The sequence below is a fragment of the Rutidosis leptorrhynchoides genome, chromosome 11 (genome assembly GCF_046630445.1).
Source record: "Rutidosis leptorrhynchoides isolate AG116_Rl617_1_P2 chromosome 11, CSIRO_AGI_Rlap_v1, whole genome shotgun sequence".
In the NCBI taxonomy this organism is placed as follows: Eukaryota; Viridiplantae; Streptophyta; class Magnoliopsida; order Asterales; family Asteraceae; genus Rutidosis; species Rutidosis leptorrhynchoides.
Window position 1 is genome coordinate 242392691 of NC_092343.1, and position 144179 is coordinate 242536869.

The 144179-nt window shown below is 34.0% G+C and overlaps 1 protein-coding gene across 1 annotated transcript; it reads left to right on the plus strand.

Annotated features, from left to right (window-relative positions):
• The first annotated feature begins 1811 nt into the window (after positions 1–1811).
• Positions 1812–84217, plus strand: LOC139875494 (uncharacterized). The gene is made up of 7 exons (XM_071862830.1): positions 1812–1971; positions 81041–81190; positions 81254–81520; positions 81674–82210; positions 82367–83010; positions 83419–83494; positions 83835–84217. Exons 1-7 carry the CDS (start codon positions 1812–1814, stop codon positions 84215–84217), a joined length of 2217 nt encoding a protein of 738 aa, XP_071718931.1.
• The last annotated feature ends 59962 nt before the right edge of the window (positions 84218–144179 follow it).

The window sequence follows — 144179 nt, forward strand, 5'->3', positions numbered from 1 at the left end:
ACACCATAAAACTGGATATACGCCGTCGTAGTAACACCGCGGGCTGTTTTGGGTTAGTTAATTAAAAACTATGATAAACTTTGATTTAAAAGTTGTTCTTCTGGGAAAATGATTTTTTTTATGAACATGAAACTATATCCAAAAATCATGGTTAAACTCAAAGTGGAAGTATGTTTTCCAAAATGGTCATTTAGACGTCGTTCTTTCGACTGAAATGACTACCTTTACAAAAATGACTTGTAACATATATTTTCGACTATAAACTTATACTTTTTCTGTTTAGATTCATAAACTTAAGTTCAATATGAAACCATAGCAACTTGAATCACTCAAAACGGATTTAAAACGAAGAAGTTATGGGTAAAATAAGATTGGATAATTTTGCTTGTTGTAACTACGTGAAAATTGGTAACAAATCCATATTAATTGATCATATACATAGCATTATATATGTATATTTAAGTTGTTAAGAGCTAAAATAAGAATTACGCAGACTATAATCTAAAGTTATAGAATATTCGCTGAAAATAAGTACAACAGTTATGTTTTCGCGTTAATAAAGGACTGCGGTTTAATCCGATGTGTTTCCGAGAACACTTAAGCAATTTGCAGACCGCGGATATTTCGAATACTATAAATAGAGAGCTTCGCCTCTCATTTATGGGTTGTTGATTCTCTGCCATTTTGCCCAAGCCTTTATGATTTTCACTTATGATCTTGCCCAAGGGATTTTACATTGTGCTAAGGTGAATTATGCTAATTAACGATCAAGATCGGGTCGGGGTGGTTGAACATTTAATTGCTAAAATGAAAGACAATCATCGGGGCCCAAAATAATCATCAAACATCCCATCCTTCATCTTATTATTGCACTCAATCCTTAATTAAGCAACAACTTAATATAGGATTGATCAATTGGCGCCATCCGTGGGACTCGTTTTGCAAAATTAAACTGAAATTTTTTTGTCTTGTGCTATCAAACGATTAATTCTTCGGTTTAGTTTCAATCGTGTTTTTGTTGTGATGATTTGTAGGAGCATACGTTTGAAATTGGTGGTAAATTGCTTGATTATTTCGAATAATGAGCAATTTTGGAAATGATAGTGATAAACTGGTTGCTGTGCGAGCGGATGTCCAAAAAAGAGGAAAAAAGCGAAAGTAAGCTAAATTGTATCAAAGTTTCAACTCACACCAATTAGTTTCCCAAAAATGCAGAGTGATGATTTCTCTGAAATGCCGATAGTAGTATCGTGCAAAATCGCGGAAACTGGAATTATAGTTATGAAAGTTCATATTGATAATGGCAGCAGTGTTGATATTATCTACGAACAATGTTTCGTTCAACTGCCAGAGAGTATTAAAGCAAACCTGCAAACAACTGCGGTTTTGCTAACTGGTTTTGCAGGAGAATCTTCATTGCCTATAGGCGTTTTGCCATTAGACATTGCGCTTGTTGATATAAATGATGACGCTTTGGTGGGACAAGCACGGTTAGATTTCTATGTTATGCGAGCCTCATCCCGCTATAACATGCTGCTGAGAAGAACCGCTATAAGTAGATTTGGAATTATCCCGTCTACAATTCATGGCATGATTAAATTTCCAACGTATAAAGGGGTCGCCACAATATGTTCAATGCGCATCATGCCTATTTGTGCGGCTGTTATGTAAAAACCGCAGAACAAGAAACTGCCGCTGATGCGGGTAATATGGAAATGATTAATACTGCATATCCCGAGTAGAAAATTAAAGTAGGACGCAATGTCAGTGCGGATACTAGGAAACAAATTGTGCAACTGCTGGTTCAGTACATGGACGTTTTCGCTTGGTGCGAAAATGACATGACTGGTGTTCCGCACCATATTGCGGAACACAGGCTTAATGTAAATCTAGCTCTAAAACCTGTAGTACAAAAGCGAAGGGGTATGGCCCCAAATCTCGTAAAATGGCTGTGCGAAGAGGTAACTGAATGTATTTTGTATGCCCGAGAGACATATTTAATTAATGTAGCTAATATGTTATGATCCAAGTCGGGTCATACCCAATAATAAGCTTACCGATACCTTAAACGTATTTGAGCTTAACGATTGGATCATTAAGTAAATATGCGACACTTGGATTTTAGAAAATCGGTTTTCTAAAATATTATCACTTGAGATAAATTATTTGGATAATTATATATAATTTTTTATAGGTTTAAATAATTATATTGTGTTATATTTTATAAAATGTTTATAAAGTATATAAGTAACTAAACAATGCATATGTTTTATAACAAGTTTTATATATATATTGTTGGAATTCAATATAACAACATGTTCTTAATGTTAACATAATTACTAAACCAATTTAGTAAGATTTATATTAAGCGGAAGCACGATTTATTAAGAAAACAAGTGTATATATATGACCAATTTATTAGAATTCCAACTAGACATCAAGTCATGAAATATGCTTGCAAAATAGAAGTAGTTTAGAGGTTATACCTTCTCCAAGTTAGGAGGTTAATAAGTGATGATGAAGATGATGAATGAGTGTGTGAACCCCAAGCTTTTGATGGACTAACACCACCCTAGAACTTGGTTATGTTTTAGACACTTAATCACCTTAAAACCAAGCTTGAAACTCTCTCCTTTTGTACCCAAGAAAATGGACATCAGCTATGTCAAAAGATGATGATTAATGGAGCTTCAAAATTATGAAACCTCAAGAGATTATACCCCAAACTTATCACCAACACCCTTGCCTTTAGTTAGGATTTTATTTGACACTTGATTTGAGCTTGAAAAAAAAAATTTAGAACACCCTTTGAGTCCAAAAGGGGTCACGGCCAGCAGCCTGTGCAGAATGGTGCTGTGCAGTTTTTTTTTCTTACTTCAAAAATCTAGTTACACTTGAGAGACTTGTTCAAACCTTGGTCCTTGAGTTGCCCATGCACATAAGGACTTGTGAAGTCTTAAAAGTAACAAAACAAGGCAAGCATGGAGTCCCAAAATCTGCACTCCCTGTTATTTTATAACAATGTTTTTACATATATATAAATATGTTATATATATATAAAACATGTATTTGTTATGTTACTTTCACATTTTATAAATCTTTTATAAAATATAACACAATATAATCATTTAAAACTTATAAACAATTATATATAAATTATCCAAATAATTTATCTCAAGTGATATTATTTTAGAAAACCGATTTTCTAAAATCCAAGTGTCGCGTATTTATTTAACGACCCAATCGTTAAGATTAAATACATATAAAGTGTCGGTAAGCTTGTTATTGGGTATGACCCGACTTGGATCATAACACATTAGCTACATTAATTTAATATGTCTCTCGGGCATACGAAATACCTTCAATCTCCCACTTGCACGAGAAACATAAGAAATTAATGCAAGTGATGGATACCACCTAACGACCGTCCATCACCCCCAATATGTTATGACTTTGTGCCATTCAATAACATCATCCTTTTCGAGTTCCCATCTCGAATATGAATAGGTGAATCTTTTCATTATATCCTTTTGTCCTAGATGTCATGTTAAACCCAAGAGACACAGAATGATCACTCTCTTTTAGATTTAACTTTATCAGGCCTTAGACATCTGACTCTCAACGAATAAGAGGGACAAATTCCATCTTGACTACATACATCCTAAATATGTACCTTGCATTATGCCTGAGCTCTTCCTTGTGAACTACTATATTTCAGAATAGCGAAGGAAAGAATCAAGGCACGATACTTGGTAAATATCCGAACCCAATATGTATCTCAGGTCAGAGGATACAATGATATTCGCCTTTACTCAAGATTACATGTGATCAACCACAAAGGCTCCATTTAGTAAATCTTGAGGGCGGGTCTTCCAATATTTGTATCCCACAAATATCTATGAACCTTGGTTGCAACCTTGCCCCACATTCATCCCGTGAATGTATACCAATCCAAGTTCATAATAGTCTAAACCTCACACTTGTTCCCACAAATGTGATCGACTACGGAATTTAGAATAATTACTTATTCATGGATAAAATATGCAAAATAGGAACATAACTCAAAATAAATTAATGCCATAATTATATTAATGAGTTTGAACAATTTCGTTCCGTTACAATACTTAAAACAGATCATGACCAATCACTAGAATATCGAAGCCCTATTGCACAAACATGTCCAGTATGTTTTGCTCCATGTAAGAGCTTCGTGAGAGGATCCGCTATATTAAGATCTGTGTGAACTTTGCGAATACATATCTTTCCCTTTTGAACTTCATCCCTTATGTAGTTGAATCTTCGCTCAATGTGACGGGTCTTTTGGTGAGCACGAGGTTCTTTGATTTGAGCAATCGCACCCTCGTTGTCACAAAAGATCTCAAGAGGGTCCTGAATGGAAGGGACTACTCCTAAGTCGTCGATGAATTTCTTCATCCATGCAGCTTCCTGAGCTGCCAATGATGCAGCGATGTACTCCGACTCTGTAGTGGATAAAGCAATAACATCCTATTTTAAACTCTTCCAAGAGACCGCACCTCCATTTAACGTGAAGACATAACCAGATTGTGATCGAGAATCATCTCGATCAGTTTGAAAACTCGCATCCATGTAACCTTTTACAGCGAGTTCCTCCTCACCAGACCCATATATCAGAAACATATCCTTAGTCCTCCTAAGGTATTTCAATATACATTTGACAACAATCCAATGACTGTTCCCTGGGTTATTCTGGTATCTACTTGTCAGGCTAAGAGAGCATTACACATTCGGTCTAGTGCATATCATTGCATACATGATTGACCCAATGGAAGACACATATGGGAGTTTCTTCATTCTCTCCTGTTCATTTTTCGTGGTGGGGCACTGAGATGAACTAAGAAGTGTTCCCTTTTGAATAGGTACCAAACCTTTCTTAGAGTTCTCCATCTTGAACTTTTTCAAGATCTTTTCAATGTATGCACTTTGATTCAAACCTATCAGTTTCTTGGATCTATCCCTGTAGATGCCAATCCCCAAAATGTATTGAGCTTCTCCAAGATCCTTAATGGAGAAGCATTTACTTAACCAAGTTTTAACACCTTGCATTGCGGGAATATCATTCCCAAATAATAATATATCATCCACATATAATACAAGGAACATGATAGTGCTCCCACTAGCTTTCTTGTATACACAAGCTTCATCACCATTTTTAATAAAGCCAAATTCCTTGGCCTCCTCATTAAAATGATGATTCTACATTCTAGATTTCAATCCGTAGATTGACTTCTTTAACTTGCATACCTTTTTAGCATATTTCGGATCAACAAAACCTTCAGGCTGAACCATATAGACATCTTCCTCAAGATATCCATTTAGGAAAGTGGTCTTGACATCCATTTGCCATATTTCATAATCATAATGAGCAGCAATGGCAAGTAATATCCTAATAGACTTTAGCATTGCCACTGGCGAAAAAGTTTCATCATAGTCAACCCCTTAAGTTTGAGTGAAACCTTTTGCTACAAGTCTAGATTTATATGTATCCAAGTTTCCATGTATGTCAGTTTTCATTTTGAAAAGTCATTTACAATCAACTAGTCTTGAGCCAGTAGGTTGGTCAACAAGTTCCCAAACTTGATTGTCATACATGGATTGCATCTCAGCGTTCATGGCTTCCTGCCATTTATCCTTATCAATCCTTGATAAAGCATCTTGGTAGTTTGTTGGTTCATCCAAATCAACCACATAGCAACCATCCATGAGAAACCCATATCTCTTAGGAGGATTATTAATCCTACCAGATCTGCGAACTTCTTGTGTATTTTGATCATCCATTTGATCACTCTCAACATTTTCATGTTGAGTGCTAGTGTCAACCAATTGTGTATCATCTGTTTGATCTTGAACCTCTTCAAGATCTATCTTCCTTTCACTATTTCCTTCCAATAGGAACTTAGTTTCAAGGAATTTAGCCTTCTGAGCAACAAATACATTCTGCTCGGAAGGATCATAGAAATAATATCCCATATCATCCTTAGGATATCCTATGAAGATACACTTCGTGGATCGAGCATTCAACTTATTAGGGACGTAACGCTTAGGATAAGCTTCACATCCCCATACCTTTAAGTATGATAGAGATGGAGGTTTTCCAAACCACATCTCATGAGGAGTTCATTCCACTTGCTTGGTTGGGGCCATATTTAGAATACGAGCCATGGAGCATAGACAATAACCCCAAAATGATAGAGGTAACGTGCTTCTAGACATCATAGATCGAACCATATCCATTAGGGTTCGGTTCCTCCTTTCGGAAACTCCATTAAGTTGGGGTGTTCCAGGGGGAGTAAGTTGTGAGATAATCCCATAACCTTTAAGATGATCTTGGAAAGCATCACTTAGGTATTCACCTCCTCTATCGGTACGAAGTACCTTGATTGTCTTATTGAGTTGATTTTGTACTTCGTTTTGATATTCTTTGAATGCTTCAAAAGTTTCATCCTTATGTCTTAACAAGTAGAAATATCCGAAACGACTGAAGTCATCAATGAAAGTAACGAAGTATCTTTCACCATTCCTAGTCATGGGCTTAAAGGGTCCAAATACATCCGAATATATTAATCCCAATAAGTCTTTAGCCCTTTCATAGGTCCCTTTGAAAGGTGCTTTAGTCATTTTGCCTTGTAAACAAGATTCACATACATCAAATGAGTCTAGTTCACTTGATTTCAAAAGTCCATTCTTTTGAAGTGTATGCATTCGATTCTTGTTTATATGACCAAGGCGACAATGCCATAAGTAGGAATCACTCAAATCCCTTTTGAGTTTCTTGGTGTTTGCATGGAATATTGAGCTATCATGTGATGTGTCATCATGAACCAATTCATAAATACCATTCAAAGGCGAAGCCTTAAAATAGAACACATTATCTAAAGAAACATGGATATCATCATTAATGAAATTAAGATTAAAACCACATAGTTTCAAACGGGATACAGAAATAATGTTTCGTGATAAATCGGGTGCATACAAAACATTTTTCAAAATAAGCTCCAAACCACTTGGTAGCTTCAAAACAAAGTCTCATTGAGCTTTCACTTGCACCCTTGCTCCATTTCCCATGAAGAGACTTGTTGTTCCCGTATCCTGATCACTTCTTTTGAACCCCTGCAAAGAATTGCAAATATGAGTTCCACATCCTGTGTCTAATACCCATGTATTAGAAGAAGTAATACTAAGCTCAATGTATACCATATATACATTACCTGAGGTTTGCCCTGCATCCCTCTTTTCCTTAAACTCCTTAAGGTAGGCCGAGCAGTTTCGTTTGTGATGACCCGGGAATTTCCGACCAAATTTAAACTTAATCTTTATATGTTTCCGACACGATAAGCAAAGTCTGTAATGGTGAGTCTCGAAAATGTTGGAACTATGTTTATATAATCAAATGACCTTTGACTATGCCCGACGATTCACGAACAATTAATTTTAAATAGATATGTGTGTATTAAATATATATTTTGTGACTTCGAATTTATTTAGTAAATGATAATAACACACGTCCATTATTTCGATTGATATTAAACAAGTAAAATGCGAGCTTATGAGTGTATTAAAATAAATACTAGACGAGCCTATTCGATAACGTTTCTTTGTTCTTCCTTTTGATTAATATATGATTTTTATTATTATATACTTCTGTTATCAACCAGCTATAAGTTGATTGAGGAATACTGTGTGCTCATATTATTATAAAGTACCCACTTATATAAGCATCTAAATTATGTTTCTTGTCTAGTCCAATTGTTAACTCCAAACCCCACCTATCTATCCTCTAATTCATATATATATATATATATATATATATATATATATATATATATATATATATATATATATATATATATATATATATATATATACATCAATAGAATAATAATGTGTGCTTATTTTTCTTTGTGGAACACCACCACACTTTTATATATATATTCATGTTGGTACCCGACATCACATACATACATCCACACTTATATTATATTTTGATTTTTTTTTTCATACAACCTACTAACATTTGTTCTCTACTGCTTGCAACTAGACCAAAACCACCAAATAACCACAACTATCATCAACTTTTGTTCTTTACATACATATATACGAATTATATAACTATATATCTATATCTATAATCATGGGATATCCATCACCATCTTCGGCCTTCTTCTATTTTTCTTTCCCCCTATTCTTTTCGTGACCACTGCAAATTTACCACTCGATTTCCATCATCATATTTGTTTGTCATCGTATGATCCAAACAAATCGCAATCATTAACACTATGCAAATGTTTGATTCCTTACTTTCTGTTTTCAATCATTTTCACATAATAATATATAAAACATATACACATATAGACAGATCATATGCATAGACAACCACAAACCATATCATCACCACTTGCATAATTCTGTTTCTTTCTTTCCTTCTCTATAATTGATCACCACTTCACTCTTCACTCCAGCCATCACCACCCTTTTGCTACATACTTAGGCAGCCTAAACAACTATAAATCAGAAGAATTGTTGCTACTTACTCGCGAGTTGAAGAAGCTACTGCTACTATTATACGTCCTCTGTTTACAGCTCTACACCATCATCACCTCATCCCTCAAATTACCACCACAATCAAAACATCAATCATCCATGCTGCTGCTGCTAAACGTTCCCTGTATCGGTCACCTACACAAACCCATCAAACCCTTTGTTACACCTGCTGTTCGAATGCAATGAATATTACAGCTTTCACTGTCTGATTTACTTTAACCCGTTACAAATCACCACCAATAACAACCATAACCATCACAATTAAACTGGTGTGTTGCAGCTATGTTTCCTTTTCCATTTCACTGCAAACAACCACCATGACTATTCTGTTCAGGCTGCTGTTATGTTTCATATATATTTTTTTTTGATTGCACAGCCTTAAAACCCAAACGAAGAAGCTGCAACTGCAGCTGCCATTTCACTTGTTTTCCTGTTCAAAACGCACACCCAACACAGCCATTAAATTACAGCTAACTAATGCTACAACTGTTGTGTTTGCCACTCTCTTTTCCCTCTCATATTTCTGTCTTCTTCTTGCTCGAGCAGTACCCAAAAGCACCACCAAACTGTCACCTCTCGAGTCTTAAGTTCCTGCTATTACGTTCCTATAACTGCTTAAGCTCGTTGCTATTTCTGTAGTGACCCGAACTTTTCCATGTTTATATATATTAATTGAGATTGATATTTACATGATTAAATGTTTCCAACATGTTAAGCAATCAAACTTGTTAAGACTTGATTAATTGAAATATGTTTCATATAGACAATTGACCACCCAAGTTGACCGGCGATTCACGAACGTTAAAACTTGTAAAAACGACATGACGATATATATATGGATATACATATGGTTAACATGAGATTATGATAAGTAAGTATCTCCATAAGTATATTAACAATGAGTTATATACATATAAACAAGACTACTAACTTAAGGATTTCGAAACGAGACATATATGTAACGATTATCGTTGTAACGACATTTAAATGTATATATATCATATTAAGATATATTAATATATCATAATATCATGATAATATAATAATTTAACATCTCATTAGATATAATAAACAATGGGTTAACAACATTAATTGAGATCGTTAACTTAAAGGTTTCAAAACAACACTTACATGTAACGACTAACGATGACTTAACGACTCAGTTAAAATGTATATACATGTAGTGTATTTAGATGTATTAAAATACTTTTGGAAGACTTCAAGACATATATCAAAACACTCATACTTAACGAAAATGGTTACAATTACTTTTCCATTCTTTTCTTTCATCAAGAATTCTAGTCGTATTTTTACCCGTATTATACACAGCTTCAAAACGTACTTACTATGAGTATATACCAATAGGAACTAGCATGGGATTCCACTCTTGATTATGTCATGTATGACTAATCAATTTTAACTTCTACCATGAGCTAGTCAACTAACTAGAACTCCTTTTAACCCCACTCACCACTCACCAATTACCACTCATCATTCACTCCATTTCACTTCCAATTCTCTTTCTAATTCTCTCTCAACACACACACACTATTATGAACGTATTTTTCCAGTAGTTAATCATCATCTTCATCAAAAATCACTTCAAGAATCAAGCTATAATCATCATAGGAAGAACACTTCAAGAACACTTCAAAAATCCCTTCAAGTTTACTAATTTACTTCCAAGCTTTCTAATCCATTCCAAGTAATCATCTAAGATCAAGAAACCTTTGTTATATACAGTAGGTTATCTTTCTTATTCAAGGTATTATTCATATTCAAACTTTGATTCAATTTCTATAACTATAAACTATCTTAATTCGAGTAAAAATCTTACTTGAACTTGTTTTTGTGTCATGATCCTACTTTAAGAACTTTCAAGCCATCCAAGATCCTTTGAAGCTAGATCATTTCTTGTCACTTCCAGTAGGTTTACCTACTAAACTTGAGGTAGTAATGATGTTCATAACATCATTCGATTCATATATATAAAACTATCTTATTCGAAGGTTTAAACTCGTAATCACTAGAACATAGTTTAGTTAATTCTAAACTTGTTCGCAAACAAAAGTGAATCCTTCTAACTTGAATTTTAAAATTAACTACACAAATGTTCTATATCTATATGATATGCTAACTTAATGATTTAAAACCTGGAAACACGAAAAACACCGTAAAACCGGATTTACGCCGTCGTAGTAACACCGCGGGCTGTTTTGGGTTAGTTAATTAAAAACTATGATAAACTTTGATTTAAAAGTTGTTATTCTGAGAAAATGATTTTTATTATGAACATGAAACTATATCCAAAAATTATGATTAAACTCAAAGTGGAAGTATGTTTTCTAAAATGGTCATCTAGACGTCGTTCTTTCGACTGAAATGACTACCTTTACAAAAACGACTTGTAACTTATTTTTCCGACTATAAACCTATACTTTTTCATTTTAGATTCATAAAATAGAGTTCAATATGAAACCATAGCAATTTGATTCACTCAAAACGGATTTAAAATGAAGAAGTTATGGGTAAAACAAGATTGGATAATTTTTCTCATTTTAGCTACGTGAAAATTGGTAACAAATCTATTTCAACCATAACTTAATCAACTTGTATTATATATTATGTAATCTTGAGATACCATAGACACGTATACAATGTTTCGACCTATCATGTCGACACATCTATATATATTTCGGAACAACCATAGACACTCTATATGTGAATGTTGGAGTTAGCTATACAGGGTTGAGGTTGATTCCAAAATATATATAGTTGAGTTATGATCAATACTGAGATACGTATACACTGGGTCGTGGATTGATTCAAGATAATATTTATCGATTTATTTCTGTACATCAACTGTGGACAACTAGTTGTAGGTTACTAACGAGGACAGCTGACTTAATAAACTTAAAACATCAAAATATATTAAAAGTGTTGTAAATATATTTTAAACATACTTTGATATATATGTATATATTGTTATAGGTTCGTGAATCAACCAGTGGTCAAGTCTTACTTCCCGACGAAGTAAAAATCTGTGAAAGTGAGTTATAGTCCCACTTTTAAAATCTAATATTTTTGGGATGAGAATACATGCAGGTTTTATAAATGATTTACAAAATAGACACAAGTACGTGAAACTACATTCTTTGGTTGAATTATCGAAATCGAATATACCCCTTTTTATTAAGTATGGTAATCTAAGAATTAGGGAACAGACACCCTAATTGACGCGAATCCTAAAGATAGATCTATTGGGCCTAACAAACCCCATCCAAAGTACCGGATGCTTTAGTACTTCGAAATTTATATCATATCCGAAGGGTGTCCCGGAATGATGGGGTATTCTTATATATGCATCTTGTTAATGTCGGTTACCAGGTGTTCACCATATGAATGATTTTTATCTCTATGTATGGGATGTGTATTGAAATATGAAATCTTGTGGTCTATTGTTACGATTTGATATATATAGGTTAAACCTATAACTCACCAACATTTTTGTTGACGTTTAAAGCATGTTTATTCTCAGGTGAATACTAAGAGCTTCCGCTGTTGCATACTAAAATAAGGACAAGATTTGGAGTCCATGTTTGTATGATATTGTGTAAAAACTGCATTCAAGAAACTGATTTCGATGTAACATATTTGTATTGTAAACCATTATGTAATGGTCGTGTGTAAACAGGATATTTTAGATTATCATTATTTGATAATCTACGTAAAGCTTTTTAAACCTTTATTTATGAAATAAAGGTTATGGTTTGTTTTAAAAATGAATGCAGTCTTTGAAAAACGTCTCATATAGAGGTCAAAACCTCGCAACGAAATCAATTAATATGGAACGTTTTTAATCAATAAGAACGGGACATTTCAGTTGTTATCAGAGCTTTGGTCTTAGAGAACCAGAAAATTTGCATTAGTGTGTCTTATCGAGTTTGTTAGGAATGATTAGTGAGTCTGGACTTCGACCGTGTTTTCTTTAAAAATGATTGCTTAACATTTTTGTTGGAAACTATATATTTTTAACATATGAATATTATGTGATATATTAATCTCTTAACGTGTTTGATATTATGTGATAGATGTCTACCTCTAGAACAAGTCCCATTGACTCACCTAATAATAATGAAGAGTCAAATGTAAATTGGAATGATTCGTGGACTGATTCACAAGTTCCCGAAGAGGAACCGGAAGAAGAGTCGGAACCGGAAGAAGAATCGGAACCGGAAGAAGAATCGGAACTGGAAGAAGAAATAGAACCGGTGGGGGAAATAATAAAACGGTTAAGTAAAAGAGAATCCTCAACCAACCGACCAAGGTTAATTATGGTCAATGGTGTTTCCGCCAAGGAAGCAAAATATTGGGAGGATTACCAATTCTCCGATGAATCGGATTCCGACGAGAATTCCGATGATGTTTTAGAAATTACCCCAACTGAATTTAAAAAGGTAAAAGAAAATAATAAGGGAAAGGGCATAAAAATAGAGAAATCTAATTCCAACCCCGATGAACTTTATATGTATCGTCAACCCCCGAAGTCCTTAAGTTGTAACAATGACCTAGGAACCTCTAAACCACCAGGTTTTTCTAAACCAATGTGGACAACGATGGCTCGTATTAGGGGAACATCATATATCCCTAGAAACTTGGCATTGCGAACCAAAACCGAACAAGAAGAAATGAGCGAGTCAGAATAAGATAGTTGTATTCGTGTGGTGTAATATATGTAATATAGTGTGCTTATGCTTTATGATATATGTAAAAATTGCTTGTATTAATAAGTATTTTTTTATGAATCTAACTCTTGTCTATTTTACAGTATAAAAACACAAAATGGATAGACAACCCAATATTTTAAGAGACCTACCCGGAGACATGATTGATGAAATCTTGTCTAGAGTCGGTCAGAATTCCTCGGCACAACTATTTAAGGCGAGATTAGTTTGTAAGACATTCGAAGAACGTTCCAAGAATGCCTTGGTTTATAAAAGGCTTTCGTTCGAAAGATGGGGGATATCACATTGGGAAATCCATAAGTTACGATGTGTTTACTTTGACGCATATATTGCGGGGAACCCAAATGCTATTTTACGCAACGGGTTAAGAAATTATTTTAACTCAGTATATCCGAATATAGGACTTCGTGATTTAGAAAAAGCGGCTAACATGCAACATAAAGAAGCATGTTATGCTTACGGGTTAGTAATGTTCGCTTCTCACCAAAGTGAGAACAAGAACATCGGGCTACAACTATTAAACAAAACGTTCCCACAAGTGACGGAGTCGGTAATTGGGATAAGAAATGAGGTTTTTAGGTTATTACAAGACTGTTGGTCATTACATAACCCTCGTCCCTTTGACGACGTTACAACACGCTGTCTTATCAACGGCCATAACGGTTATGTTCCACAAGACCAAGGATGGGAAGTAGTCTTAGTAAAACCAGAATGCATGACTTTTTTCTGGATGTATGAATTACGTGTCTTTGTTGCCTTTGCTGAACGACTTGTGTACTAGCTAGAATTATCTTCACAACTATCTTGTATCAAAGTTATTGTGTGCTATATTTCATGCTTTATGTAAAATAAGCGGTATTGTAAGTTTGTAAAATATTGTATAAAAGTTTGAACGCGAAATATTATTATAATCAGTTTTTCATTTAGAATTGTAGCAGTTGAATTGTATATTAGCTACTAAGTATGAACTTAACGGGTAGGTACTACCCGAATTTAAACTTATAAAACGCTAATATGAAGAAAAAGCTTTTATAAATGAGTTCATATTATGCTACGAAATACTATTAACTACTCTTAATATTCTGTATGATTAACTTGTTCCATTTGACTATTTTGAAGGAAATGGCACCGACTACTCGACACACCGTGAATATGAATGAAGAGGAATTCCGTACTTTTCTAGCTTCAAACATAGCCGCAGTACAGGCTGCGCTACATACCAACAATAACCTTGGACCTGGTAGTACAGGAAATCGTGTAGGATGCACCTACAAAGAATTCACTGCCTGCAAACTTTTGGAATTTGATGGAACCGAAGGACCGATCGGATTGAAACGGTGGACCGAGAAGGTCGAATCGGTGTTTGCCATAAGTAAGTGTACTGAAGAGGACAAAGGGAAGTACGCTACGCATATCTTCACAGGTTCTGCGTTAACATGGTGGAATACCTATCTAGAGCAAGTGGGACAAGATGATGCGTACGCACTACCGTGGTCAGCATTCAAGCACTTGATGAACGAGAAGTACCATCCAAGAACCGAGGTCAATAAGCTCAAGACAGAACTTAGAGGGTTACGAACCCAAGGATTTGATATTACCACGTACGAAAGACGATTCACAGAATTTTGCCTATTGTGTCCGGGAACATTCGAAGATGAGGAAGAGAAGATCGACGCGTTTGTGAAAGGATTACCGGAAAGAATCCAAGAAGATATAAGTTCACACGAGCCCGCCTCTATACAACAGGCATGTAGAATGGCTCACAAACTAGTGAACCAGATTGAAGAAAGAATTAAAGAACAGACTGCTGAAGAGGCCAATGTGAAGCAAGTCAAAAGAAAGTGGGAGGAAAACGGTAATAAGAATCACCAATACAACAACAACTGCAATTACAACAATAATCGCAATAATTATCCCAACAATCGCAACATCAATCGCAACTACAACAAACGGCCCAACAACAACAACAACAGCAACTACAACAATCATCCCAACAACAATAATAACCGCAACAACAACAACAATCAGAAGCAGCTATGCCAAAGGTGTGAAAAGTATCACTCGGGGTTCTGCACCAAATTTTGCAACAAGTGTAAAAGAAATGGTCATAGCACGGCGAAGTGTGAGGTCTACGGACCAGGGGTTAATAGAACGAAAGGAACAAATGGTGTCGGAACGAGTAATGGCGGAGCAAGTAGTGTCGGAGCAAGTTATGCCAATGTAGTTTGTTATAAATGTGTAAAACCGGGCCACATTATTAGAAATTACCCGAACCAGGAGAACACGAATGGACAAGGCCGCGGAAGAGTTTTCAATATTAATGCGGCAGAGGCACAGGAAGACCCGGAGCTTGTTACGGGTACGTTTCTTATTGACAATAAATCTGCTTACGTTTTATTTGATTCGGGTGCGGATAGAAGCTATATGAGTAGAGATTTTTGTGCTAAATTAAGTTGTCCATTGACTCCTTTGGATAGTAAATTTTTACTCGAATTAGCAAATGGTAAATTAATTTCAGCAGATAATATATGTCGGAATCGAGAAATTAAACTGGTTAGCGAAACATTTAAGATTGATTTGATACCAGTAGAGTTAGGGAGTTTTGATGTGATAATCGGTATGGACTGGTTGAAAGAAGTGAAAGCAGAGATCGTTTGTTACAAAAATGCAATTCGCATTATACGAGAAAAAGGAAAACCCTTAATGGTGTACGGAGAAAAGGGCAACACGAAGCTACATCTTATTAGTAATTTGAAGGCACAAAAACTAATAAGAAAAGGTTGCTATGCTGTTCTAGCACACGTCGAGAAAGTACAAACTGAAGAAAAGAGCATCAATGATGTTCCCATTGCAAAAGAATTTCCCGATGTATTTCCGAAAGAATTACCGGGATTACCTCCACATCGATCCGTTGAATTTCAAATAGATCTTGTACCAGGAGCTGCACCAATAGCTCGTGCTCCTTACGGACTCGCACCCAGCGAGATGAAAGAACTGCAAAGCCAATTACAAGAACTTTTAGAGCGTGGTTTCATTCGACCAAGCACATCACCGTGGGGAGCTCCTGTTTTGTTTGTCAAGAAGAAAGATGGTACATTCAGGTTGTGTATCGACTACCGAGAGTTGAACAAACTTACCATCAAGAACCGCTACCCACTACCGAGAATCGACGACTTATTTGATCAACTACAAGGCTCGTCTGTTTATTCAAAGATTGACTTACGTTCCGGGTATCATCAAATGCGGGTGAAAGAAGATGATATTCCAAAGACTGCTTTCAGAACACGTTACGGTCATTACGAGTTTATGGTCATGCCATTTGGTTTAACTAATGCACCAGCTGTGTTCATGGACCTTATGAACCGAGTGTGTGGACCATACCTTGACAAGTTTTTCATTGTTTTCATTGATGACATACTTATTTACTCAAAGAATGACCAAGAATACGGTGAACATTTGAGAAAGGTGTTAGAAGTATTGAGGAAGGAAGAATTGTACGCTAAGTTTTCAAAGTGTGCATTTTGGTTGGAAGAAGTTCAATTCCTCGGTCACATAGTGAACAAAGAAGGTATTAAGGTGGATCCGGCAAAGATAGAAACTGTTGAAAAGTGGGAAACTTATGGAATTCATCACATAAACAAAGTCACAAAACCCATTTTGTAGTATATAAATTCGTGTATGTGTGTATGTAACAAGCGGAAGCATTTTAAAGTTTATGCATGTATAGTTTAACCTTTTCAACATGAATTCCATTTATAGATCTAGTCTTGAAAATATACTATAATGTAAATAGAGCTAGTTAGGAGTTATACCTTCTCCTAAAATGGAGGTAGAAGCAAGATGAAGATGAAGATGATGAATAGCAAGCTTCTAACTTGAAACCTCAAGAGATAATACCCACAAGCCTTAATCTAACAACACCCTTGTATGTAGTTAGGATTTTTGACACCAAATAAGCTTGAAATCAAACTTGAAGAACCCCTTTTGTTCTCCCTTGAATTCGGCCAAGAAATGGAGGAGGGAGGAGTTTTTGGTTTTTCAAATTTGCAAGTAATGAAGTGTGTGAGAATGTGCAAAAGGTGTAGTATCAAATGGAGAGTTTAAACAACCAAGACAAGGCATGGGGTGGCTTGTCTTGGAGCCTTAAAACCGCCACCCCCACCATTGGTTAGAAAATATTTTATTTTTCCTTTATTATTCAAATTAACAAGATTAATTTGTGGAGGAAAATCCCATTTGATACTTACACATAATTCTTTATAAAACCCATTATAAAGATAAGTAAATATATTTATTTACTTGTAAATTATAAAACTTATAAGCCACTTACAAGTTGTCCATTTGTTACTTGCACATATACTTAATTTTATAACCATTTTATAAAATTATCACACTTACATTTATAATTATCCAAATAATTATTCAAGCATGTTATCTTTAGAAAACCAATTTCTAAAGTCAAAGTGTCTAGTATTTATTTTAAAGATCCATTCATTAAAACAAATACTTTTAAAGTGTTGTCGGCTTGTTATTGGGTATGACCCGACTTGGATCATAACATATTGGCCACATTAATCAATTATGTCTCTCGGGCATATGAAATACCTTCAATCTCCCACTTGCACGAGAAACATAAGGAATTAATGCATGTCACGGATACCACCTAACGACCGTCCATCACCCCCAATGTGTTATGACTTGGTGCCATTCAATAACATCATCCCTTTCGAGTTCTCATCTCGAATATGATTTAGGTGAATCTTTCAATATATCCTTTCGTCCTAGATGTCATGTCAAATCCAAGAGACATAGAGTGATCACTCTCTTATAGATCTAACTTTATCAGGCCTTAGACATCCGACTCTCAACGAATAAGAGGGACAAATTCCATCTTGACTACATACGTCCTAGATACTACACTTCGTACCATACCTGAAGCCTCCCTTATGTACTACCATGTTTCAGAATAGCGAAGGAAAGAATCAAGGCACAATATTCGGTGAATGTCTGAACCTAATATGTGTCTCAGGTCAGAGGATATAATGATATTCTCCTTTACTCAAGATTACATGTGATCAACCACAAAGGCTCCATATAGTAAATCTTGAGAGCGGGTCTTCCAATATTTGTGTCCCACAAATATCTATGAACCTTGGTTGCAACCTTGTACCACATTCACCATTTGAATGCTAACCAATCCAAGTTTATAATAGTCTAGACCTCACACTTGTTCCCACAAATGTGATCAACTACGGAATTCAGAATAATAGTTTATTCATGGATAAAATATGCAAAATTGGAACATGACTCATAAATAAATTAATACCATAATTATATTAATGAGTTTGAACTAATTCGTTCCGTTACAATACATAAAATAGATCAATTCCAATCACTAGAATATCGAAGCCCTAATGCACAAACATGTCCCTCATGTTTTGGCCAATGTAAAAGCTTCGTGAGTGGATCCGCAACATTTTGATCTGTGTGAACCTTGTGAATACATATCTTTCCCTTTTCAACCTCATCCCTGATGTAGTTGAATCTCCGCTCAATGTGACGAGTCTTTTGATGAGCACAAGGTTCCTTGATTTGAGCAATCGCACCCTCGTTGTCACAAAAGATCTCAAGAGGGTCCTGAATGGAAGGGACCACTCCTAAGTCGTCGATGAATTTCTTCATCCATGCAGCTTCCTGAGCTGCCAATGAGGTGGCAATGTACTCCGACTCTGTAGTGGATAACGCAACAACTTCCTATTTTGAGCTCTTCCAAGAGACCGCACCACCATTCAACATGAAGACATAACCGGATTGTGATCGAGAGTCATCTCGATCAGTTTGGAAACTCGCGTCCACGTAACCTTTTACAGCGAGTTCCTCCTCACCAGACCCATATATTAGAAACATATCCTTAGTCCTTCTAAGGTATTTCAATATACATTTAACCGCAGTCCAATGACTATTTCCCGGGTTATTCTGGTATCTACTTGTCAAGCTTAGAGCGCATGACACATCCGGTCTAGTACATATCATTGCATACATGATAGACCCAATAGCAGATGCGTATGGGACTTTCTTCATTCTATCTTGTTCATCTTTCATGGTAGGACACTGAGATGAACTGAGAACGGTTCCCTTTTGAATAGGTACCAAACCTTTCTTAGAGTTTTCCATCTTGAACCTTTTCAAGATTTTATCAATGTATGTACTTTGACTTAAACCTATCAATCTCTTGGATCTATTCCTATAGATCCTAATCCCCAATATGTATTGTGCTTCTCCAAGATCCTTAATGGAGAAGCAACTCTTTAGCCAAGTTTTGACTTCTTGCATTGTGGTAATATCATTCCCAAATAATAATATATCATCCACATATAGCACAAGGAACATTATAGAGCTCCCACTAGCCTTCTTGTACACACAAGCTTCATCACCATTTTTGATGAAGCTAAATTTCTTTGCCTCTTCATTAAAACGATGATTCCACATTCTAGATGCTTGTTTCAATCCGTAGATTGACTTCTTTAACTTGCATACCTTCTTAGGATTTTTCGGATCAACAAAACCTTCGGGCTGTACCATATAGACATCTTCCTCAAGATATCCATTTAGGAAAGCGGTTTTGACATCCATTTGCCATATTTCATAGTCATAGTGAGCAGCAATGGCAAATAATATCCTAATAGACTTTAGCATTGCCACTGGCGAGAAAGTTTCATCATAATCAACCCCTTGAGTTTGAGTGAAACCTTTTGCTACAAGTCTAGCTTTGTATGTATCCAAGTTTCCATGTATGTCGGTTTTCTTCTTGAAAAGCCATTTGCAATCAACTAGCTTGGAGCTAGGAGGTTGCACTACAAGTTTCCAAACTTGATTTTCATACATGGATTGCATCTCGGCGTTCATGGCTTCCTGCCATTTATCTTTATCAATCCTTGATAAAGCATCTTCGTAGTTTGTCGGTTCATCCAAATCAACCGTATAGCAACCATCCACGAGAAACCCATATCTCTCGGGAGGATTACTAATCCTACTAGATCTTCGAACGTCTTGTGTACCTTGATCATCCACTTGATCATTTTCAACATCCTCATGTTGAGTACTAGTGCCAACCAATTGTGTATCATCGGCTTGATCTTGTACCTCTACAAGATCTATCTTCCTTTCACCATCACCTTCCATAAGGAACTTGGTTTCTAGGAATTCCGCTTTCCGAGCAACAAATACCGTTTGCTCGGATGGATCATAGAAGTAATATCCCATGTTATCTTTGGGATATCCTATGAAGATACACTTTGTGGATCGAGCATGTAGCTTATTAGCTACATAACGCTTAGGATAAGCTTCACATCCCCATACTTTTAAGTATGAAAGAGAAGGAGGTTTTCCAAACCACATCTCATGAGGAGTTCGTTCCACTTTCTTGGTTGGGGCCATATTTAAAATACGAGCCGCGGAGCTTAGACAATAACCCCAAAATGATAGAGGTAACGAGCTTCTTGCCATCATAGATCGAACCATATCCATTAGGGTTCGGTTCCTCCTTTCGGAAACTCCATTAAGTTGGGGTGTTCCGGGTGGAGTAAGTTGTGAGATAATCCCACAACTCCTAAGATGATCTTGGAAGGCATCGCTTAGGTATTCACCTCCTCTATCGGTACGAAGTACTTTAATTGTCCTATTGAGTTGATTTTGTACTTTGTTTTGATATTCTTTGAATGCTTCAAACGTTTCGTCCTTGTGTCTTAATAAGTAGACATATCCGAAACGACTAAAGTCATCAATGAAAGTAACAAAGTATCTTTCACCATTCCTAGTCATGGGTTTAAAGGGTCCACATACATCCGAATGAATTAATCCCAATAAATCTTTAGCCCTTTCATAAGTCCCTTTGAAAGGTGCTTTAGTCATCTTGCCTTGTAAACAAGATTCACATACATCAAACGAATCCATTTCATTTGATTTCAAAAGTCCATTCTTTTGAAGTGTATGCATTCGGTTCTTGTTTATGTGACCAAGGCGACAATGCCATAAATAGGAATCACTCAAATCCCTTTTGAGTTTCTTGGTGCTAGTATGGTATATAGAGCTCGATGATGCGTCATCATGAACCAATTCATAAATTCCATTTGAAGGCGAAGCCTTGAAATAGAACACATTATCTTTAGAACCATGAATATCATCATCAATAAAATTAACAACGTAACCACATTGTTTTAAGCGAGAAATAGAAATAATGTTTCTACACAAATCCGGGGCATACAAAACATTTTCTAAAATAAGTTCCAATCCGCTTGGAAGCTTCAAAACAAAATCTCCTTGAGCTTTAACATGCACCTTTGCACCATTGCCCATATAGAGACTTGATGTTCCCGCCATATGATCACTTCTTTTGAACCCCTGCAAAGAATTGCAAATATGAGTTCCACATCCCGTGTCTAATACCCATGTATTAGAAGAAGTAATATTAAGCTCTATATATACCATATATATATTACCTGAGGTTTGCCCTGCATCCCTCTTGTCCTTCAACTCCTTAAGGTAGACCGGACAGTTTCGTTTCCAATGACCCATCTCACCGCAACCGAAACATGGGTCTTCCTTGGGGTTTGCCTTCTCGGCTACCTTTTGCTTCTTAGCCTTGTTGATGGTTGGGTTAACCATCTTCCCCTTCCCTTTGCCTTGATAGGCGGGTCCTTTTCTCTTAGCCACCTTTGGCTTAGAGGTGTTACCTTTGGATCCACCTTGATCGATTGCTAACACGGGTAAAGCCCTTTTACCCATGCTAGTTTCCGCCGTTCTAAGCATACCGTGAAGCTCACCTATGCTCTTATCCATCCCATTCATATTGTAATTAATTACAAATTGATCAAACCTTTTTGATAGGGAGTTAAGGATAAGATCGGTGGCTAACTCATTAGATATGTTTAGGTTAAGACGGTTAGCACGATCAATAAGGCTTTTCATCTTAAGTACATAAGATGAAACCGATTGGGTATCGTCCATACGACAAGCATGTAGCGCCCGAACCGTTTCGAAGCGCTCGACACGCGCTTGTTGAAGGAACATCTCCTTCAATTGCGTTATCATGTCGTATGCACTATGATGCTCGAAATCCTTTTGGAGTTCGGGTATCATAGTCCCAAGCATTAAGCATGAGACTTGAAGGGAGTCGTGGCAATACTTATCGTAAGAGGCCATTGCCTCCACATCATTCTCATCCGGTTGATCGGGAATGGGGTCCTCATGTACATACGCTTTATCCTCTTGTTTGAGGACAATCCGAAGATTGCGGAACCAATCCATAAAGTTGGTATGATTGAGTTTGTCTTTCTCGAGGAGAGACCGTAACGATAGGTTGTTCATGTTAAGTGGTGCGTTTTGCATGTTGTTGTTGTTATTAGCGGCCATCTACAAAATTCAACAAAGTCCTTTTAAGTATCGATTTTAAATTTAATAAACAATACCCTTTTAATTTGTTTTATTAAATATTAGAATCCAACGGTAAATCAAATTACGGTTAGGTGACCTTTATCCCGTCATTTGATTTAGCTAGGTAGTCATAATGACAATTGCAATCCTTTTGCAACTTCTAAGTTATGGGATCATGCAATCCTTTTGCATGGCATATTAATCCCATCAACGCCTATTTGTTCCTCATGCTTCGGTGACCCTAAGTTCATGATTCCCAAATCAAGTCATCCTACTTGTGTGAACATGTAGACTTAACATACAAGTGGTTAGGTGACCTTTATCCCACATGTATGCGAAGTGTACCTTATTGATATTAGTTCACTCATGACGGTTAGGTGACCTTTATCCCATCAAGAGATTCCTAATATGTCTAAGTGTTTCCACAAAAGGATGACGTTTAACTTGTTTACCTTGTTTTAGTAAAGGGATTTTAGGTTTTCTACATTCTAGTTTAGAAAACAAAGTGATATACACCAACATGCATTTGGTGTGTAGTATATTTATGAAAAACTCATTTTCATGTCCTTTTTAGTAAACCAATTACTAGTTATAAACCATTTCATTACCTTTTAAATAAACCATTTTATTTAAGTCTAATAACCAATTATTAGTGTCATTTTGTTATGTTTTATTATAACCATTTATAATGTATTATGCAAGTTGTAAACATGTGATAATCTTGTAGCAACCAAACATACAAACATACACAAACATGCATAACAAAGTGTTCACAATCAAGAGCCATTTTGGTGGACATTTGTTTAGCCAAAAACAAATGTCACCTAAGAGGGTTAACCAAAGTAAGAGATTTTTAAACAAATCTCCCACTTAATCTTGTAATCTTCAAATGCTCCATCTTGTAATCTTCATCTTCATTTTACAAAATTATATCCTAATACAATTTTCTAGAAAATGAAATAACAACCTATTCTATTTTTACAAACAAATAGAATAAATTACATGAAAAATTACAAGATTACTTACAACTTATTACAAACCAAAATTACAAAATTATTACAAATTTATACAAACCAAATGAATGAATATTACAACCATGAATAATAACCAAATCATTCAAACATTCAACCACATGGTCTAGGCTCGATTGTGAACAACAACATAACAACAAACTTGGCCAAACTTGAAGTCCCAAAACCCATTTTTGGGTTCAAAATTTTGGCCAAAACCAAAGACCCACCAAAACTCAAGATTTTTACATTCTACTTTCATGCATGTTGGTAGATTGTAAAATAAATGAGTTTACTAGCCAAAAACAAGAAGCATATTAACAAGACTTTGGCTCTAGATACCATTTATGGAATTCATCACATAAACAAAGTCACAAAACCCATTTTGTAGTATATAAATTCGTGTATGCGTGTATGTAACAAGCGGAAGCATTTTAAAGTTTATGCATGTATAGTTTAACCTTTTCCACATGAATTCCATTTATAGATCTAGTCTTGAAAATATACTAAAATGTAAATAGAGCTAGTTAGGAGTTATACCTTCTCCTAAAATGGAGGTAGAAGCAAGATGAAGATGAAGATGATGAATAGCAAGCTTCTAACTTGAAACCTCAAGAGATAATACCCACAAGCCTTAATCTAACAACACCCTTGTATGTAGTTAGGATTTTTGACACCAAATAAGCTTGAAATCAAACTTGAAGAACCCCTTTTGTTCTCCCTTGAATTCGGCCAAGAAATGGAGTAGGGAGGAGTTTTTGGTTTTTCAAATTTGCAAGTAATGAAGTGTGTGAGAATGTGCAAAAGGTGTAGTATCAAATGGAGAGTTTAAACAACCAAGACAAGGCATGGGGTGGCTTGTCTTGGAGCCTTAAAACCGCCACCCCCACCATTGGTTAGAAAATATTTTATTTTTCCTTTATTATTCAAATTAACAAGATTAATTTGTGGAGGAAAATCCCATTTGATACTTACACATAATTCTTTATAAAACCCATTATAAAGATAAGTAAATATATTTATTTACTTGTAAATTATAAAACTTATAAGCCACTTACAAGTTGTCCATTTGTTACTTGCACATATACTTAATTTTATAACCATTTTATAAAATTATCACACTTACATTTATAATTATCCAAATAATTATTCAAGCATGTTATCTTTAGAAAACCAATTTCTAAAGTCAAAGTGTCTAGTATTTATTTTAAAGATCCATTCATTAAAACAAATACTTTTAAAGTGTTGTCGGCTTGTTATTGGGTATGACCCGACTTGGATCATAACATATTGGCCACATTAATCAATTATGTCTCTCGGGCATATGAAATACCTTCAGAAACCCCGAAAACTCCGAAACACATACGCCAGTTTTTAGGACTAGCTGGTTACTACAGAAGGTTCATCCAAGACTTTTCCAGAAAAGCAAAACCCTTGACTGCATTAACGCATAAAGGGAAGAAATTTGAATGGAATGATGAACAAGAGAAAGCGTTTCAGTTATTGAAGAAAAAGCTAACTACGGCACCTATATTGTCATTGCCTGAAGGGAATGATGATTTTGTGATTTATTGTGACGCATCAAAGCAAGGTCTCGGTTGTGTATTAATGCAACGAACGAAGGTGATTGCTTATGCGTCTAGACAATTGAAGATTCACGAACAAAATTATACGACGCATGATTTGGAATTAGGCGCGGTTGTTTTTGCATTAAAGACTTGGAGGCACTACTTATATGGGGTCAAAAGTATTATATATACCGACCACAAAAGTCTTCAACACATATTTAATCAGAAACAACTGAATATGAGGCAGCGTAGGTGGATTGAATTATTGAATGATTACGACTTTGAGATTCGTTACCACCCGGGGAAGGCAAATGTGGTAGCCGATGCCTTGAGCAGGAAGGACAGAGAATCTATTCAAGTAAAATCTATGAATATAATGATTCATAATAACCTTACTACTCAAATAAAGGAGGCGCAACAAGGAGTTTTAAAAGAGGGAAATTTAAAGGATGAAATACCCAAAGGATCGGAGAAACATCTTAATATTCGGGAAGACGGAACCCGGTATAGGGCTGAAAGGATTTGGGTACCAAAATTTGGAGATATGAGAGAAATGGTACTTAGAGAAGCTCATAAAACCAGATACTCAATACATCCTGGAACGGGGAAGATGTACAAGGATCTCAGGAAATATTTTTTGTGGTCGGGTATGAAAGCCGATGTTGCTAAATACGTAGGAGAATGTTTGACGTGTTCTAAGGTCAAAGCTGAGCATCAGAAACCATCAGGTCTACTTCAACAACCCGAAATCCCGGAATGGAAATGGGAAAACATTACCATGGATTTCATCACAAAATTGCCAAGGACTGCAAGTGGTTTTGATATTATTTGGGTAATAGTTGATCGTCTCACCAAATCAGCACATTTCCTGCCAATAAGAGAAGATGACAAGATGGAGAAGTTAGCATGGCTGTATTTGAAGGAAGTCGTTTCCAGACATGGAATACCAATCTCTATTATCTCTGATAGGGATGGCAGATTTATTTTAAGATTCTGGCAGACATTACAGCAAGCATTAGGAACTCGTCTAGACATGAGTACTACCTATCATCCACAAACTGATGGGCAGAGCGAAAGTATGATACAAACGCTTGAAGACATGCTACGAGCATGTGTTATTGATTTCGGAAACAGTTGGGATCGACATCTACCATTAGCAGAATTTTCCTACAACAACAGCTACCATTCAAGCATTGAGATGGCGCCGTTTGAAGCACTTTATGGTAGAAAGTGCAGGTCTCCGATTTGTTGGAGTGAAGTGGGGGATAGAAAGATTACGGGTCCGGAGATTATACAAGAAACTACCGAGAAGATCATCCAAATTCAACAACGGTTGAAAACCGCCCAAAGTCGACAAAAGAGCTACGCTGACATTAAAAGAAAAGATATAGAATTTGAAATTGGAGAGATGGTCATGCTTAAAGTTGCATCTTGGAAAGGCGTTGTTCGATTTGGTAAACGAGGGAAATTAAATCCAAGGTATATTGGACCATTCAAAATTATTGATCGTGTCGGACCAGTAGCTTACCGACTTGAGTTACCTCAACAACTCGCGGCTGTACATAACACTTTCCACGTCTCAAATTTGAAGAAATGTTTTGCTAAAGAAGATCTCACTATTCCGTTAGATGAAATCCAAATCAACAAAAAACTCCAATTCATCGAAGAACCCGTCGAAATAATGGATCGTGAGGTTAAAAGACTTAAGCAAAACAAGATACTAATTGTTAAGGTTCGATGGAATGCTCGTAGAGGACTCGAGTTCACCTGGGAGCGTGAAGATCAGATGAAGAAGAAATACCCGCATCTATTTCCAGAAGATTCGTCAACACCTTCAACAGCTTAAAATTTCTGGACGAAATTTATTTAACGGGTAGGTACTGTAGTGACCCGAACTTTTCCATGTTTATATATATTAATTGAGATTGATATTTACATGATTAAATGTTTCCAACATGTTAAGCAATCAAACTTGTTAAGAATTGATTAATTGAAATATGTTTCATATAGACAATTGACCACCCAAGTTGACCGGCGATTCACGAACGTTAAAACTTGTAAAAATGACATGACGATATATATATATGGATATACATATGGTTAACATGATATTAAGATAAGTAAGTATCTCCATAAGTATATTAACAATGAGTTATATACATATAAACAAGACTACCAACTTAAGGATTTCGAAACGAGACATATATGTAACGATTATCGTTGTAACGACATTTAAATGTATATATATAATATTAAGATATATTAATATATCATAATATCATGATAATATAATAATTTAACATCTCATTAGATATAATAAACAATGGGTTAACAACATTAATTGAGATCGTTAACTTAAAGGTTTCAAAACAACACTTACATGTAACGACTAACGATGACTTAATGACTCAGTTAAAATGCATATACATGTAGTGTATTTAGATGTATTAAAATACTTTTGGAAGACTTCAAGACATATATCAAAACACTCATACTTAACGAAAATGGTTACAGTTACTTTTCCATTCTTTTCTTTCATCAAGAATTCTAGTCGTATTCTTACCCGCATTATACACAGCTTCAAAACGTACTTACTATGAGTATATACCAATAGGAACTAGCATGGGATTCCACTCTTGATTATGTCATGTATGACTAATCAATTTTAACTTCTACCATGAGCAGTCAACTAACTAGAACTCCTTTTAACCCCACTCACCACTCACCAATTACCACTCATCATTCACTCCATTTCACTTCCAATTCTCTTTCTAATTCTCTCTCAACACACACACACACTATTATGAATGTATTTTTCCAGTAGTTAATCATCATCTTCATCAAAAATCACTTCAAGAATCAAGCTATAATCATCATAGGAAGAACACTTCAAGAACACTTCAAAAATCCCTTCAAGTTTACTAATTTACTTCCAAGCTTTCTAATCCATTCCAAGTAATCATCTAAAATCAAGAAACCTTTGTTATATACAGTAGGTTATCTTTCTTATTCAAGGTATTATTCATATTCAAACTTTGATTCAATTTCTATAACTATAAACTATCTTAATTCGAGTAAAAATCTTACTTGAACTTGTTTTTGTGTCATGATCGTAGTTCAAGAACTTTCAAGCCATCCAAGATCCTTTGAAGCTAGATCATTTCTTGTCACTTCCAGTAGGTTTACCTACTAAACTTGAGGTAGTAATGATGTTCATAACATCATTCGATTCATATATATAAAACTATCTTATTCGAAGGTTTAAACTCGTAATCACTAGAACATAGTTTAGTTAATTCTAAACTTGTTCGCAAACAAAAGTTAATCCTTCTAACTTGACTTTTAAAATTAACTACACACATGTTCTATATCTATATGATATGCTAACTTAATGATTTAAAAACTGGAAACACGAAAAACACCGTAAAACCGGATTTACGCCGTCGTAGTAACACCGCAGGCTGTTTTGGGTTAGTTAATTAAAAACTATGATAAACATTGATTTAAAAGTTGTTATTCTGAGAAAATGATTTTTATTATGAACATGAAACTATATCCAAAAATTATGGTTAAACTCAAAGTGGAAGTATGTTTTCTAAAATGGTCATCTAGACGTCGTTCTTTCGACTGAAATGACTACCTTTACAAAAACGACTTGTAACTTATTTTTCCGACAATAAACCTATACTTTTTCTGTTTAGATTCATAAAATAGAGTTCAATATGAAACCATAGCAATTGGATTCACTCAAAACGGATTTAAAATGAAGAAGTTATGGGTAAAACAAAATTGGATAATTTTTCTCATTTTAGCTACGTGAAAATTGGTAACAAATCTATTCCAACCATAACTTAATCAACTTGTATTATATATTATGTAATCTTGAGATACCATAGACACGTATACAATGTTTCGACCTATCATGTCGACACATCTATATATATTTCGGAACAACCATAGACACTCTATATGTGAATGTTGGAGTTAGCTATACAGGGTTGAGGTTGATTCCAAAATATATATAGTTTGAGTTGTGATCAATACTGAGATACGTATACACTGGGTCGTGGATTGATTCAAGATAATATTTATCGATTTATTTCTGTACATCTAACTGTGGACAACTAGTTGTAGGTTACTAACGAGGACAACTGACTTAATAAACTTAAAACATCAAAATATATTAAAAGTGTTGTAAATATATTTTAAACATACTTTGATATATATGTATATATTGTTATAGGTTCGTGAATCAACTAGTGGTCAAGTCTTACTTCCCGATGAAGTAAAAATCTGTGAAAGTGAGTTATAGTCCCACTTTTAAAATCTAATATTTTTGGGATGAGAATACATGCAGGTTTTATAAATGATTTACAAAATAGACAAAGTACGTGAAACTACATTCTTTGGTTGAATTATCGAAATCGAATATGCCCCTTTTTATTAAGTCTGGTAATCTAAGAATTAGGGAACAGACACCCTAATTGACGCGAATCCTAAAGATAGATCTATTGGGCCTAACAAACCCCATCCAAAGTACCGGATGCTTTAGTACTTCGAAATTTATATCATATCCGAAGGGTGTCCCAGAATGATGGGGATATTCTTATATATGCATCTTGTTAATGTCGGTTACCAGGTGTTCACCATATGAATGATTTTTATCTCTATGTATGGGATGTGTATTGAAATATGAAATCTTGTGGTTTATTGTTACGATTTGATATATATAGGTTAAACCTATAACTCACCAACATTTTTGTTGACGTTTAAAGCATGTTTATTCTCAGGTGAATACTAAGAGCTTCCGCTGTTGCATACTAAAATAAGGACAAGATTTGGAGTCCATGTTTGTATGATATTGTGTAAAAACTGCATTCAAGAAACTGATTTCGATGTAACATATTTGTATTGTAAACCATTATGTAATAGTCGTGTGTAAACAGGATATTTTAGATTATCATTATTTGATAATCTACGTAAAGCTTTTTAAACCTTTATTTATGAAATAAAGGTTATGGTTTGTTTTAAAAATGAATGCAGTCTTTGAAAAACGTCTCATATAGAGGTCAAAACCTCGCAACGAAATCAATTAATATGGAACGTTTTTAATCAATAAGAACGGGACATTTCAATAGCGCGGTGAAGTGTGAGGTCTACGGACCAGGGGTTAATAGAACGAAAGGAACAAATGGTGTCGGAACGAGTAATGGCGGAGCAAGTAGTGTCGGAGCAAGTTATGCCAATGTAGTTTGTTATAAATGTGGAAAACCGGGCCACATTATTAGAAATTGCCCGAACCAGGAGAACACGAATGGACAAGGCCGCGGAAGAGTTTTCAATATTAATGCGGCAGAGGCACATGAAGACCCGGAGCTTGTTACGGGTACGTTTCTTATTGACAATAAATCTGCTTACGTTTTATTTGATTCGGGTGCGGATAGAAGCTATATGAGTAGAGATTTTTGTGCTAAATTAAGTTGTCCATTGACGCCTTTGGATAGTAAATTTTTACTCGAATTAGCAAATGGTAAATTAATTTCAGCAGATAATATATGTCGGAATCGAGAAATTAAAATGGTTAGCGAAACATTTAAGATTGATTTGATACCAGTAGAGTTAGGGAGTTTTGATGTGATAATCGGTATGGACTGGTTGAAAGAAGTGAAAGCAGAGATCGTTTGTTACAAAAATGCAATTCGCATTATACGAGAAAAAGGAAAACCCTTAATGGTGTACGGAGAAAAGGGCAACACGAAGCTACATATTATTAGTAATTTGAAGGCACAAAAACTAATAAGAAAAGGTTGCTATGCTGTTCTAGCACACGTCGAGAAAGTACAAACTGAAGAAAAGAGCATCAATGATGTTCCCATTGCAAAAGAATTTCCCGATGTATTTCCGAAAGAATTACCGGGATTACCCCCACAGCGATCCGTTGAATTTCAAATAGATCTTGTACCAGGAGCTGCACCAATAGCTCGTGCTCCTTACAGACTCACACCCAGCGAGATGAAAGAACTGCAAAGCCAATTACAAGAACTTTTAGAGCGTGGTTTCATTCGACCAAGCACATCACTGTGGGGAGCTCCTGTTTTGTTTGTCAAGAAGAAAGATGGTACATTCAGGTTGTGTATCGACTACTGAGAGTTGAACAAACTTACCATCAAGAACCGCTACACACTACCGAGAATCGACGACTTATTTGATCAACTACAAGGCTCGTCTTTTTATTCAAAGATTGACTTGCGTTCCGGGTATCTTCAAATGCGGGTGAAAGAAGATGATATTCCAAAGACTGCTTTCAGAACACGTTACGGTCATTACAAGTTTATGGTCATGCCGTTTGGTTTAACTAATGCACCAGCTGTGTTCATGGACCTTATGAACCGAGTGTGTGGACCATACCTTGACAAGTTTGTCATTGTTTTCATTGATGACATACTTATTTACTCAAAGAATGACCAAGAACACGGTGAACATTTGAGAAAGGTGTTAGAAGTATTGAGGAAGGAAGAATTGTACGCTAAGTTTTCAAAGTGTGCATTTTGGTTGGAAGAAGTTCAATTCCTCGGTCACATAGTGAACAAAGAAGGTATTAAGGTGGATCCAGCAAAGATAGAAACTGTTGAAAAGTGGGAAACACCGAAAACTCTGAAACACATACGCCAGTTTTTAGGACTAGCTGGTTACTACAGAAGGTTCATCCAAGACTTTTCCAGAATAGCAAAACCCTTGACTGCATTAACGCATAAAGGGAAGAAATTTGAATGGAATGATGAACAAGAGAAAGCGTTTCAGTTATTGAAGAAAAAGCTAACTACGGCACCTATATTGTCATTGCCTGAAGGGAATGATGATTTTGTGATTTATTGTGACGCATCAAAGCAAGGTTTCGGTTGTGTATTAATGCAACGAACGAAGGTGATTGCTTATGCGCCTAGACAATTGAAGATTCACGAACAAAATTATACGACACATGATTTGGAATTAGGCGCGGTTGTTTTTGCATTAAAGACTTGAAGGCACTACTTATATGGGGTCAAAAGTATTATATATACCGACCACAAAAGTCTTTAACACATATTTAATCAGAAACAACTGAATATGAGGCAGCGTAGGTGGATTGAATTATTGAATGATTACGACTTTGAGATTCGTTACCACCCGGGGAAGGCAAATGTGGTAGCCGATGCCTTGAGCAGGAAGGACAGAGAATCCATTCAAGTAAAATCTATGAATATAATGATTCATAATAACCTTACTACTCAAATAAAGGAGGCGCAACAAGGAGTTTTAAAAGAGGGAAATTTAAAGGATGAAATACCCAAAGGATCGGAGAAACATCTTAATATTCGGGAAGACGGAACCCGGTATAGGGCTGAAAGGATTTGGGTACCAAAATTTGGAGATATGAGAGAAATGGTACTTAGAGAAGCTCTGTAGCGACCCCGACAAATCGTCAAGTGACGGCATCGTCTACGTGGGTCCCTTTACCTGGTCATAAGTCTTTATGACAACGTTTGACCAAAATATGTCGCCTTCATTTCAAAATAAAGATTGTTTCCAAAGTTTACAAGAATTGTTCAACCAAAAGTTAAGTTACAAGATTATAAGTACAAATGAAATCTAGGCGACACGGTTTAAAGTAAAGTCAAAAGACGCTCCATGAAATGCATGTATACTCGACATCCAATGCAAGTATCAATTAATGAGCGGAAGCATGTATCAAGTAGCCAAGTATGAACCTGAGAAAACATGTAGAAAACTGTCAACGAAAAACGTTGGTGAGATCATAAATGTATTTGTAAAAGTATATTTTGAATCACAAGGTTTAGTATCAAGGCGTATACATCTCTAAAGATGTGTTTGTAAACCATAAGATTTAGTATAAAGTGAATTTCAAGCGTATACATCCCAAAAGATGTTGTCTGTATCACGAGCACCCAATTACCAAAACTTAACTGAATCTTCCCTCTGAATTTTGAATATAGTGTTAGAACATACACTATGCACGTTGAAATTATATTTCATCCACTAACGGTAGCGAACCGTCTGAATGAGGGTTCGTTAAACCCGTATGGCCACACAACATAATCACTCGCTTACACTTACACCCTGCAAGTGGAACTAATGATAATTGGATTGAGGACTTTTGTTCTAACTCGTCTGTATCTTTGTATTCGTATTTGTGTTCAAAGTATAAAAGTATGAAAAGTATATATACATGTGAAATGTATATGAATATGTAATGTATATGCTTCTCAGCCCACGATTTAAAAGAATAAAAATTGTTGAAAAGGTGGGACTATGATCTCACCTCGAGTGCACGAGTATAAATGTACTTCACAAAGTAAACGTGTGCATGAAAGTTGCTTAGCCTTGACCTAAACAAGTAAGTTATATCAATTAACCGGTTACGACACAAGGTCGGGTGAAATGTGTTCAATTAGTCCTATGGCTCGTTACGACTCAATCATAATAGCATGTGAATCAAATTGTCATGTTTCATGCAAGGTACAAGTATAAAAACATGTTAGAACGATTGCACAAATATTTGGTTAAGTTTGATTAAAAGTCAACTTGGTTGGGTCAAAGTCAACAGAAAAGTCAACGGGGTCGGGTTGGATATCCGACAATTTTTCTAAGTTACATAATCATATATGAGCATGTTGGCCAAGTTTCATGTTAATCGGAAGTCCGTAGCATAGCAAACATTTTCATGTCAAATGACCAAGCGAACAGCCAGTTTTAGCTAAAGGGGACGGCGTCCTGTGAAGCTAGACGGCGTCCCGGTTTGAAGGCTGGGACGGCGTCCCGAGAAGCTAGACGGCGTCCCGGCTTGAAGGCTGGGACGGCGTCCCGAGAAGCTAGACGGCGTCCCGGCTGGTTTCCAGGCCCTGTTGTTTCTAAGTGCACGAACCAACAATCAAACCAACCCAAATTACAAACCGCAAACAATTAGAACATGTATTTTATATCACCGGAAAGGTAATTTGACGAGGAAAACACCTAGACACATTTCATCAAGTAATTCAACACTTACACACCCCAAAACCGCATTTAAACGTCCATAATCAAGGTTCAAGTTCCAAATATGCATTTCATGATTCGGGCAACCAATTTACATGTATGATATGCCGTTTCGAAGGTAATCATACACACATTGCAACAAAATTATTATCTACAATATTTCATAGCATTTGGTGCATCAAAAGTTCATCTAAAGCTTATCAAACTCTAACGAAAATTCACAAAAATCAATAGTCATGAGTTTGATGTTTCCTTAATCAACCTATACATCAAAACGAAGCTAAAGATACTAGTAACACAATTAAAACATGCACTTTAACAATCTAACAACATTAACTCATCCAAAATCAAGGATTTAGCACACCCATTTCAAATGTTCAAACTAGTTACTCCAAACCACAAATCGAGCAAACAAAACATATATTCATGTTACACACGAGCCATAGACACTAACTAACACAATTTCAAGTATATAAAACGAATTTAGAGAAATTTAGTGTTTTAGAAATGTTACCCAAAATGGATGAAATTGGTACCAAATCGAAGAGGATGATGAGAGGATCACGAATATGTAATTTGTTTTGAAGTTTGCTTCCCGATCCGAATTTAGATGATGATTCTATGAAGTTGGGGTTTGTGTGTGTTCTTGCTAGAGAGAAAGAGAGAGAGGGAGATGATGGAAATGGTGGAGAAATGGGTTGACTAGTTGACCTAGTCAACTAGTTTGCCCATTTGGCAACTCCGGTCCCTCGAGTTTCAAAGCGGGTGCGGGATTTAACCGATCGAATATTTTAAGTTACACGGGAGTACGGGAGATATTGAAATCCGATAACGAGAATATTTAAAACGTTACATAACAAAGGATACGAATCTAGATACGAAGGGTATTATTTAAAAAGAAAAAGACGGGCGTTAAAATAATTTAACGGAAAAATGCGGGATGTTACATTATCCACAACTCAAAAGAAATTTCGTCCCGAAATTTAGTTGGAAGTAGTAGTCGATATCTCTTACTCGAGACTTTACGTTGTCAATGCTATGAATAAGTGAAAGTACAAGCGACCATGCAAGTTTGAAACATGTCTTTTGAAGACGTGAATCGTTCGTTTGTTCGGTTCGTCTGTTTGTGGGTGGTACGCGGTACTCATGTCTAAGCAGGTTCCCAAGGTTTCTTGTAAAACTAGAAGTGAAACGAGTATTTCGATACAGGATAAATGACGAAGATACACCGTGTTGGAATAGAATCTCTTAAGATATGTTTGAACAAGTCAGTTAGGGGTCGAAAATGTTCGTTAGGACTATTCACCCTCGTGGCGAATACTAATGTAATATGAGGAGTTTATCTATCCATGGAGAAATGTTACCAGGAGTTTCCTTAAACGGAAATGCGAGCGATGAGGATGGGAGTGAAATGAGGACTTTGAATAGGATGAGCTTACATCTCGAGGTTGCCATAACGTGCCTCTAGTTGTCAAAAGTTGAAGTCTGAAAGAGAAACGAGATAGTACACGTAGTTGTATAGTTCGGGGTTGCATAATAATTGACCGATTATCAGAAACACAAGGGCGTTAAGTCAAAGAAGAGTGAAGTATCGTTGGATTGTGTGCTATCTTAAATTCCAGTAATATCAGACGGTAACGGTGAAATATCAGAGGTGTGTAGTGTGGTACGTGATGACGAGAAAATTGATCGGATCCACAATTTAGTATTTGACTTCTTCGTGCAAAATAACGAATTTTAGTTACGTTAATTTTTGAGTCGAGAGAGTATGCCTTTCGGCGTTCATGTAGAAATATTTACATGTTTGAGTTCCATCTGTTGCTATACGCTTTTAACTAGAAATGTTGGTGTGAAGAATCACGCTCAAGGTTCGAACACGGAGAGGTTTAAAGTTTTTCCCTTAGTGAGTTAACGAGTTTAAAAGTCGGGTAACACGAGAAAAGTCAGAAATGAATCTTCGGTGATAACAGGCGAGTTCTAAGATTTTACGAATACAAGTCTGAGTTGAGAGAATTTCATGATCACGTGTGGCTTGATTTCGAGATTGATTGTAATGCCTTGACCATTAACATCATGGTCTAGAAAATTTGACTTCGTTTAGCAGAAATTCTCACTCGGAGAATTTGGCATAGAGTTGCTCTTTTCTCAAAGTTCGAGCGTAAGATGATGATGTTGTTCATTTGCCCTCTTTACTTGAATAAGTTAAGATGTCATCTATAAATGTGATAACAGATTTGTCTAGATAAGTTGCATACGTGGTTTAGGAGGTTCATGAATACGGACGAGCCTTGGATAAATCGAATGGTACTAAGAGAGATTTACAACTAACGTTGCGAGTTCGGAAAAGACTCAGGAGACATTGTCTCCCTTAACCCCCAATTGATGATAACCGGAACGGAGGTCGTTTTGGAATACACACGGGATTCATGCAAGAAATCATGAGGTCATGGATGCGACGGAGAGGGTATCGGTTTCCAACCGAATTTTTTTTTTTTTTTTTTTTTTTTTTTTTTTTTTTTTTTAACGAATATGTTCCGAGCTCCCTAGTTCTATAGGTGTCAAGTCAAAAGTCTTAATGTATATCCTCCAATAAAATTTATAGGCACACAATATTTTCCCGTTGGTCACTTAAATCGTCTAAGTAGTATCTAGGGGAAAAAAAAGTGGAATGTAAAGAGCACGAGTCAAAGACTTGTTCATAAAACGTCTAACGGTAACCGAATCGAATAAACATGAAACGTGAGAATTTCGAGAAGAAACATACCCGTGACTAGTCCATCGTCGTCTCGGGCATCCTAGGCGTTGATGTTGAAAGTTTAACGGCGTGCGTTGGGGTTGATTTTCTTATTTGGGCAGGCACTCCTAAAATGACCCGGTTGGCCACACTCAAAACAAACACCCGTCTTGGGTGCATTGGGCTCCTTTTGAGCGACGGGAGCGGTATTCCTACAATCGTGGGCTACATGGCCACTTCTTTGACACTTCAAGCAAAATGGTTTGCCACATTCACCTAAATGATGTTTGTAGCACTCGTTACAATACGGTAGGTGTCCGGTATAACCTTTCTTGTCGTTGGGGATGAAGGGCTTCTTGGCAAAGTTGTTGTTGCTTGATTGGGAGGGTTCCCACTTTCTTTTGTTGCCGCCCGATTTATCCTCGGCCTTAGGTGCCGGAACTACGATTTCGTCAACCGTTTCAATTAGTTGGCGAGCCATGTTCATAGCGGCTTGATGAGTAGTGGGTTTGGATGACATCACCCCTTGTTTGATGCTTTTTGGAAGACCGAGCATGTAGAGCTCAATCCTTTGAGATTCGGGGTTAACAAGTTTAGGACACATCAAGGATAGTTCGGCGAAGCGTTGATTATAAGCCTTAAGATCGTTTCCGACCGCTTTCAAAGCTCTTAGTTCTTCCTCGAGCTTTCGGGTTTCTTCGCGCGGAAAATATTCAACAATCATCTTTTCCTTTAGATCGGCCCAAGAGAGGGCATGAGCTTCATCGGTACCCACCGATTGAACATAGGTGTTCCACCATGTTAGAGCAATTCCGGAGAAAGTGTGAGTGGAGTATTTGACCTTGTCTTGGTCCCGACAACCGCTTATACTAAAGACGGCTTCCGTTTGCTCAAACCATCGGGTGAGCACGACCGGTCCCCCGGTTCCATCAAAAGTGTGAGGTTTGCACCCCATGAAAGCTTTATAGGAGCATCCCTCGTTTGAGTTTCCGGCTCCATTGTTGTTGTTGTTGTCGTTGTTGTTGTTATTATTATTGTTGTTGGATGAGTGACCGGCCATGGCCGCATCTACGGCGGTAGCTATCATCCGTTCGAGAGCTTGTTCGGGAGTTTCATTGCCGCGTACACGACGAGGAGCCATTGTTCCTTCATGACACAAGAATATCGTTGGTTAGTATTTTCAACAATACTAACCGGAGTATGGAATAAGGATAGAGAGAAAATTTTCCTTGACTCGCCCTAAATTCTTTATGTCATAATGTCGGAACGTCCATGTGAATCACCGTAATATAATCCCGGAAATTATATTACCCTGATTCTCATGTGCATTTAACATTACTTCATAAAGTCAAGGTGGTGCGTCAACAAAATTTATCAACGTAAGATCAAGATCGAATACGAGTTAGATATGATAGAAGAGTTCGAGTATAAATGCACAAATAGTCAAGTAATTCCTACTGCAGTCTATATGCCGGTTGTAGTCTAGATTCACCTATGTACCCTATGACTCGGGGTGGACACAAATGAACTCTAAATCCCTACAACCAAGGCTCTGATACCAACTGTAGCGACCCCGACAAATCGTCAAGTGACGGCATCGTCTACGTGGGTCCCTTTACCTGGTCATAAGTCTTTATGACAACGTTTGACCAAAATATGTCGCCTTCATTTCAAAATAAAGATTGTTTCCAAAGTTTACAAGAACTGTTCAACCAAAAGTTAAGTTACAAGATTATAAGTACAAATGAAATCTAGGCGACACGGTTTAAAGTAAAGTCAAAAGACGCTCCATGAAATGCATGTATACTCGACATCCAATGCAAGTATCAATTAATGAGCGGAAGCATGTATCAAGTAGCCAAGTATGAACCTGAGAAAACATGTAGAAAACTGTCAACGAAAAACGTTGGTGAGATCATAAATGTATTTGTAAAAGTATATTTTGAATCACAAGGTTTAGTATCAAGGCGTATACATCTCTAAAGATGTGTTTGTAAACCATAAGATTTAGTATAAAGTGAATTTCAAGCGTATACATCCCAAAAGATGTTGTCTGTATCACGAGCACCCAATTACCAAAACTTAACTGAATCTTCCCTCTGAATTTTGAATATAGTGTTAGAACATACACTATGCACGTTGAAATTATATTTCATCCACTAACGGTAGCGAACCGTCTGAATGAGGGTTCGTTAAACCCGTATGGCCACACAACATAATCACTCGCTTACACTTACACCCTGCAAGTGGAACTAATGATAATTGGATTGAGGACTTTTGTTCTAACTCGTCTGTATCTTTGTATTCGTATTTGTGTTCAAAGTATAAAAGTATGAAAAGTATATATACATGTGAAATGTATATGAATATGTAATGTATATGCTTCTCAGCCCACGATTTAAAAGAATAAAAATTGTTGAAAAGGTGGGACTATGATCTCACCTCGAGTGCACGAGTATAAATGTACTTCACAAAGTAAACGTGTGCATGAAAGTTGCTTAGCCTTGACCTAAACAAGTAAGTTATATCAATTAACCGGTTACGACACAAGGTCGGGTGAAATGTGTTCAATTAGTCCTATGGCTCGTTACGACTCAATCATAATAGCATGTGAATCAAATTGTCATGTTTCATGCAAGGTACAAGTATAAAAACATGTTAGAACGATTGCACAAATATTTGGTTAAGTTTGATTAAAAGTCAACTTGGTTGGGTCAAAGTCAACAGAAAAGTCAACGGGGTCGGGTTGGATATCCGACAATTTTTCTAAGTTACATAATCATATATGAGCATGTTGGCCAAGTTTCATGTTAATCGGAAGTCCGTAGCATAGCAAACATTTTCATGTCAAATGACCAAGCGAACAGCCAGTTTTAGCTAAAGGGGACGGCGTCCTGTGAAGCTAGACGGCGTCCCGGTTTGAAGGCTGGGACGGCGTCCCGAGAAGCTAGACGGCGTCCCGGCTTGAAGGCTGGGACGGCGTCCCGAGAAGCTAGACGGCGTCCCGGCTGGTTTCCAGGCCCTGTTGTTTCTAAGTGCACGAACCAACAATCAAACCAACCCAAATTACAAACCGCAAACAATTAGAACATGTATTTTATATCACCGGAAAGGTAATTTGACGAGGAAAACACCTAGACACATTTCATCAAGCAATTCAACACTTACACACCCCAAAACCGCATTTAAACGTCCATAATCAAGGTTCAAGTTCCAAATATGCATTTCATGATTCGGGCAACCAATTTACATGTATGATATGCCGTTTCGAAGGTAATCATACACACATTGCAACAAAATTATTATCTACAATATTTCATAGCATTTGGTGCATCAAAAGTTCATCTAAAGCTTATCAAACTCTAACGAAAATTCACAAAAATCAATAGTCATGAGTTTGATGTTTCCTTAATCAACCTATACATCAAAACGAAGCTAAAGATACTAGTAACACAATTAAAACATGCACTTTAACAATCTAACAACATTAACTCATCCAAAATCAAGGATTTAGCACACCCATTTCAAATGTTCAAACTAGTTACTCCAAACCACAAATCGAGCAAACAAAACATATATTCATGTTACACACGAGCCATAGACACTAACTAACACAATTTCAAGTATATAAAACGAATTTAGAGAAATTTAGTGTTTTAGAAATGTTACCCAAAATGGATGAAATTGGTACCAAATCGAAGAGGATGATGAGAGGATCACGAATATGTAATTTGTTTTGAAGTTTGCTTCCCGATCCGAATTTAGATGATGATTCTATGAAGTTGGGGTTTGTGTGTGTTCTTGCTAGAGAGAAAGAGAGAGAGGGAGATGATGGAAATGGTGGAGAAATGGGTTGACTAGTTGACCTAGTCAACTAGTTTGCCCATTTGGCAACTCCGGTCCCTCGAGTTTCAAAGCGGGTGCGGGATTTAACCGATCGAATATTTTAAGTTACACGGGAGTACGGGAGATATTGAAATCCGATAACGAGAATATTTAAAACGTTACATAACAAAGGATACGAATCTAGATACGAAGGGTATTATTTAAAAAGAAAAAGACGGGCGTTAAAATAATTTAACGGAAAAATGCGGGATGTTACAAGCTCATAAAACCAGATACTCAATACATCCTGGAACGGGGAAGATGTACAAGGATCTCAGGAAATATTTTTGGTGGCCGGGTATGAAAGCCGATGTTGCTAAATACGTAGGAGAATGTTTGACGTGTTCTAAGGTCAAAGCTGAGCATCAGAAACCATCAGGTCTACTTCAATAACCCGAAATCCCGGAATGGAAATGGGAAAACATTACCATGGATTTCATCACTAAATTACCAAGGACTGCAAGTGGTTTTGATACTATTTGGGTAATAGTTGATCGTCTCACCAAATCAGCACATTTCCTGCCAATAAGAGAAGATGACAAGATGGAGAAGTTAGCATGGCTGTATTTGAAGGAAGTCGTCTCCAGACATGGAATACCAATCTCTATTATCTCTGATAGGGATGGCAGATTTATTTTAAGATTCTGGCAGACATTACAGCAAGTATTAGGAACTCGTCTAGACATGAGTACTGCCTATCATCCACAAACTGATGGGCAGAGCGAAAGTATTATACAAACGCTTGAAGACATGCTACGAGCATGTGTTATTGATTTCGGAAACAGTTGGGATCGACATCTACCATTAGCAGAATTTTCCTACAACAACAGCTACCATTCAAGCATTGAGATGGCGCCGTTTGAAGCACTTTATGGTAGAAATTGCAGGTCTCCGATTTGTTGGAGTGAAGTGGGGGATAGAAAGATTACGGGTCCGGAGATTATACAAGAAACTACCGAGAAGATCATCCAAATTCAACAACGGTTGAAAACCGCCCAAAGTCGACAAAAGAGCTACGCTGACATTAAAAGAAAAGATATAGAATTTGAAATTGGAGAGATGGTCATGCTTAAAGTTGCATCTTGGAAAGGCGTTGTTCGATTTGGTAAACGAGGGAAATTAAATCCAAGGTATATTGGACCATTCAAAATTATTGATCGTGTCGGACCAGTAGCTTACCGACTTGAGTTACCTCAACAACTCGCGGCTGTACATAACACTTTCCACGTCTCGAATTTGAAGAAATGTTTTGCTAAAGAAGATCTCACTATTCCGTTAGATGAAATCCAAATCAACGAAAAACTCCAATTCATCGAAGAACCCGTCGAAATAATGGATCGTGAGGTTAAAAGACTTAAGCAAAACAAGATACTAATTGTTAAGGTTCGATGGAATGCTCGTAGAGGACTCGAGTTCACCTGGGAGCGTGAAGATCAGATGAAGAAGAAATACCCGCATCTATTTCCAGAAGATTCGTCAACACCTTCAACAGCTTAAAATTTCTGGACGAAATTTATTTAACGGGTAGGTACTGTAGTGACCCGAACTTTTCCATGTTTATATATATTAATTGAGATTGATATTTACATGATTAAATGTTTCCAACATGTTAAGTAATCAAACTTGTTAAGACTTGATTAATTGAAATATGTTTCATATAGACAATTGACCACCCAAGTTGACCGGCGATTCACGAACGTTAAAACTTGTAAAAACGACATGACGATATATATATATGGATATACATATGGTTAACATGAGATTATGATAAGTAAGTATCTCCATAAGTATATTAACAATGAGTTATATACATATAAACAAGACTACCAACTTAAGGATTTCGAAACGAGACATATATGTAACGATTATCGTTGTAACGACATTTAAATGTATATATATCATATTAAGATATATTAATATATCATAATATCATGATAATATAATAATTTAACATCTCATTATATATAATAAACAATGGGTTAACAACATTAATTGAGATCGTTAACTTAAAGGTTTCAAAACAACACTTACATGTAACGACTAACGATGACTTAACGACTCAGTTAAAATGTATATACATGTAGTGTATTTAGATGTATTAAAATACTTTTGGAAGACTTCAAGACATATATCAAAACACTCATACTTAACGAAAATGGTTACAGTTACTTTTCCATTCTTTTCTTTTATCAAGAATTCTAGTCGTATTCTTACCCGTATTATACACAGCTTCAAAACGTACTTACTATGAGTATATACCAATAGGAACTAGCATGGGATTCCACTCTTGATTATGTCATGTATTACTAATCAATTTTAACTTCTACCATGAGCTAGTCAACTAACTAGAACTCCTTTTAACCCCACTCACCAATTACCACTCATCATTCACTCCATTTCACTTCCAATTCTCTTTCTAATTCTCTCTCAACACACACACACACACTATTATGAACGTATTTTTCCAGTAGTTAATCATCATCTTCATCAAAAATCACTTCAAGAATCAAGCTATAATCATCATAGGAAGAACACTTCAAGAACACTTCAAAAATCCCTTCAAGTTTACTAATTTACTTCCAAGCTTTCTAATCCATTCCAAGTAATCATCTAAGATCAAGAAACCTTTGTTATATACAGTAGGTTATCTTTCTTATTCAAGGTATTATTAAAATTCAAACTTTGATTCAATTTCTATAACTATAAACTATCTTAATTCGAGTAAAAATCTTACTTGAACTTGTTTTTGTGTCATGATCCTACTTCAAGAACTTTCAAGCCATCCAAGATCCTTTGAAGCTAGATCATTTCTTGTCACTTCCAGTAGGTTTACCTACTAAACTTGAGGTAGTAATGATGTTCATAACATCATTCGATTCATATATATAAAACTATCTTATTCGAAGGTTTAAACTCGTAATCACTAGAACATAGTTTAGTTAATTCTAAACTTGTTCGCAAACAAAAGTTAATCCTTCTAACTTGACTTTTAAAATTAACTAAACACATGTTCTATATCTATATGATATGCTAACTTAATGATTTAAAACCTGGAAACACGAAAAACACCGTAAAACCGGATTTACGCCGTCGTAGTAACACCGCGGGTTGTTTTGGGTTAGTTAATTTAAAACTATGATAAACTTTGATTTAAAAGTTGTTATTCTGAGAAAATGATTTTTATTATTAACATGAAACTATATCCAAAAATTATGGTTAAACTCAAAGTGGAAGTATGTTTTCTAAAATGGTCATCTAGACGTCGTTCTTTCGACTGAAATGACTACCTTTACAAAAACGACTTGTAACTTATTTTTCCCACTATAAACCTATAATTTTCTGTTTAGATTCATAAAATAGAGTTCAATATGAAACCATAGCAATTTGATTCACTCAAAACGGATTTAAAATGAAGAAGTTATGGGTAAAACAAGATTGGATAATTTTTCTCATTTTAGCTACGTGAAAATTGGTAACAAATCTATTCCAACCATAACTTAATCAACTTGTATTGTATATTATGTAATCTTGAGATACCATAGACACGTATACAATGTTTCGACCTATCATGTCGACACATCTATATATATTTCGGAACAACCATAGACACTCTATATGTGAATGTTGGAGTTAGCTATACAGGGTTGAGGTTGATTCCAAAATATATATAGTTTGAGTTGTGATCAATACTGAGATACGTATACACTGGGTCGTGGATTGATTCAAGATAATATTTATCGATTTATTTCTGTACATCTAACTGTGGACAACTAGTTGTAGGTTACTAACGAGGACAACTGACTTAATAAACTTAAAACATCAAAATATATTAAAAGTGTTGTAAATATATTTTAAACATACTTTGATATATATGTATATATTGTTATAGATTCGTGAATCAACGAGTGGCCAAGTCTTACTTCTCGACGAAGTAAAAATATGTGAAAGTGAGTTATAGTCCCACTTTTAAAATCTAATATTTTTGGGATGAGAATACATGCAGGTTTTATAAATGATTTACAAAATAGACACAAGTACGTGAAACTACATTCTATGGTTGAATTATCGAAATCGAATATGCCCCTTTTTATTAAGTCTGGTAATCTAAGAATTAGGGAACAGACACCCTAATTGACGCGAATCCTAAAGATAGATCTATTGGGCCTAACAAACCCCATCCAAAGTACCGGATGCTTTAGTACTTCGAAATTTATATCATATCCGAAGGGTGTCCCGGAATGATGGGGATATTCTTATATGTATGCACCTTGTTAATGTCGGTTACCAGGTGTTCACCATATGAATGATTTTTATCTCTATGTATGGGATGTGTATTGATATATGAAATCTTGTGGTCTATTATTACGATTTGATATATATAGGTTAAACCTATAACTCACCAACATTTTTGTTGACGTTTAAAGCATGTTTATTCTCAGGTGATTATTAAGAGCTTCCGCTGTCGCATACTTAAATAAGGACGAGATTTGATGTGATGACCCGGGAATTTCTAACTAAATTTAAACTTAATCTTTATATGATTTTGATACGATAAGCAAAGTCTATTATGTTGAGTCTCAAAAATTTTGAACTGTTCATATATTCAATTGACCTTCGACCATTTCCGACGATTCACGAACAATTATGTGTAAACAAATATATATACATATACATATGTGTGTTTTTAAATTAAGAAATATTAATAAAACATTGAACGGATTAGTTGATATGAATATAAGCTATGAGATCTATTTTATGAACTTGGATATGCTATCAAGGTATTGAATGAATAATACTTTACATGAACGTATTTGTTCGATGTAAGTTTATCGACGAGATTAAAAGATAATACCAAATGATTGAATTATCAGATACATTGAATTATGATTACGTGTCTCTGTTATGAGGACCACTTTGAATTAGGAAACCCTTACTTTTTAACGGTATTTGGAAATAATGGTGAAGTGATCTTCAAATAAGAACAAAGTGTCACTTATCGAGAGTTAGACAAAAGTTAGTGGAGAATTGAATTTCATAATACATTGATTCATCTATTTTCAATTGTGCGAAAACGTTTTTCGATATAATAGAATTTTTTATTAAAATGTCCTTGTTAAATAACGTAAGTTGGAAAATTAGTTGTTAGATATATGAATAACTTGCAACGTACATTAAAACGTGTTCATTAAATACATATGTTTTAAATTAGCTTAGTACACGATAGTAACATTCGCTTAGCGATGCGATTGATAATTAAAAAGTTAATAAATAAATAAATTGTATTAAGTTTTTTAAATGAAAACATTACGAGTAATAATACTTTTCTGAACGATTTTAAAATGAACTTTGAAAAATAATTGGTGTTGGAAAGACTAAATATTGTATCATTAGATAAATATTTCAAACATATATTATGTACAAATTTACAATTCTAAATAAAAATATATATATATTTTAATTTAGTCATAAAACGTTCTGATTTAAAATAATGTATTTTGATAAACAATGGGTCACTGATTTATAGAAGTAAATGACCACAACGCTCAATTTCATAAGTTACATTTTTTATATGATAAGTTATTGATGAGTAAGTCAAATTATTAATAAGGGTATACGTCGCGAAACGTAAAAGGCTAGTTTTCTAAACGTATGAAAGTGCGCTCGAAAAACCGAAAGTGGTACATGAGTCGAGTGACAACATACGAGTCATTTGAACAAAAATTACATTTTTACTACGCACGTAAATATAATATAATATTTAATTAATTCTAAAGATTAAATATAATATATATTAAATAATATATAAATTTACTTATCATATGTAATGTAAAGTAAAAGTGTCGACATCCTTAAGAAATGCATTTGTGAGCTGGATAATTAGATGGCATGAGGAGTAGGTGAGCTTCAGGATCTTTAAATAATCGAATTCTGGTTCTGCATGTATCATTATCCATCCAACTCTATCGATATCTCTCTCAATATATATATATTATTAATATTATTAAGATTAAAATATTTATTATTATTAGTAGTATTAATATTATCTATACATAAAATACTACGACGGGGTTCTGTTCGCGTGTTTTCAAAACGGGTTTTAGAAGTGAGATAGAGCCAAAGAAATTATGGGTTATAGCTATGGAGGTTATGGGTAATGTTTGGGGGTATGCTCGTGAGGTCAATCTCTTTATCATCTCCGTTGCGTTTACGTACCTTTCCTGCAATATTGAATCTCAATATTGATACGTGAGTACTCGTAAATTAATTTTTACATATTAATAGTGTATCCCTGACTAGTGCTCGAGAAAATAGGATTATGCATGCTTGTACTTTTGATATTGCCCTTAGATAGGTTATGTTGAATCTTAAATTAGTTACACCTACGGTTGAGATAAGGTATAAGATATGCATGTCCTTGGAAAGCTAGCGAAAAATTAAGAACTTTTTCTTTAGATACCGAATGGTTTTGACGGATGGATTAGAAGTTATAGTCAATTGAAATTTTTATATTATTATTAAAAATGATTATTATTATTATCGTCGTTATTATCGTCGTTCTAGTTTTCATTTAATTATTATTATTTATTATTATTATTAATAATACTATCATTATCAATAAAAAGTATTATCATTAAAGATTATTATTTTTATTATTATTACTATCGTTGTTATTGTTAAAAGTATAATTAGTATTATCATTATTATTATCAAAAATAGTTATTAGTATTATCATCATAATATTTATTATCATTAATAATACTATAATTGGAACTAATATTAGTAACACTTAATTAATATAAATATTATTAATACGGACGCGACATAAAAGACGATTTAAAAACTATTAAATGAATCGATTAGAAAATAATGAGTATGAGTATCATGATGAAATTAAAATATTGTAAGGTATTAAATTAGATAAAATTGACATTTTTTTATATCATTACTATTATTACTAAAAAGTATCGTAAATATTAAAGTTATTCTAATTAAAACTATCATTCTATCATATTATCATTCTTAGTAAATTTAAATATTAATATTTTATTAATAGGATAATAATAATTATTATTACAAAATAATACAACTTTTACTTACTATTATTATAAATATTATTTTATCAACTAAATATGTGATACAAACATATTATACTACGTATAATAAAATTACATTAATAATACCTATCATATTACCTTTATGATATTAAATAAACTTTATAAATTTTATTACTTAATATATATATAAAAGTATATTTTATTATATAAATGTTAATATAAAATTTCACTTATTAATAAATGAATTATTCTAATAAATCTTTTAAAAATATTTAAATATAAAACGACGGTATTTAAATTATATAATAATCATGTACAAACTTTAAAAATCATTTTTAGTCAAATTGATTTTGTTGACTTTGGCATATTAGTCTCGAGCATTAGGATTGTGGTACACTATGACTTGACTTAATTTGATAGACAGATATTAACCAACATATAAATATATATAATCAATTTAGGTTCGTGAATCCGAGGCCAACCTTACACTTGTTCAATGATGTTATATGTATTTTTACTACAAAATACAGTATGGTGAGTTTCATTATTTCCTTTTTAAATGCTTTTGCAATATATATTTTTAGGACTGAGAATACATGCGCTGCTTTTATAAATGCTTTACGAAATAGACACAAATAATCGAAACTACATTCTATGGTTGAATTATTAAACCGAATATGCCCCTTTTTATTAAGTCTGGTAATCTAAGAATTAGGGAACAGACACCCTAATTGACGCGAATCCTAAAGATAGATCTATTGGGCCTAACAAACCCCATCCAAAGTACCGGATGCTTTAGTACTTCGAAATTTATATCATGTCCGAAGGAGGATCCTGGAATGATAGGGGATATTCTTATATGTATCTAGTTAATGTCAGTTACCAGGTGTTCGCCATATGAATGATTATTTTTGTCTCTATGCATGGGACGTATATTTATGAGAACTGGAAATGAAATTCTTGTGGTCTATTAAAATGATGGAAATAAATGATTATGATAAACTAATGAACTCACCAACCTTTTGGTTGACACTTTAAAGCATGTTTATTCTCAGGTGTTAAAGAAATCTTCCGCTGTGCAATTGCTCATTTTAAAGATATTACTTAGAGACTTTCATAGCATATTTCGAAGAACGTTGCATTCGAGTCATTGAGTTCATCAAATATTATTATTAAATCAATTTATAGTTGGATAGTGGATATTATGAAATGGTATGCATGCCTGTCAATTTTTGATGTAAAGAAAGTTTGTCTTTTAAAAACGAATGCAATGTTTTTAAAATGTATCATATATAGGTCAAATACCTCGCAATGTAATCAACTATTGTAAATCGTTTATATTGTATATGAACGGGTCCTTTCAGTTGGTATCAGAGCAGAGGTCTTAGCGAACCAAGTCTTGCATTAGTGAGTCTAACTGATAGTCGTTAGGATGCATTAGTGAGTCTGGACTTCGACCGTGTCTGCATGTCAAAAGTTTTGCTTATCGTTTTGTCGGAAATCAACTACTTACCATCCTTAGGAAATTACCTGCTCATTATTCTTAGTCTAGACACGTTTTACTGCATTGACTGCATGAATAGTGTATAGACAAAATTCATATCTTAGCGTATCTGTTACTGTAGACTTTATCTGACACGTTTTCTTAATTTCCTTCGTAATCTACGGGATCTTCTGTACTATATTAGATATTCTATATAATTAGAATATTATCCGATAACCAAAAATCATTTCATATCGAAAACCCTTTAACTGATCGTGAGAGATGGATCCTACACCGAGCTTGGATTCCATTAGTTCTGGAAGCGATTTCGAGATGTATATTGAAACAGACTCCTTCGAGATGTATATTGAAACAGACTCCGAAGTCAATGAACCAGAAGTGCCTCAACCATTTAGTTATTTTTCTTTCTGGAGGAGATGGGGGTGGGTCCGAGAATTACTCACTCAATGGAGAAATGAAGAAGGAGAGCCTTACCACGAACCAAACTTACCACCTAACATCGGAGAAAATGATGTACTCACCGGGGAACCTATGCACAACACTGTATTCACCCTTCTTGCTAAAATATTCCGCCTCGAAGGTCGCGTTACTGCAATCTCAGAAAATATTCAACCTCTACTTCCGGATACCAATCGAAGGGGAATATTAGAAGAGGTTAGGGAACTTCAAATTGATAATCAAGATCTATCGAATCAGATGAGTGGGTGGATAGAAATGATAGAGGGTAGGATAGAAAACCTGACAAGAATGGTGCGTGATCTACAAGCTATACTTACTACACCAACATCATCACCAACCTCAGCACCAACAACACTTATAGCACCGACAGCAACAGTACCACCATCAGCAGCACCAGCAGCACCAGCAGCATAACCAGTACCAACAACAACAACATCATCACACGTCTCAACCTCGCAATCTATACCTCAAGCATAATCATCGTTCTACAAATCGTTCTACATAAACTATCTTCGTCCTTCATGGAAATTATGTAATCTCTAATGTTTTAGATGTTATGTACTCTAGTTCTAACTGTAAATCTAATGAGTTTAATAACACATTGACTCATTAAATCCATGATTACGTCTGAAGAATATATATGTATGTATGTATATATATATATATATATATATATATATATATATATATTGTTTCATAAAGATTGTAATTAAAAATTCTTTCGTACAAACTATTAATGGTGAAAATATTTTAACGGGTAGGTAATACCTGAGGAATACTTAGATTTCACATTAATAAGTACACTGTCCATTCTTTCAAATCTAATTCAACGTTCATTTATTATCTTATTTACATCCACAGATATACGTATCCGTTCACCACAGAATAACCATATTCATCCAATTTCATATTGGGATATTGAGTTATGAGAAATCCAACAAGTGGCATAATGAAGAACATATTTGACAAAATAAAATTTGTTAGAAACAAACAAATTAACTATGAGAAATTTTGTTAAGAATCCACGCTAACAAGATCCTAGCTAACTGTTCCTATCTAACTGTTAATTCCGTGTTACATATTAATTATCGCATTTTATTTATCGCAATTTAATTATCGCAATTTACATTCTCGCAATTTTATTTATTGTCATTTAATTTCTGTTATTTACTTTACGCACTTTATTTATCGTTATTTAATTCCTGTTATTTATTTTACGCACTTTAAATGTCGGGACACGTATACAAGGTTTTGACATATCATATCGATGCATCTATATATATTATTTGGAATCACCATAGACACTCTATATGCAGTAATGATCGAGTTCTCTATACAGGGTTGAGGTTGATTCTACAATAATATATATACTTTGAGTTGTGATCGAGTCTGAGACGAATACGGGTCACGATACATATTAATTAATTCGAATATGGTATATTAAACTGTATATGAATTATTGAGTTAGTGACTGTGGACTACCAATATTGGACAATTAAAATGAATTAAAATATTGATTATAACATATGAAAATAAAAAATTCTTCAAGTTTGCCACTTGATTTCATCTTAAACTTCATTTGTAACTTGACGATTAAGATCCACGTTCAAACCTATCATGATTCTTGAAAACATCTCAAACGAGAGGAGGAACCAACCGCACTTCATCTACGGGAGAAAAGATTGATGCATTTAGTTATGCATCTGAAAAACTCTCGGAAACTGAGTAAACATTTAACACGTAACTGTGCTAATTACTTTAGTGTTATTATTACCCAAAATGACTTGGTAATTCCTTTCAAAGTAGCAAATTTTGTCACAGCTCCAGCAAATCAACTTCGACTTTTCGTTCGAAACAACCTTATTACCACCTTGATTTATATGTATGCTCTTTTATTGTTACCGGGGAACCTTTTATATTCCACCATATTACCGTCAGTGTTTAATCATCTAAAAACACAATTCTCTTGAAATCACCTCGGATTGATAACCAATGATTCGGATATGGTAACAGTAAATATAGAGGAATCGGCAATCAGTACTTTGAAAACTCACAGCATATCTACATCAATAGTTATATGTATAACATTTATCTTCTAGAATAATGACCTTCCATTATGAAATTTTGAAAAGCACCCAGTCTACAAATCAATACTCTGAATATTGAAAAAGCTGAATGAAGCAGCAGAAACCGTAGACAACCGTAAACGATCTTAACAGCCAGAAGTTTGATAATAAAGAATAGTTTGTTGGAAAAGCTCAGAAAAGTTGGAACTGGAAAACGGATTGAGCTAACCATGAAGGAGACCAAGGACAAATACAAGGACCAAACTCTATATTCAAAGAATCTAGGTAATTCTGGATCCGATGAAATCTTTAGAGAATATCCTGCTCCGAAGTCATGTTAAAATCTTGCGGAAAATCTTTCTCCATCAACCATCGAACTTAGAAATTCCAAAATATCATCATCAATATCTTCGATATTTCCGAGGATATTTTCATAAATATTCTCATCCGAAATTATATACCTCTTCGTGCTTCTTGTGTATCATTATATTGGAAACATTCAATAGAATATTTAGTACCGGAAAGCAGATTATGCGGAATTATGAAGAAAGCCATAGACAAATCACAAAGAATAAGTTTGACTTCAAAGGATCCAAATGATTCAATGTCTGTTAAAGTCTTTAGTGAATATCTTGATCCTTACTCTGAACCCTTGCAGACAATAGTTTCTATCATCCTCTGATCTTAGATATTCTGAGATAGTATCGTATCTTTCATTATAAATATCCTCCATATTTCTGGAGATATTTTTATAACTATTCTTATTTGAAATCATTAATCTCTGCGTGCTATCAGTATTACATCATATAGAAACTGTTAGTTTCTATATTCTGTAAACTTTCAAGCTTAAAATATGAATGTTATTAAAGTAATGTGGGAAACTGATGCATGAATTAGTATAATATAATGACACTTGATCAACGTGATTATATTATAGTAAGTCATGATGAGTTTCTAATGGGACGTGATGATTAACAGATCATAACGTCATCACGTGCCATGTTACATAACTCTTTTATTCTACTTAACTTCTGAACAAATCAAGAAAATGTATTCTTGATGGTTCTATCTTCCGTGATGTTGATAAATTTGAAAATCAAATCGTGCTATCACGTTCCTTCCTGTTTATAACATTATAATCATTCAAAACTCTATATCTACGAATTCTGGACCATTATTCGCTTGACTTGAAGTCGGGAAGAGAAAACAAAAGCATAAAGATTTGAAATATAAGGGAGAATATAAAGCTCAATGACAACACCGAAATTACAAACCGTGGATATCAGTACGTATAGCAAAATAAAGACACGGAAGGATTATAAATACAATAATCCCTAGGGCATAATAGAAATAAACAGATTCTTCAGGTGGGAGTTGGAAAAGAAGAACGATCATTGCGATAGTTAGAATAAGAACAAGGATCAGAAAAGGGTTAAGCATTTTCATAAATCTTTTGAATTTGGGAATTGAGTATAGAAGTGGGAAAACAAATGGAACGGAAAAGGTAAATTTATAATGGAAATATCAGACACAATAATCGAGGCAGATCAACGTATTTAATTATAGAGATCTTAATTTCCTTACTCACCGAAGAATCAAATCTTTTAGATTCGAAGATTTTCTTTAAATCCCTTGAATTCCGAAATTCAACCCTAACTCTGCCAAAAGTTAAGGCGAATCTTTACTTTTCCTATTTCAATCTTATGTGATAGCTTCATTCGTACTCTTTGAATAATCGAATAGTTTTATCCATATTACTTAATAATGATAAAACTCCATTCATCAACTCATATTTGTCATGAAAACATTTTTATTGTTAGCCATGACCACCTCACTCAAATTTCGGGACGAAATTTCTTTAACGGGTAGGTACTGTGATGACCCGGGAATTTCCGACTAAATTTAAACTTAATCTTTATATGATTTCGATACGATAAGCAAAGTCTATTATGTTGAGTCTCAAAAATTTTGAACTGTTCATATATTTAATTGACCTTCGACCATTTCCGACGATTCACGAACAATTATGTGTAAACAAATATATATACATATACATATGTGTGATTTTAAATTAAGAAATATTAATAAAACATTGAACGGATTAGTTGATATGAATATAAGCTATGAGATCTATTTTATGAACTTGGATATGCTATCAAGGTATTGAATGAATAATACTTTACATGAACGTATTTGTTCGATGTAAGTTTATCGACGAGATTAAAAGATAATACCAAATGATTGAATTATCAGATACATTGAATTATGATTACGTGTCTCTGTTATGAGGACCACTTTGAATTAGGAAACCCTTACTTTTTAACGGTATTTGGAAATAATGGTGAAGTGATCTTCAAATAAGAAAAAAGTGTTACTTATCGAGAGTTAGACAAAAGTTAGTGGAGAATTGAATTTCATAATACATTGATTCATCTATTTTCAATTGTGCGAAAACGGTTTTCGATATAATAGAATTTTTTTTATTAAAATGTCCTTGTTAAATAACGTAAGTTGGAAAATTAGTTGTTAGATATATGAATAACTTGCAACGTACATTAAAACGTGTTCATTAAATACATATGTTTTAAATTAGCTTAGTACACGATAGTAACATTCGCTTAGCGATGCGATTGATAATTAAAAAGTTAATAAATAAATAAATTGTATTAAGTTTTTTAAATGAAAACGTTACGAGTTATAATACTTTTCTGAACGATTTTAAAATGAACTTTGAAAAATAATTGGTGTTGGAAAGACTAAATATTGTATCATTAGATAAATATTTCAAACATATATTATGTACAAATTTACAATTCTAAATAAAAATATATATATATTTTAATTTAGTCATAAAACGTTCTGATTTAAAATAATGTATTTTGATAAACAATGGGTCACTGATTTATAGAAGTAAATGACCACAACGCTCAATTTCATAAGTTACATTTTTTATATGATAAGTTATTGATGAGTAAGTCAAATTATTAATAAGGGTACACGTCGCGAAACGTAAAAGGCTAGTTTTCGAAACGTACGAAAGTGCGCTCGAAAAACCGAAAGTGGTACATGAGTTGAGTGACAACATACGAGTCATTTGAACAAAAATTACATTTTTACTACGCACGTAAATATAATATAATATTTAATTAATTCTAAAGATTAAATATAATATATATTAAATAATATATAAATTTACTTATCATATGTAATGTAAAGTAAAAGTGTCGACATCCTTAAGAAATGCATTTGTGAGCTGGATAATTAGATGGCATGAGGAGTAGGTGAGCTTCAGGATCTTTAAATAATCGAATTCTGGTTCTGCATGTATCATTATCCATCCAACTCTATCGATATCTCTCTCAATATATATATATTATTAATATTATTAAGATTAAAATATTTATTATTATTAGTAGTATTAATATTATCTATACATAAAATACTACGACGGGGTTCTGTTCGCGTGTTTTCAAAACGGGTTTTAGAAGTGGGATAGAGCCAAAGAAATTATGGGTTATAGCTATGGAGGTTATGGGTAATGTTTGGGGGTATGCTCGTGAGGTCAATCTAGTGTTTATCATCTCCGTTGCATTTACGTACCTTTCCTGCAATATTGAATCTCAATATTGATACGTGAGTACTCGTAAATTAATTTTTACATATTAATAGTGTATCCCTGACTAGTGCTCGAGAAAATAGGATTATGCATGCTTGTACTTTTGATATTGCCCTTAGATAGGTTATGTTGAATCTTAAATTAGTTACACCTGCGGTTGAGATAAGGTATAAGATATGCATGTCCTTGGAAAGCTAGCGAAAAATTAAGAACTTTTTCTTTAGATACCGAATGGTTTTGACGGATGGATTAGAAGTTATAGTCAATTGAAATTTTTATATTATTATTAAAAATGATTATTATTATTATCGTCGTTATTATCGTCGTTCTAGTTTTCATTTAATTATTATTATTTATTATTATTATTATTAATACTATCATTATCAATAAAAAGTATTATCATTAAAGATTATTATTTTTATTATTATTACTATCGTTGTTATTGTTAAAAGTATAATTAGTATTATCATTATTATTATCAAAAATAGTTATTAGTATTATCATCATAATATTTATTATCATTAATAATACTATAATTGGAACTAATATTAGTAACACTTAATTAATATAAATATTATGAATACGGACGCGACATAAAAGACGATTTAAAAACTATTAAATGAATCGATTAGAAAATAATGAGTATGAGTATCATGATGAAATTAAAATATTGTAAGGTATTAAATTAGATAAAATTGACATTTTTTTATATCATTACTATTATTACTAAAAAGTATCGTAAATATTAAAGTTATTCTAATTAAAACTATCATTCTATCATATTATCATTCTTAGTAAATTTAAATATTAATATTTTATTAATAGGATAATAATAATTATTATTACAAAATAATATAACTTTTACTTACTATTATTATAAATATTATTTTATCAACTAAATATGTGATACAAACATATTATACTACGTATAATAAAATTACATTAATAATACCTATCATATTACCTTTATGATATTAAATAAACTTTATAAATTTTATTACTTAATATATATATAAAAGTATATTTTATTATATAAATGTTAATATAAAATTTCACTTATTAATAAATAAATTATTCTAATAAATCTTTTAAAAATATTTAAATATAAAACGACGGTATTTAAATTATATAATAATCATGTACAAACTTTAAAAATCATTTTTAGTCAAATTGATTTTGTTGACTTTGGCATATTAGTCTCGAGCATTAGGATTGTGGTACACTATGACTTGACTTAATTTGATAGACAGATATTGACCAACATATAAATATATATAATCAATTTAGGTTCGTGAATTCGAGGCCAACCTTACACTTGTTCAATGATGTTATATGTATTTTTACTACAAAATACAGTATGGTGAGTTTCATTATTCCCTTTTTAAATACTTTTGCAATATATATTTTTGGGACTGAGAATACATGCGCTGCTTTTATAAATGCTTTACGAAATAGACACAAATAATCGAAACTACATTCTATGGTTGAATTATTAAACCGAATATGCCCCTTTTTATTAAGTCTGGTAATCTAAGAATTAGGGAACAGACACCCTAATTGACGCGAATCCTAAAGATAGATCTATTGGGCCTAACAAACCCCATCCAAAGTACCGGATGCTTTAGTACTTCGAAATTTATATCATGTCCGAAGGAGGATCCCGGAATGATAGGGGATATTCTTATATGTATCTAGTTAATGTCGGTTACCAGGTGTTCGCCATATGAATGATTATTTTTGTCTCTATGCATGGGATGTATATTTATGAGAACTGGAAATGAAATTCTTGTGGTCTATTAAAATGATGGAAATAAATGATTATGATAAACTAATGAACTCACCAACCTTTTGGTTGACACTTTAAAGCATGTTTATTCTCAGGTGTTAAAGAAATATTTCGCTGTGCAATTGCTCATTTTAAAGATATTACTTAGAGACTTTCATAGCATATTTCGAAGAACGTTGCATTCGAGTCATTGAGTTCATCAAATATTATTATTAAATCAATTTATAGTTGAATAGTGGATATTATGAAATGGTATGCATGCCTGTCAATTTTTGATGTAAAGAAAGTTTGTCTTTTAAAAACGAATGCAATGTTTGTAAAATGTATCATATATAGGTCAAATACCTCGCAATGTAATCAACTATTGTAAATCGTTTATATTGTATGTGAATGGGTCCTTTCATTTGGAGTCCATGCTTGTATGATATTGTGTAAAAACTGCATTCAAGAAACTTATTTTGTTGTAACATATTTGTATTGTAAACCATTATGTAATGGTCGTGTGTAAACAGGATATTTTAGATTATCGTTATTTGATAATCTACGTAAAGCTTTTTAAACCTTTATTGATGAAATAAAGGTTATGGTTTGTTTTAAAATGAATGCAGTCTTTGAAAAACGTCTCATATAGAGGTCAAAACTGAAATGTCCCGTTCTTATTGATTAAAAACGTTCCATATTAATTGATTTCGTTGCGAGGTTTTGACCTCTATATGAGACGTTTTTCAAAGACTGCATTCATTTTAAAACAAACCATAACCTTTATTTCATCAATAAAGGTTTAAAAAGCTTTACGTGGATTATCAAATAATGTTAATCTAAAATATCCTGTTTACACACGACCATTACATAATGGTTTACAATACAAATATGTTACATCGAAATCAGTTTCTTGAATGCAGTTTTTACACAATATCATACAAACATGGACTCCAAATCTTGTCCTTATTTTAGTATGCAACAGCGGAAGCTCTTAATATTCACCTGAGAATAAACATGCTTTAAACGTCAACAAAAATGTTGGTGAGTTATAGGTTTAACCTATATATATCAAATCGTAATAATAGACCACAAGATTTCATATTTCAATACACATCTCATACATAGAGATAAAAATCATTCATATGGTGAACACCTGGTAACCGACATTAACAAGATGCATATATAAGAATATCCCCATCATTTCGGGACACCCTTCGGATATGATATAAATTTCGAAGTACTAAAGCATCTGGTACTTTGGATGGGGCTTGTTGGGCCCGATAGATCTATCTTTAGGATTCGCGTCAATTAGGGTGTCTGTTCCCTAATTCTTAGATTACCAGACTTAATAAAAAGGGGCATATTCGATTTCGAAAATTCAACCATAGAATGTAGTTTCACGTACTTGTGTCTATTTTGTAAATCATTTATAAAACCTGTATATATTCTCATCCCAAAAATATTAGATTTTAAAAGTGGGACTATAACTCACTTTCACAGATTTTTACTTCGTCGGGAAGTAAGACTTGGCCACTGGTTGATTCACGAACCTATAACAATATATACATATATATCAAAATATGTTCAAAATATATTTACAACACTTTTAATATATATTGATGTTTTAAGTTTATTAAGTCAGCTCTAGTAACCTACAACTAGTTGTCCACAGTTAGATGTACAGAAATAAATCGATAAATATTATCTTGAATCAATCCACGACCCAGTGTATACGTATCTCAGTATTGATCACAACTCAAACTATATATATTTTGGAATCAACCTCAACCCTGTATAGCTAACTCCAACATTCACATATAGAGTGTCTATGGTTGTTCCGAAATATATATAGATGTGTCGACATGATAGGTCGAAACATTGTATACGTGTCTATGGTATCTCAAGATTACATAATATACAATACAAGTTGATTAAGTTATGGTTGGAATAGATTTGTTACCAATTTTCACGTAGCTAAAATGAGAAAAATTATCCAATCTTGTTTTACCCATAACTTCTTCATTTTAAATCCGTTTTGAGTGAATCAAATTGCTATGGTTTCATATTGAACTCTATTTTATGAATCTAAATAGAAAAAGTATAGGTTTATTGTCGGAAAAATAAGTTACAAGTCATTTTTGTAAAGGTAGTCATTTCAGTCGAAAGAACGACGTCTAGATGACCATTTTAGAAAACATACTTCCACTTTGAGTTTAACCATAATTTTTGGATATAGTTTCATGTTCATAATAAAAATCATTTTCTCAGAATAACAACTTTTAAATCAAAGTTTATCATAGTTTTTAATTAACTAACCCAAAACAGCCCGCGGTGTTACTACGACGGCGTAAATGTTTTACGGTGTTTTTCGTGTTTCCAGGTTTTAAATCATTAAGTTAGCATATCATATAGATATAGAACATGTGTTTAGTTGATTTTAAAAGTCAAGATAGAAGGATTAACTTTTGTTTGCGAACAAGTTTAGAATTAACTAAACTATGTTCTAGTGATTACAAGTTTAAACCTTCGAATAAGATAGCTTTATATGTATGAATCGAATGATGTTATGAACATCATTACTACCTTAAGTTCCTTGGATAAACCTACTGGAAAAGAGAAAAATGGATCTAGCTTCAATGGATCCTTGGATGGCTCGAAGTTCTTGAAGCAGAATCATGACACGAAAACAAGTTCAAGTAAGATCATCACTTGAAATAAGATTGTTATAGTTATAGAAATTGAACCAAAGTTTGAATATGATTATTACCTTGTATTAGAATGATAACCTACTGTAAGAAACAAAGATTTCTTGAGGTTGGATGATCACCTTACAAGATTGGAAGTGAGCTAGCAAACTTGAAAGTATTCTTGATTTTATGAAACTAGAACTTTTGGAATTTATGAAGAACACTTAGAACTTGAAGATAGAACTTGAGAGAGATCAATTAGATGAAGAAAATTGAAGAATGAAAGTGTTTGTAGGTGTTTTTGGTCGTTGGTGTATGGATTAGATATAAAGGATATGTAATTTTGTTTTTATGTAAATAAGTCATGAATGATTACTCATATTTTTGTAGTTTTATGAGATATTTCATGCTAGTTGCCAAATGATGGTTCCCACATGTGTTAGGTGACTCACATGAGCTGCTAAGATCTGATCATTGGAGTGTATATACCAATAGTACATACATCTAAAAGCTGTGTATTGTACGAGTACGAATACGGGTGCATACGAGTAGAATTGTTGATGAAACTGAACGAGGATGTAATTGTAAGCATTTTTGTTAAGTAGAAGTATTTTGATAAGTGTCTTGAAGTCTTTCAAAAGTGTATGAATACATATTAAAACACTACATGTATATACATTTTAACTGAGTTGTTAAGTCATCGTTAGTCGTTACATGTAAATGTTGTTTTGAAACCTTTAGGTTAACGATCTTGTTAAATGTTGTTAACCCAATGTTTATAATATCAAAAGAGATTTTAAATTATTATATTATCATGATATTATGATGTACGAATATCTCTTAGTATGATATATATACATTAAATGTCGTTACAACGATAATCGTTACATATATGTCTCGTTTCAAAATCATTAAGTTAGTAGTTTTGTTTTTACATATGTAGTTCATTGTTAATATACTTAATGATATGTTTACTTATCATAATATCATTTTAACTATATATATAACCATATATATGTCATCATATAGTTTTTACAAGTTTTAACGTTCGTGAATCACCGGTCAACTTGGGTAGTCAATTGTCTATATGAAACCTATTTCAATTAATCAAGTCTTAACAAGTTTGATTGCTTAACATGTTGGAAACATTTAATCATGTAAATATCAATCTCAATTAATATATATAAACATGGAAAAGTTCGGGTCACTACAATACCTACCCGTTAAATAAATTTCGTCCCGAAATTTTAAGCTGTTGAAGGTGTTGACGAATCTTCTGGAAATAGATGCGGGTATTTCTTCTTCATCTGATCTTCATGCTCCCAGGTGAACTCGGGTCCTCTACGAGCATTCCATCGAACCTTAACAATTGGTATCTTGTTTTGCTTAAGTCTTTTAACCTCACGATCCATTATTTCGACGGGTTCTTCGATGAATTGAAGTTTTTCGTTGATTTGGATTTCATCTAACGGAATAGTGAGATCTTCTTTAGCAAAACATTTCTTCAAATTCGAGACGTGGAAAGTGTTATGTACAGCCGCGAGTTGTTGAGGTAACTCAAGTCGGTAAGCTACTGGTCCGACACGATCAATAATCTTGAATGGTCCAATATACCTTGGATTTAATTTCCCTCGTTTACCAAATCGAACAACGCCTTTCCAAGGTGAAACATTAAGCATGACCATCTCTCTAATTTCAAATTCTAAATCTTTTCTTTTAATGTCAGCGTAGCTCTTTTGTCGACTTTGGGCGGTTTTCAACCGTTGTTAAATTTGGATGATCTTCTCGGTAGTTTCTTGTATAATCTCCGGACCCGTAATCTGTCTATCCCCCACTTTACTCCAACAAATCGGAGACCTGCACTTTCTACCATAAAGTGCTTCAAACGGCGCCATCTCAATGCTTGAATGGTAGCTGTTGTTGTAGGAAAATTCTGCTAACGGTAGATGTCGATCCCAACTGTTTCCGAAATCAATAACACATACTCGTAGCATGTCTTCAAGCGTTTGTATCGTCCTTTCACTCTGCCCATCAGTTTGTGGATGATAGGCAGTACTCATGTCTAGACGAGTTCCTAATGCTTGCTGTAATGTCTGCCAGAATCTTGAAATAAATCTGCCATCCCTATCAGAGATAATAGAGATTGGTATTCCATGTCTGGAGATGACTTCCTTCAAATACAGTCGTGATAACTTCTCCATCTTGTCATCTTCTCTTATTGGCAGGAAGTGTGCTGATTTGGTGAGACGATCAACTATTACCCAAATAGTATCAAAACCACTTGCAGTCCTTGGCAATTTAGTGATGAAATCCATGGTAATGTTTTCCCATTTCCATTCCGGGATTTCGGGTTGTTGAAGTAGACCTGATGGTTTCTGATGCTCAGCTTTGACCTTAGAACACGTCAAACATTCTCCTACGTATTTAGCAACATCGGCTTTCATACCCGGCCACCAAAAATGTTTCTTGAGATCCTTGTACATCTTCCCCGTTCCAGGATGTATTGAGTATCTGGTTTTATGAGCTTCTCTAAGTACCATTTCTCTCATATCTTCAAATTTTGGTACCCAAATCCTTTCAGCCATATACCGGGTTCCGTCTTCCCGAATATTAAGATGCTTCTCCGATCCTTTGGGTATTTCATCCTTTAAATTTCCCTCTATTAAAACTCCTTGTTGCGCCTCCTTTATTTGAGTAGTAAGGTTATTATGAATCATTATATTCATAGATTTTACTCGAATGGGTTCTCTGTCCTTCCTGCTCAAGGCATCGGCTACCACATTTGCCTTCCCCAGGTGGTAACGAATCTCAAAGTTGTAATCATTCAATAATTCAATCCACCTACGCTGCCTCATATTCAGTTGTTTCTGATTAAATATGTGTTGAAGACTTTTGTGGTCGGTATATATAATACTTTTGACCCCATATAAGTAGTGCCTCCAAGTCTTTAATGCAAAAACAACCGCGCCTAATTCCAAATCATGCGTCGTATAATTTTGTTCGTGAATCTTCAATTGTCTAGACGCATAAGCAATCACCTTCGTTCGTTGCATTAATACACAACCGAGACCTTGCTTTGATGCGTCACAATAAATCACAAAATCATCATTCCCTTCAGGCAATGACAATATAGGTGTCGTAGTTAGCTTTTTCTTCAATAACTGAAACGCTTTCTCTTGTTCATCATTCCATTCAAATTTCTTCCCTTTATGCGTTAATGCAGTCAAGGGTTTTGCTATTCTGGAAAAGTCTTGGATGAACCTTCTGTAGTAACCAGCTATTCCTAAAAACTGGCGTATGTGTTTTGGAGTTTTCGGGGTTTCCCACTTTTCAACAGTTTCTATCTTTGCCGGATCCACCTTAATACCTTTTTTGTTCACTATGTGACCGAGGAATTGAACTTCTTCCAACCAAAATGCACACTTTGAAAATTTAGCGTACAATTCTTCCTTCCTCAATACTTCTAACACCTTTCTCAAATGTTCACCATGTTCTTGGTCATTCTTTGAGTAAATAAGTATGTCATCAATGAAAAAAATGACAAACTTGTCAAGGTATGGTCCACACACTCGGTTCATAAGGTCCATGAACACAGCTGGTGCATTAGTTAAACCAAATGGCATGACCATAAACTCGTAATGACCGTAACGTGTTCTGAAAGCAGTCTTTGGAATATCATCTTCTTTCACCCGCATTTGATGATACCCGGAACGTAAGTCAATCTTTGAATAAACAGACGAGCCTTGTAGTTGATCAAATAAGTCGTCGATTCTCGGTAGTGGGTAGCGGTTCTTGATGGTAAGTTTGTTCAACTCTCAGTAGTCGATACACAACCTGAATGTACCTTCTTTCTTCTTGACAAACAAAACAGGAGCTCCCCACGGTGATGTGCTTGGTCGAATGAAACCATGCTCTAAAAGTTCTTGTAATTGGCTCTGCAGTTCTTTCATCTCGCTGGGTGCGAGTCTGTAAGGAGCACGAGCTATTGGTGCAGCTCCTGGTACAAGATCTATTTGAAATTCAACGGATCGATGTGGGGGTAATCCCGGTAATTCTTTCAGAAATACATCAGGAAATTCTTTTGCGACGGGAACATCATTGATGCTCTTTTCTTCAGTTTGTACTTTCTCGACGTGTGCTAGAACAGCATAGCAACCTTTTCTTATTAGTTTTTGTGCCTTCAAATTACTAATAAGATGTAGCTTCGTGTTGCCCTTTTCTCCGTACACCATTAAGGGTTTTCCTTTTTCTCGTATAATGCGAATTGCATTTTTGTAACAAACGATCTCCGCTTTCACTTCTTTCAACCAGTCCATACCGATTATCACATCAAAACTCCCTAACTCTACTGGTATCAAATCAATCTTAAATGTTTCGCTAACCAGTTTAATTTCTCGATTCCGACATATATTATCTGCTGAAATTAATTTACCATTTGCTAATTCGAGTAAAAATTTACTATCCAAAGGCATCAATGGACAACTTAATTTAGCACAAAAATCTCTACTCATATAGCTTCTATCCGCACCCAAATCAAATAAAACGTAAGCAGATTTATTGTCAATAAGAAACGTACCCGTAACAAGCTCCGGGTCTTCATGTGCCTCTGCCGCATTAATATTGGAAACTCTTCCACGGCCTTGTCCATTCGTGTTCTCCTGGTTCGGGCAATTTCTAATAATGTGGCCCGGTTTTCCACATTTATAACAAACTACATTGGCATAACTTGCTCCGCCACTACTTGCTCCGCCATTACTCGTTCCGACACCATTTGTTCCTTTCGTTCTATTAACCCCTGGTCCGTAGACCTCACACTTCACCGCGCTATGACCATTTCTTTTACACTTGTTGCAAAATTTGGTGCAGAACCCCGAGTGATACTTTTCACACCTTTGGCATAGCTGCTTCTGATTATTGTTGTTGCAGTTATTATTGTTGTTGGGATGATTGTTGTAGTTGCTGTTGTTGTTGTTGTTGTTGTGGTTGTTGTTGTTGGGCCGTTTGTTGTAGTTGCGATTGATGTTGCGATTATTGGGATAATTGTTGTGATTATTGTTGTAATTGCTGTTGTTGTTGTATTGGTGATTCTTATCACCGTTTTCCTCCCACTTTCTTTTGACTTGCTTCACATTGGCCTCTTCAGCTGTCTGTTCTTTAATTCTTTCTTCAATCTGGTTCACGAGTTTGTGAGCCATTCTGCATGCCTGTTGTATGGAGGCGGGCTCGTGTGAACTTATATCTTCTTGGATTCTTTCCGGTAATCCTTTCACAAACGCGTCGATCTTCTCTTCCTCATCTTCGAATGCTCCCGGACACAATAGGCACAATTCTGTGAATCGTCTTTCGTACGTGGTAATATCAAATCCTTGGGTTCGTAACCCTCTAAGTTCTGTCTTGAGCTTATTGACCTCGGTTCTGGGACGGTACTTCTCGTTCATCAAGTGCTTGAATGCTGACCACGGTAGTGCGTACGCATCGTCTTGTCCCACTTGCTCTAGATAGGTATTCCACCATGTTAACGCAGAACCTGTGAAGGTATGCGTAGCGTACTTCACTTTGTCCTCTTCAGTACACTTACTTATGGCAAACACCGATTCGACCTTCTCGGTCCACCGTTTCAATCCGATCGGTCCTTCGGTTCCATCAAATTCCAAAGGTTTGCAGGCAGTGAATTCTTTGTAGGTGCATCCTACACGATTTCCTGTACTGCTAGATCCAAGGTTATTGTTGGTATGTTGCGCAGCCTGTACTGCGGCTATGTTTGAGGCTAGAAAAGTACGGAATTCCTCTTCATTCATATTCACGGTGTGTCGAGTAGTCGGTGCCATTTCCTTCAAAATAGTCAATTGGAACAAGTTAATCATACAGAATATTAAGAGTAGTTGATAGTATTTCGTAGCATAATATGAACTCATTTATAAAAGCTTTTTCTTCATATTAGCGTTTTATAAGTTTAAATTCGGGTAGTACCTACCCGTTAAGTTCATACTTAGTAGCTAATATACAATTCAACTACTACAATTCTATATGAAAAACTGATTATAATAATATTTCGCGTTCAAACTTTTACACAATATTTCACAAACTTACAATACCGCTTATTTTACATATAGCATGAAATATAGCACACAATAAATTTTATACAAGACGGTTGTAAAGATAATTCTAGCTAGTACACAAGTCGTTCAGCAAAGGCAATAAAGACACGTAATTCATACGTCCAGAAACAAGTCATGCATTCTGGTTTTACTAGGATTACTTCCCATCCTTGGTCTTGTGGAACATAACCGTTATGGCCGTTGATAAGACAGCGTGTTATAACGTCGTCAAAGGGACGAGGGTTACGTAATGTCCAACAGTCCCGTAACAATCTAAAAACCTCATTTCTTACCCCAATTACCGACTCCGTCACTTGTGGGAACATTTTGTTTAATAGTTGTAGCCCGATGTTCTTGTTCTCACTTTGGTGAGAAGCGAACATTACTAATCCGTAAGCATAACATGCTTCTTTATGTTGCATGTTAGCCGCTTTTTCTAAATCACGAAGTCCAATATTCGGATATATTGAGTCAAAATAATTTCTTAACCCATTGCGTAAAATAGCATTTGGGTTCCCCGCAATATATACGTCAAAGTAAACACATCGTAACTTATGGATTTCCCAATGTGATATCCCCCATCTTTCGAACGAAAGCCTTTTATAAACCAAGGCATTCTTGGAACGTTCTTTGAATGTCTTACAAACTGATCTCGCCTTAAATAGTTGTGCCGAAGAATTCTGACCGACTCTAGAAAAGATTTCATCAATCATGTCTCCGGGTAGGTCTCTTAAAATATTGGGTTGTCTATCCATTTTGTGTTTTTATACTGTAAAATAGACAAGAGTTAGATTCATAAAAAAAATACTTATTAATACAAGCAATTTTTACATATATCATAAAGCATAAGCACACTATATTACATATATTACACCACACGAATACAACTATCTTATTCCGACTCGCTTGTTTCTTTTTCTTCAGTTTTGGTTCGTTTTGCCAAGTTTCTAGGGATATATGATGTTCCCCAAATACGAGCCGTCATTTTCCACATTGGTTTAGAAAAACCTGGTGGTTTAGAGGTTCCCGGGTCATTGTTACAACTTAAGGACTTCGGGGGTTGACGGTACATATAAAGTTCATCGGGGTTGGAATTAGATTTCTCTATTTTTATGCCCTTTCCCTTATTATTTTCTTTTGCCTTTTTAAATTCAGTTGGGGTAATTTCTATAACATCATCGGAATTCTCGTCGGAATCCGATTCATCGGAGAATTGGTAATCCTCCCAATATTTTGCTTCCTTGGCGAAAACACCATTGACCATAATTAACCTTGGTCGGTTGGTTGAGGATTTTCTTTTACTTAACCGTTTTATTATTTCCCCCACCGGTTCTATTTCTTCATCCGGTTCCGGTTCTTCTTTCGGTTCTGATTCTTCTTCCGGTTCTGACTCTTCTTACGGTTCCTCTTCGGGAACTTGTGAATCAGTCCACGAATCATTCCAATTTACATTTGACTCTTCATTATTATTAGGTGAGTCAATGGGACTTGTTCTAGAGGTAGACATCTATCACATAATATCAAACGCGTTAAGAGATTAATATATCACATAATATTCACATGTTAAAAATATATAGTTTCCAACAAAATTTGTTAAGCAATCATTTTTCAAGTAAACACGGCCGAAGTCCAGACTCACTAATGCATCCTAACAAACTCGATAAGACACACTAATGCAAAATTCTGGTTCTCTAAGACCAACGCTCGGATACCAACTGAAATGTCCCGTTCTTATTGATTAAAAATGTTCCATATTAATTGATTTAGTTGCGAGGTTTTGACCTCTATATGAGACGTTTTTCAAAGACTGCATTCATTTTAAAACAAACCATAACCTTTATTTCATCAATAAAGGTTTAAAAAGCTTTACGTGGATTATCAAATAATGATAATCTAAAATATCCTGTTTACACACGACCATTACATAATGATTTACAATACAAATATGTTACATCGAAATCAGTTTCTTGAATGCAGTTTTTACACAATATCATACAAACATGGACTCCAAATCTTGTCCTTATTTTAGTATGCAACAGCGGAAGCTCTTAATATTCACCTGAGAATAAACATGCTTTAAACGTCAACAAAAATGTTGGTGAGTTATAGGTTTAACCTATATATATCAAATCGTAACAATAGACCACAAGATTTCATATTTCAATACACATCCCATACATAGAGATAAAAATCATTCATATGGTGAACACCTGGTAACCGACATTAACAAGATGCATATATAAGAATATCCCCATCATTCCGGGACACCCTTCGGATATGATATAAATTTCGAAGTACTAAAGCATCCGGTACTTTGGATGGGGCTTGTTGGGCCCGATAGATCTATCTTTAGGATTCGCGTCAATTAGGGTGTCTGTTCCCTAATTCTTAGATTACCAGACTTAATAAAAAGGGGCATATTCGATTTCGATAATTCAACCATAGAATGTAGTTTCACGTACTTGTGTCTATTTTGTAAATCATTTATAAAACCTGCATGTATTCTCATCCCAAAAATATTAGATTTTAAAAGTGGGACTATAACTCACTTTCACATATTTTCACTTCGTCGGGAAGTAAGACTTGGCTACTGGTTGATTCACGAACCTATAACAATATATACATATATATCAAAATATATTCAAAATATATTTACAACACTTTTAATATATTTTGATGTTTTAAGTTTATTAAGTCAGCTGTCCTCGTTAGTAACCTACAACTAGTTGTCCACAGTTAGATGTACAGAAATAAATCGATAAATATTATCTTGAATCAATCCACGACCCAGTGTATACGTATCTCAGTATTGATCACAACTCAAACTATATATATTTTGGAATCAACCTCAACCCTGTATAGCTAACTCCAACATTCACATATAGAGTGTCTATGGTTGTTCCGAAATAGATATAGATGTGTCGACATGATAGGTCGAAACATTGTATACGTGTCTATGGTATCTCAAGATTACATAATATACAATACAAGTTGATTAAGTTATGGTTGGAATAGATTTGTTACCAATTTTCACGTAGCTAAAATGAGAAAAATTATCCAATCTTGTTTTACCCATAACTTCTTCATTTTAAATCCGTTTTGAGTGAATCAAATTGCTATGGTTTCATATTGAACTCTATTTTATGAATCTAAACAGAAAAAGTATAGGTTTATTGTCGGAAAAATAAGTTACAAGTCATTTTTGTAAAGGTAGTCATTTCAGTCGAAAGAACGACGTCTAGATGACCATTTTAGAAAACATACTTCCACTTTGAGTTTAACCATAATTTTTGGATATAGTTTCATGTTCATAATAAAAATCATTTTCTCAGAATAACAACTTTTAAATAAAAGTTTATCATAGTTTTTAATTAACTAACCCAAAACAGCCCGCGGTGTTACTACGACGGCGTAAATCCGGTTTTACGGTGTTTTTCGTGTTTCCAGATTTTAAATCATTAAGTTAGCATATCATATAGATATAGAACATGTGTTTAGTTGATTTTAAAAGTCAAGATAGAAGGATTAACTTTTGTTTGCGAACAAGTTTAGAATTAACTAAACTATGTTCTAGTGATTACAAGTTTAAACCTTCGAATAAGATAGCTTTATATGTATGAATCGAATGATGTTATGAACATCATTACTACCTTAAGTTCCTTGGATAAACCTACTGGAAAATAGAAAAATGGATCTAGCTTCAATGGATCCTTGGATGGCTCGAAGTTCTTGAAGCAGAATCATGACACGAAAACAAGTTCAAGTAAGATCATCACTTGAAATAAGATTGTTATAGTTATAGAAATTGAACCAAAGTTTGAATATGATTATTACCTTGTATTAGAATGATAACCTACTGTAAGAAACAAAGATTTCTTGAGGTTGGATGATCACCTTACAAGATTGGAAGTGAGCTAGCAAACTTGAAAGTATTCTTGATTTTATGAAACTAGAACTTTTGGAATTTATGAAGAACACTTAGAACTTGAAGATAGAACTTGAGAGAGATCAATTAGATGAATAAAATTGAAGAATGAAAGTGTTTGTAGGTGTTTTTGGTCGTTGGTGTATGGATTAGATATAAAGGATATGTAATTTTGTTTTTATGTAAATAAGTCATGAATGATTACTCATATTTTTGTAATTTTATGAGATATTTCATGCTAGTTGCCAAATGATGGTTCCTACATGTGTTAGGTGACTCACATGGGCTGCTAAGAGCTGATCATTGGAGTGTATATACCAATAGTACATACATCTAAAAGCTGTGTATTGTACGAGTACGAATACGGGTGCATACGAGTAGAATTGTTGATGAAACTGAACGAGGATGTAATTGTAAGCATTTTTGTTAAGTAGAAGTATTTTGATAAGTGTCTTGAAGTCTTTCAAAAGTGTATGAATACATATTAAAACACTACATGTATATACATTTTAACTGAGTCGTTAAGTCATCGTTAGTCGTTACATGTAAATGTTGTTTTGAAACCTTTAGGTTAACGATCTTGTTAAATGTTGTTAACCCAATGTTTATAATATCAAAAGAGATTTTAAATTATTATATTATCATGATATTATGATGTACGAATATCTCTTAGTATGATATATATACATTAAATGTCGTTACAACGATAATCGTTACATATATGTCTCGTTTCAAAATCATTAAGTTAGTAGTCTTGTTTTTACATATGTAGTTCATTGTTAATATACTTAATGATATGTTTACTTATCATAATATCATTTTAACTATATATATAACCATATATATGTCATCATATAGTTTTTACAAGTTTTAACGTTCGTGAATCACCGGTCAACTTGGGTAGTCAATTGTCTATATGAAACCTATTTCAATTAATCAAGTCTTAACAAGTTTGATTGCTTAACATGTTGGAAACATTTAATCATGTAAATATCAATCTCAATTAATATATATAAACATGGAAAAGTTCGGGTCACTACAAAAACCTCGCAACGAAATCAATTAATATGGAACGTTTTTAATCAATAAGAACGGGACATTTCAATTTCTGTCTTGGAGAGCTGCTACTAATCGAAATCCACCTGTTATTGTTGATTAAACAAAAAAGAATGATGACGTTACAATAATTGATAAACGAAGAAGCTGTGATAAGTAGCATAACGAGAATGATTAACTGAAACTAGACTATTCCGATTACACATTGCAAACTACCGCTATTTCCTGTTCTGTTCAAGCAGCTACAAACCCTTAAACCACTGTTCGAATAAATTACATTTGATTTCTACAATTATTAATCAAAATCACAAGAAATTCATCAACTATATTCAACCGTCACTAAACCCTTCAAGGAAACCCTTTATTACAACTCGTTTTCAATTCAGTTGAAATACAGATTATGTATATAAATGGATGATTTATTTAAGAAAATAACAATGAATCTTTTACCTATCTGAACAATTGAGGAATCAATTACCTGATCAATCGATGAAGAATGATAAGACGATGAGCCTGATACAATGAAGATAGATAATAATGAACTGCTATCCGTGTGGAATAATACTCGAACGATGATGATGATTAAACAATAACCTACTGTACATTAGAGAATTTGTTGATTAATTGATCGATTGATGAGGGATGACGATTAGCGATGGTGATGAAGAGAAGATGAGGATGAACAAAAACGTGATAATGAATGATGATGGTAGATACTTTGATCGATGATGATATATTTCCCTCTGTGTCTTTGCTCCTGCTAACTCAGATCTGTTTTGGAACCACCCAACAAAATGCATAATTTTTTTAGGTATTATTTTATTCCAATTCTTCTTTTTATTATTATTATTATTATTATTATTATTATTATTATTATTATTATTATTATTATTATTATTATTATTATTATTATTATTATTATTATTATTGTTATTATTAGTGTTAGTAATATAAATATAATTATTATTAGTATCACTATTATTACTAATATAAAGAATTATAATCATTATTAATTATTGTTATTGTTATAACATGATTTTTATTATTATCATTTTAGTTATTATTAAGTAATATCGTTATGAACTAAAAGTAATACTGTTATTAGTACAAAGTATGATTATTATTATTATTACGAATATGATTATTATTATTATTATTATTGTTCCTACGAAAATAACACAACTAATATTATTATTATCATTCCTATTAAAATTATCATTTTCAAAAGTATCATTTTTATTATCATTATTATTTTTATCATTATCATTATTATTATTATTATTATTATTATTATCAGTATTATTATCAATATTATTGTTATTATTACAACTAAATGTTATTTTGCAAAATACATTACAAATATATTAATATTTCATATTACTAGATTTTTACTAATAAAATGACATTTAGTAAGCTATATATAAATATATTAATTAACAAATATATATATTCTTATTACATATAAACCTTGAGATAAATTTCTATTTTTTTTATATATTATGATAAATGATAAATATCATATTATTAAATTACTCTAATAAGTATTTACTATATTAATAAATGTATTATATAAATAAGTATTAACTACTTAAAGTATATAGGATAAATATAACTTATTTAGTAATACGATATATAAATTATTATTATATAAACTTGTTAGTTGTTATATAGATTCGTGAATCCGAGGCCAACCCTGCATTGTTCACTTTGTCTAATGTCGTCATATGTATTTTTACTACAAAATACATTAGGTGAGTTTCATTTGCCTATTTACCCTTTATATTTTTGGGCTGAGAATACATGCGCTGCTTTTATAAATGCTTTACGAAATAGACACAAGTGATAAAAACTACATTATATGGTTGAATGATCGAAATCGAATATGTCCCTTTTTATAAAGTCTGGTAATCTAAGAATTAGGGAACAGACATCCTAATTGACGCGAACTCTAAAGATAGATCTATCGGGCCTAACAAGCCCCATCCAAAGTACCGGATGCTTTAGTACTTCGAAATTTATATCATGTCTGAAGGAGGATCCCAGAATGATGGGAATATTTTTATATGCATATTGTGAATGTCGGTTACCAGGTGTTCAATCCATATGAATGATATTTTGTCTCTATGCATGGGACGTATATTTATGAGAAATGAAAATCTTGTGGTCTATTAAAATGTTGGAAATGATTATTTATGTTAAACTAATGAACTCTCCAACCTTTTGGTTGACACTTTAAAGCATGTTTATTCTCAGGTATGAAAGAAATCTTCCGCTGTGCATTTGCTCATCTTAGGGACATTACTTGGAGTCATTAATGGCATATTTCAAAAGACGTTGCATTCCAATCGTTGAGTTCATCAAGTTTATTATTAAGTCAATTATAGTTAGATATATTATGAAATGGTATGCATGACATCAACTTGCGATGTAATGAAAGATTGTCTTTTCAAAAACGAATGCAATGTTTGTAAAATGTATCATATAGAGGTCAAGTACCTCGCGATGTAATCAACTGTTGTGAATCGTTTATAATCGATATGGACTTCATCTGGATGGATTAGGATGGGTCTTCACATCGTTTCCAGTGACCCATTTCACCGCAACCGAAGCACGGATCTTCCTTGGGGTTAGCTTTACCGGCAACCTTTTGCTTCTTGTTGTTGTTGGTTGGGGTAACCATCTTCCCTTTTCCCTTGCCCTTGCCTTGGTAGACGGGTCCTTTCCTCTTAGCCGCCTTCGGCTTAGAAGTGTTATTGCCTTTGGACCCACCTTCATTGATCATAAACATGGGTGAAGCCCTTTTACCCATGCTCGCTTCGGCCGTCTTAAGCATGGTGTGTAATTCGCCAATGCTCTTATCCCATCTATTCATATTGTAATTCATTACAAATGTGTCAAACCTCTTTGACAAGGAGTTAAGGATAAGGTCCGTCGCTAATTCATTAGACACGTTGCAGTTTAGTCAGTTCGCTCGATCAATTAGGCTTTTCATCTTGAGGATATAAGATGAAACGGATTGGGAGTCGTCCATCCGACATGCATGAAGCGCTCGAACCGTTTCGAAGCGCTCGACACGAACTTGTTGAAGGAGCATCTCCTTCAACTGTGTGATCATGTCATATGCACTATGATGCTCAAAATCCTTTTGGAGTTCGGGTATCATAGTCCCAAGCATGAGGCAAGAAACTTGCACCGAATCGGTGCAATATTTCTCCAATAAGCCACACCTTCCGTATCATCCTCGTCCGGTTGATCGGGAATGGGGTCTTCTAACACATACGCCTTATCCTCTAGTTTGAGGAAAATCCTTAGATTGCGGAACCAATCCATGAAGTTCGTATGGTTGAGTTTTTCTTTTTCAAGGATTGACCTCAACGATAGGTTGTTAAAGTTGATAGGTGCGTTAGGAATGTTGTTGTTATTGGCGGCCAATAAACTTTAACAACCTATCATTGAGGTCAATCCTCAAAAAATAAAAACTCAACCATACGCACTTCATGTATTGGTTTCACAATCTAAGAATTGTCCTTAACCTAGAGGATATGGCGTATGTGTTGGAAGACCCCATTCCCGATCAACCGGACGAGGATGATACGGAAGGCATGGCTTATTGAAAGAAATATTGCACCGATTCGGTGCAAGTTTCTTGCCTCATGCTTGGAACTATGATACCCGAACTCCAAAAGGACTTTGAGCATCATAGTGTATATGACTTGATCACACATTTGAAGGAGATGTCCCTTCAACAAGCTCGTGTCGAGCGCTTTGAAACGGTCCGAGCGCTTCATGCATGTCGGATGGACGACTCCCAATCCGTTTCATCTTATGTCCTTAAGATGAAAAGCCTAATTGATCGAGAGAACCGTCTAAACTGCAACGTGTCTAATGAATTAGCCACGGACCTTATCCTTAATTCCTTGTCAAAGAGGTTTGACACATTTGTAATGAATTACAACATGAATGGATGGTATAAGAGCATTGGCGAATTACATGCCATGTTTAAGACAGCCGAAGCGAGCATGGGTAAAAGGGCTTCACCCATGTTTATGATCAATGAAGGTGGATCCCAAACCAATAACACTTCTAAGCCAAAGGCGGCTAAGAGGAAAGGACCCGCCTACCAAGGCAAGGGTAAGGGAAAGGGGAAGATGGTTACCCCAACCAACAACAACAAGAAGCAAAAGGTTGCCGGTAAAGCTAACCCCAAGGAAGATCCGTGCTTTGGTTGCGGTGAAATGGGTCACTGGAAACGCAACTGCCCGGTCTACCTAAAGGAGTTGAAAGAAAAGAGGGATGCAGGGCAGACCTCAGGTAATGTATATATGGTATACATTGAGCTTAGTATTAGTTCTTCTAATACATGGGTATTAGACACAGGATGTGGAACTCATATTTGCAATTCTTTGCAGGGGTTCAAAATAAGTGATCAAGATGCGGGAACAACAAGTCTCTTCATGGAAAATGGAGTAAGGGTGCAAGTGAAAGCTCAAGGAGACTTTGTTTTAAAGCTACCAAGTGGTTTGGAGCTTATTTTGAAAAATGTTTTGTATGCACCCGATTTATCTTGAAACATTATTTCTGTATCCCGTTTGAAACAATATGGTTTTAATCTTAATTTCATTAATGATGATATCCATGTTTCTTTAGATAATGTGTCCTATTTTAAGGCTTTGCCTTCGAATGATATTGATGAATTGGTTCATGATGACACATCATACAATAGCTCAATATACCATGCGAACACCAAGAAACTCAAAAGGGATTTGAGTGATTCCTACTTACGGCATTGTCGCCTTGGTCACATAAATAAGAACCGAATGCATACACTTCAAAAGAATGGCCTTTTGAAATCAAGTGAGCTAGACTCATTTGATGTATGTGAATCTTGTTTACAAGGCAAAATGACTAAAGCACCTTTCAAAGGGACCTATGAAAGGGCTAAAGACTTATTGGGATTAATACATTCGGATGTATATGGACCCTTTAAGCCCACGACTAGGAATGGTGAAAGATACTTCGTTACTTTCATTGATGACTTCAGTCGTTTCAGATATTTCTACTTGTTAAGACATAAGGACGAAACTTTTGAAGCATTCAAGGATTATCAAAACGAAGTACAAAATCAACTCAGTAAGACAATCAAGGTACTTCGTACCGATAGAGGAGGTGAATACCTAAGCGATGCTTTCCAAGATCATCTTAAAAGTTGTGGGATTATCTCGCAACTCACTCCTCCTGGAACACCCCAACTTAATGGAGTTTTCGAAAGGAGGAACCGAACCCTAATGGATATGGTTTGATCTATGATGGCTAGAAGCTCGTTGCCTCTATCATTTTGGGGTTATTGTCTATGCTCCGCGGCTCGTATTCTAAATATGGCCCCAACCAAGAAAGTGGAACGAACTCCTCATGAGATGTGGTTTGGAAAACCTCCATCTCTATCATACTTAAAGGTATGGCGATGTGAAGCTTATCCTAAGCGTTACGTCCCTAATAAGTTGAATGCTCGATCCACGAAGTGTATCTTCATAGGATATCCCAAGGATGATATGGGATATTATTTCTATGATCCATCCGAGCAGAATGTATTTGTTGCTCGAAAGGCTGAATTCCTTGAAACTAAGTTCTTAATGGAAGGAAATAGTGAAAGGAAGATAGATCTTGAAGAGGTTCAAGATCAAGTAGATGATGCACAATTGGTTGACACTTACACTCAACATGAAAATGTTGAGAATGGTCAAATGGATGATCAAAGTGTACAAGACGTTTGCAAATCTGGTAGGATTAGTAATCCTCCTGAGAGATATGGGTTTCTCATGGACGGTTGCTATGTGGTTGATTTGGATGAACCAACAAACTACTGAGATGCTTTATCAAGGATTGATAAAGATAAATGGTAGGAAGCCATGAACGCTGAGATGCAATCCATGTATGACAACCAAGTTTGGGAACTTGTTGCGCAACCTCCTGGCTCTAGGCTAGTTGATTGTAAATGGCTTTTCAAAATGAAAACCGACATACATGGAAACTTGGATACATATAAAGCTAGACTTGTAGCAAAAGGTTTCACTCAAACTCAAGGGGTTGACTATGATGAAACTTTTTTGCCTGTGGCAATGCTAATGTCTATTAGGATATTACTTGCCATTGCTGCTCATTATGATTATGAAATATAGAAAATGGATGTCAAGACCGCTTTCCTAAATGGACATCTTGAGGAAGATGTCTATATGGTTCAGCCTGAATGTTTTGTTGATCCGAAGTGTCCTAAAAAGGTATGCAAGTTAAAGAAGTCAATCTACGGATTGAAACAAGCATCTAGAATGTGGAATCATCATTTTAATGAGAAGACCAAGAAATTTGGCTTCATTAAAAATGGTAATGAAGCTTGTGTATACAAGAAAGCTAGTGAGAGCACTATCATGTTCCTTGTATTATATGTGGATGATATATTATTATTTGGGAATGATATTCTGGTAATGCAAGGTGTTAATACTTGGTTAAGTAAGTGCTTCTCTATTAAGGATCTTGGAGAAGCACAATACCTTTTGGGGATTGGGATCTACAGGGATAGATCTAAGAAACTGATAGGTTTGAATCAAAGTGCATACATTGAAAAGATCTTGAAAAGGTTCAAGATGGAGAACTATAAGAAAGGTTTGGAACCTATTCAAAAGGGAACGATTCTCAGTTCATCTCAGTGCCCTACCACAAAAGATGAACAAGAGAGAATGAAGAAAGTCCCATACGCATCTGCTATTGGGTCAATCATGTATGCAATGATATGTACTAGACCGGATGTGTCATGCGCTCTTAGCCTGACAAGTAGATACCAGAATAACCCAGGAAACAGTCATTGGATTGCTGTCAAAAGTATATTGAAATATCTTAGGAGGACTAAGGATATGTTTCTAATATATGGGTCTGGTGAGGAGGAACTCGCAGTAAAGGGTTACGTGGATGCAAGTTTCCAAACTAATCGAGATGATTCTCGATCACATTCAGGTTATGTCTTCACGTTAAATGGAGGTGCGGTCTCTTGGAAGAGTTCAAAACAGGATATTGTTGCATTATCCACTACAGAGTCGGAGTGTATTACCGCCTCATTGGCAGCTTAGGAAAATGCATGGATGAAGAAATCCATCGATGACTTAGGAGTAGTCCCTTCCATTCAGGACCCTCTTGATATCTTTTGTGACAACGAGGGTGCGATTGCTCAAATCAAGGAACCTCGTGCTCATCAAAAGACCCGTCACATTGAGTGGAGATTCAATTACATAAGGGATGAAGTTGAAAGGGAAAGATATGTATTCACAAAGTTCACACAGATCTTAACATAGCGGATCCTCTCACGAAGCTCTTACATTGATCAAAACATGTAGGACATGTTTGTGCATTAGGGCTTCGATATTCTAGTGATTGGTCATGATCTGTTTTAAGTATTGTAACGGAACGAAATTGTTCAAACTCATTAATATAATTATGGTATTAATTTATTTTGAGTTATGTTCCTATTTTGCATATTTTATCCATGAATAAGTAATTATTCTAAATTCCGTGGTCGATCACATTTGTGGAAACAAGTGTGAGGTTTAGGCTATTATGAATTTGGATTGGTATACATTCACGGGATGAATGTGGGGCAAGGTTGCAACCAAGGTTCATAGATATTTGTGGGATACAAATATTGGAAGACCCGCCCTCAAGATTTAATAAATGGAGCCTTTGTGGTTGATCACATGTAATCTTGAGTAAAGGCAAATATCATTGTATCCTCTGACCTGAGATACATATTGGGTTCGGATATTCACTAAGTATTATGCCTTGATTCTTTCCTTCGCTATTCTGAAATATGGTAGTTCATAAGGAAGAGCTCAGGTGTAATGCAAAGTATATATCTAGGACGTATGTAGTCAAGATGGAATTCGTCCCTCTTATTCATTGAGAGTCATATGTCTAAGGCCGGATAAAGTTAAATCTAGAAGAGAGTGATCACTCTGTGTCTCTTGGATTTAACATGACATCTAGGACGAAAGGATATAATGAAAAGATTCACCTAATCATATTCGAGATGGGAACTCGAAAGGGATGATGTTATTGAATGGCACAAAGTCATAACATATTGGGGGTGATGGACGGTCGTTAGGTGGTATCCGTCACTTGCATTAATTTCTTATGTTTCTCGTGCAAGTGGGAGATTGAAGGTATTTCGTATGCCCGAGCGACATATTTAATTAATGTGGCTAATATGTTATGATCCAAGTCGGGTCATACCCAATAACAAGCTTACCGACACCTTAAACGTATTTGAGCTTAACGATTGGATCATAAAGTAAATACGCGACACTTGGATTTTAGAAAATCGATTTTCTAAAATATTATCACTTGAGATAAATTATTTGGATAATTATATATAATTGTTTATAGGTTTAAATAATTATATTGTGTTATATTTTATAAAAGGTTTATAAAGTATATAAGTAACTAAACAATGCATATGTTTTATAACAAGTTTTATATATATATATATATATATATATGTATATATAACATCAAGTTTTATATATAAACATTCTTGTTATAAAATAATGGCATGGATGGGCAGTTTTTGGGACTCCAAGACAAGTCCCATGCTTGTTTATTCTTGTTACTTTTGATACAAATATTCTCAAGTGCATGCTTAACAAAAGGACCAAGGCTTGACTCCTTTTCTCAAGAGTGTATACTAGACTTTCAAAGCAAAAAAACTGCACAGAATTGTTGCTGAAACAGGCTGCTGGCCGTGGCCATTTTTGAGCTCAAAGGGAGTTCTAAATTTTGTTTTGCAAGCTTATATCAAGTGTAAATCAAATCCTAACTAAAGGCAAAGGTGTTGGGGTTATTGCTTGGGGTATTTCTTGCTTGAGGCTTCAAGTTAGAAGCTCCATTTTCCATCATCTTCATCATCATCTTGCAACTTTGTAAACAACCCTCAACTAGCTTGAGGAGGTATATATATCTTCTCTACTTGTAATATTTGTAAGCATTTATCCAAGACTTGATATTAATATGGGATTTAACAAAATGGCTTAACAAATATACTTGTTCTATTATTGCTTCCACTTGCTTTAACTATCTTAAAATTGATTTTATGATTGTGTAAACTACATGAACATGTTGCTTGTTAAAAATGTTAAATTCCATCAGTAAAAAAATTGGTTCGAGCTGAAATTTTACGCGAAGTTCAATACCATTCATGGATTGCGAATCCAGTTTTGTTGAAAAAACTGATGGTTCTTGGAGAATGTGTATTGATTACAAAGATTTGAATAAAGCGTGCCCTAAGGATAACTACCAGCTTCCAGAAATTGATTTAAAGGTGGAATCTTTACATGCTTTTCCATATAAATATTTTTTGGACGCGAAAAGAGGTTATCATCAGATTCCAATGGCTCAAGAGGACGCAGATAAAACCACATTTCATACCGGGAAAGGCATATATTCCTATATAATGATGCCTTTTGGTTTAATCAATGCGGGTGCAACATATCAACGTTTGATCGATACTATGTTTGAAAAACAAATAGGGCGTAATCTTGAGGCTTATGTAGATGATTTAGTGATCAAAAGCACAACGCAAGAGCGAATTATTGAAGATATGCGCGAAACATTTGATACACTGCGAAGAATAAACATGAAGCTTAATCCGTTAAAATGCAGTTTTGGTAAAACTGAAGGAAAATTTTTGGGATATCTTGTTACAGAACAAGGTATTCAAGCTAATCCATATAAGATCGTGGCTATAGAAAACATGACTGGACGAGTTTCTGCCTCATACAGCTCGGGCCGAAACTCGGGGGAAGTTTAGGAGAGATGGAGAGAGCCAGCAGCTGACAGTCGGGGCGGGGATAAGCTTCCTTCTTCACAAGCTTATCCCTCCCAAAAAAACCGACCCGATAGCGCTTCTCGTTTTTTCTATTCCATCCGTTGGTTTGACCCTGCCGGGTAACTGAATATTCTCATGTTCCGATTGTCGACAAAAAACCATCAAAGTGCTCCCAAGAACGGTTAAAGAGGTGCAAAGTTTAACCGGAAAGCTGGCCGCGTTAACGCGTTTTTTGTCTAAAGCTGCTGAAAGGCAGTTGCCATTTTTCAAAACTCTAAAAGGTTGCTTGAAGCAAAAAAGTTTTGTTTGGACCAGTGAAGCAGAAACCGCGTTTCAAGAGATGAAAAAGTTGTTGAAAACTTTGCCTATGTTAATAGTGCCGGTTGATGGCAAAATTCTTTATCTTTATATATCAGTGGCAAATGAAGCTTTTGGTTCAGTTTTGATCGCGGAAAGGAATAAAATACAAAAGCCGGTATATTTTGTTAGCAAAGCTCTTGCAGGAAGTGAAATAAACTATGCGCCAATTGAAAAGTTTGTGTACACGCTTATTTTAACATCGCGAAGGTTAAGATGATATTTTCAAGGGCATCCAGTGCATGTGTTAACTAATTTACCGATCAAACAAGTCTTAACAAAACCAGAGATATCTGGTAGACTCGCATTGTGGGCAGTAGAGTTAGGTGCTTATGAAATATCTTACCTTCCACGTAGTGCTGTTAAAAGTCAGGTTATGGCGGATTACCTCACTGAAATGTCTGGAGAGTTAGAGGTAATCAATGAGCCAACCGCGTTAAAACCAGTAATTGGTGAAACTTCGGATTTGTTTACTGACTGTGCCTCGTGTGTGGAAGGTGCAGGTGCGGGTTTAGTTTTGGCAAGCCCAAGTGGTGAAGAACATACATATGCATTGCGTTTTAATTTTGATGTTACAAATAACGAAGCACAGTATGAAGCAATGTATATCATTCAAAATGATATTCTATACCGCAAATCGTACTGCAGGCCAATGATGCGATGTGTTGGACCAATTGAGGCAGAAATGATAGTGGAAGAAGTGCGTAACGGCACTTGTGCACTGCATTCAGGCTACAAAACTATTGCAGCGAAAATCATGCGGATGGGTTACTTTTGGCCATCCCTTTACCGCGATGTGGTGAAAATTGTTAAACGTTGTAAAAGTTGCCAAAGGCATGCTCCGCAGAATCGAACGCCAAGGCATGATATGATTCTTGTTAATTAGCCATGGCCATTTCACAAATGAGCTATTGATATTGTAGGGCCATTTCCTGCAGGGCCTGGCAATGTTAAGTTCTTGATTGTCGCAGTTGATTATTTTACTAAATGGGTTGAAGCTAAGGCGGGTCGCACTATCACTGGGGTGCAGGTACGAAACTTTGTGTGGGAGTGCATTGTCTGCAGATTTGGCATTCCACGAGAGTTGGTCAGCGATAATGGTGCACAAATAGCGAAAGATCCTTTTAAGATATGGTGTACTGATTTAAATATAATACAAAAGTTTACATCAGTCGCCCACCCACAGGCTAATGGTTTATGTGAAGTAACCAACCGCGACATAGTAAGCGGTATTAAAAAGCGGTTATGCGAGAAGCGAACTGGTTGGGTAGATGAACTACCCAATGTGCTGTGGGCACACCACACAACTTTTAAGAAGAGCACAGGAGAGACACTTTTTAGTTTGGTATATGCCTCTGAGGCAGTAATCCCCGCAGAAATTCTGGTACCAACGCATAGATTTGCTAACTTTGAAGAAGAAGCAAATGATGCTGCGTTGAGCGAAAATCTGAACTTCATTGAAGAGCAGAAGCTAATGGCGGCTATCAGAGAAGCAAATAATATACAAAAAATTGCTAAGTATTATAATAAAAGAGTACGTGCTTTGTCTTTTGATATAGGCGAATGGGTATTGCGCAATAATGAAGCAAGCAGAGCAGAAAAGCTTGGTAAATTGGGTCCTAATTGGGAAGGCCCTTATCAAATTGTGGCAATTAATGCAGCAGGTTCATATAAGCTCGCGAATATAGAAGGGCGAACTTTACCTAATGCGTGGCATGCCGTTTTATTAAAGCGATATTATGCATAACTTTGTAAAAATTATAAAGTGCATATGTGTAAAGTGCGAAGTGGCTTCACGGCTTATGGCTGATAATTCTTTTTATATGTTCTTATTTTTAATTTTTGCAAGTCTTGATCACGCTTGTAAGAATTTCAGAATTGACATTAGAAAGAATATGCGAAATATTTTCTTGTGAAATGCAACTGATTATGACGTGTTTTATACTTTGTTTCATAATGTTGTGATACTTCACAGAGTTTAGATAGCCAAGTGGTGGAAAAAGCCCACTTTGGCAGGAGAAATTATTACGAAAGGAATTTATATCTGAAGTGTTTGATTTCGCCAATACTTAGATGCTTTGCAATGCAAATTGACTGCCTAAGGATCGTTACGGCAGACTTAGAAGATTCATAACGTATAAATTTATACGCATACAGATTGTTTTGCAAAAGTACGCATTTATTATGTGCACAATAATGAAAGTTGGAAATTGCAAAGGACAAGTCCGTGTTATGAATATCTGATAATGAAAGCGCTATATAAATAAAAGTACTTGCAAATATAAGAAAAAGCAAAATTTTATTATTAATAACGTAGAAGCAGCTGCGTGCTGTTATACAAAGCGAAATTCTACTCTTTGGTCAAGTCAAGCTTGATAATGTCATCTGCAGTGACATCTTCTCGCTCGCTTATTGCGGTTATTTTAGCGAGGGGAATTTCAGCTATGCCCTACTGGGCAACTGCGTATGCTGATTTTGCCTCTTCTAAGGAGCAAAGGCGATCAGAAATGGCAGATGGTAGTGGATTTGGCAGTGGGCAATTGATGACAATCTCATCCATAAACTCTACCCTCTCGCGAAGTCTTAATGCGGCAGTAAACGTAGAAAAATTCTTGGAAACAGGCTTGGAATTGAGTATTTTCCTAGGCAATTCGGGGAGATGTTGGCGGAACTTGGTGAAGTCAAGCTCCGCAGAAGCTTTAGCAGCAAGAGCGCTGTCCCGCTCTGCGGTAAGCTTCACCACATCCTCTAACAGCAATTTGATGGTGGCTTGAAAGTTGTTTTCTTTCTCAGTACCGGTAGAGACCTGTTGTTTCAGCTCATCAACGGTGGTTTTTGCTGCGGTGAGTTCGTAGGAGAGGTCAACACATCGTTTCTATCTGTCTGCAGCTTTGGCCTTCTCAGTTTGATATTTTGCTTTTTCAGCCTCAAGAACGTTGAAAAACTGTTCTTGATGGGACATCATATCATATGCAGAATTGAAGCACATGTAAAAATTTTGAACAAAACTGTTGTGCGCATCCAGCGCAGAGAGCTTGGAGAATTCATGACGAAGCTCGCCGGGGATTGCCAACTTCATCTGTTGGCGCTGGTCCAGAGCAGCAGCAGCTGACGCATAAGTTTATCCTGATAACCCATCAATCCGCAACCCGTAAGAGTCAGGTGGAGTGCGGAACAACTCTGTGATTTGATCAAGAGTGTTTGGGCTTGCAAAAATAGGATCACCAGTGGAATCGCCTGCAAGATAAAGCATTTGGTTAGCTAACAAAACAGATGAATAATGCATGTTAGTCGCATAAAATTATAATCGCGATATACCAGTTTGCTGGTCTCCTTCAAAATCCGGCGTAATTGGATTATCGAAAAGCACGACATCTTGTTGTTTAAGCTTTTTATTGTGTGATGGTGGCGGTGTCTGTACTGGTCACTTGGTGGAGCTTGCCTTTATATAAGGAGATTTGGAGGTTAAGTCGACAATCGGAATGGATTGTTTCTCTTTTGATGATGCCGATTTAGCCTCCGGGCTTGTTAATAGTTTGGTGATCAAGGTTTTTGGGTTAACCTTGCTATCAACCTCGTCGATTTTCATTTTTTGAATGAGGATAACGTTGTGATTAACAAGAAGAAGGTTGTAAAGGTTAATTGAGAATTGGATTAATTACGAGAAACTTCGGCGTAAGCAAGTGGGGAATAGGTGATTGTGCACCACGATATATATAGGGACAATATAGGTGGTAATTGATTGTGTTAATTATCAATTGTGATAACTCAAACGGTAATATTTGAGACAACGGATAAAAATGGTAATTAATTTTCTTGTAACGGTAACTAAGCTAAAGCGAAAGCAACTACCTGCAGATAATGGTTACAAAAGCTGCGAAATTTTAGAGTTTATCATGATACATTTGCTTCGCGAGATGTATCACAATAAATTGGGGAGACTTGATCATATACATAGCATTGTATATGTATATTTAAGTTGTTAAGAGCTAAAAGCAGAATTACGCGGACTATAATCTAAAGTTATAGAATATTCACTAAAAATAAGTACAACAGTTATGTTTTCGCGTTAATAAAGGACTGCGGTTTAATCTGCTGTGTTTCCGCGAACACTTAAGCAATTCGCAGACCGCGGATATTTCGAATACTATAAATAGAGAGCTTGGCCTCTCATTTATGGGTTGTTAATTCTCTGCCATTTTGCCCAAGCCTTTATGATTTCCACTTGTGATCTTGCCCAAGGGATTTTACATTGTGCTAAGGTGAATTATGCTAATTAACAATCAAGACCGGGTCGGGGTGGTTGATCACTTAATTGCTAAAGTGAAAGACGATCATCGGGGCCCAAAATAATCATCAAACATCCTATCCTTCATCTTATTATTGCACTCAATCCTTAATTAAGAAACAACTTAATATAGTATTGATCATTAATCATATCCTAGCTAACTCATATTGTATTATACATGTATTCTAATATATTATGTAATCTTGGGATACCATAGACACGTATGCAAAGGTTTTGACATATCATATCGACCCATGTATATATATTATTTGGAACAACCATAGACACTCTATATGCAGTAATGTTGGAGTTAGCTATACAGGGTTGAGGTTGATTCCAAAAATATATATACTTTGAGTTGTGATCTAGCCTGAGATGTGTATACACTGGGTCATGGATTGATTCAAGATAATATATATATCGATTTATTTCTGTACATCTAACTGTGGACAACTAGTTGTAGGTTACTAATGAGGACAGCTGACTTAATAAACTTAAAACAGTAAAACGTATTAAAAATGTTGTAAATATATTTTGAACATACTTTAATATATATGTGCATATTTGTTATAGGTTCGTGAATCGACCAGTGGCCAAGTCTTACTTCCCGACGAAGTAAAAATCTGTGAAAGTGAGTTATAGTCACACTTTTAAAATCTAATATTTTGGGATGAGAATACATGCAGTTTTATAAATGTTTTGCGAAATAGACACAAGTAAATGAAACTACATTATATGAGTGAATGACCGAAGCCAAATATGCCCCTTTATGCTTGGTAACCTAAGAATTAGTAAACTGATCTACTAATTGACGTGAATCCTAAAGATAGATCTATTGGGCCTAACAAACCCCATCCATGGTTGCGGATGCTTTAGTACTTCGATGTTGTTTTATCATGTCCGATGGATGTCCCGGAATGATAGGGGATATTCTTATATGCATCTTGTTAATGTCGGTTACCAGGTGTTCTGTAAGATCCTGTTTTCTTTTTGGTTTGGACGCCGTCCAAACATCTGGGACGCCTTCCCATTATGAAGGCCTGGACGACGTCCAGAAATCTGGACGCCGTCTAGATGATCTGTCGAGCCAGAATTGGGTTTTTAAATATTTTAGATGGGTAAATTGGTAATTTCACTTGGTGGACGAATTAAAGGCCCTAGATCGGTTTGGTTGAGCTTCATTACTCCATTTCCAACCACCAAATCTCATCCACTTCAATTCTAGAGTGAGAATGCATTTAAGTGTGAGAAAGCTCAAATAGGAGAGGAAGAAGCTTGTTTCGGGTTCTAACTCGAGCATTAAAGTTGTTCATCTCCTCGTTAGCTTCGTTTTGATTGTGGTGGTAAGCCCTAAACTTTATTACCTTAGTTTAATGTGTTTAAGGATTAGGGTTTGGGTTAGTGTTGCACATAAAACCTATTTGTGAGTAATTTGGGGGTTTTGGGTAAGTTTGGGTCATGAAGACCCAAATGGTGACTAACCTAGGGTTTTGAAAGGGTAAATGGGTCTTAAAGGCCTAGCAAATTACTAGTATACTTATAGTTAATGTTAGTGGGTGTCATTTGGGTTGTGGGTGACCCAAATGGGTGTGTTGACCTTGAAATGGGTCAAATGGGTCTTTGATGACCTAGGTTGTCTTGCATGTATGAAAACGAGTCAACTTGGTGATTAAATGTGTATTAAGACTTTAATGGCTAGAATTAGGGTTTTTGGTGAAGTTAACCCATTATTAGGGTTAAGGGTGCAAAATGGGTCGGGATTGCACCTTGGGTCAAAAGACTATAGATTTTTGAGTGAGTTGCTTGACCGACTTGAGTTGTGAATTGATTATGTGCTAAAATGTAATAGGTACGTTACATTGAAGTTGCAAGTTCGGTTATCTTTCACGAAGACTCTAAGGTGAGTGGAATAATTATATGCGTAGGTATATAATGTATTTATTTGTTGTAGAGTGAGATGTGAAGTGTCGATGTGCTAAGACACCACATTTCACGTGACGAGTGAAGTGTTGATGTGCTAAGACACCACTCAAAGTAATGTGACGGGTGAAGTGTCGATGTGTTAATGTAGTGACCCGAACTTTTCCATGTTTATATATATATTAAATGAAATTGTTATTTACATGATTAAGTGTTTCCAACATATTAAGCAATCAAACTTGTTAAGACTTGATTAATTGAAATAGGTTTCATATAGACAATTGACCACCCAAGTTGACCGGTGATTCACGAACGTTAAAATTTGTAAAAACTATATGATGACATATATATGGTTATATATATTGTTAACATTATATTATGATAAGTAAACATATCATTAAGTATATTAATAATGAACTACATATGTAAAAACAAGACTACTAACTTAATGATTTTGAAACGAGACATATATGTAACGATTATCGTTGTAACGACATTTAATGTATATATATATCATATTAAGAGATATTCGTACATCATAATATCATGTTAATATAATAATTTAAAATCTCATTTGATATTATAAACATTGGGTTAACAACATTTAACAAGATCATTAACCTAAAGGTTTCAAAACAACAATTACATGTAACGACTAACGATGACTTAACGACTCAGTTAAAATGTATATACATGTAGTATTTTAATATGTATTCATACACTTTGGAAAGACTTCAAGAGACTTATCAAAATACTTCTACTTAACAAAAATGCTTACAATTACATCATCGTTCAGTTTCATCAACAATTCTACTCGTATGCACCCGTATTCGTACTCGTACAATACACAGCTTTTAGATGTATGTACTATTGGTATATACACTCCAATGATCAGCTCTTAGCAGCCCATGTGAGTCACCTAACACATGTGGGAACCATCATTTGGCAACTAGCATGAAATATCTCATAAAATTACAAAAATATGAGTAATCATTCATGACTTATTTACATAACAAAATTACATATCCTTTATATCTAATCCATGCACCAACGACCAAAAACACCTACAAACACTTTCATTCTTAAATTTTATTCATCTAATTGATCTCTCTCAAGTTCTATCTTCAAGTTCTAAGTGTTCTTCATAAATTCTGCAAGTTCTAGTTTCATAAAATCAAGAATACTTCTAAGTTTGCTAGCTTACTTCCAATCTTGTAGAGTGATCATCCAATCTCAAGAAATATTTCTTATTTACAGTAAGATATCTTTCTAATACAAGGTAATACTCATATTCAAACTTTGATTCAATTTCTATAACTATAACAATCTTATTTCGAGTGAAAATCTTACTTGAACTGTTTTCGTGTCCTGATTCTGCTTCAAGAACTTTTAAGCCATCCAAGGATCCTTTGAAACTAGATCCATTTTTCTCATTTCCAGTAGCTTTATCCAGAAAACTTAAGGTAGTAATGATGTTCATAACATCATTCGATTCATGCATATAAAGCTATCTTATTCGAAGGTTTAAACTTGTAATCACTAGAACATAGTTTAGCTAATTCTTAACTTGTTCGCAAACAAAAGTTAATCCTTCTAACTTGAATTTTAAAATCAACTAAACACATGTTCTATATCTATATGATATGCTAACTTAATGATTTAAAACCTGGAAACACGAAAAACACCGTAAAACCAGATTTACGCCGTCGTAGTAACATCGCGGGCTGTTTTGTGTTAGTTAATTAAAAACTATGATAAACTTTGATTTAAAAGTTGTTCTTCTGGGAAATTGATTTTTCTTATGAACATGAAACTATATCCAAAAATCATGGTTAAACTCAAAGTGGAAGTATGTTTTCTAAAATGGTCATCTAGACGTCGTTCTTTCGACAATAAACCTATACATTTTTTGTTTAGATTCATAAAATAGAGTTCAATATGAAACCATAGCAACTTGATTCACTCAAAACGGATTTAAAATGAAGAAGTTATGGGTAAAACAAGATTGGATAATTTTTCTTGTTGTAGCAACGTGAAAATTGGTAACAAATCTATATTAATCATATCCTAGCTAACTTATATTGTATTATACATGTATTCTAATATATTATGTAATCTTGGGATACCATAGACACGTATGCAAATGTTTTGACATATCATATCGACCCTTGTGTATATATTATTTGGAACAACCATAGACACTCTATATGCAGTAATGTGGGAGTTAGCTATACAGGGTTGAGGTTGATTCCAAAAATATATATACTTTGAGTTGTGATCTAGCCTGAGACGTGTATACACTGGGTCGTGGATTGATTCAAGATAATATATATCAATTTTTTTCTTTACATCTAACGTTGGACAACTAGTTGTAGGTTACTAACGAGGACAGCTGACTTAATAAACTTAAAACATCAAAATGTATTAAAAGTGTTGTAAATATATTTTGAATATACTTTGATATATATCTACATATTTATTATAGGTTCGTGAATCGACCAGTGGCCAAGTCTTACTTCCCGACGAAGTTATAGTCTCACTTTTAAAATCTAATATTTTTGGAATGAGAATACATGCAGGTTTTATAAATGATTTACAAAATAGACACAAGTACGTGAAACTACATTCTATGGTTGAATTATCGAAATCGAATATGCCCCTTTTTATTAAGTCTGGTAATCTAAGAATTAGGGAACAGACACTCTAATTGACGCGAATCCTAAAGATAGATCTATTGGTCCTAACAAACCCCATCCAAAGTACCGGATGCTTTAGTACTTCGAAATTTATATCATATTCGAAGGGTGTCCCGGAATGATGGGGATATTCTTAAATATGCATCTTGTTAATGTCGGTTACCATGTATTCACCATATGAATGATTTTTATCTCTATGTATGGGATGTATATTGAAATATGAAATCTTGTGGTCTATTGTTACAATTTGATATATATAGGTTAAACCTATAACTCACCAACATTTTTGTTGACGTTTAAAGCATGTTTATTCTCAGGTGAATATTAAGAGCTTCCGCTGTTGCGTACTAAAATAAGGACAAGATTTGGAGTCCATGTTTGTATGATATTATGTAAAAACTGCATTCAAGAAACATATGTCAATGTAATATATTTCTATTGTAAACCATTATGTAATGGTCGTGTGTAAATAGTATATTATAGATTATCATTATTTGATAATCTACGTAATGCTTTTGAAACCTTTATTGATAAAATAAAGGTTATGGTTGTTTTAAAAATGAATGCAGTCTTTGAAAAACGTCTCATATAGAGGTCAAAACCTCGCAACGGAATCAACTAATATGGAACGTTTATAATCAATATGAACGGAACATTTCAGTTGGTATCCGAGCGTTGGTCTTAGAGAACCAGAATTTTGCATTAGTGTGTCTTATCGAGTTTGTTAGGATGCATTAGTGAGTCTGGACTTCGACCGTGTTTACTTGAAAAATGATTGCTTAACAAATTTTGTTGGAAACTATATATTTTTAACATGTGAATATTATGTGATATATTAATCTCTTAACGCGTTTGATATTATGTGATAGATGTCTACCTCTAGAACAAGTCCCATTGACTCACTTAATAATAATGAAGAGTCAAATGTAAATTGGAATGATTCGTGGACCGATTCACAAGTTCCCGAAGAGGAACCGGAAGAAGAGTCGGAACCGGAAGAAGAATCGGAACCGGAAGAAGAATCGGAACCGGAAGAAGAAATAGAACCAGTGGGGGAAATAATAAAACGGTTAAGTAGAAGAAAATCCTCAACCAACCGACCAAAGTTAATTATGGTCAATGGTGTTTCCGCCAAGGAAGCAAAGTATTGGGAGGATTACCAATTCTCCGATGAATCGGATCCCGACAAGGATTCCGATGATGTTATAGAAATTACCCCAACACAATTTAATAAGGCAAAAGAGAACAATAAGGGAAAGGGCATAAAAATAGAGAAATTTGATTCCAAAACCGATGAACTTTATATGTATCGTCAACACCCGTATTTCTTAAGTTGTGACAATAACCCGGGAACCTCTAAACCACCAGGTTTTTCTAAACCAATGTGGAAAACGACGGCTCGTATTAGGGGAACATCATATATCCCTAGAAACTTGGCAAAACGAACCAAAACCTAAGAAGAAGAAACGAGCGAGTCGGAATAAGATAGTTGTATTCGTGTGGTGTAATATATGTAATATAGTGTGCTTATGCTTTATGATATATGTAAAAATTGCTTGTATTAATAAGTATTTTCTTTTATGAATCTAACTCTTGTCTATTTTACAGTATAAAAACACAAAATGGATAGACAACCCAATATTTTAAGAGACCTACCCGGAGACATGATTGATGAAATCTTGTCTAGAGTCGGTCAGAATTCCTCGGCACAACTATTTAAGGCGAGATCAGTTTGTAAGACATTCGAAGAACATTCCAAGAATTCCTTGATTTATAAAAGGCTTTCGTTCGAAAGATGGGGGATATCACATTGGGAAATCCATAAGTTACGATGTGTTTACTTTGACTCATATATTGCGGGGAACCCAAATGCTATTTTACGCAACGGGTTAAGAAATTATTTTGACTCAATATATCCGAATATAGGACTTCGTGATTTAGAAAAAGCGGCTAACATGCAACATAAAAAAGCATGTTATGCTTACGGGTTAGTAATGTTCGCTTCTCACCAAAGTGAGAAAAAGAACATCGGGCTACAACTATTAAACAAAACGTTCCCACAAGTGACGGAGTCGGTAATTGGGGTAAGAAATGAGGAATTTAGGTTATTACGAGACTGTTGGTCATTACGTAACCTTCATCCTTTTGATGACGTTACAACACATTGTCTTACTATCGGTCACAATGATTATGTTCCACAAAACCAAGGATGGGAAGTGGTATTAGTAAAACCAGAATGCATGACTTGTTTCTGGACGTATGAATTACGTGTCTTTATTGCCTTTGCTGAACGCCTTATTTATTAACTAGAATTATCTTCGCAACTATTTTGTATCAAAGTTTTATGTGCTATATTTCATGCTATATGTAAAAAAAAAGCGGTATTGTAAGTTTGCAAGTTATTGTATAAAGGTTTGAATATGATATTTTTTTTTGTGATTAGTTTTTCATATAGAATTGTAGTAGTTGAAATGGTATGTTAGCTACTAAGTATGAACTTAACGGGTAGTTACTACCCGAATTAAAGAGTATAAAACGCTAATATGAAGAAAGAGCTTTTATAAATAAGTTCATATTACGCTACGAAATACTATTGACTACTCTTGATATTCTATATGATTAACTCGTTTCATTTGACTATTTTGAAGGAAATGACACCGACTACTCGACACACCTTGAATATGAGCGAAGAGTAATTTCGTGCCTTTCTTGCTTCAAACATAGCCACAGTACAGGCTGCGCTACATACCAACAATAACCTTGGATCTAGCAGTACAGGAAATCGTGTAGGATGCACCTACAAAGAATTCACTGCCTGCAAACCTTTAGAATTTGATGGAACCGAAGGACCGATCGGATTGAAACGTTGGACCGAGAAGGTCGAATCGGTGTTTGCCATAAGTAAGTGTACAGAAGAGGACAAAGTGAAGTACGCTACGCATACCTTCAAAAGTTCTGCGTTAACATGGTGGAATACCTATCTAGAGCAAGTGGGACAAGATGATGCTTATGCACTACCGTGGTCAGCATTCAAGCACTTGATGAATGAGAAGTACCATCCCAGAACCGAGGTCAATAAGCTCAAGACAAAACTTAGAGGGTTACGAACCCAAGGATTTGATATTACCACGTACGAAAGACGATTCACAGAATTATGCCTATTGTGTCCGGGAGCGTTCGAAGATGAGGAAGCGAAGATAGACGCGTTTGTGAAAGGATTACCGGAAAGATTCCAAGAAGATATAAGTTCACACGAGCCCGCCTCCATACAACAGGCATGTAGAATGGCTCACAAACTAGTGAACCAGATTGAAGAAAGAATTAAAGAACAGACTGCTGAAGAGGCCAATGTGAAGCAAGTCAAAAGAAAGTGGGAGGAAAACGGTGATAAGAATCACCAATACAACAACAGCAGCAATTACAACAATAATCGCAACAACTATCCCAACAATCGCAACATCAATCGCAACTACAACAAACGGCCCAACAGCAACAACAAAAATAACAACAGCAACTACAACAATCATCCCAACAACAATAATAACTGCAACAACAACAACAATCAGAAGCAGCTATGCCAAAGGTGTGAAAAGTATCACTCGGGGATCTGCACCAAATTTTACAACAAGTGTAAAAGAAATGGTCATAGCGCGGTGAAGTGTGAGGTCTACAGACCAGGGGTTAACAGAATGAAAGGAACAAATGGTGTCGGAACGAGTAATGGCGGAGCAAGTAGTGTCGGAGCAAGTTATGCCAATGTAGTTTGTTATAAATGTGGAAAACCGGGCCACATTATTAGAAATTACCCGAACCAGGAGAACACGAATGGACAAGGCCGCGGAAGAGTTTTCAATATTAATGCGGCAGAGGCACAGGAAGACCCGAAGCTTGTTACGGGTACATTTCTTATTGACAATAAATCTGCTTATGTTTTATTTGATTCGGGTGCGAATAGAAGCTATATGAGTAGAGATTTTTGTGCTAAATTAAGTTGTCCATTGGACGCCTTTGGATAGTAAATTTTTACTCGAATTAGCAAATGGTAAATTAATTTCAGCAGATAATATATGTCGGAATCGAGAAATTAAACTGGTTAGCGAAACATTTAAGATTGACTTGATACCAGTAGAGTTAGGGAGTTTTGATGTGATAATCGGTATGGACTGGTTGAAAGAAGTGAAAGCAGAGATCGTTTGTTACAAAAATGCAATTCGCATTATACGAGAAAAAAGAAAACCCTTAATGGTGTACGGAGAAAAGGGCAACACGAAGCTACATCTTATTAGTAATTTAAAGGCACAAAAACTAATAAGAAAAGGTTGCTATGCTGTTCTAGCACACGTCGAGAAAGTACAAACTAAAGAAAAGAGCATCAATGATGTTCCCGTCGCAAAAGAATTTTCCGATGTATTTCCGAAAGAATTACCGGGATTACCCCCACATCGATCCGTTGAATTTCAAATAGATCTTGTACCAGGAGCTGCACCAATAGCTCGTGCTCCTTACAGACTCGCACCCAGCGAGATGAAAGAACTGTAAAGCCAATTACAAGAACTTTTAGAGCGTGGTTTCATTCGACCAAGCACATCACCGTGGGGAGCTCCTGTTTTGTTTGTCATTAAGAAAGATGGTACATTCAGGTTGTGTATCGACTACTGAGAGTAGAACAAACTTACCATCAAGAACCGCTACCCACTACCGAGAATCGACGACTTATTTGTTCAACTACAAGGCTCGTCTGTTTATTCAAAGATTGACTTACGTTTCGGGTATCATCAAATGCGGGTGAAAGAAGATGATATTCCAAAGACTTCTTTCAGAACACGTTACGGTCATTACGAGTTTATGGTCATGCCGTTTGGTTTAACTAATGCGCCAGCTGTGTTCATGAACCTTATGAACCGAGTGTGTGGACCATACCTTGACAAGTTTGTCATTGTTTTCATTGATCACATACTTATTTACTCAAAGAATGACCAAGAACACGGTGAACATTTGAGAAAGGTGTTAGAAGTATTGAGGAAGGAAGAATTGTACGCTAAGTTTTCAAAGTGTGCATTTTGGTTGGAAGAAGTTCAATTCCTCGGTCACATAGTGAACAAAGAAGGTATTAAGGTAGATCCGGCAAAGATAGAAACTGTTGAAAAGTGGGAAACCCCGAAAACTCCGAAACACATACACCAGTTTTTAGGACTAGCTGGTTACTACAGAAGGTTCATCCAAGACTTTTCCAGAATAGAAAAACCCTTGACTGCATTAACGCATAAAGGGAAGAAATTTGAATGGAAGGATGAACAAGAGAAAGCGTTTCAGTTATTGAAGAAAAAGCTAACTACGGCACCTATATTGTCATTGCCTGAAGGGAATGATGATTTTATGATTTATTTTGACGCATCAAAGCAAGGTCTCGGTTGTGTATTAATGCAACGAACGAAGGTGATTGCTTATGCATCTAGACAATTGAAGATTCACGAACAAAATTATACGACGCATGATTTGGAATTAGTCGCGGTTGTTTTTGCATTAAAGACTTGGAGGCACTACTTATATGGGGTTAAAAGTATTATATATACCGACCACAAAAGTCTTCAACACATATTTAATCAGAAACAACTGAATATGAGGCAGCGTAGCTGGATTGAATTGTTGAATGATTACGACTTTGAGATTCGTTACCACCCGGGGAAGGCAAATGTGGTAGCTGACGCCTTGAGTAGGAAGGACAGAGAACCCATTCGAGTAAAATCTATGAATATAATGATTCACAATAACCTTACTACTCAAATAAAGGAGGCGCAACAAGGATTTTTAAAAGAGGAAAATTTAAAGGATGAAATACCCAAAGGATCGGAGAAGCATCTTAATATTCGGGAAGACGGAACCCGGTATAGGGCTAAAAGGATTTGGGTACCAAAATTTGGAGATATGAGAGAAATGGTACTTAGAGAAGCTCATAAAACCAGATACTTAATACATCCTAGAACGGGGAAGATGTACAAGGATCTCAAGAAACATTTTTGGTGGCCGGGTATGAAAGCCGGTGTTGCTAAATACGTAGGAGAACGTTTGACGTGTTCTAAGGTCAAAGCTGAGCATCAGAAACCATCAGGTCTACTTCAACAACCCGAAATCCCGGAATGGAAATGGGAAAACATTACCATGGATTTCATCACTAAATTGCCAAGGACTGCAAGTGGTTTTGATACTATTTGGGTAATAGTTGATCGTCTCACCAAATCAGCACACTTCCTGCCAATAAGAGAAGATGACAAGATGGAGAAGTTAGCACGACTGTATTTGAAGGAAGTCGTCTCCAGACATGGAATACCAATCTCTATTATCTCTGATAGAGATGGCAGATTTATTTCAAGATTCTGGCAGACATTACAGCAAGCATTAGGAACTCGTCTAGACATGAGTACTGCCTATCATCCACAAACTGATGGGCAGAGCAAAAGGACGATACAAACACTTGAAGACATGCTACGAGCATGTGTTATTGATTTCGGAAACAGTTGGGATCGACATCTACCGTTAGCAGTTATTTCCAGAAGATACGTCAACACCATGTTTATATATATATTAAATGAAATTTTCATTTACATGATTAAGTGTTTCCAACATATTAAGCAATCAAACTTGTTAAGACTTGAATAATTGAAATAGGTTTCATATAGACAATTGACCACCCAAGTTGACCGGTGATTCACGAACGTTAAAACTTGTAAAAACTATATGATGACATATATATGTTTATATATATAGTTAACATGATATTATGATAAGTAAACATATCATTAAGTATATTAATAATGAACTACATATGTAAAATCAAGACTACTAACTTAATGATTTTGAAACGAGACATATATGTAACGATTATCGTTGTAACGACATTTAATGTATATATATCATATTAAGAGATATTCGTACATGATAATATAATAATTTAAAATTCATTTGATATTATAAACATTGGGTTAACAACATTTAACAAGATCGTTAACCTAAAGGTTTCAAAACAACACTTACATGTAACGACTAACGATGACTTAACGACTCAGTTAAAATGTATATACATGTAGTGTTTTAATATGTATTCATACACTTTTGAAAGACTTCAAGACACTTATCAAAATACTTCTACTTAACAAAAATGCTTACAATTACATCCTCGTTCAGTTTCATCAACAATTCTACTCGTATGCACCCGTATTCATACTCGTACAATACACAGCTTTTGGATGTATGTATTATTGGTATATACACTCCAATGATTAGCTCTTAGCAGCCCATGTGAGTCACCTAACACATGTGGGAACCATCATTTGGCAACTAGCATGAAATAGCTCATAAAATTAGAAAAATATGAGTAATCATTCATGACTTATTTACATGAAAACAAAATTACATATCCTTTATATCTAATCCATACACCAATGACCAAAAACACCTACAAACACTTTCATTCTTCAATTTTATTCATCTAATTGATCTCTCTCAAGTTCTATCTTCAAGTTCTAAGTGTTCTTCATAAATTCTACAAGTTCTAGTTTCATAAAATCAAGAATACTTCCAAGTTTGCTAGCTTACTTCCAATCTTGTAGAGTGATCATCAAACCTCAAGAAATCTTTCTTATTTACAGTAAGATATATTTCTAATATAAGGTAATACTCATATTCAAACTTTGATTCAATTTCTATAACTATAACAATCTTATTTCGAGTAAAAATCTTACTTGAACTGTTTTCGTGTCCTGATTCTGCTTCAAGAACTTTCAAGCCATCCAAGGATCCTTTGAAGCTAGATCCATTTTTCTCATTTCCAGTAACTTTATCCAGAAAACTTAAGGTAGTAATGATGTTCATAACATCATTCGATTCATACATATAAAGATATCTTATTTGAAGGTTTAAACTTCTAATCACTAGAACATAGTTTAGTTAATTCTAAACTTGTTCGCAAACAAAAGTTAATCCTTCTAACTTGACTTTTAAAATCAACTAAACACATATTATATATCTTTATGATATGCTAACTTAATGATTTAAAACCTGGAAACACGAAAAACACCGTAAAACTGGATTTACGCCGTCGTTGTAACACCGCGGGCTGTTTTGGGTTAGTTAATTAAAAACTATGATAAACTTTGATTTAAAAGTTGTTGTTCTGGGAAAATGATTTTTCTTATGAACATGAAACTATATCCAAAAATTATGGTTAAACTCAAAGTGGAAGTATGTTTTCTAAAATGGTTATCTAGACGTCGTTCTTTCGACTGAAATGACTACCTTTACAAAAATGACTTGTAACTTATATTTCTGACTATAAACCTATACTTTTTCTGTTTAGATTCATAAAATAGAGTTCAATATGAAACCATAGCAATTTGATTCACTCAAAATGGATTTAAAATGAAGAAGTTATGGGTAAAACAAGATTGGATAATTTTTCTTGTTGTAGCAACGTGAAAATTGGTAACAAATCTATATTAATCATATCCTAGCTAACTTATATTGTATTATACATGTATTCTAATATATTATGTAATCTTGGGATACCATAGACATGTATGCAAATGTTTTGACATATCATATCGACCCTTGTGTATATATTATTTGGAACAACCATAGACACTCTATATGCAGTAATGTGGGAGTTAGCTATACAGGGTTGAGGTTGATTCCAAAAATATATATACTTTGAGTTGTGATCTAGCCTGAGACGTGTATACACTGGGTCGTGGATTGATTCAAGATAATATATATCAATTTTTTTCTGTACATCTAACGTTGGACAACTAGTTGTAGGTTACTAACGAGGACAGCTGACTTAATAAACTTAAAACATCAAAATGTATTAAAAGTGTTGTAAATATATTTTGAATATACTTTGATATATATGTACATATTTGTTATAGGTTCGTGAATCAACCAGTGGCCAAGTCTTACTTCCCGACGAAGTTATAGTCCCACTTTTAAAATCTAATATTTTTGGGATGAGAATACATGCAGGTTTTATAAATGATTTACAAAATAGACACAAGTACGTGAAACTACATTCTATGGTTGAATTATCGAAATCGAATATGCCCCTTTTTATTAAGTCTGGTAATCTAAGAATTAGGGAACAGACACCCTAATTGACGCGAATCCTAAAGATAGATCTATTGAGCCTAACAAACCCCATCCAAAGTACCGGATGCTTTAGTACTTCGAAATTTATATCATATCCGAAGGGTGTCCCGGAATGATGGGGATATTCTTAAATATGCATCTTGTTAATGTCGGTTACCAGGTGTTCACCATATGAATGATTTTTATCTCTATGTATGGGATGTATATTGAAATATGAAATCTCGTGGTCTATTGTTACAATTTGATATATATAGGTTAAACCTATAACTCACCAACATTTTTGTTGACGTTTAAAGCATGTTTATTCTTAGGTGAATATTAAGAGCTTCCGCTGTTGCATACTAAAATAAGGACAAGATTTGGAGTCCATGTTTGTATGATATTATGGAAAAACTGCATTCAAGAAACAGATGTCAATGTAATATATCTCTATTGTAAGCCATTATGTAATGGTCGTGTGTAAATAATATATTTTAGATTATCATTATTTGATAATCTACGTAATGCTTTTGAAACCTTTATTGATAAAATAAAGGTTATGGTTGTTTTAAAAATGAATGCAGTCTTTGAAAAACATCTCATATAGAGGTCAAAACCTCGCAACGAAATCAATTAATATGGAACGTTTATAATCAATATGAATGGGACATTTCAGTTAAGATGCCACCCGGGGTGAAGTGTCGATGTGTTAAGACACCACCCGGAGTGAATTATCGATGTGCTAAGATGCCACTCCAAGAGAATAACGGGTGAAGTGCCGATGTGTTAAGGCGCCACTCGAGGTGAAGTATCGACGTGTTAATATGCCACCTCAAGTAAGGTGAAGAGTGAAGTGTCGAAGTGTTAAGACACCACTCAGGGTAAAGTACCGAAGTGTTAAGGTGCCACCCGGGGTGAAGCATCGAAGTGTTAAGATGCCACCCGTGGGGTTAGTGTGCGAAGTGTTAAGTGCACTAATAGTTGTTGTGAACACCGACAGTCTTTAAACACCGTTCCTTGTACGATTGGTTAACCATGGTCATTGTGTTGTAGTGTAAGCATATTACTTCGTTCATGTTATATACGCTTGTGTTATGCTAGCTTGATTATTGGAGGTTATAGCTTGTATTTGTGACGATAAGCTAATTGTGTTTGCTAGCATGTTTGTGGTATTTGTGTAAGTGATTGCAAGTAGGTATATTATATATGTATTCGTATAATTATTGCATTCACTAAGCTTTCCTTACCCTCTCGTTATTTACCTTTTTATAGGCTCGGGCGTTGACAAGGGTAAGAGCGTTCAATTGGATTAGTGGTCTCCCACTCGTTTTATTAGGGGATGCTTTTGGGTGTTAGCTTTTGGAGTTCGACCGAGATTGGATAGTTTAACCCCAAACACCATGCTCTAGTGTCGTTTGGAACTTAAACTTATATTTGGTCGAAACTTTTATTTTTGAACGAAACTCGTAAATTGGGCGATGTGGGCCCATTGATGTAAAACTTGATTTGATGATGAAAATCTCTTAGTTTCACTTATATTGACTTGTGGTAAAAAGGTTTTTCATTTGAAAGTGTCGGGAAGCGAGTTTTCCGCTCGTGTGAGTTGGACCCGTGATCAGTAGCTGGATGACCATTGGGACGCCGTCCCAATTGCTTGGACGCCGTCCCAGTTGTTTTGAGCTGGACACCATCCCAAACTTTGGACGCCGTCCCACCTTTCTGAGCTGGACGCAGTCCAGGATTCTGGACACCGTCCAGATGCACTGACATAGAATTTTTTTTTTTTGGTACGCGTCTAAAGGATTTAAGATGTCGGGTTGTTACAAGTGATATCAGAGCATGGTCTAAGGGATTTAGGCGACTTGAGATAGGTGCCTAGACTTAGACTTTATTGTGTGTACGCTTTATGCGGGACTTGTAGGACTTTGGGTCTAATCGGGAATTGTTAGTGCCTTGATTTATATGAACTAACATTGTGCTAATTGATTTGTGTTGTGTTTAGCAATCATCAAGCGAGATGGACGTTGCACTAGCAAGTTAATGCGACGTGTTCGCGTAACAATGATTAGCTACCATTGTTACGGGTTTAAATCGTGTCAAACGAGCGATGTACGACAATTGTTGAGCAAGATAGGGTAGTGTGGCGTATATGTATACACCTATGTGTTATGACCTTTCGTTTCGTTGCTTAATTACTTTGTTTTATAGAATGAAGATGAGAAATGGACACGACACCGATGATGGAAGTACGAGTGAGGACGTTGAGTTCATGGCCAAAGTTGAGGCCATCTTTAAACGTCAAAAGGCGGAGTTCCTCGAGGATGTTAAGAAAATGTTTCTAGATACGATTGACGAGCAACTAGTCAATGTAGTAAGGGAGCAAGTTAAGGCCGAGCTTCACGAAGATAATGTGGGAAGACGGGACTTTCTCTATAAGAACTTCAAGGATTCTCAACCTCCCACCTTTGAAGGTGAACGAGACCCTCTAAAGAGTGCCCGTTGGATCTCCAATATGGAGGGGGCCTTCCGTACCACTGAATGTCCTTCCGATAAGAAGACAAGGTACGGATGTGGTATGTTGAGGGGTGATGCTAAGCTGTGGTGGGACGCAAAGCTCCAAGTTTATGGTGAAGAGCAATGCATGGAATTCACGTGGGATGAATTCAAGTCTGAATTTTTCAAGGAATACCGAACTTCGGCCGATCTTACTAGGCTTAAGGATGAGTTACGTTCCTTGAGGCAAGGGTCGATGGATTTGAACACTCTCAAATCCGTGTTTTTGTCCAAGACTCAATTTTGCCCGGAGTATGTCGGGAATGATAAGATGTTGAAGGAAGACTTTTACCGAACGTTGAATGATTGTTATCAAGATAAGATTAGTGTAACGGTGGTGAAAACTTTTGATCAGTTGTTTGATATGGCCAAAGGTTTTGAGGCGCTCGTATTGAGGAAGAGCGGCTTTACTTTTGGCAAGAGAAAGAGTGAAGGTTCGAACCATTCGAACTTTTCGAACAAAAAGAACAAAAAGGGTTTCGGTAATGCTAGTAGTGGGAAGAAAGGTGCTTCCGGGGATTTTTCTTAATCATGTTACAATTGTGGAAAAAATGGCCACATGGCTCGTGAATGTCCAAGTTTATCCTCCGCAACCAAAATCACTTGTTTCAATTGTGGTAAGGAAGGGCACAAAAGGCCCGAGTGTCCCGAGTTGCGCAATGATAATGTTAAGCGGTTAGAGAAGGCGGCGGGTACGGCTATGGGTCGCAATTATTTGATGACCAATGATGAAGCCAAACGATCGAACGAAGTTGTCTCAGGTACTTTTATATATATATATATATATATATATATATATATATATATATATATATATATATATATATATATATATATATATATATATATGTAAATACTTTTTGATAGTGGTGCTAACTTGTCGTTCGTGTCACCAAAATTTGTGCCTAAACTTAATAAACCATTAGCTAAGTTAAGTAGTCCAGTAGAAGTCGAAATAGCAGACGGCAAGACGGTGCTAGTGGTTGATGTGTGTAAGAATTGTAATGTTGTGTTTGGTGCCGAAAACTTTAAAATCGATCTCATCCCGATGACTTTGGGTGATTTTGATATCGTGGTTGGTATGGATTGGCTCGATCATAATAGTGCCGATATTGCATGCCATGAAAAATTTATTCGCGTGAAGACCCCAAGTGGGGGAGAGTTAATTATTCACGGTGATAAGCGTAGAAGACTTGTGCCGATATGCTCTTTTGCACGGGCACGTCGTTTCCTTATTAGTGGTGGCATGGCTTTTCTTGCCCATGTCGTTGATACTCGTGATGAGCCACCACCCATTCATGAAATTCCGGTGGTTAGTGAATTCGAAGACGTTTTTCCGGACGAGTTACCGGGTGTTCCGGTGGAAAGACAAGTTGAATTTCGCATTGAGTTGGTTCCGGGAGCTATTCCCAATGCTAAAACTCCTTATCATTTAGCGCCGACGGAAATGCAAGAGTTGTTAAATCAAACCCAAGAGTTACTTGAGAAGGGTTTTATTCGACCGAGTGCTTCGCCATGGGGCGCTCCAGTTTTATTCGTGAAAAAGAAGGATGGTAGTATGCGGATGTGCATCGATTACCGGGAGTTGAATAAAGTGATGATCAAGAATCGTTATCCATTGCCTAGGATTGACGATTTGTTTGACCAACTCCAAGGTGCAACGTATTTCTCTAAAATCGGCCTACGGTCCGGCTATCACCAAATGCGGGTCCGTGAGGAAGATATCGAGAAAATGGCTTTTCGAACGCGTTATGGGCATTTTGAGTTTGTGGTTATGCCTTTTGGTCTTACGAATGCACCGGCGGCATTCATGGACCTTATGAACCGAGTGTGCCAACCTATGTTGGACAAGTCGGTAATTGTGTTAATCGACGATATACTTGTTTATTCGAAGAGTATGAATGAACATGAACATCATTTGCGCGAAGTATTAAAGACGTTACGAAAGGAGAAGTTGTATGCTAAGTTCTCCAAATGTGAATTTTGGCTAAGGGAGGTTCAATTCCTTGGCCACATTGTGAACAAAGACGGTATTCAAGTAGATCTGGGGAAGATAGAGACGGTGAAGAGTTGGAGACAACCGACTACGCCTACGGAGGTCCGAAGTTTTCTTGGATTGGCCGGTTATTATCGTCAGTTTACCCAAGACTTTTCTAAGATCGCTTCTTCATTGACGAAATTGACGAGGAAGAACGTGAGGTTTGTTTGGGAGAACGAGCAAGAAATTGCTTTTCAATTGTTAAAGGAGAAGTTATGTCAAGCTCCGGTGTTAGTTTTGCCAGAAGGGGTGGAAGACATGACGGTTTATTATGATGCCTCGTTAAATGGACTCGGGTGTGTTCTAATGCAAAGAGGTAAAGTCATCGCTTATGCCTCTCGACAATTAAAGGAGCACGAGACGAGATATCTGACTCATGATCTTGAGTTGGTGGTGGTTGTTGAAAATTTGGCGCCATTACTTGTATGGTGTCAAGAGTACGATTTATTCGGATCATAAGAGTTTGAAACATCTCTTTCATCAACGAGATTTGAATTATCGTCAACGTAGGTGGATGGATGTGGTAAAAGATTATGATTGTGAAATACTTTATCATCCGGGCAAGGCGAATGTGGTCGCAGATGCGTTAAGTCGAAAGAGTCATCACCCAGCTTTACGATTGGGATTGTTACGTATGATTATTACTAACGATTTTCTTGAAAAACTTGGTGTGACTCAAATAGAGGCTTACGTTCACAACAAGCATGCGGAACGAATTGTAGGGGAATCAGAATTCATTACTATGGGTTCGCGTGGGTTGTTGTCTTTTCAAGGAAGGGTGTGGGTGCCTAAGTTGGGGGATTACCGGCGGGTGCTGCTTGATGAAGCACATAAATCAAAGTATTCCATTCATTCGAGTGCGATGAAAATGTAACATGATTTGAGGAAGGATTATTGGTGGCCGGGCATGAAGCGTGATGTTGTAAAATATGTCGAACAATGTGTCACTTGTTTGCAAGTTAAGGCCGAGTACCAAAACCGTATGGTAAATTGCAACCGTTAGAAATTCCGAAATGGAAATGGGAGCATATTACCATAAATTTCATAACAAAGTTACCTAAGACGGCGAGAACCCAATTTGATACGATTTGGGTGATAGTTGACCAGTTGACGAAAAGTGCTTTGTTTCTCCCCATTAAAGAAGCAATATCGTCGGAGGCCTTGGCTAAGTTGTTTATCAAGGAAGTGGTCTCGCGACATGGGGTTACTATATCTATTATTTCGGATCGAGATACCCGTTTTACATCTCGGTTTTGGGAAAAGTTTCATGAAGATATGGGAACGCAATTGAAATTGAGCACGGCGTATCATCCTCAAACGAACGGTCAAAACGAACGTACGAATCAAACTTTGGAAGATATGTTACGGGCGTGCATTATTTATTTCGGTGGTAGTTGGGATGAGCATTTGCCTTTGGTGGAATTCTCGTACAATAATAGTTATCATACTAGTATTGGGATGCCACCTTATGAGATGCTATATGGGCGTAGGTGTCGAACTCCAATTTGTTGGGGTGAAGTGGGTCAAAGGGAAATCGGGAGTACCGATTTGGTTTTGGAGATGAATAATAAGATTGACATTATTCGAGATCATTTGAAGAAGGCTCAAGATAGACAAAAGTCGTATGCCGATAAACGTAGACGAACGATTGAATTTCAAGAAGGTGATATGGTGATGCTTAAGGTTTCGCCTTGGAAGGGTATTATTCGATTTCGAAAACGGGGAAAGTTAGCTCCTCGGTTTATTGGGCCATTCAAAGTTTTAGCTCGTGTTGGCGAAGTTGCTTATCGTTTGGAATTACACGAAGAACTTGCGGGGATCCATAATACATTTCATGTTTCCCATCTTCGTAAGGATGATTCTTCGTGGGTGTCGTTAGACGAGATTGAGCTAAATAATAAGCTAGAGTATGTTGAGGAGCCGGTTGCTATACTTGATGAAAAGGTTAAGAAATTGAGAAATAAAGAGGTGAGGACTTTTAAAGTCCAATGGCATCGAAGTATAGGTTCCGAGTTTACTTGGGAGCCCGAAGAGTTTGTCTTGGTTTATCTTCCTGCTTGTCATGCTGCGTGGATTGCGAGGTCGCAATCCGGTTCAAGTGGGGGAGAGTTGTAAGATCCTGTTTTATTTTTGGTTTGGACGCCGTCCAAACATCTGGACGCCGTCCCATTATGAAGGCCTGGATGCCGTCCAGAAATCTGGACGCCGTCCAGATGATCTGTCGAGCCAGAATTGGGTTTTTAAATATTTTAGATGGGTAAATTGGTAATTTCACTTGGTGAACGAATTAAAGGCCCTAGATCAGTTTGGTTGAGCTTCATTACTCCATTTCCATCCACCAAACCTCATCCACTTCAATTCTAGAGTGAGAGTGCATTTAAGTGTGAGAAAGCTCAAATAGGAGAGGAAGAAGCTTGTTTCGGGTTCTAACTCGAGCATTAAAGTTGTTCATCTCCTCGTTAGCTTCGTTTTGATTGTGGTGGTAAGCCCTAAACTTTATTAAGTTAGTTTAATGTGTTTAAGGGTTAGGGTTTGGGTTAGTGTTGCACATAAAACCCATTTGTGAGTAATTTGGGGGTTTTGGGTAAGTTTGGGTTATGAAGACCCAAATGGTGACTAACCTAGGGTTTTGAAAGGGTAAATGGGTCTTAAAGGCCTAGCAAATCACTAGTATACTTATAGTTAATGTTAGTGGGTGTCATTTGGGTTGTGGGTGACCCAAATGGGTGTGTTGACCTTGAAATGGGTCAAATGGGTCTTTGATGACCTAGGTTGTCTTGCATGTATGAAAACGAGTCAACTTGGTGATTAAATGTGTATTAAGACCTTAATGGCTAGAATTAGGGTTTTTGGTGAAGTTAACCCATTATTAGGATTAAGGGTGCAAAATGGGTCGGGATTGCACCTTGGGTCAAAAGACTCTAGATTTTTGAGTGAGTTGCTTTACCGACTTGAGTTGTGAATTGATTATGTGCTAAAATGTAATAGGTACGTTACATTGAAGTTGCAAGTTCGGTTATCTTTCACGAAGACTCTAAGGTGAGTGGAATAATTATATGCGTAGGTATATAATGTATTTATTTGTTGTAGCGTGAGATGTGAAGTGTCGATGTGCTAAGACACCACATTTCACGTGACGAGTGAAGTGTCGATATGATAAGACACCACTCAAAGTAATGTGACGGGTGAAGTGTCGATGTGTTAAGACGCCACTCGGGGGTGAAGTGTCGATGTGTTAAGACACCACCCGGAGTGAAGTATCGATGTGCTAAGATGCCACTCCAAGAGAATAACGGGTGAAGTGCCGATGTGTTAAGGCCCCACTCGAGGTGAAGTATCGACGTGTTAAGATGCCACCTCAAGTAAGGTGAAGAGTGAAGTGTCGAAGTGTTAAGACACCACTCGGGGTGAAGTGCCGAAGTGTTAAGGTGCCACCCGGGGTGAAGCATCGAAGTGTTAAGATGCCACCCGTGGGGTTAATGTGCGAAGTGTTAAGTGCACTAATGGTTGTTGTGAACACCGACGGTCTTTAAACACCGTTCCTTGTACGATTGGTTAACCATGGTCATTGTGTTGTAGTGTAATCATATTACTTCGTTCATGTTATATACGCTTGTGTTATGCTAGCTTGATTATTGGAGGTTATAGCTTGTATTTGTGACGATAAGCTAATTGTGTTTGCTAGCATGTTTGTGGTATTTATGTAAGTGATTGCAAGTAGGTATATTATATATGTATTCGTATAATTATTGCATTCACTAAGCTTTGCTTACCCTCTCGTTGTTTACCTTTTTATAGGCTCGGGCGTTGACAAGAGTAAGAGCGTTCAATTGGATTAGTGGTCTCCCGCTCGTTTTGTTAGGGGATGCTTTTGGGTGTTAGCTTTTGGAGTTCGACCGAGATTGGGTAGTTTAACCCCAAACACCATGCTCTAGTGTCATTTGGAACTTAAACTTATATTTGGTCGAAACTTTTATTTTTGAACGAAACTCGTAAATTGGGCGATGTGGGCCCGTTGATGTAAAACTTGTTTTGATGATGAAAATCTCTTAGTTTCACTTATATTGACTTGTGGTAAAAAGTTTTTTCGTTTGAAAGTGTCGGGAAGCGGGTTTTCCGCTCGTGTGAGTTGGACCCGTGATCAGTAGCTGGAAGACCATTGGGACGCCGTCCCAATTGCTTGGACGCCATCCCAGTTATTTTGAGCTGGACGCCGTCCCAAACTTTGGACGCCGTCCCACCTTTCTGAGCTGGACGCCGTCCAGGATTCTGGACGCCGTCCAGATGCACTGACATAGAAATTTTTTTTTTTTGGTACGTGTCTAAAAGATTTAAGATGTCGGGTTGTTACATGTTCACCATATGAATGATTTTTATGCATGCATGCTGTTTACAAGAAATGGAAATATGAAATCTTGTGGTCTATTAATACAAATTGATAAATATATAGGCTAAACCTATAACTCACCAACATTTTTGTTGACATTTTAAGCATGTTTATTCTCAGGTAATTGTTAAGAGCTTCCACTATTGCATACTAAATTAAGGACAAGATTTGGAGTCCATGCTTGTATAATATTGTTTGAAAACTGCATTCGAAGATATATGTTGTTGTGTAATATTATTGTAAACCATTATGTAATGGTCGTGTGAATATGCTATACTTTTGATTATCATTTTTAAACCTTTAACGATAAATTAAAGGTTATGCTTTGTTTTAAAATCGAATGCAGTCTTTGAAAAACGTCTCATATAGAGGTCAAAACCTCGCAACAAAATCAATTAATATGGAACGTTTATAATCAATATGAACGGGACATTTCATTTTTTATGAACGAAAGAAGAAACGAAATGACAGATGGATGTTTTGGACTGCTGGGGTTAAACGAAAGGTCTTGAGTTCGAGCCCGGGTAGTGGCAGTTTCATTTTTGGGAAGTTTATTTATTGCTCTTAAGGTAGTATTATTGTTATTATTTTTATTTTTTATCATTAAAACTAACATTATTATTATTATTATTATTATTAGAATTATCATTATTTCTATCATTATTGTTTTTATTATCATTATTATTATTACTTTACATACTGACATTATTGTTAAAACAAATAAAGGTTATTTTATAACTATTGCAAATACTATAATATTACATATATCATAATTTTCTTAAAAATACATATTATTATATTTGTAATATATTATGACAAACGTTAATATATAATAATAACTAAAATTGTAATATACTATAATAAATGATAAATAATAAAATATAATAGTTAAAATACATTAATAAGTATTAATATTAAAACCTACTTTTAAAAATTCAATAAATGATATTCATAAATATATATAGCAAGTATAAGATTTCTATAACCATTTTATAACTATAAATATTGACATATATATAGTATATATAAACTTGTTCAATTACGATTATATGTTTTAATATATATAATTGATATATGTTCGTGAATCTGAGGACAACCCTGCATTGTTCAGTTTCGTCGTATGAATATTTTTACTACAAAATATTGTAGAGTGAGTTTCATTACTCCCTTTTTAAATGCTTTTGCAATATATATTTTTGGGACTGAGAATACATGCGCTTTTATAAATGTTTTACGAAATAGACAAAAGTAATCGTAACTACATTATATGGTTGAATGATTGAAGCCGAATATGCCCCTTTTGCTTGGTAGCCTAAGAATTAGTAAACCGATCTACTAATTGAAGCGAATCCTAAAGATAGATCTATTGGGCCTAACAAACCCCATCCAAAGTACCGGATGCTTTAGTACTTCGATGTTGTTTTATCATGTCCGATGGATGTCCCGGAATGATATGTGATATTCTTATATGCATCTTGTTAATATCGGTTACCAGGTGTTCAATCCATATGAATGATTATTTTTGTCTCTATGCATAGGACGTATTTTTATGAGAAATGGAAATGAAAATCTTGTGGTCTATTAAAATGATGAAAATGATCGATTATGATAAACTAATGAACTCACCAAACTTTTGGTTGACACTTGAAAGCATGTTTATTCTCAGGTACGAAAGAAATCTTCCGCTGTGCATTTGCTCATTTTAGCGACATTACTTGGAGTCATTCATGACATATTTCAAAAGACGTTGCATTCGAGTCATCGAGTTCATCAAGATTATTATTAAGTCAATTATAGTTAGATATATTATGAAATGGTATGCATGCTGTCAACTTTTGATGAAATGAAAGTTTGTCTTTTTAAAATTGAATGCAATGTTTGTAAAATGTATCATATAGAGGTCAAGTACCTCGTGATGTAACCGAATGTAATGTATTCGTCCAGATGGATTAGGACGGGTCCTTTCAGTTGGTATCAGAGCGGTGGTCTTAGTGAACCAGGTCTTGCATTAGTGTGTCTAACTGATAGTTGTTTAGATGCATTAGTGAGTCTGGACTTCGACCGTGTCTGCATGTTAAAAGTTTTGCTTATCATTTCTAGTCGTAAATCATCTACTTATCATCCGTAGGAAATTACCTGCTTATCATTCTTAGTCTAGATACGTCTTACTGCCTCTATTGCATAGACAGTGTATAGATAAAATCATATCTTAGTGTATCTGTTATTGTTACCTTTGCCTGATAGCTTCCGTAGATTTCTCCGTAACTTATGGGATTTTAGTATTATATATGCATATGTAAATTATGTATTGTAGGGTACTAATCTACATCCTATAATCTAATTCTTATCGAAAATCCTTCATCTGATCGTACGAGATGAATCCCTCAACCAGTTCGAATTCCTCAGATTTCGACAGCTATTCCGATATGGAGTTTCACCTAAGCTCCGAAAACAGTGTCACCAGAGTGAATCAACTAATTCATCTGATGGGTTCATAGCCTATTTAATCATTGGAGACAAAAAGAAGGTGATCCTTTCCATCAACCAAATTCACCTCTTGGCGAAGAACCTGAAACACTTACCGGCGAACCTATCTGAAACACCATTTTCAGCCTCATTTCTGGAGTAGCTCTACACGATTATATTCTATCTACCATTCTAAACCTTATTCATCCGCTCGTTCGAACCGACAATCATCTCGGAGTAATATAAGAAGTCAATGAACTTCGAGCTCGAGTAATAGCTTTGGAGTATATGGTGCAAAACTTACCAGCTTCAGCAACACCACCAAAACCCCAAGTTTCAACATCACATGCCTCAACATCTCATTTTGTACCTCAAGTATAATCATCATTCTACATGACGTTCTACATCATTTATCTTTGTTCGACATGGTGATTATATAATCTCTAATGTTTTAGAGATTATATATTCTTGTTCTAACGGTAAATAAAATGAGTCTAATATCATATTGACTCATTAAATCCATGATTACATCTGAAGAAGATATATATGTAAGTATATTTTCATAAAGATTGTAATTAAAAATTCTTTCGTACAAACTGTTAATGGTGAAAATATTTTAACGGGTAGGTAATACCCGAGGATTATTTATATTTCACATTAATAAGATACACTGTATATTCTTCGAATCTGATTCAACAGTCATTTACTATCCTGCTTACATCCACAGATATACGAATCCGTTCACCACAGGATAACCATTTTTATTAAATTTCAAATTTGGATTTTGACTTATCAGAATCCAACAAGTGGCATAATGAAGAAAATATTTGACAAAATAAAATTTGTTAGAAACAAACAAATTAACTATGAGAAATTTTGTTAAGAATCCACGCTAACTGTTCCTAGCTAACTGTTCCTAGCTAACTGATTATATTTTAATTATCGCAATTTAATTATCGCAATTTATATTCTCGTAATTTTATTTATCGTCATTTAATTTCTGTTATTTATTTTACACACTTTAAATATAGGGACATGTATACAATGCTTTGACATATCATATCGACGTCATCTATATATATTATTTGGAATAACCATAGACACTCTATATGCAGTAATGATCGAGTTCTCTATACAGGGTTGAGATTGATTCTATAATAATATATATACTTTGAATTGTGATCGAGTCTGAGACATGTACACGGGTCACGATACGTATTAATTAAATTCGAATATTATAAACTATATATGAATTATTGAGTTAGTAACTGTGGACTGCTAACTGTGGACTACCAAGATTGGACAATTAAAATGAATTAAAATATTGATTATAGCATATGAAACTAAACAATTCTTCAAGTTTGCCACTTGATTTCATCTTAAACCTCATTTGTATCTTGACGATTACAATCTGCGTTCAAACCTTTCATGATTCTTGAAAACACCTCAATCGAGATGATGATCCAACCACATGTTATCCACAGTCATGCCCCTGGGAGAAATTCCGAAACCCAAGTAGAAGTTTAACCACGAATCTATGATCCATTGGCGTGTTGTTACCGAAAATAACTTTACAATACCTCTCCAAAGTAGCCAATTTTGTCACAGCTCCAGCAAGTCAACTTCGATTTTTCGTTCGAAACAACCTTATTATAACCGTGATATTTAAGTTGCCTTTCGTCATCGTTACTGTGAAGACCCGAAAATTTCCGACCAAATTTAAACTTGAATCTTAATATTATTTCGACACAATGAGCAAAGTCTGTAATGTTAAGTCTTAAAATTTTTGAACTGTTTACTTGGATTTATTTAACCCTTGGCTATTCTCGACGATTCACGAACAAATTTTTGTAACTAATATGTATATCTGATTACTGTACATAATATTTATATTATAATATGTATATAAAAATGAAGTGTATAAAATATTCAATATATGTTTTTATATATATATATGTATATAAGTATTATTAATACAATTGTTGTTAATATAACTTGAATTTTGATTACATACAAATATATTTATATGTATAAATATGCACGAAAATGAATATGGTTATGATTACGAATATGTTTATGTATAAATTGATAAAATATAATAATAAGTATGGTTTAGTTTATAGTATAATATAAACATAAGTATAATTATAAGTATTGATAGAAGATGATATTATGAAATTCAGATGAAATTAGAAAGAGGTTTAGATATAAACATGATAATGATAATGATATAATTCGATTTACTATTAGTTTTAATATTAATTAAGATTATTATTATTAGTAGTAGATCATTATTTTCTAAACTATCATTTTAGCAAATAAATCTTCTGTACGTTATATATATACTTATTACATATACTAGGATTATATTAATATTTAATATAACAAACTAATGTTATTTCATAAATAAAACCCCAATTGCATATGTATATGTATATAGGTATATTAGTATAACTAAATATATATATAAATATTAATCATTATAAATCTATATACACAAAAATCAAAATATATAGAATATAATTTAAGATATAATATAAGTATACGTTTTAAAATGGAATTTAGTATAAATTCTATATAACTATAAACATATTAATAAATGAAATTTGGTGATTTATATTATATGTATTAATAGATATACAATTGTTATAGGTTCGTGAATCCGAGGCCAACCCTACATTTTTCAGTTGTTAAATATCGTCATATGTATTTTTACTACAAAATACAGTATGGTGAGTTTCATTTGCTCCCTTTTTAAATGCTTTTGTAAAATATTTTTTTTGGACTGAGAATACATGCGCTTTTATAAATGTTTTACGAAATAGACACAAGTAATCGAAACTACATTATATGGTTGAATGATCGAAACCGAATATGCCCCTTTTTAGCTTGGTAGCCTAAGAATTTGGGAACAGACCCCCAAATTAACGCGAATCCTAAAGATAGATCTATTGGGCCCAACAAGCCCCATTCTGGAATTTGGAATGCTTTAGTACTTCAATTTTATCATGTCCGATGGGTGTCCCGGAATGATGGGGATATTCTATATGCATCTTGTTAATGTCGGTTACCAGGTGTTCAATCCATATGAATGAATTTTAAACACTTGTGAGTGTATGATTATTGAATAAATGAAATCTTGTGGTCTATTAAAATGATGAAAATGATCGATTATGATAAACTAATGAACTCACCAACCTTTTGGTTGACACTTTAAAGCATGTTTATTCTCAGGTATGAAAGAAATCTTCCGCTGTGCATTTGCTCATATTAGAGATATTACTTGGAGTCATTCATGACATATTTCAAAAGACGTTGCATTCGAGTAGTCGAGTTCATCAAGATTATTATTAAGTCAATTATGGTTGGATATTTATTATGAAATGGTATGCATGCCGTCAACTTTCGATGTAATGAAAGTTTGTCTTTTAAAAACGAATGCAATATTTGTAAAATGTATCTTATAGAGGTCAAGTGCCTCGCGATGTAACCAAGTGTAATGTATTCGTCCAGATGGATTAGGATGGGTCATGAGAGTTGGTATCAGAGTGGTGGTCTTAGTAAACCAGGTCTTGCATTAGTGTGTCTAACTGATCGTTGTTTAGATGCATTAGTGGGTCTGGACTTTGACCGTGTATGCATGTCAAAAGTTTTGCTTATCATTTCGTGTCGAAAATCATCTACTTATCATCCTTAGGAAATTACCTACTTATCATTCTTAGTCTAGACACTTCTTATTGCATTGATTGCATGAATAGTGTAGAGATAAAATTCAGATCTTAGCGTATCTATTACTGTAGACTTTGTCTTACACGTTTCCTTAATTTCCTCCGTAATCTACGGGATCTTCTGTACTATACATAGATATTCCAGATAATTAAAATATCATCCGATATCCGAAAATCATTTCATAAAATCCTTTACCTAACCGTGCAAGATGAATTCTGCAACCAGTTCAAGTTCGTCGGATTCCGATAACTATTCCGATATGGATTTTCCCTCTAGCTCCGAAAGCAGTGTAACCGGAATGGATCAACCGATTAGCCATCATCTATTCTGGATGAATTGGGGCTGGGTTCGTAGCCTCCTTAATCATTGGAGACAAGAAGAAGGTGATCCTTTTCATTCACCACATTGCTCTCTTGGTGAAGAACCTGAAGCACTTACCGGCGAACCTGTCTGAAACACCATTTTCTCTCCCATTTCCAGAGTATCTCATCACGATTATATACTATACCAAATTCAAGATCATATTTATCCGCTCGTCGAACCAACAATCACCCCGGCGTAATAGAAGAAGTTAACGAGCTTCGCGCTCGGGTAGTGGCTTTGGAGAATATGGTGCAAAGGTTACAAACACCAGCAGCAGCACTAGAAGCATAACCAGTACCACCATCATCAACGCCAACAGTATCATTACCACCACCAACAACAACCGCATCGCAAACCTCAACTTCACAATCTGTCACACGAACATCAACGTCATACGCACCATAGATACCAAGGAGTACCAACAACAATGAACAATGAAGTATTAATTCATAACTTCATTGAAGAAATATTCTGCAAAGAATATGTGGTTTCTAAAAGTTTTAGAGATTATTTATTCTAGCTCAAACCGAAAATCAAATGAGTTTAATATCATATTGATTCATTAAATCGATAATTACATCTGAAGGAAATATATATGTATATATATTTTCATAAAGATTGTAATTGAAAATTCTTTCGTACAAACTGTTAATGATGAAAATATTTTAACGGGTAGGTAATACCCGAGGAATATTTAGATTTCACATTAATAAGTTACACAGTACATTCTTCGAATCTGATTCAACAGTCATTTACTATCCTACTTACATCCACAGATATACGTATCCGTACACCGCAGAATAACCATCTTCACTCAATTTCATATTGGATTTTGACTTATCAGAATCCAACAAGTGTGAAGACCCGTCCTAATCCATCCGGACGAAGTCCATATCGATTATAAACGATTCACAACAGTTGATTACATCGCGAGGTACTTGACCTCTATATGATACATTTTACAAACATTGCATTCGTTTTTGAAAAGACAAACTTTCATTACATCGAAAGTTGACAGGCATGCATACCATTTCATAATATATCCAACTATAATTGACTTGATAATAATCTTGATGAACTCGACGACTCGAATGCAACGTCTTTTGAAATATGCCATGAATGACTCCAAGTAATATCTATAAAATGAGCAAATACACAGCGGAAGATTTCTTTCGTACCTGAGAATAAACATGCTTTAAAGTGTCAACCAAAAGGTTGGTGAGTTCATTAGTTTAACTTAAACAATCGTTTCCATCATTTTAATAGACCACAAGATTTCAGATTTCCATTTCTCATAAACATACGTCCCATGTATAGAGACAAAAATATCATTCATATGGATTGAACACCTGGTAACCGACATTAACAATATGCATATATAAGAATATCCCCATCATTCCGGGATCCTCCTTCGGACATGATATAAATTTCGAAGTACTAAAACATCCGGTACTTTGGATGGGGCTTGTTGGGCCCGATAGATCTATCTTTAGGATTCGCGTCAATTAGGGTGTCTGTTCCCTAATTCTTAGATTACCAGACTTAATAAAAAGGGGCATATTCGACTTCGATAATCCAACCATAGAATGTAGTTTCACGTACTTGTGTCAATTTCGTAAAACAGTTATAAAAGTTGCGCATGTATTCTCAGCCCAAAAATATAAAGGGTAAAAAGACAAATGAAACTCACGATACTGTATTTTGTAGTAAAAATACATATGACGTCATTGAACAATGCAGGGTTGGCCTCGGATTCACGAACCTATATCAATTGTGTATATATTAATACGTATAATGTAAGTTACAAAATTTCATTTATTAATATGTATTATTTATATATTATAGTTTTGTAGAATTTATTCTAACCTTTATTTTAAAACGTATACTTATATTATATTTTAAGTTATATTTTATATATATATCTATTTTATGTATATATATCTATAATGATTTACGTTTATATAAATAGTGACATTAATATATTTATATACATATATTTGTGGTTAGTATTGTATTTATGAAATTTTATTAGTTTGTTATGTGAATTATTAATACAATCCTAGTATATACCATAAGTATATATATAGTGTACAAAAGATTTATTTGTTAAAATAATAATTTAGATAATAATGATTTACTAATAATAATAATAATTTTATTAATAATGATAATACTAATAGCAAAAAAAAATGAAAATGATAACTGTTAATGATACTAATAATAATAACTCTAAAATAATATTAATACTAATACCATACTTATGTTAATAATAAGGGTTCTAATATTTATAAAATGATAAATGATAATCATAATAATACTAGTAAATATTAATGATGATACTGATAAATATGATATTATTAATTGTAAATGTACTGATGATACTATTATTTATAAACCGGTACAAATTCTAATATTGATAATAATAATATATTTTTATTTCCTTCATAATAATAATAATGATAATCATAATCATAATCCTAATGATGATAAAATACTAAAATGATAAGTTTATTACTAATAATAATATTATTAATACCTATCATAATGATAATAGTAATGTCTATAATACTTTCAAATATGATAACAAGTATGATACTAATAATAACAATAACAATAACAATCAAAACAATCACAATAATAATAATAATACTAATAATAATTAATATATAATAACAATAATAAAATTAGAAAAGAAAACTACCTCACATGAAAAGAGTTTCAAAAAAAAAAAAAGAAACTACCGTCCTCTGGACTCGATCTCGTGACCACATGCTCACACGCAAACACTCTCGACCATCCCACCAATTCTGATTCTCTGTACTAATATCGAATTTAAATTTTATATATAAACTGTTTTTCTTCTATTCCTCTTCTTCTCCACAAGTCTCATGGATTCAACAAAACATCAATAACAAAAAAAAAAAAAAAAAAAAAATCGGGGTTCCCTTTAAAGCTTCAAAACATTACAGAAAAAAAAATAATTTGGGTTCTAAAATAAAAAAAAAAAATACTAAAGGCCTACTGCAGCGTCGGTTCTTGGAACAAAACAAAAAAAATTGATTTCGTAATAGATAACATTATAGATAATGTTTATAACACGAAATAGTTTTCTAAACATGTATAAAAACTACTGGAATCGTCAATTTGATCAGAAACATATACACGAACGCGAATTTGTCTCAAGAACAATTGTTGACTTTTTTTAAACTAAACTTTGACTTCAAAATTCAAGATCGATATAAAGATTTGAGAGTTGAGATTTTGCAGATAGATTCAAAGAAAGATTTCTAACCTTTCTGCATTTTTAGATTTTGAAACTTTATTCGAAATTGAATTAAGAGAAAAAAAAATTGGAGCGTGCAGAGAAGAAGAAAAAAAAAATATCGCTGTGCTCTTTAATCCCATTGGATTTCCTTTTTATTTGATTTGCAATTATACATAATCATGTTGTAATAATAGAGATCGGTTGATAAAAAATGGAGAAAATGTCAACACAGGTTCACGAGTTGGGAGCAGGAAAGAAACAAAAAAAATAATAATAATAGAGATAAAGGATACAGAGGTCACGCGTATAATATAGATCCCTACTGTGTTTTTTTAATTAATAATAATAATATATAATAACAATACTATTAATATCTAATAATATTAATAAAATTACTAATAATGATAAATATAATATTAATGATAATAATAGTTGTAAAAATGATAATAATAATAATAATAATAATACCATACTAATTATGATAATATTAATATTTTATCGATAATAATAATATTAGTAATAATAATCTAATTTATACATCCAATTTCATCTTTATATGATATAAAGTGATATTATGAATACAAATATTGATATTTGACGATACAAATAACATTACTACAACAACTATATTTGTATTTAAATTTAATTTATTAATATCATCTATTATTATGTAATATTTAATAATTATGTAATATGTATTGTAACATATACTGAATATTATATATTTATGCATTTTAATATAAATATATTATAATATTTATTTACATACTAATTATATTATACTTATGTATGTAATTATGAAAAATATAAATGTTTTATATATGTAAGTATTATATATATTTATTAAAATAGTACATTATTTCATCATAGATATATTATAAATTTCTACATATACATAATATAATAATTATGTATAAAATCATATATATATATAGTTATATTTATGTATATATGTATACTACCATATATATAAAATCATGTTTTAAATGTTGAGTAGATGATTAATTATGTATATTAAACAATTAACTACAAAGTATAACATTGTACATTTAATATTTTGATAACGTTGGTAAAATATGTTTGAATCATTTATATACAATATACTATATATATTCAAAATGAAAATCTTTAGTTATTAAATGTTATCTTTTATAATAACAAAATTACTTAATAGTTCATTAATACTAATATAATTAGTTTTATATATAATTATTTATATTTACATTCTTAGTTACAATTAAAGGTTCGTGAATCGTCGGAAATAGTTAAAGGTCAAATGTTATCATGAAATAGTTCAAACATAATGAGACTCGGTTTAATAGACTTTGCTTATCGAGTCGAATCATATAAGATTATGTTTAAATTTGGTCGGAAATTCCCGGGTCATCACAGTACCTACCCGTTAAAGAAATTTCGTCCCGAAATTTGAGTGAGGTCGTCATAGCTAACAATAAATATGTTTTCCTGACGAATATGAGTTGATAACTTGAGTTTTATCATCATTGAGTAATATGGATAAAAATAATTCGATTATTCGAAGAGTGCGAATGAAGCTATTCACAAAAGGATGAAATGAGAAACAAAGATTTGTTTTTAACTTTTGACGTAGTCAGGTTTGAATTTAGAAAATAAGGCGCGTCTTAACTTTTGACATTGCCTTGGTTAAATTCCGGAATTTAAGGGATTTAAAGAAAATCTTGAAGATCTATAAAATCTGATTCTTCGGGATTTATGAAAATTAAGATCTCTTTAATTAAATACGGTGATCTGCCCCGATTACTACGTCTGATATTTCCAGTATAAATTAAGCTCTTCCTTTCCATTATTCTCACAATTCTTATACTTTCTTTCTTAGTTCATACATCCAAAAGATTCTGAAAATGATTAATCCAGTTCTGATCCTTGTCCTCATCCTTACTATCGCAACAATCATTCTCCTTTTCCAACTTCCACCAGAGGAATCTGCTTTCTTCTACTTCGCCCTCGGGATTATAATGTTTTTAATTCTCCCGTGTCTTTATGTTGCGATAAACATTGATATACACGGTTTGTAATTTATGTGTTGTTATCGGACTTTATATTCTCCCTTATATTTCAAAGCTCTATGCTTTTGTTTTCTCTTCCCGACTTCAAGTCAAGCGAATAATGGTCCAGAATTTATAGATATAGAGTTTCGAATGATTATAATGTTCTAAGCATGAAGGAACGTGATAACACGATTTGATTTTCAAATTTATCAACATCACGGAAGATAGAACCATCAAGAATACATTTTCTTGATTTGTTACGGAGTTAAGTAGGATGAAAGAGTTATGTAACATGGCACATGATGACGTTATGATCTGTGAATCATCACGTTTCATTTAGAAACTCAGCATGACTTACTGTAATATAATCACGTTGATCAAGTGTCATTATATTATACTAACTCATGCATCAGTTCCCATCATTACTACAATAACATTCATATTTTAAGCTTGAAAATTTACAGAATATAGAAACTAACAGTTTCTATATGATGTAATACTGATAGCACGAAAAGATTAATGATTTCAGATAAGAATAGTTATAAAAATATCTCCAGAAATATGGAGGATATTTATAATGAAAGGTACGATAATATCTCAGAATATCTAAGATCAGAGGATGATAGAAACTATTGTCTGCAAGGGTTTAGAGTAAGGAGCAAGTTATTCACTATAGACTTTAGCAGACATTGAATTATTTGGATTCTTTGAAGTCAAACTTATTCTTTGTGATTTATCCACGGCTTTCTTCATAGTTTCGCATAATCTGCTTTTCGGTACTATATTTTCTATTGAATGTTTCCAATATATTGATACACAGGAAGCACGAAGAGGTATATAATTTCGGACGAGAGTATTTATGAAAATATCCTCAGAAATATCAAAGATATTGATGATGATATTTTGGAATTTCTAAGTTCGACGGTTGATGGAGAAAGATTTTCCGCAAGATTTTAACATGACTTCGGAGCAAGATATTCTCTAAAGATTTCAACGGATCCAGAATTACCTGAATCCTTTGAATATAGGATTTGGTCCTTGTATTTGTCCTTGTTCTCCTTCATGGGTAACTCAATCTGTTTTTCAATACCCAATTTTCTATCGAGCGTTCCTAACACTCCTTTCTTTATCATCAAACTTTTGTCCGTTTAGACCATCTACCATTTTTCTGTTTCCTCTGCATTTAATGCTATGATATCTGAATCATCGGTTATTAATCCGAGGTGGTTTCAGGAGAATTGTGTTTTTAGATGATTAAACGCTGATGGTAATATGATGGAATATGAAAGGTTACCTGGTAACAATAAAAGAGCACGCGTATATATAAACGTTATAATAAGGTTGTTTCGTACGAAAAGTCGAAGTTGACTTGTTGGAGCTGTGACAAAATTGGCTAATTTTGAAAAGGGATCGCAAAGTTGTTTTTGTTAATAAATGCCAAAGGATCTGACGCGGCTACGTGTTGAACTTTTACTCAATTGCCGAGAGTTTCTCAGGTGCATAACTATATGCATAAATCTTTCCTTCCGTAGATGAAGTGCGGTTGATTCATCCTATCGATTGAGGTGTTTTCAAGAATCATGAAAGGTTTGAACGCAGAATGTAATCGTGAAGATACAAATGAGGTTTAAGACGAAATCAAGTGGCAAACTTGAAGAATTGTTTAGTTTCATATGTTATACTCAATATTTTAATTCATTTTAATTGTCCAATGTTATTAGTCCACAGTCGATAGTCCACAGTTGACAGTGCAATCATTCATATATAGTTTAATATATAATATTTGAATTAATTAATACGTATCGTGACCCGTGTACATGTCTCAGACTCGATCACAACTCAAAGTATATATATTATTATAGAATCAACCTCAACCCTGTATAGAGAACTCGATCATTACTGCATATAGAGTGTCTATGGTGATTCCAAATAATATATATAGATGTGTCGATATGATATGTCAAAACCTTGTATACGTGTCCCGATATTTAAAGTGCGTAAAATAAATAACAGAAATTAAATGACGATAAATAAAGTGCGTAAAGTAAATAACAGAAATTAAATGACGATAAATAAAATTGCGAGAATATAAATTGCGATAAATAAATTGCGATAAATAAAATGTAATACGGAATTAACAGTTAGCTAGGAACAGTTAGCTAGGATTTTGTTAGCGTGGTTTCTTAATAAAATTTAATATTGTTAATTAGTCTGTTTCTAATCAATTTTTATTGTGTCCATTATTTCTTCATTATGCCACTTGTTGGATTCTGATAGGTCAAAATTCAAATATGAAATTGAATTTGAATGAAAATAGTTATTCTTTGGTGAATGGATAAGTATCCCGGTGGTTGTAAATAGGATAGTGAATAACTGTTGAATCAGATTCGAAGAATATACAGTGTAACTTATTAATGTGAAATTTAAATATTCCTCGGGTATTACCTACCCGTTAAAATATTTTTATTATTAACAGTTTGTACAAAAGAATTTTTAATTACAATCTTTATGAAAACATATATACATATATATTTTCTTCAAATGTAATCATGAATTTAATGAGTTAACATGATATTAAACTCATTTAGTTTTCAGTTGGAACTAGAATAAATAATCTCTAAAACATTAGAGATTACATAATCACCATGTCGAACGAAGATAACTGATGTAGAATGTCATGTAGAATGATGATTATACTCGAGGTATAGATTGAGATGTTGAGGCATGTGATATTGAAATTTGGGTTGTTGGTGGTACTGTTGGTGCCGGTGATTTGGATGAAGCTGGTACGTTTTGCACCATATTTTCCAAGACTACAACTTATGCGCGAAGTTCGTTAACTTCTTCTATTACACCGGGATGATTGTCGATTCGGACGAGCGGATGAATGAGGTTTAGAATCTAAGATAGTATATGATCGTGATGAGATACTTTGGAAATGAGAGAGAAAATGGTGTCTCGAACAGGTTCGCCGGTAAACGTTTTAGGTTCATTGTCAAGAGGTGAATTTGGTTAGTGGAAATGATCGCCTTCTTCGCGTTTCCATTGATTAAGTCGACTACGAACCCATCTCCAATTCATTCAGAATAGATGATGGCTAATTGATCGATTCATTCCGGTTACTCTGCTTTCGGAGCTCGAGTGGAAATCCATATCGAAATAGCTGTCGGAATAACTATCGAAATAACTATCGAAATCTGATGGACTCGAACTGGTTGAGGGATTCATCTCGTATGATCAGATGAAGGATTTTCGATAAGAAATAGATTATAGGATGTAGATTAGTACCCTGCAATACATAATTTACATATGCATATATAATACTAAAATCCCATAAGCTACGGAGGAATCTACGGAAGCTGTCAGGCAAAGGTAACAATAACAGATACGCTAAGATATGAATTTAACTATACACTGTCTATGCAATAAAGGCAGTAAGACGTGTCTTAGACTTTAAGGATGATAAGCAAATAATTTTTCGATACTAAATGATAAGCAAAACTTTTGACATGCAAACACGGTCGAAGTCCAGACTCATTAATGCATTCTAACGACTATCAGTTAGACTCACTAATGCAAGACCTGGTTCGCTAAGACCACCGCTCTGATACCAACTGTGAAGACCCGTCCTAATCCATCCGTACGAAGTCCATATCGATTATAAACGATTCACAACAGTTGATTACATCGCGAGGTACTTGACCTCTATATGATACATTTTACAAACATTGCATTCGTTTTTGAAAAGACAAACTTTCATTACATCGAAAGTTGACAGGCATGCATACCATTTCATAATATATCCAACTATAATTGACTTGATAATAATCTTGATGAACTCGACGACTCGAATGCAACGTCTTTTGAAATATGCCATGAATGACTCCAAGTAATATCTATAAAATGAGCAAATACACAGCGGAAGATTTCTTTCGTACCTGAGAATAAACATGCTTTAAAGTGTCAACCAAAAGGTTGGTGAGTTCATTAGTTTAACTTAAACAATCGTTTCCATCATTTTAATAGACCACAAGATTTCAGATTTCCATTTCTCATAAACATACGTCCCATGTATAGAGACAAAAATATCATTCATATGGATTGAACACCTGGTAACCGACATTAACAATATGCATATATAAGAATATCCCCATCATTCCGGGATCCTCCTTCGGACATGATATAAATTTCGAAGTACTAAAACATCCGGTACTTTGGATGGGGCTTGTTGGGCCCGATAGATCTATCTTTAGGATTCGCGTCAATTAGGGTGTCTGTTCCCTAATTCTTAGATTACCAGACTTAATAAAAAGGGGCATATTCGACTTCGATAATCCAACCATAGAATGTAGTTTCACGTACTTGTGTCAATTTCGTAAAACAGTTATAAAAGTTGCGCATGTATTCTCAGCCCAAAAATATAAAGGGTAAAAAGACAAATGAAACTCACGATACTGTATTTTGTAGTAAAAATACATATGACGTCATTGAACAATGCAGGGTTGGCCTCGGATTCACGAACCTATATCAATTGTGTATATATTAATACGTATAATGTAAGTTACAAAATTTCATTTATTAATATGTATTATTTATATATTATAGTTTTGTAGAATTTATTCTAACCTTTATTTTAAAACGTATACTTATATTATATTTTAAGTTATATTTTATATATATATCTATTTTATGTATATATATCTATAATGATTTACGTTTATATAAATAGTGACATTAATATATTTATATACATATATTTGTGGTTAGTATTGTATTTATGAAATTTTATTAGTTTGTTATGTGAATTATTAATACAATCCTAGTATATACCATAAGTATATATATAGTGTACAAAAGATTTATTTGTTAAAATAATAATTTAGATAATAATGATTTACTAATAATAATAATAATTTTATTAATAATGATAATACTAATAGCAAAAAAAAATGAAAATGATAACTGTTAATGATACTAATAATAATAACTCTAAAATAATATTAATACTAATACCATACTTATGTTAATAATAAGGGTTCTAATATTTATAAAATGATAAATGATAATCATAATAATACTAGTAAATATTAATGATGATACTGATAAATATGATATTATTAATTGTAAATGTACTGATGATACTATTATTTATAAACCGGTACAAATTCTAATATTGATAATAATAATATATTTTTATTTCCTTCATAATAATAATAATGATAATCATAATCATAATCCTAATGATGATAAAATACTAAAATGATAAGTTTATTACTAATAATAATATTATTAATACCTATCATAATGATAATAGTAATGTCTATAATACTTTCAAATATGATAACAAGTATGATACTAATAATAACAATAACAATAACAATCAAAACAATCACAATAATAATAATAATACTAATAATAATTAATATATAATAACAATAATAAAATTAGAAAAGAAAACTACCTCACATGAAAAGAGTTTCAAAAAAAAAAAGAAACTACCGTCCTCTGGACTCGATCTCGTGACCACATGCTCACACGCAAACACTCTCGACCATCCCACCAATTCTGATTCTCTGTACTAATATCGAATTTAAATTTTATATATAAACTGTTTTTCTTCTATTCCTCTTCTTCTCCACAAGTCTCATGGATTCAACAAAACATCAATAACAAAAAAAAAAAAAAAAAAAAAAATCGGGGTTCCCTTTAAAGCTTCAAAACATTACAGAAAAAAAAATAATTTGGGTTCTAAAATAAAAAAAAAAAAATACTAAAGGCCTACTGCAGCGTCGGTTCTTGGAACAAAACAAAAAAAATTGATTTCGTAATAGATAACATTATAGATAATGTTTATAACACGAAATAGTTTTCTAAACATGTATAAAAACTACTGGAATCGTCAATTTGATCAGAAACATATACACGAACGCGAATTTGTCTCAAGAACAATTGTTGACTTTTTTTAAACTAAACTTTGACTTCAAAATTCAAGATCGATATAAAGATTTGAGAGTTGAGATTTTGCAGATAGATTCAAAGAAAGATTTCTAACCTTTCTGCATTTTTAGATTTTGAAACTTTATTCGAAATTGAATTAAGAGAAAAAAAAATTGGAGCGTGCAGAGAAGAAGAAAAAAAAAATATCGCTGTGCTCTTTAATCCCATTGGATTTCCTTTTTATTTGATTTGCAATTATACATAATCATGTTGTAATAATAGAGATCGGTTGATAAAAAATGGAGAAAATGTCAACACAGGTTCACGAGTTGGGAGCAGGAAAGAAACAAAAAAAATAATAATAATAGAGATAAAGGATACAGAGGTCACGCGTATAATATAGATCCCTACTGTGTTTTTTTAATTAATAATAATAATATATAATAACAATACTATTAATATCTAATAATATTAATAAAATTACTAATAATGATAAATATAATATTAATGATAATAATAGTTGTAAAAATGATAATAATAATAATAATAATAATACCATACTAATTATGATAATATTAATATTTTATCGATAATAATAATATTAGTAATAATAATCTAATTTATACATCCAATTTCATCTTTATATGATATAAAGTGATATTATGAATACAAATATTGATATTTGACGATACAAATAACATTACTACAACAACTATATTTGTATTTAAATTTAATTTATTAATATCATCTATTATTATGTAATATTTAATAATTATGTAATATGTATTGTAACATATACTGAATATTATATATTTATGCATTTTAATATAAATATATTATAATATTTATTTACATACTAATTATATTATACTTATGTATGTAATTATGAAAAATATAAATGTTTTATATATGTAAGTATTATATATATTTATTAAAATAGTACATTATTTCATCATAGATATATTATAAATTTCTACATATACATAATATAATAATTATGTATAAAATCATATATATATATAGTTATATTTATGTATATATGTATACTACCATATATATAAAATCATGTTTTAAATGTTGAGTAGATGATTAATTATGTATATTAAACAATTAACTACAAAGTATAACATTGTACATTTAATATTTTGATAACGTTGGTAAAATATGTTTGAATCATTTATATACAATATACTATATATATTCAAAATGAAAATCTTTAGTTATTAAATGTTATCTTTTATAATAACAAAATTACTTAATAGTTCATTAATACTAATATAATTAGTTTTATATATAATTATTTATATTTACATTCTTAGTTACAATTAAAGGTTCGTGAATCGTCGGAAATAGTTAAAGGTCAAATGTTATCATGAAATAGTTCAAACATAATGAGACTCGGTTTAATAGACTTTGCTTATCGAGTCGAATCATATAAGATTATGTTTAAATTTGGTCGGAAATTCCCGGGTCATCACAACAAGTGGCATAATGAAGAAAACACTGGACAAAATAAAATTTGTTAGAAACAAACAAATTAACTACGAGAAAAATTTTGTTAAGAATCCACGCTAACTGTTCCTAGCTAACTGATTACATTTTATTTATCTCAATTTAATTATCGCAATTTATATTCTCGCAATTTTATTTATCGTCATTTAATTTTTGTTATTTATTTTACGCACTTTAAATATCGGGACACGTATACAAGGTTTTGACATATCATATCGATGCATCTATATATATTATTTGGAATAACCATAGACACTCTATATGCAGTAATGCTTGAGTTAGCTATACAGGGTTGAGGTTGATTCTATAATAATATATATACTTTGAGTTGTGATCGAGTCTGAGACATGTATACAATGGGTCACAAATATGTATTAATTAATTCGAATATTATATATTAAACTATATATGAATTATTGGACTGTTAACTGTGGACTATCGACTGTGGACTAATAACAATGGACAATTAAAATGAATTAAAATATTGATTATAACATATGAAACTAGACAATTCTTCAAGTTTGCCACTTGATCTCATCTTAAACCTTATTTGTATCTTGGTAATTATAATCTGTGTTCAAACCTTTTCTGATTCTTGAAAACACCTCAATCGAGAGGATGAACCAACCGCACTTTATCTACGGAAGAAAAGATTGATGCATATAGTTATGCACCTGAAAACACTCGGAACCTGAGTAAACGTTTAACATGTATCTGTTCTAGATCCTTTAGCATTGTTATTACCGAAAATAACCTTGCAATTCCTTTCCAAATTAGCCAATTTTGTCATAGCTACAACAAGACAACTTCGACTTTCATTCAGATTCGCCTAATTATAACATTGATATATAAGTTTGCCTTCCGTCAACGTTACCGGGAAACCGTTTATATCTCACTACTTTAGCAGTAAACTTACCAGCAACTTCATTGATCTTTGACTTTCCAAAAAATCATTATATTTATCGAAGCCCTATCCGCATCTTATAACGAGAATTGCCATACCAATTACCGAAAACTAACAATCAGTATTTTGAAATCTCGTAGCGTTACTACATCAACAGTTATATGTATATATATAACATGTATCTCTTATAATTATGATCTTCCATTCAGAAATTTTGAAAAGCACCTAGCCTATGAATCAATATATTAAACTTTGAAAAAGCTGAATGAAGCAGCAGAAACTGTAGACAACCGTAAACGACCTTAATCGTCGGAAGTTTGATGATAAAGAATGGTATGTTGGAAAAGCTCAGAAAAAAATTGGAACTGGAAAAATGGATTGAGCTAACCACGAAGGAGACCAAGGACAAATACAAGGACCATACCCTATATTCAAAGAATCCAGGTAATTCTGGATCCGTTGAAATCTTTAGAGAATATCTTGCTCCGAAGTCATGTTAAAATCTTGCGGAAAATTTTTCTTCATCAACCTTCGAACTTGGAAATTCCAAAATATCATCATAAATATCTTCGATATTTCTGAGGATATTTTCATAAATATTCTCGTCCGAAATTATATACCTCTTCGTACTTCCTGTGTTTCATTATATTGGAAACTTCTGTGAAATCTAAGTTTAATTTATGAATGAATTCTAGAGAAATATAAAGAAATTGATGCATGAATTAGTATAATATAATGACACTTGATCAACGTGATTATATTACAGTAAGTCATGCTGAGTTTCTAATGGAGTGTGATGATTCACAGATCATAACGTCATCATGTGCCATGTTACACGACTTTTACATTCTATCTAATCTCTAAACATATCAAGAACATATTTTCTTAATAGTTCTATATTTTCTCTTGAATTCTGGTAATTTAACCAATCCAGATCGTGCTATTACAATCTCTCTCTTAGAACATTAGCCATGTTCATTCGAAACTTCATACCTACGAATTCTGGACCATTACTTGCGAAAAGAAAACAAAAGCATGAAGCTCCGAAATAGAAAGGGGGTATAAATTGCAGCAAATAAGAGAGAGCATTAACTGTGAATGACAATGATTATAGAAGACGGAAGCAGGGACTCCAAAATATAAGAGAAAATATAAAGCCCAATAACAACACGGAGGTTACAAACTATGGATATTAATACGAATAGCAATATAAAGGCACGGTATAATTAAGAATAGTATTACCCCAAGGTAATAATAGAAGTGAATAGATTCCTCCGGTGGTAAATGGAAAAGAAGAATGACAGAAATGATAATTAGGAAAATAACAAGGATTAGAACGGGATTAAGCATTTTCACAATCTTTTGGATGTATGAACTAAGAAAGAAAGTATAGGAATGGTGAAAATTAATGGAATGGAAAAAGTTTAATTTATAATGGAAATATCAGACAGAGTAATCGAGGCAAATCGCCATATTTAATTATAGAGATCTTAATTTCCTTATTCGCCGAAGAATCAAATCTTTTAGATTTCAAAGATTTTCTTTAAATCCCTTGAATTTCGGAATTCAACCAAGACAACGTCAAAAGTTAAGACAAAACTTTATCTATTCATTTCACTCTTTTCTGTTAGCTTCATTCGTACTCTTCGAATAATCGGATTATTTTATCCTTATTAATCAATAGTGATAAAACTTTAATTTCTAGCTCATATTCGTCATGAAAGCATATTTATTGTCAGCCATGACCATCCCAATCAAATTTCGGGACGAAATTTCTTTAACGGGTAGGTACTGTGACGACCCGGAAATTTCTGACCAAATTTAAACTTGACTCTTAATATTATTTCGATACAATGAGCAAAGTCTGTAATGTTGAGTCTTAAAATTTTTGAACTGTTTACTTGGATTTAAAATTTTTGAAATGTTTACTTGGATTTATTTAACCCTTGACTATTCTCGACGATTCACGAAAAAATGTTTGTAACTAATATGTATATCTGATTGCTGTACATAATATGTATATTATAATATGTATATAAAATGAAGTGTTTAAAATATTCAATATATGTTATTATATATATATATATATGAAATTATTAAATACTACATCATTAATAATATATGATATTAATATATTAAAGATAGAGACAAGTTAAACTAATTGTTATAGTAATATTATTATCATTTTCAATATTAATATCATAGGTAGTATTATTAAAATAACATATAAATATGAAACTTGTAATATGTAGATTGTTATATTATTATTACTAATAATATTATTATAATTAAAAAATATGAACATTATTATAATTAAAAAATATGAACATTATTATAATTAAAATAGTATTATGATTATTATCATTAATTATGTTTTTTATCATCAAAAATTATTATTAAACTTATTATTTTTATTATCATATTATTATCTTTATCAATAAAATTATTATTAATAATATTAGTATTAGTATTATTAATTAGTAGTATTATTAATATATTTATATTTATCTGTATCAAAAGTTAAGAATGTGATATATATAAATATATACTGATATATAATCGATATATAAATATATTTACATTTATAAAATACTAAATTATATAAATATATATACATACAGATTTAAATATATATATATATATATATAAATACAGATATAACCCAGCTGTTCCATCTCTATTATATTTTATTATATTTTTTTCTCCTGCATTCTGTTTACTTGTGAGATGCTGTCGAACAAATCCAGGATACAAACAAGTACCTATCAATTTTTGTTACTGCTTAAATCAATTAATCACACACTTATACTATCTGCTGAATTTAGCTAAAAATCAAAACAGAAAATAATCTTAAAGCCGTTTACTTCTCTGCTCGTTCATCTTTTTAATCATATTTCAAAAAAGAACCAATTTCCAAAACGTAATAATGCAATCTTGTTGGGAATCATATGCTTGAACTTTCTGTAAGTTTTCATACCTTGATTTTTCCAATTGATTATAATTTTGAAGTCAAACTTATTTTACAAAAAAAGTCAACATTTGTTCTTGAATCAAAGTCATATTCGTTTTTAAGTTTTAAGTTAAAATGACGATTCCAACAGATTATAAGAGTGATTAGAAACGAATTTTGTGTTGAAACAATTGTCCAATTATTTACAAAACTGGAAATCAAATTTTTTTTTATAAAAACTGCAGCGACGAACAGTTTATTTTTTTTATTTATTTATTTTTTTTCTTCTCCTTTTCAATTCAATTAATCATAAATTATTGATCCTATGAGAGATATTAAATACTAAGATCATTTTTGTAATGGTTATTAAGGATAAAAGGGTGTGTAGTCGATTTGAGTTGTGTGATTTGAGGGAAGAAGAAGATATAGGAGACATGTATCGTTCAGGTTATATATATATATATATATATATATATATATATATATATATATATATATATATATATATATATATATATATATATCTTGATCTTTAAAATGTGAAAGCTAAGTTAGACGAGTGGTTAAGTGTTGGTTCGGGGGAGCGGGAGGTCGCGGGTTCGAGCCTGACTCGGGACATTCTTTTTTAAACTGATTTCTTTAAAGGTATTTTTCTTTTCTTTTAGTATTATTTCAATTATTATTATTATTATTATTATTATTATTATTATTATTATTATTATTATTATTATTATTATTATTATTATTATTAGTATTATTATTATTATTATTCTTATTATTATGATTATTTGATTAAAACTTTGTTAGGATTATGATTAAATTATAATTACTTTGTGATGTAAATGAATTATTGATATAATTAGTATTATTATCCTTATTGATATATAATTATTATTAAGTATTATTAATACAATTGTTGTTAATATAACTTGAATTTTGATTACATACAAATATATTTATATGTATAAATATGCACAAAAATGAATATGGTTATGATTACGAATATGTTTATGTATAAATTGATAAAATATAAAAAATAAGTATGGTTTTGTTTATAGTATAATATAAACACAAGTATAATTATAAGTATTGATAAAAGATGATATTATGAAATTCAGATGAAATTAGAAAGAGGTTTAGATATAAACATGATAATGATAATTATATAATTCGATTTACTATTAGTTTTAATATAAATTATGATTATTATTATTAGTAGTAGATCATTATTTTCTAAACTATCATTTTAGCAAATAAATCTTCTGTACGTTATATATACTTATTACATATACTACAATTATATTAATATTTAATATAACAAACTAATGATATTTCATAAATAAAACCCTAATTGAATATGTATATGTATATAGGTATATTAGTATAACTAAATATATATAAATATTAATCATTATAAATCTATATACACAAAAATCAAAATATATAGAATATAATTTAAGATATAATATAAGTATACATTTTAAAATGGAATTTAGTATAAATTCTATATAACTATAAACATATAAATAATACATATTAATAAATGAAATTTTGTGATTTATATTATATGTATTAATAGATATACAATTATTATAGGTTCGTGAATCCGAGGCCAACCCTGCATTGTTCAGTTGTTAAATATCGTTATATGTATTTTTACTACAAAATACAGTATGGTGAGTTTCATTTGCTCCCTTTTTAAATGCTTTTGCAATATATATTTTTTGGGACTGAGAATACATGCGCTTTTATAAATGTTTTACGAAATAGACACAAGTAATCGAAACTACATTATATGGTTGAATGATCGAAGCCGAATATGCCCCTTTTTAGCTTGGTAGCCTAAGAATTTGGGAACAGACCCCCAAATTGACGCGAATCCTAAAGATAGATCTATTGGGCCCAACAAGCCCCATTCTGGAATTTGGAATGCTTTAGTACTTCGATTTTATCATGTCCGATGGGTGTCCCGGAATGATGGGGATATTCTATATGCATCTTGTTAATGTCGGTTACTAGGTGTTCAATCCATATGAATGAATTTTAAACACTTGCGAGTGTATGATTATTGAATAAATGAAATTTTGTGGTCTATTAAAATGATGAAAATGATCGATTATGATTAACTAATGAACTCACCAACCTTTTGGTTGACACTTTAAAGCATGTTTATTCTCAGGTATGAAAGAAATCTTCCGATGTGCATTTGCTCATATTAGAGATATTACTTGGAGTCATTCATGACATATTTCAAAAGACGTTGCATTCAAGTCGTCGAGTTCATCAAGATTATTATTAAGTCAATTATAGTTGGATATTTATTATGAAATGGTATGCATGCTGTCAACTTTCGATGTAATGAAAGTTTGTCTTTTAAAAAAAATGCAATGTTTGTAAAATGTATCATGTAGAGGTCAAGTACCTCGCGATGTAACCAAATGTAATGTATTCATCCAGATGGATTAGGACGGGTCATGAGAGTTACCGGGGAACCGTTTATATCCCACCACATTAGCAGTAAACTTACCAGCAACTTCATTGATCTTTGACCTTATGGAAAAATCATTATATTTATCAAAACCCTATCATGTACTTATCCGCATCTGATAACGAGAAATGCCATACCAAGTACCAGGAATTAGTAATTTGTATTTTGAATCTCGTAGCGTTTCTACATCAACAATTATATGAATACATATAACATTTATTTCTTAGAATTATGATCTTCTATTCTAAAGTTCTGAAAAGCACCCAGTCTACGAATCAATACTCTGAACGCTGAAAAAGCTGAATGAAGCAACAAAAACTGTAAACGACCTTAAAAGTCGAAAGTGATGATAAAGAAGAGTATGTTAGCAAAGCTCTGAAAAGTTGGAACTGGAAAACGGATTGAGCAAACCATGAAGGAAACTCTGAACAAATCACAAGGACTAAACTTGTACATAAAGAATCCAGATGATTCTGTTTCTGATGAAATCATTAACGAATACCTTGCTCCCGACTCTGAACCTTTACGGAAAAATCTTCATCATCATCCTTCGATATTAGAAATTCTAAGATATCATCTATCTTTCATTATAAATATCCTCGATATTTCTGAAAATATTTTCATAACTACTCTTATCTAAAATTATTTATATCTCCGCGATATCAATGTTACTTCAGAAGAGAAACTATCTTAGTTTCTAAATTCTGAGAAATTCGAATTTAAAATATGAATGTTTTTGAAATAGTGTTGGGAACTGAAGCATGAGTTAGTATAATATAATGAAACTTGATCAACGTGATTATATTATAGTAAGTCATGCTGAGTTTCTAATGGAACATGATAATTCACAGGTCATAACGTCATCATGTGCCATGTTACACGACTCCCACATTCTATCTAATATATAAACATATCAAGAACATAATTTCTTGATAGTTCTATCTTTTCTCTTGAATTCTGGTAATTTAACCAATCAAGATCGTGTCATTACAATCTCTCTTAGAACATTAGTTATTTTCATTCCAAAGCTCATATCTACGAATCCTGGATCATTACTTGCTGTACTTAAAATCGAGAAAAGAAAAGTATAAGAGTGATGAAAATAATAGAACGGAAAAAGTTTAATTTATGAAGGAAATATCAGACAGAGTAATCGAGGCAGATCACCGTATTTGATTATAGAGATCTTAATTTCCTTATTCGTCGAAGAATCAAATCTTTTAGATTTCGAAGATTTTCTTTAATTCCCTTGAATTCCGGAATTCAACCAAGACTACGTCAAAATTTATGACGAAACTTATTTTCCTCATTCCATTATTTTGTGATAGCTTCACTCGTACTCTTCACATAAACGATTTGTTTTATCCTTATCACTCACTGATGATAAAACTTTAATTTTCAACTCGTATGTGCCATGAAAACCTACTTATTGTCAGCCATGACCATTCCAATCAAATTTCGGGACGAAATTTCTTTAACGGGTAGGTACTGTGATGACCCGGAAATTTCCGACCAAATTTAAACTTAATCTGTAACGACCCTACTTTTTCCTTTATCTTTTACCGTTAATTATTTAATGTCCGTTAATTGTTATTCGTGCCACGTCATTTCTATGATCTATATTATTATTTTAGTAATAATATATTAATTATTATGTGTTAAATGAATATTTGTATTCATATTTTAAATTGTACGTTTCTACGTGTCACGGATTTCTATCCGGCGAATCTTTTCGATTTTCAAACCAACGGTCGAGTTTTTGGGATTTTTAAATCATAATTATTTTAAATATGATATTTTTATATCATATGATTATATATAGTATTTATATTTATTCTTCGTCGCGTAATTATTATCTCTCCGAATTTTCAATCGCGTAGCCGTATTTTCGCGTTTCGGGTTTCGTTCGGGCATTCGGGCCACAAGGAATTTATGATTTATCAAATTGGGCCATTAAGGGGGCCCACCCCTTGGATTTTCGGCCGAACCCCATGAGAAGGGGGTATAGCCTTGATTTTTTTTTCATTTTACAATCACACTTCATTTTACAATTTACTAGTAACCTAATTTTCTATTTTTTTGCTCTCATTCTCCTTCTTCCTCCCACCTTTGAGCCGTCACCCTAGCACACTAAAACCACCATCATCTTCATCAAGCTTGCTTGGATCATCAATTCATTAGCATAATCGGATTCTACACGATCTCCTCTACACGATTACATCTTTCAATTCTTGATTAGGGTATAAACCCTAACCCTAGATTTTTAATTTTTCATATATTTTCTGTATTTTGATGTTATATTGATATTATGATAGTTACATGTTATTGTATTGATGATTGTATGCGTAGAATTGCTCAAATACATATGTTTTCGGTTTGATTGAATTGGGACAGCAGGCTTTTCATTCAGTTCTGATATTCTGACTGATATAAAAGTGAAATTAAAGTATCTAGATGAGTTCCTCTCATCAAGACATTAATTTTAGACTCCGGATTCATGTCGTTTCGATTCCCGGAGCCCTAAATATGATCAAAGTGGTATTTTGTTAAGATTGAAATGTGATTTTGGTATGAACCAGGTTTGGTCCGACTTTGTGACCATATTTGGTGACTTTAGGGTGTGTTAATGTGTTAGGACTGATGGTGGGGAGAACTTTCATGTTCGGGTCATCTCAATCCGAGCCACGAATCACCCGTTACGTCTAAAACACGTTTTTGATTGAATTGAAGTTCCAAGTAGTGTAAGGGCTGTACATCACGACTTGTGGACTGTTATTGGGGTGTTCTTGAGTGTATCAAAGTGTCGGGTGGTTTGCTTAGGCGGAGATATATGTAAGGCTCGCCGAAAATCGACACCCGGGGCTCAGGATACGACCCGATGAACTTTTGATTTAAAACTTGTGACAAATTATTAAACTTATGATATAAATAATGGATTTCATTATCATTTAATTACTTATGATAAAAAAATAATTATTATTATTTAAGACTTATGATATATATTTATTATATCATTTAATTAATACTTATGATTTAATTAACATTTTAATAATACTTTTATTATTAATGGAAAATACTTATGATAAGTATTAAACTTGTATTATGAGATTACTATTATAAGACTTATAATAAGGATTAATTAATTATTTAATTATTATAAGGCTTAGTTATTATTTAATTATAATTTAATTATTAAATATTTAAGATTTAATAATTATAATTAGAAACTTATGATATGATTAATAATTCATTATTAATTAATAATACTTATGATATGATTTAAAATTTATTATTAATTAATAATATTTATATTATGACTAATATTTAATTAATTAATTAAATACTTATGTTATATTATTTATATCATTTAAACTTATATTAACTTTAATAATTTATTTTAATTTAATTAAACTTATGTTATGATATAATTAGACATATTTAACTTTAATAAACGTTATAACTTATATTATTATTATAACTTACACTTTTAAAATTTACATTGACCATGTTTGACCAAAGTTGACTTTTGAGTTGACTTTCGGTTGACTTTGACTTTCAGTTGACTTCTGTTGACTTTCTAAATAAGGAAACTTTCCTAACTTAAAACTTTCTAAAAATAGAAACTTTCTAAAAATAGAAAGTGTGTGTCCGTACGCTGTTCCGATCAAACCGATGCATGTTGAGTATTGTTCTATGTCTACTTGCAACATGTACAATAGCTATCATACTAAGACTTGACCTAAGTTAGTTATTTATATCGACCTGCTTTATTTATAGGTCGGCGTTGTGATCATTCATGATCACTTTACTTCATTTGCTGTTCGCATAATTGTGTGGTTACTTCGTTTGCTAATAAGGTGAGTTATAGTCCCATTTTTCTATTTTAAATCTTTTGGGATGAGAATACATGCAATTTATTTTATATTTTGGACACAAGTGGAAGTTGGTTTAAATTATTCATTGTGAGTCGAACAAAAATATTCCCTAATCTGGTAATTGTAATCACTGGTTTCTACTGGTGAACGCGAATCCTATGGATAGATCTATCGGGTTTGACAACCCCATTTCGAGCTAGTCGCGCTAGCAATTTATAATCGGAATGTTTAGTACTTCGTATTTTGTTGTAGATACACTTGTTCGGTGTATATTATTTATTGTGTTTGGCAAGGGTAAATAAATGGTTAAGTGGTTACCAGGTGGCTCACGGAAAATGGAATAATGTTTTATTATATGTTTTCTAGCATATAATTTGGTGGTTTAAAAAGGACTTTTATGTTTTCAAACATAAATTTTTATTGTTTAAATTAAATATAGTTTGCAATATTAAACCTATAATTCACTCAACATTTTTGTTGACAGTTACTCGCATGTTTTATTCTCAGGTTCATGATTGATTGCTTCCGCTGTGCTTAGAGAGTCTGCATATTTATGATGGCAGCTTTTGTTAAACATTAACTTGCATTCTATTTTGTTACATTAAATAGTGGTTGTTTGTTGACTTTGTTTTGGTCAACTTTTGGTTAAAGTATTGTTGTATAGTTTTTCTAAACTTATACATTTTAGTAGATTTCCTTTATAGGAAATCATTTTTAAATAAAGAATGCAAGGTTGTTTTATTAAATTCATATAGAGTTTCGATCAAGCTGTGGGACCAAGTGACAGAGCCGTTAAGTGTTTTGACGGAGTCGTCACAGTTGGTATCAGAGCTCTGGTTGTAGGGAATTAGGCTGCATTGATGTCGTTACCCGAGTCAATAGGGTGCATTAGTGAGTCTAGTCTACAGCCCGGCCTATTATATATTACTATATGTGATTATTTGTATCGTATTGGTATGAATATTGTTATCATACATACATTTCTTTTATGTTCTGAATCCGAGAGGAACTCCCATTCCGATTTAAACGTATTCTCCGACTCATGTGAGTTCATCTTTTATGGGAACACCTCGGTTAGTGAAACCGAGGGGGGGTGACATTCTTGACTTCTGAAATTCTCGACATTTCTATGTCATAATTTGTGTTTATTGATATAACATTTGAGTTACATTAGGTGTTCTAAAATTCTCGGCATTTCTATGTCATCTATTATGGTTATGTATATAACGTTTGAGTTATATTACGCGAGATGTCATTCTTGACTTCTAAAGGCTCGGCATTTCAATGTCAGCTATTGTGTTTGGGTATATAACATTTTTGTTACATTACATGCCATTGTGCCGTTGTGCCTATATGCTTTGGTTTTTGAACCGAATAACGTCATCCTTGACTTTTAGAGATTCTTGGTACTTCGAAGACATTTTCACGTCACCATTACTCCTATTCATTACTTTCGATGTCTTTGTCTCTTGTGTTATCCTTAGCACATTGTTAAGAAATTGTTTTAGGGAAATTGTGTTGAAATTCGAGGTTGACCACGTGTCCTGACCTTATGTAGTGATATTGCAATGGAACTATGAGTTAGTGAAATATAATGGCGTCAGGCCAACGTGATTATATTACGTTAATTCATAAAAAGTCCCAATATTGTGACATGAGGAATAGAAAGCGAGTCAGAGAAAATTTATACACCACTCATTCGGAAATTCTAACGTTGTTACATGAGTAAGGAAGATACTCATTATCTTATTTGTTGATATACGAGAGACTCGTCTTAACCGAACTACTTACCCTATGTTTTATCATTCATAACTCGCTTGTTAGTGACAGCTTCGCACGTGAAGAGTTTTGTCCCAAGGACTTATGTCCTGATAATAGTCAAAACAATATTTAACTCATTGGTTTTCATGACCTCGTAGCATTTATTGATTAGATGTCGCAAGACGATTCAAGTCCATCACCCGAGCTTTAACGATCTTACTTCAACTCGTAACCTCTGTAATGCGGATACCCTGCTTTTCATTAAAATTTTTACACATTTGTGCAATTGGGCGGTTCTCACGAGATTTATGGGCGAATAGAAGTAATGAAATATTTTGTCATGTATACTATTTATAAAATCATATATGTACGTATGAATTCAAATGGACTAATTTACCCTTACCTATTTTGGCTATTATACACTAAATTATACCTTCAAAATTATTTTAAAAACCACTCTTGTTGAGTTGTTTAGTTAACTCAAATTGATTTACGTGAAATGGTACACGTTGTACATACTTCTAAATTTACTAAGAGCTTCGTTCCATTTATGGGGTTACATCAGACGTTTCAAGCTTTTTCAAAACTCCTTTGATTGATTACATTAGAATTTTCGCATTACTCTACCGAGTGTTTGGATCACAGTTCTCCTCATCCTCCGTTTAAGGATGAAACTTACCATTAAGTTCATTGATAGAAACTCATACACCACTTTGGGGGCCGGCTTTGTAAATTTGTTGGAGAGTCTTTGCGCTCATTAGATTTTATCTCTTATGGTTGGACATGGCCGAAACGCGGACCGATAAATCAATTTTCTGGGGTACCCTCGATGGTCTCCTTATTGTAGAAAAGGCGCTAGGTGGGTTTCTACCCCAACTGTTGTTATAATGGGTATCATGGATATATATAACTCTAGACCGTTTGAGGAGTTTCTACTCTCAATTTTCGCTGTCAACCGCAACACCCTCGTAAACATCAATCCTAGGATTCGATACTTTAGGGTGCACGAAATTATTTTTGGAGATTCATCTAACCTGGAGTCGGCCATTCTTTATAACCCATGATTCGCGTTCTTTTCATCCGCACATAAATTTAAGAATATGGATGAATCCTAGATTGCCTCGCTCATTGTACAAGGAAGTTCACTCTCGTTGAAATATCACACCTTTCGTACGTCTTCCTTTCGGAAATGTAATCAAAATTTACTTTGAAGTCCATGATCCTCGTTATCTCCTTCGAGAGAATTGCCTTAAATATCTATGCCACCGAAGTGACTACTTCATATATTTCTTCCCTCATTGTTGCAACTACATTTCATTCATCCCAGTTCGTCCCCTTGGGGAGCTCCTGTTTTGTTTGTTAATAAGAAGGGTGGTTCGTTCCGATGGTATAGTGATTATCGCGAGTTGAACAAGCTTACAGTTAAGAACCGTTACCCTCTTCCGAGAATTGATGATCTGTTCGATCAACTTCAAGGTTTGTCCGTTTATTCTGAAATCGATCTTCGTTCCGGTTATCATCAGTTGCGTGTTAAAGAATCTGATGTTTCGAAAACTGCTTTTCGCACCCGTTACGGTCACTTTGAGTTTCTTGTTATGCTGTTCGGATTGACAAATGCATCTGCTGTGTTCATGGACCTCATGAACCATGTGTGCAGACCTTATTTAGACAAGTTCGTTATTGTTTTCATTGACGACATCCTTATTTATTCTAAGAGTGATGAAGAGCACGAAGAACACTTGAAGTTAGTGCTTGATCTATTGAGAAAAGAAGAGTTGTATGCTAAGTTCTCTAAGTGTGCTTTCTGGTTAAGAGAAGTTCAATTCTTTGGTCACATTGTTAGTAAACAGGGAATGCAAGTTGATCCTGCTAAGATTGAGGCGATCGAAAAGTGGGAAACTCCGAAAACTCCTACTCAGATCCGTCAGTTTCTAGGATTGGTAGGATATTATAGAAGGTTCATTCAAGATTTCTCTCGTATAGCGACACCTCTGACTGCTTTAACGCATAAGGGGGAGAAGTATGAGTGGAAGGATGAACAAGAGACTGCTTCTCAAATTTTGTAGAAGAAGTTGACTACCGCTCCGATATTGTCACTACCTAAGGGTAATTATGATTTTGTTGTTCATTGTGATACTTCGCGTCAAGGCTTTGGGTGTGTTTTGATGCAATGAAAGAAGGTTATTGCATATGCGTCATGTCAGTTGAAGATCCACGAGCAGAATTATACAACCCATGATTTAGAATTGGGAGTTGTTATATTCGCACTCAAGAATTGGAGACATTACTTATATGGGGTCAAATGTGCAGTGTACACTGATCACAAAAGTCTTCAACATATTCTTGATCAAAAACAGCTATATATGAGACAGCGAAGATGGGTTGAGACGTTGAACGATTATGATTTTGAACTTCTATATCATCCTGGAAAGGCCAATGTTGTAGCCGATGCTTTGAGTCGAAAAGAGAGAGTTGAACCTCGTAAGTTTAGGGCCTTGAATATGACCATACGAACAAATCTCGCAAGGCAGATTCTTGCAGCTCAACAAGAAGTCTTGAAGGAGGAAAATTTCGTAACGGGAAGGTCAAAGGCCTAAGTAGACAGTTTGAGGTACGAACCGATGGCACTCGGTATTTTTGCGGGTTGCCTTTGGGTTCCGAAGATTGGTGATCTACGAAACTTGTTTTAGATGAGGTTCATAAGTATGGGTACTCTATTCATCCTGGTTCAGGAAAGATGTATCATGATCTTAAGGAGCTGTATTGGTGGCCTAATTTGAAAGCTGATATGGCTACGTATGTGGTTAACTATTTGACCTGTGCTAAGGTTAAGGCTGAACATTAGAAACCGTCTGGACTTTTGGTGCAACCTGAGATTCCCGAGTGGAAGTGGGAGGGTATTACAACAGATTTTATTACGAAGTTACTGAGAGTTGTGGGTGGTTATGATACCATTTGGGTGATTGTTGACCGACTCACAAAATCAGCTCATTTATTACCGATTAAGGAAACGGATTCGATAGAGAAGCTTACTCGTTTGTATTTGAAGGGGATTATTTCAAGGCATGGTGTTCCTGTATCTATTATTTCAGACCGAGACAGTCGATTTATATCGAGGTTTTGGCAACCCTTACAGGAAGCTTTAGGAACTAAATTGGATATGAGCACCGCTTATCACCCGCAGACGGATGGTCAGAGTGAAAGGACCATTCAAACATTGGAAGACATGTTATGAGCATGCGTGATTGATTTTGGTAATGGGTGGGATAGATACTTGCCGTTGGCTGAATTTTCTTATAATAACAGTTATCATGCAAGTATTAAAGCCGCACCATTTGGAGCTCTGTATGGTAGAAAGTGTAGGTCTCCTGTCTGCTGGAATGAGGTTGGGGATGCTCAACTTACAGGTCCAGGAATTATTCATGAGATCACCAAGAAGATCGTACAGATTAAGGAAAGTTTAAGAACCACCAGAAGTTGGCAAAAGAGCTATGCCAATAAGAGAAGGAACAATATTAAATTTCAGGTCGGTGATCGTGTTATGTTGAAGGTATCACCTTGGAAGGACGTGATATGTTTTGGTAAAAAGGAAAGTTAAATCCTCGATTTGTTGGACCGTTTGAGATTATCGAAAGAATTGGACCCGTGGCTTATCGTTGAAATTGCCACAAGAGCTTAGCGCTTTTCATAGCGTTTTTCATGTATCGAATTTGAAGAAGTGTTTGGCCGAGGCCAATGAAACCATTCCTCTTGATGAACTTCATGTTGATAAACAACTCCATTTTATTGAGGAACCTGTCGAGATTATGGATCGAGAGGTTAAGACTCTTAAGCATAGTAGAATTCCTATTGTTTGAGTTAGATGGAACGCCAGACGCGATCCCGAGTTCACTTGGGAGCGTGAAGGTCAGATGAGGCAGAAGTACCCGCAGTTGTTCCCAAATGATGAGGAAACCCCTGCACCTGCTTAAATTTCGGGACGAAATTTCCGTAACGGGAAGGTACTGTAACGACCCTACTTTTTCCGTTATCTTTTACCGTTAATTATTTAACATCCGTTAATTGTTATTCGTGCCACGTCATTTCTATGATCTATATTATTATTTTAGTAATAATATATTAATTATTATGTGTTAAATGAATATTTGTATTCATATTTTAAATTGTACGTTTCTACGTGTCACGGATTTCTATCCGGCGAATCTTTTCGATTTTCAAACCAACGGTCGAGTTTTTGGGATTTTTAAATCATAATTATTTTAAATATGATATTTTTATATCATATGATTATATTTAGTATTTATATTTATTCTTCGTCGCGTAATTATTATCTCTCCGAATTTTCAATCGCGTAGCCGTATTTTCGCGTTTCGGGTTTCGTTCGGGCATTCGGGCCACAAGGAATTTATGATTTATCAAATTGGGCCATTAAGGGGGCCCAGCCCTTGGATTTTCGGCCG

What these genes read in the sequence shown, in the direction of transcription:
- LOC139875494 (XM_071862830.1), top strand. Translation starts at nt 1,812, where the DNA reads ATGGACGTTTTCGCTTGGTGCGAAAATGACATGACTGGTGTTCCGCAC. An exon ending in TTTTTCTATTCCATCCGTTG is followed by an intron (nt 81,191 to 81,253) that starts GTTTGACCCTGC and finishes AAACCATCAAAG; the next exon opens with TGCTCCCAAGAACGGTTAAA. An exon ending in AGCGAAAATCATGCGGATGG is followed by an intron (nt 82,211 to 82,366) that starts GTTACTTTTGGC and finishes TTGATATTGTAG; the next exon opens with GGCCATTTCCTGCAGGGCCT.